Source organism: Oenanthe melanoleuca, chromosome 4 (genome assembly GCF_029582105.1).
Source record: "Oenanthe melanoleuca isolate GR-GAL-2019-014 chromosome 4, OMel1.0, whole genome shotgun sequence".
Classification (NCBI taxonomy): domain Eukaryota; kingdom Metazoa; phylum Chordata; class Aves; order Passeriformes; family Muscicapidae; genus Oenanthe; species Oenanthe melanoleuca.
Window position 1 is genome coordinate 68,995,934 of NC_079337.1, and position 137,210 is coordinate 69,133,143.

The following is a 137,210-nucleotide window of genomic DNA, read 5'->3' on the forward strand; positions in this document are numbered from 1 at the left end:
TGTGCCTGGCAAAGGCTGGGAACCATCACGATTGCTCAAACCCTGCTGGGGAAGGGGCAGGATCAGCAATTCCTGGATGGATGGATGGATGATGGATGGATGATGGATGGATGATGGATGATGGATGGATGATGGATGGATGATGGATGATGGATGGATGATGGATGGATGGATGGATGGATGATGGATGATGGATGATGGATGATGGATGGATGATGGATGATGGATGATGGATGGATGATGGATGGATGATGGATGGATGGATGGATGATGGATGATGGATGGATGGATGGATGATGGATGATGGATGGATGATGGATGGATGATGGATGATGGATGGATGGATGATGGATGGATGGATGATGGATGGATGGATGGATGGATGATGGATGGAGGGATGGATGGATGATGGATGGATGGATGGATGATGGATGGATGATGGATGGATGGATGGATGGATGGATGGATGATGGATGGATGGATGGATGGATGGATGATGGATGGATGATGGATGGATGATGGATGATGGATGGATGGATGATGGATGGATGGATGATGGATGGATGGATGATGGATGGATGGATGGATGGATGATGGATGGATGGATGGATGGATGATGGATGGATGGATGGATGGATGATGGATGGATGGATGATGGATGGATGATGGATGGATGGATGGATGGATTATGGATGGATGGATGGATGAATGGATGGATGATGGATGGATGATGGATGGATGATGGATGGATGATGGATGGATGGATGGATGGATGGATGGATGGATGGATGGATGGATGGATGATGGATGGATGATGGATGGATGGATGATGGATGGATGGATGATGGATGGATGGATGGATGGATGATGGATGGAGGGATGGATGGATGATGGATGGATGGATGAATGGATGGATGATGGATGGATGATGGATGGATGATGGATGATGGATGGATGGATGATGGATGGATGATGGATGGATGATGGATGGATGGATGGATGGATGATAGATGGATGGATGGATGATGGATGGATGGATGGATGATGGATGGATGATGGATGATGGATGGATGGATGATGGATGGATGGATGGATGATGGATGGATGGATGGATGGATGGATGATGGATGGATGGATGGATGATGGATGGATGGATGGATGGATGATGGATGGATGGATGATGGATGGATGGATGGATGGATGATGGATGGATGATGGATGGATGGATGGATGGATGGATGATGGATGGATGGATGAATGGATGGATGGATGGATGCTCTGGTGCCTTGTCCAGCACCATTCCCCTCCAGGGATGGAGCCAGCCCCTGTTCCACCTCACCCTCCTGGCACACCTGGGATGTCCCACCCCTCCCAGCACGTCCTTCCTGGAGCATCCCTGCGATCCCCCCGTGTCCTTCGGGGTCACACGCCAGCCCAGCCTGGGGACACCTTCCCAGGGACCCTGTGCCACCCTCCTGCTGCAGGCACAGCCCAGGGATGGTGGGAGAGCCCCAGGAGCTGCCACACCCTGATCCCTGTGGCACATCCCTAGGGTGTCATGGATCTGTGATGTCCCTCCTCCTCCAGCACCTTCCTGGGTACAGGGATCCCATCCCGAGCCACAGGGACCAGTGACAGCCGTGCCAGGGCACTGGGGGATCTGTGTGCCCACCCTGGGTACCCAGGGACCTGCAGTGACACACAGGGACCCAGTGACAGCTGTGCCAGGGCACTGGGGGATCTGTGTGCCCACCCTGGGTACCCAGGGACCTGCAGTGACACACAGGGACCCAGTGACAGCTGTGCCAGGGCACTGGGGGATCTGTGTGCCCACCCTGGGTACCCAGGGACCTGCAGTGACACACAGGGACCAGTGACAGCCGTGCCAGGGCACTGGGGGATCTGTGTGCCCACACAGTGACCCTGCTGCCCCTCCAGGGATGCTGTGACAGCACTCTGGGACACACCAGGATCCAAGGACACCAATCCCTGTGCCCATCCTGGGGCACACCAGGACCCCATTGCACACAGGGGGTCCCTGTGCCCACCCTGGGACACACCAGGACACCAATCCCAGCACACACAGAGGGTCATTGTGCCACCCTGGGACACACCTGGATCCAAGGACACCAATCCCTGTGCCCAACCTGGCACTCACAGGACGCCATGGCAGCAATCCCTGTGCCCCCCTTTGGTACACACAGGATCCCACTGCACACACGGGTCCCACCCTGGCACACACAGGACCCCATTGCACCAATCCCAGGGCATTGGGGGATTCTGTGTGCCCACCTTTGGCACACATCGGACCCCATTGCACACACGGTCCCACCCTGACCCCCTGGCACACACAGGACCCCAGGGCACACAGGGGTCCCACCCTGGCACACACAGGACCCCAGGGCACACAGGGGTCCCACCCTGGCACACACAGGACCCCATTGCACACAGGGGTCCCTGTGCCCCCCTTTGGCACACACAGGACCCCAGGGCACACACACGGTCCCACCCTGACCCCCTGGCACACACAGGACCCCAGGGCACACAGGGGTCCCACCCTGGCACACACAGGACCCCATTGCACACAGGGGTCCCTGTGCCCCCCTTTGGCACACACAGGACCCCAGGGCACACACACGGTCCCACCCTGACCCCCTGGCACACACAGGACCCCAGGGCACACAGGGGGTCCCTGTGCCCCCCTTTGGCACACACCGGACCCCAGGGCACACACGGTCCCACCCTGACCCCGGCCCCGCCGCTCCCGGGCCGCCCCGCTCGCACTCACCGCTCGTCGGGCTCGCGGCCGCGCTGCCGCCCGGGCTCCAGCGGCACCAGCGCCTGGCCCAGGAACCGGTCCATGCCCACGAGCGCCCGGTGCATCACGGTGAGCAGCAGCCCGGCGCAGGCCGCGGGCTCGGGGGGCAGCTCGAAGGCGCATTCCTCCCTCCACTCGGGGCTGCCGCCGCTCTTCTCGGCCACCGACGTGCTGTACTTCTCGCGGCCCAGCTGGATCACGGTGTACGCGTCGCTGCCGCCCGCTTTGCCTTTGCCGCCGCCGCCCTTGCAGCGCAGCCCGCGGGCCCGCACCACCGTCACCTGGACGTGCGTGGGCAGCCAGGCCGGGCAGCCCTCGGTGGGCAGCGCGGCCGCCCGCAGCAGCGCCATGGCCGGGCGGGGCCGGGCCGGGAGAAGCGGCAGAACCGGGGAGAAGCGGCCGGGCCGGGCCGGGCCCCGCTCCGGAGCCGCCGCTGCCGCAGCGCGAGCGACACCGGCCGGGCCGGGCCCGCCCGCAACGGCGCAGGACACGCCCACAACGGCGGGGACACGCCCACAACGGAGCGGGACACGCCCACATCGCCATATACGGAGCGGGACACGCCCACATCGCCATATACGGAGCGGGACACGCCCACAACGGCGCAGGGCACGCCCACAGCGGCAAAGGACACGCCCACAACGGCGCAGGGCACGCCCACAGCGGCAAAGGACACGCCCACAACGGCGAGGGACACGCCCACAACGGCGCAGGGCACGCCCACAATGGAGAGGGACACGCCCACAACGGCGGGGGACACGCCCACAACGGCGGGGGACACGCCCACAACGGAGCGGGACACGCCCACATCGCCATATACGGAGCGGGACACGCCCACATTGCCATATACGGAGCGGGACACGCCCATAACGGAGCTGGACACGCCCACAACAGCCCAGGACACGCCCCCAACCGGCTTTAGCCCCGCCCCAACCGGACCCAGCCGCGCGCTAGCCCCCCTTGGAGGAGGGAGGGGCGGGGCTCGGGGAGCGCAGGGGGCGGGGCCGGGGGCGGGGCCAAGGGAACGCCCAGCCCCCGTGCGGTCACCCCGTGAGGTCACTCCGGTGCCGTCACCCCCGTGTGGTCATCCCGAGCGGTGACACCCGGTGTGGTCACTCCTGGTGTGGTCACACCTGAGCGGTGACACCCATGCGGTCACCGCCGTGCGGTCACACCCGGGCGGTCACTCTCGGTGTGGTCACTCTCGTGACACACACATCCCCACGGCCCGGGCCACCCCCGGCCTGTCTGTCCCCAACACCCGCCATGGGCGTGGTGTGCACATGAGTGCCAGCACAGGTGTGTCCCTGCTCAGGTGTGTCCCTGCACAGGTGTGTCTCTGCACAGGTGTGTTCCTGCACAGGTGTGTCCATGCTCAGGTGTGTCCATGCCCAAGTGTGTCACTGCACAGGTGTGTCCCTGCACGGTGTGACCATGCACAGGTGTGTCCATGCCCAGGTGTGTCCATGCACGGTGTGTCCATGCCCAGGTGTGTCCCTGCACAGGTGTGCCATGCCCAGGTGTGTCCATGCTCAGGTGTGTGCAAGCTCAGGTGTGTTCCTGCACAGGTGTGTCCCTGCCCAGCTGTGCCATTCCCAGGTGTGTCCCTGCACAAGCATGTCCATTCCCAGATTTTTCCATACCCAGATGTGCCATTTCCAGCTTTGCCCATTCCAGGTGTGCCCATGCCCCCCTCACCTGCACACCCACACCTATGCCCCTTTTACCTGCACACGCACACCTGTGCCCCTTTACCTGCACACCCACACCTGTACCCTCTCACCTGCACACCCACACCTGTACCCCCTCACCTGCACACCCATATCTGTACCCCCTCACCTGCACACCCACACCTGTACCCTCCTTACCTGCACACTCACACCTGTACCCCTCACCTGCACACCCACACCTGTACCCCCTCGCCTGCACACCCACACCTGCTCCCCCGGGCGCGCTCACGCGAGCGCGCTCCCGCTGCCCCACGGACCCTCCCCGGTGGCACCGAGCCGCCCCCTCCCCTCCCACCTGCGAGGCTCCAGGTGCGGGCTAATTCCCAGCGCTAATTAACCCCATTAACCCCGCTCCGCTCCGCGCCCGTTCCGTGCCCGGGGCAAGGTCGCGGCGCCGTTATCGCGACCGATGCCGCCGCGATAAGGGGCGGCGGGGCCCTGCGCTATCGCTGCCATCTGCGCCCGTTCCGCCCCAGCGCGGGGACACCGCCAGCTCCAGGGTCCCGTGTCCCTTCCCTTCATCTGGGGACATTGCTGAGCCGGCCCCGGGTCCCCTCCAGCGCAGCCATCCCATAATTCCTGTGTCCCTTCCCTTCATCTGGGGACATTGCTGAGCCGGCCCCGGGGTCCGTTTCGGCCCCATAATTCCTGTGTCCCTTTTCCTCCTTTTGGGGACACTGAGCGGGCTCTGAGGCCCAATCCCCATAATTCCATCATTCCATCATTCCATCATTCCATCATTCCATCACTCCATCATTCCTGTGCCCCTTTCTTTCCTTTTGGGGACACCACAAGACCTCTGAGCTCCAGCCCCATCAATTCCATAATTCCCATGTCCCTTCCCTTCCTTTTAGGGACACTGAGAGGGCTCTGAGGTCTCTCCAGCCCCATAATTCCACAATTCCTGTGTCCCTTCCCTGCTTTTGGGGACACTGAGCGGGCTCTGAGGTCCAGCCCCCATCATTCCATAATTCCACAATTCCTGTGTCCCTTTCCCTGTTTTTGGGGACACTGAATGGTCTCTGAGGTCCAATCCCCATCATTCCATAACTCTCATGTCCCTTCCCTGCTTTTGGGGACACCGCAGGATCTCTGAGCTCCACCCCCATCATTCCACAATTCCTGCATCCCTCTCCTCGTTTTTGGGGCTCCAAACGCTGCTGCAGCTGCTGAGTGCAGGAAAAGCCACATTTCACCCCAAAAGCCTCCAAGCACTCCCATGAGCTGCAGAAAATCCTGTTTTTTCTCTGTCGGGGTGTGCTGCCCCAGCCCTATTCAAATTCCCCATTAAAATATACTTCATACAGGAATAAAAATCCTACAGCAGGAATTTCTTATCGCCCTGAGATGAACTAAAATCCAATTATCCCTCCAGTCCAGGGCCTGTTCCTGCTCCACCTTATCCCTGCTCAGCATCTGCTTTTGATTTTCCCTTCTTTTGATTGTTTTTCCCCATTTTTTTATGCTCTGATTATCTCTGCTCTCACCACATCTCCTCCTCTCTGCCACTTCCCATCTTTTACCTCCAGAACTGGGAATTTTTTTCCATCTCCCTTCACCTCCCCTGCCCTACTCCTGTTCATTTCTCCTGTATTTATTCACCTCCTTGATTTCACGCTCACCTCTGCATTCCATGTATAAGGAGGGCTTTTAATTACCCTTGAAATCAATTACTGTATTTTTTATTCCACTCTGGAATCAAACAGAACACAGGGATCCTTTGCAGCTTCTGCAGCAAGTCTGGGCTGAGTGAAATTTTCCTTTAATTCTTGCTCCAACTTTAATTATTTTGCTTTAATTTTTCCTTCAACTTCAACTTCTGTTTTAACATCAATTTTCGCTTTGGCTTTAATTTCTGATGTAATTTTTTTTTTTTCCTTCAATTTTAATTTAATTTTTTCCTTTAGTTTCTCCCTCCACTTTAACCTTTCCTTCATTTTTTGATTAATTTTTTTTTTTTCCTTTAGTTTCTCCCTCCACTTTAACCTTTCCTTCATTTTTTGATTAATTAATTTTTTTCTTCCTCCTCCTGCCCCACGGAATGTCTCTCCCCTAAAACACTGCAGTGACACCCTGGATGTTCACTCCCAGCAAACCCAGCTCCCATCCTGGGAGAAAACTGGAAAACAACACAAATAAAATGATTTTTTTTTTCTCTTTTTCCATACTTTTGTCCAAAATCCCGCTCTCCATCCCAATGCTCAGCCCAGGAGCTTCCCAGCCTGGAGCTTTGGATCAGTTTTGTGGTGGAGCCCAGAGCTGGGAATGCAGCACCTGGAAGGTGTGAGAGGCTGGAAATGACCCCAAACCCCCAGGGCTGATCCCAAGGAAAGGTGGGAATTGTGTCCCTGTGCCCCAGGCTCAGGTGAGACCCCACCTGCAGAGCTGCCCCAGCCCTGCATCCCAAACTCAGGAGGACGTGGAGCTGCTGCAGAGAGTCCAGAGGAGATGATGGAAATGCTGCCAGGATTCTGGAGCCAGGCTGGGAGAGCTGGGAATGTTCCCTGGAGAAGGGAAAATTCCAGGGAATGCTCAGAGTCCCTGCAGGGGCTCCAGGAGAGCTGGAATTTGGGACAAGGCCTGGAGGGACAGGACACAGGGAATGGCTCCCACTGGGAAAGGGGAGATGGGGCTGGGATCTTGGGAAGGAATTCCTGCCTGGGCTGCAATTCCCAGATTTGCTGTGGCTGCCCCTGGATCCCTGGCAGTGCCCAAGGCCAGGCTGGATCCCCCTGGGACAGTGGGAGTGTCCCTGCCATGGGTGGGGTGGCTCTGGGTGGGATTTGGGGTCCCTCCATCCCAAACCCCTCTGGGATTCTGTGCCTGACCAGCCCACGGAGCCCCTGAGCCTGTGGTGTGAGCAGATGTGGGATCCAGCTGTGCAGGGCTCTCACCCCATGGAGCAGAGCTGGAGCCCAGCAGGCAGAGCTTGGGAAGGAATTCCTGCCTGGCTGGGATTCCCAGATTTGCTGTGGATCCTGGCAGTGCCCAAGGCCAGGCTGGATCCCCCTGGGATGGATGAAGGTGTCCCTGGAACTGGAACTAAACGGGATTTACGGTTCCTTCCAACCCAGAACATTCCACAGTTCCACGGAATCTCCTCCCAAGATTCACATCCCTGCAAACATTCCCACCACCACCAAAACACCCAAACCTGTCCCCAGAGTGGGACAGCAGCACCCCCAGCCCCAGTTCCTCGGAGCACAAACAGCAAATCCCGTTCAGCCCGCGGGGAAGGGGCTGGAGCGGCGGCAGCAGATTCCCGGAGCAGAATCCCGGCTGGCAGGGCGGGGATGGAGCGGGGAGAGGAGGGACCGCGGCTGTGGGGGAAGGGGCCCGAGCCAAGACAAATAAAGAGTTCAAATGGGAAACGATTAAAACTAAACTAAAGTCAAATAAATGGAAAGCGGGGGAGATAAGGCGCGGGCGCCCTCGCTGCCTATTTAACATTCATTGGATTGAATAATCAGGCCTCATTATCTCAAATTGCTGCATATTTGCCCTCAAAATGCTAATTTGAAAGTTGGCTGCGAGCGCCGTCTGCCTATTTTGACTAAAATATGATTTTGCTTTATTGTGCGGCGCTCGTAGCTCCGGGGGCATTTCCCCTGCGCCAACCGAACGGGGAACGGGAAAAAAAAAAAAAATAAAACCGGGAGGAAAAAAAATCACCCAACATTTATCAAAAGCTGGCCGGGGAGGAGAGCGGCGCCCTGCTTTGCCTAGAAATGGCATTTTTTAGGCCTTGCAGTGAAATTAAAGCGTTATCAGGCGCTTTTCGGGATGGACACTTTATCGCTCATCTCGGGAAGGGAAATGGGAGAAATAATTTGCTTTTATTCTGATTGTTGGGCGCAGCGGGGAGGGCTGGGGGCTCCCCCCGCCCCTCTCCCTTCTCCTTGCCCCCCGTCCCCTCCACCCGCCCTTCCAGGGGCAAAATCCTCACTGGGGGCTTCACCCGGCGGGTCCCGCATGGAAAACTGGCTCCGTTTGATCCCCGGCCGGGATTCAGAGCGTCAATCCCGCGGGGTTACTGCCCTGCCTAGAAGTCAATCGGTGGATAATAATGTGGAATAGCGGGCAGGAGCTGCCCCCCCGTGTTCCCGGCGGGATTGGGGGTCGGGGGGCGCGGGCTCGGCTCAGCCGCAATCCCGCGTTAGCGATGCCGGGGTTCGCTCAGCCCCCCGAAGGACACGCGGAGCCCCCCCGAGCTGTTTGCACAGCGAGCCGCAATTGTGCGGGGGATTAAGGGGGCGCCGGGGGTATCGGAGCGCTGTTGACAGAGCGGGGTGGAAATCCGGCGCATCAATTCCGCGGGCGCCTCTGGATGCGGCAATGACACCGCGGGTGACTGTCCCGCCGGGCAGATGGAGCGCGCTGACCCCTCCCGGGGCAGATGGTGACAAAAGGGGACCCAGCAGGGCCCCGGGGGGATGGCACAGGAGCTGGGTCCTGCCGTCCCAAAATCGGCGCGTGAAGGACAAATCTCCCCCTCCCCATCGCTGCTGTCCCTTGGGCGGTGGGGACACGTCCCACAGGGACACCCCAAGGCTCAGCCAGAGCTGGTGCGGCTCAGTGGCACCAGAGCAGGGAGAGGGGACAGCTCAGAACCCCCTTTGTCCATCGGGATGAATCTCTGTGATAAACATCCTGGGAAAACCTCCTGGCACCGGGGTGTCCCCCCCTGCTCTGTCCCGTGCCACTGTCCCATCCCGGTGTGTGCCAGCCCCGTTTGTCCCTCCCTGCTGTGTGCCACCCTGCTGTGTGCCACCCTGCTGTGTCCCGTGCCACTGTCCCATCCCGGTGTGTGCCAACCCCGTTTGTCCCTCCCTGCTGTGTGGTACCCTGCTCTGTCCCGTGCCACTGTCCCATCCCGGTGTGTGCCACCCTGCTGTGTGCCACCCTGCTGTGTCCCATGCCACTGTCCCATCCCGGTGTGTGCCAGCCTGCTGTGTGCCACCCTGTGCCGGGCCCCTTTGTCCCTCCCTGCTGTATCCCACCCTGGTGTCCCATCTCAGTGTGTCCCAGTCCTACTGTCCCTTCCAGGTGTCTTCCATCCCGGTGTTCCATCCCGGTGTCCCATCCCGGTGTGTCCCAGCCTGGTGTCCCCTCCAGCCTGCTGTCCCCCAGCCCACTGTACCAGCCCAGTGTGTCCCCTCCCACTGTCGCCATCCTGCTGTCCCATCCCAGAGTACCCCCATCCCTCTGTCCCCACCCCGCTGTCCCGATCTCTCTGTTCCCATCCCGCTGTGTCCATCATTGTCCCATCCCAGTGTCCCCATCCCTCTGTCCCCTCCCCTGTCCCATCCCAGTGTCCCCATCCCTCTGTCCCCTCCCCTGCCCCCTCCCCTGTCCCATCCCTCGTCCCCTGTCCCCAGCGCGGTCCGGGATCGCCCTCTGGCGGTCACTGCGGGAACGGCTCCGCGGGGACTCGCTGGGATCCCACTGGGAACTTACTGGGACCCCACTGGGAACTTACTGGGACCCCACTGGGAACTTACTGGGACCTCACTGGCACCCCGCCCTCCGGCTCCTCCCAGCTGGGATCCTCTGGGATCCACTGCCTGGGACGTTTCTTAACTGGGATCCCCATAACTGGGATCCCCGTAACTAACTGGGATCCCCGTAACTAACTGGGATCCCCGTAACTAACTGGGGTCTCTGGGTGCACTCAGTAGGATCGGCCCTGACTGGCATCCCCGGTAATTAGCAGCCTGTTAATTGGGATGGTTGGTGACGGGAACTGGCAGCCGACTGCATTGAGCCAACTGGGACCCCTGCTAACTGGGATTCCCACAAACTGGGACCCCTGCTAACTGGGATGTTCCCCAACTGGGACCCCTGTTAACTGGGATTCCCACAAACTGGGACCCCTGCTAACTGGGATTCTCACTAACTGGGATCCTTGCTAACTGGGATTGCCACTAACTGGGATGTTTCCCAACTGGGATGTTCCCTGCTAACTGGGGTGCCCAGGATCCCTGTGGATCAGAGATGCTCAGCACTTCAGGTGCCTTTGGAAGCAGACCCAGATGCTCCAAAGAGTGATTTTTTTTTTCTGGAAGTGGCTCCTTTGGCACCACCAGCACCCAGAGGAGTTTGGGAGCAGGAGCAGAGCAGAGAGGGAAGGGAAAAGAAAGAATAAAAAGGAAGACTATGGAGAAAAGAATAAAATCATCATTTTCCCTTCAGGTGCATGGAAAAAGCTTTGAGCATGACTTAGCCCTGCTGCCTGAATTCCTGAGGGATCCATCCCAGCCCTGGGAAACCCATCCCATTCCCGAGGAGATCAAAGCCAGCCCTGGGGGGACCCTCCCTGTCCCGGGGGTCCCTTCCCAGCACCCAGCCCTGCTGCAGGACACCCCCACTTTGGGATTTGGGGCACATTCTATCCCCCATCACTCAGCTATTTGCAGAAATTCCTCTGCTGGAGCTCCCAGCTTCCAAAAGCTCCTGTACATGGAGGTTCTCAGGTCAGGGAAATATTCCAGGGTTTAACAATATTTTTTTCCTTTGTTTTTCCTGCATTTTCACCCTCAAACAGCCGGGGTGACCTGTGCACATCCAAGTCCTTCTTGGGAAAACCTCCCTGGAGCTGGGTCAGCTCTCTGGAGAGAAGAAGTGGAGCTGCATATCTTAGGATGCTTAAGGGAGGGCTTTGCTCTGCATCCCAAATGCGGGTGGGAGACCTTTAATAACTGGAAACAGAGCGGATTTTCGCGGGGGCTGATGTGGAATGCCGATAAAACGATCCTGCAAAGGACGAGGGTCAGGGCTGGATCCTCCTCGGCCACTTGGTGGCGGTGGGGACCAAACCCTTTCCCTTTATTCCAGTGATTTTGGCAGAGCTGGTGGAAAATCCCTTTTCCCGGCAAACTGGGGGTGTCCCTGCCCCACCGTGCAGAGGGATTTTGGGGTGCCTGTCCAGGGATCCTGGAGCCTCCATCCCTCGCAATCCACACCCTGCGCAGGACTAATGAGCATCTTTGTCATTAATTAGCTGAGGAGCCGGAGCCTTGGCAATTAATCCTCAAAATTAGGCACGAGCCGTGCCCGGGTTCACATCACAGGGTTTGTGGGCAGCGACCCCAGTTCCAGCTCTCCCTGCTCCTCATCTGCACAGCAGCACCTCCCCAAATTCCTGACACCTCCCTCATCTCCCCAGGACAGGATTCTCCCGCCTGGAAAAGAACCAAAGGGAACCAAACAGCCACTGGCACATCTGTATTTTAGCCCAAATAGTTTGGGATCCCAAATACCAAACGGGGACACCAGTAACTCCATTTCAGCTCCAGACCCCATGGATCCCAAATACCAAACGGGGACATCAATATCCATCCCCAATTCCACTCCAGGCCATGTGAACCTGAACCCCACGGATCCCAAATACCAAACGGGGACACCAGTATCCATCCCCAATTCCACTCCAGACCCCATGAACCCGAACCCCACGGATCCTAAATCCCCCCTGGGTCCCAGGATCCCCATTTTGGCCCCATGTCACCTGGATCCCAACCCCACAGGTGCCACCTGAGCACCCCCGTCCTGGGACCACCCGCAGTGGAGGGTGCCAGGGGTGTTTGCTGAGCTCCCTCAAACACAGGGGAGGAAAAGGGGAATAAAAAAGGGAAAGCACCTCCTATCCAAACACAGCCGAGCCCACCAAGGGCCTCCCGCCTTTTTATCTCCCCAAGGCCCTAATTGAGACCCAATAACACCAAACCTGCCACCCTTTCATCTCACCCCTCCCCAGCGCCTTTATTTGCCCCGGTTGCCGTGGGAGGGGTCCCTGTGCGGCTCAATGTGGCATCACCCGGGCACGGTGCCCCCCGTGGGGTTTTATGGCTGTTTTTGGCGTGCAGACCCCCCTGGGGAGCTGCCAGCTGCGAGCTCCAGGCCGGGGGTGCCCCAGAATTGCGGATTTGGGGTCCCCATGTCCATCCCCACCCCTGGGATGCCGCAGAGCGGAGCATGGCACAGCCCCGGGAGGATTTCAGGATTTCCCCAGCCCCGCTCGGGGTTATCCCACCCGGGGTTCGTCCCCAGCGCTGCTGTGGGGCAGCTGCGACCCCCGCCCCGCTCCCCATTTCCTCCCCAGTAAAGCCCCCAGCCCCGGGGGAGTCTTTGAGCGGCCGAGGTGTGACTTTTCCCAGCTCGTTAGGAAAAGCTGCGGGGTTTTTAAGGATCGCAGCCCCTAATGACCATCTGAATCCCATCAGCCGAGCGGGGCGAGCTGGGGGTGCGGGGACAGCCCCCCGTCACTGCCACCAGGGCATCCCTGCGGCTGTGCCCCCACTGAGCCCCCCAAAAATCGGCAGTGCGGGGCTGCGGGCCGGGCACAGAGCTCACAGCGCCAACGGGGACACCAAGTCCCTTCCCCGGGAATTTGGTGGCCTCGGGGTGACACCGGGCTGCTGTGGGTCCCTGGGTGTCCGGATCCTCCTGCCGGAGTAATTCAGAGCCAATGTCACCCTGGGGGAGGACACGGCGGGGGGGGCTCTGCCCCAGGGGTGGGGACATCCCAATGGGGGACACGGGGACACCCGCCAAGGGCAGGGGGACATGGGACACCTCAACTGGCGGCAGGGGACACGGGGGTGCCTTCCCATGGAGGGTGAGGTGACATGAAGGGACACCCAGCCAAGGGCAGGGGGACACGGAGGGGACACTCAAGGGAAGGGGACATGGAGGGGACATTGCCATCAGGAGCTGGGGGACATTGCGGTGGCACATCCCCACCGAGGGCTGGGGACACTGCGGTGACAACGCTCCGGAGAGCAGCGGGCACGGCTCGGGGACATGGCCAGGGCGGGCAGGGGGACAGGAGGGGACAGGAGGGGACAGGAGGGGACCGGGGCAGGGCCGGGAGGGACAGGGGGACAGGAGGGGACCCGAGCGATGCCGGGCGCGGCAGGGCCGATGCCGCGGTCCCGCTCCGCTGCCCCCCGTTCCTATAAAGGCGCAATGGGGCACCCCGCAACGGGGACACCCCGCAATGGGACCCAGGGACACCCCGCAACGGGGACACCCCGCAATGGGGACCCCGGCCCGCCCCACAGCGGGGACTCTTCTCCCCTCGGGGTCCCACACCCTCCTCTCTTGGGGACACCCATCTCTCCCAGGGACACACCCCCAAACGGGGACCCCCTTCCACCGCTCCGAGGGGGGACCTTTGGCCACCTCCCCAGACGGGATCCCACTCACGGGGATCTCTTCCAGCCCCTTCTCCAGTGGGAATGTCCCCAAACCGGGACCTCCTTCCATCTGTTCCGGGGGAGCCCTGGCTGCCTCTCCCAGGGGAATTCTTCCAGGGAGGGTCCTGCCCTCTTCTCCCCCGAGAAAGTCTCCGAACGGGGGCCTGGGTCCACCCCTCCCATGGGGACATTGCAAACGGGGATCTGCTCTCACCTCTCCAAGGGAATCCCTCCAGAGGAATCCTCTGGGGACCCCCCAAAAGGGACATCTCCAGGTGTGGGAGAGCTCCTTCCTCCTTTGCACGGCAAATGCCCTCACAGGGATTTTTATTCCACGAGGGACCTGTGTCCACCTCTCCAAGGAGATCCCCAGGAAATGTTTAAAGAGAACAAACGTGAATATTCCTTCTGCTCTCCAGAACAGACCCTCCCGAGGAGGGGCCCCACCCTGGAGGGGATCTCTCCACCCTGCCCCCTCTCTGTGTCCCCTCCAGGCTTCCTGATCTCCGAGTGCTGAAAGCGCAGCCTGGCAAAGCCGAGCGTGCCCGGACACCTTCAGCAGCGAGCAGCTGGCACAGCTGGAGCCGCAGTTTGAGTTTGGTGGGGCAGGAGCGCTGCCTGCTCGGCGCCTCCCTGCGCCTCTCCGAGGAGCAGCTGAGCCCCACCTGGCCCCACCTGCCCCCACCTGGTCCCACCTGGCCCCACCTGGCCCCACCTGGCCCCACCTGGTCCCACCTGGTCCCACCTGGCCCCACCTGGCCCCACCTGGCCCTGGAGCGCCAGGGAGGCTCCCCAGGGCGCTGGGAGCTGTCCCCAGCCCGGCACGGGGGTGCTGATGGCAGAGCTTCCATTGAAAGGGGAAACGGTGAGAGCCAGGAATGTGTGCTGCCCTTAAGGCTGAGCTCCTCCACCGCTGCACGGAGCAGTTTCCACCTTGTCAGGGAGAGGTTGAAAGTGTCCCCCCCTCTGTCCCTGTGTCCTGTCCCCGAGCCCAGGGGTCCATGGAGCAGCCAGTGCACGGGGACAGGGACAGTGCAAGGGGACAGGGACAGTGCAGAAGGGGACAGTGCAAGGGGACAGTGCAGACGGGGACAGTGTACAAGAGGACAGTGCACAATGGGACAGTACAAGGGGACAGTGCAAGGGGACAGTGCACGGGGACAGTGCAAGGGGACAGTACAAGGGGACAGTACAAGGGGACAGTACAAGGGGACAGTGTAAGGGGACAGTGGAAGGGGACAGTGCACGGGGACAGTGCACGGGGACAGTGCACGAGGACAGCACAAGAGGACAGTACAATGGGACAGTGCACGGGGACAGTACAAGGGGACAGTACAAGAGGACAGTGCACAAGGGGACAGTACAAGGGGACAGTGCATAAGGGGACAGTGTAAGGGGACAGTGCACGGGGACAGTACAAGGGGACAGTGTAAGGGGACAGTACAAGAGGACAGTGTACACGGGGACAGTGCAGATGGGGACAGTACAAGGGGACAGTGCAATGGGACAGTGCACGGGGACAGTGCACGGGGACAGTACAAAGGGACAGTACAAGGGGACAGTGCACGGGGACAGAGCACGGGGACAGTACAAGGGGACAGTACAAGGGGACAGTACAAGAGGACAGTGGAAGGGGACAGAGCACGGGGACAGAGCACGGGGACAGAGCACGGGGACAGTACAATGGGACAGTGTAAGGGGACAGTACAAGGGGACAGTACAAGGGGACAGAGCACGGGGACAGAGCACGGGGACAGTACAATGGGACAGTGTAAGGGGACAGTACAAGGGGACAGTGCACGGGGACAGTACAAGGGGACAGTGTAAGGGGACAGTGCACGGGGACAGTGCACGGGGACAGTACAAAGGGACAGTGTAAGGGGACAGTACAAGGGGACAGTGCAGAAGAAGGGGACAATGCACGGGGACAGTACAATGGGACAGTGCACGGGGACAGTGCACGGGGACAGTACACGGTGACAGTGCACGGGGACAGAGCACGGGGACGCCGGGAGGAAGCCGCCCTTTGTCCCGGCTCTGCAGGGATTAGCCGGCACGTCTCAAAGAGCCCAAACTGCGCTCAGGCTCTCACGCGTCTGTCGGGCTGGGCGCGGGTTTAAGGCGCTAATCTGGCTCGCTGCAATCAGCCCAGACAAGAGCGCTCTCGGGGGGCTGAGCTGATTGCGGCCTCTCCTTGTTCTCAGGACACCTTTAATCCCCCGGGAGCGGGACCCGGCTCCTCCCGGAGCAGGGGGGGACCCGACCCCGCTCCGGGGATGCTCCCGCAGGGAATGGCCGAGCCGGGAATGATTTAATTAAAACTGCTGGGCTCGATCGGGGTTTTTAAATGTGCTTGTACACGGCACGGATTAAATCACATTCCTCCGGCACCTCGGGGTTTGAGCGGGAGGGTTTTGTCGCGATCGCCCCTGAGGGGTCTGTGCCCTCGGGACAGCTGAGTCACCGGGAATTCCATCCCGAGTCCTCCCGGCAGCACCGCCTGTCCGCAGCTTCTCTGGGGCGGGGAACGGACAAACAGGAATTGCTGCGGTGGGGACGAGCAGAGCCGAGCCCCAGGTCTGCCCCGACTGCGGGATGGAGTGGATGGTCTGCGGAAAAGTTGGATCCATCCCGGTCACTTTCTGTCCAAGGCTGGGCAGGGGGTGGGGATGCAGTTTCCTTCCCCTGCAATCCTGTCCGCAGCTCGGCTGGGGCACCGGCACTGGATCCAGGCTGGGCACTGCGGAAAATGAGGGAGAGATGCTTGGAAAGGTCTCGGGCTGGATCGATGCACTGGGGGCACTGCCTTGGCCCTCCCATCCCCCAGGATGAAGAATAAAGAATAAGAGAATAAATAAAGAATTAAAGAATAAAGAATAGCAGAATAAAGAATTAAAGACTAAAGAATAACAGAATAAAGAATAAAGAATAACAGAATAAAGAATTAAAGACTAAAGAATAACAGAATAAAGAATAAAGAATAAAGAATAAAGAATAAAGAATAAAGAATTAAAGAATAAAGAATAACAGAATAAAGAATAAAGAATTAAAGAATAAAGAATAACAGAATAACAGAATAAAGAATAAGAGAATAAAGAATAAGAAAATAAAGAATTAAAGAATAAGAGAATAAAGAATAAAGAAACAATAAATAATAGGAGCTGTGTGTCCTTACCCAAATCCCCCCACACCCCAAAACCCCCCAGTCTCTTCCCAGCCCACGGCTCCCACAAAGACGCGGCTTTTTCACCTGCCTGTAAAACCCGAGGTGGCTTTCAGTGACAGATAATGACAATGAAGTGAGAATGAAGCAGCTTTATTAAGGGGATAAAGGTTTTCTGGCGAAGATGCAGCACCCAGCCCTCCCGGCTGCTCTGGGGGCCAGGAGTGTCCCGAGGGGCGGCCGCGGCTCCCGGGTGGGGATGGCTGGGACGGGCAGGGCGTGCTGGGAGCTGCAAACGGGCGGATGGAGATCGGGGTGGGATTGGGACGGGGAGACGGGAGAGAGGGTGAGCAGAGAGAGGATGAGCAGAGAGAGGGTGAGCAGAGAGAGGGTGAGCAGGGAGAGGGTGAGCAGAGAGGATGAGCAGAGAGAGGGTGAGCAGAGAGAGGATGAGCAGAGAGAGGGTGAGCAGAGAGAGGATGAGCAGGGAGAGGATGAGCAGAGAGAGGATGAGCAGGGAGAGGGTGAGCAGGGAGAGGGTGAGCAGAGAGAGGGTGAGCAGAGAGAGGGTGAGCAGAGAGAGGATGAGCAGAGAGAGGATGAGCAGAGAGAGGGTGAGCAGGGAGAGGGTGAGCAGGGAGAGGGTGAGCAGAGAGAGGATGAGCAGGGAGAGGATGAGCAGAGAGAGGATGAGCAGGGAGAGGGTGAGCAGGGAGAGGGTGAGCAGAGAGAGGGTGAGCAGAGAGAGGGTGAGCAGAGAGAGGATGAGCAGGGAGAGGATGAGCAGAGAGAGGGTGAGCAGGGAGAGGGTGAGCAGGGAGAGGGTGAGCAGAGAGAGGGTGAGCAGGGAGAGGGTGAGCAGAGAGAGGATGAGCAGAGAGGATGAGCAGAGAGAGGGTGAGCAGGGAGAGGGTGAGCAGGGAGAGGGTGAGCAGGGAGAGGGTGAGCAGGGAGAGGGTGAGCAGAGAGAGGGTGAGCAGGGAGAGGATGAGCAGAGAGAGGGTGAGCAGAGAGAGGGTGAGCAGAGAGAGGATGAGCAGAGAGAGGATGTGCAGAGAGAGGGTGAGCAGAGAGAGGGTGAGCAGGGAGAGGGTGAGCAGAGAGAGGGTGAGCAGGGAGAGGGTGAGCAGAGAGAGGGTGAGCAGGGAGAGGGTGAGCAGAGAGAGGATGAGCAGAGAGGGTGAGCAGAGAGAGGGTGAGCAGAGAGAGGGTGAGCAGGGAGAGGATGAGCAGGGAGAGGATGAGCAGGGAGAGGGTGAGCAGGGAGAGGGTGAGCAGGGAGAGGATGAGCAGGGAGAGGATGAGCAGGGAGAGGATGAGCAGAGAGAGGGTGAGCAGGGAGAGGATGAGCAGGGAGAGGGTGAGCAGAGACAGGATGAGCAGGGAGAGGGTGAGCAGGGAGAGGATGAGCAGGGAGAGGATGAGCAGGCGGCTCTGGGGCTCCCTGCCCGCCCCTTCCCGCCGGGATCGTTCCTTTCTTTGTGCGGGGTGGGCACGGGAACGCACCCGCACCCTGTGTCCTTTCCCTGCTTTTGCGGACATTCAGCGGGATCTGAGCTCCAGCCCCCATCATTCCATAATTCCATAATTCCTGTGTCCTTTCCCTGCTTTTGGGAATACCACAGGATGTCTGAGCTCCAGCCCCCATCACTCCATAATTCCATAATTCCATAATTCCATAATTCCATAATTCCATAATTCTTGTGTCCCTTTCCTTCCTTTTGGGGACACTCAGCGAGCTCTGAGCTCCAGCCCCCATAATTCCATAATTCCATAATTCCATAATTCCTGTGTCCCTTTCCTTCCTTTTGGGGACACTCAGAGGGCTCTGAGACCCAGCCCCCATCATTCCATAATTCCTGTGTCCCTTTCTCTGCTTTTGGGGACACCACAAGACCTCTGAGCTCCACCCCCATCATTCCACAATTCCTGCATCCCTCTCCTCGTTTTTGGGGCTCCAAACGCTGCTGCGGAAGCTGCAGCTGCTGAGTGCAGGAAAAGCCACATTTCACCCCAAAAGCCTCCAGGGAAGCGCTACAGACAATCCCGGATTCCCTGCCCCCCGTTTGGGGGTGGCTCGGAGGGATCAGCGTGTCCCGAGCAGGGCTGGGGCTCGAGGCACAGCCCGAGCGCTCCGGGCTCCCTCCCCTCGTGTAATCCTGTTAAATGGTCAGGGAGCGTTTCCCCCGCTTCTCCCTCCCCGCTAATTCCCCATTGAAACATCAAATAAGTTTCCCGAGGCTGCTGGGCGGCTCTGCCCGGGCTCAGTGGGAATATAAAAAAGACATCATGAGCAATGGGAGGAAATCCCACTACATCCCGCATTTCCCAGACTGTCTGGGATGAATTTACCCCGAGCCGCCTTGCTCAGGGAGTAAAGGCGTCACATTTTTATATTAAACTCTCCTGGATAGATGAAAAGAAGGATGAAATGGAGTTAAATTCTGCAGGGGAACTGATAAATGGAGGATTCCCCTCTATGGACTGAGCATTGCAGGGACCAAAATCTTCAGGCTGAAAAATTCTGGGTTTAAACCAGTTCTAGTGAAATGAGCTGTTATGAAAAAGAAAAGAAGAAAAATAAAAAAGAAAAAGGAAAAGAAAAAGAGAAAAAGAAAAAGAAAAAGAAAAAGAAAAAGAAAAAGAAAAAGAAAAAGAAAAAGAAAAAGAAAAAGAAAAAGAAAAAGAAAAAGAAAAATTTAAAAAAAAAAAAGAAATTTAATATTTTTCCTCTTTGCAAACGGTTTGTGGCGAAAAAAAAACCCTGGTCTTGTGTCACTGTCACCCCAGCATAGATGAACCAGGATTTCCCTGGGGAGAATCTGGCACCAGACCCTCCCTGCCTGGCGTGATTTTATTGTAAAAACTGATGAAATCATTAAATCAAGCGATCTCTGCGGCTGTGGGATGGATATGAGTGTCCTTAGCACAATCCATCCTTTTCACGGCGTGATTTTATTGCAAAACCCGATTAAATAATTAAATAAGCGATCCCCGATGCTGTGGGATGAGTATGGGTGTCCTTGGCACCTCCATCCTTTGCACGGCGTGATTTTATTGTAAAAACTGATAAAATCATTAAATCAAGTGATCTCTGCGGCTGTGGGATGGATATGGGTGTCCTTGGCACAATCCATCCTTTTCACGGCGTGATTTTATTGCAAAACCCGATTAAATAATTAAATAAGCGATCCCCGATGCTGTGGGATGGGTATGAGTGTCCTTGGCACCTCCATCCTTTGCACGGCGTGATTTTATTTTAAAAACCGATGAAATAATTAAATAAGCGATCCCCGATGCCGTGGGGTGAGCTCACGGAAGGTGCGGCAGGTAAAGCTCTTCCCAACTCTGCCAAACCCTCGCTCCTGGTGAAACACGGATTTATTTTGGGAAATCGCCGGGGTTCCGGGGCTGCGAAGCCCCCGCGCCTCAGTTTCCCCGCCGCAGGAGCGGGTGGGCACTCGGGGGGCTCTGTCCCCCCCAGCCCAGCCGGATCCCAGCCCCGTCCTTCCCCCAGCACATCTCTATTGATTTAATAAGATGGAGAGGAATTAACGGGGCCGGAGCATCGGAATAATGAAAGATGAACAAAGGGGCAGCGCTAGCAAAGATGCTGCCAGCTTTTAATGATGAGGCCGGGCAGATCCCCCGCCAGTTGTCCCTTTGGAGTGGCGATTAAGAACATACTGTTATTGTTAAGGCCGAGAGATAAATCCCTGCACCGTTTCTGATGTGATCAGCCGGGGCTTCTCCCTACAATTTGTGATCCTATTGTGGACGGTGTTTGCCCTGGGCAAGGAGAGTCTGGGAACCACTTATGAACCATCCTTTGGTCATTAGTCTCCTCATTAGGGGAGAACAATGTGGGGGAAGAAAAAAAGATAATTGAAGGGAGCAGCGGGCTGATGGTGCACTCAGGCCCGGCCTCAATGCTTAGTTTGGTTATAATTCCCAATTAATTTTAAATGCGCAGGTTTGGGATGCTCTCGACACCTGGAATTGCGGCCCCCGTGAGCTGTGCCGGGAGGAGCGCGGAGCATCGCGAGCGTTCATTGATTTTTGGGGGTTCCCAAAAAGTTCCCCAAAAAGCTGCCTTTGCTGCAGCTGGATGCAGCCCCATCCAGCCGGAATGACGGAATTCCCGGTTTGGGAGAGACTTTTCAAGGTCATCCAGCCCAGCCGCTCCAGCAGCCGCGAAGGGTGAGGGCGGGGGCTGCAGCACGTCCCGCTCCCCCGCTCCACATCTGGCGGAGATTTGGGGCCAGATGTGGCACCCAGGAGTGCCACACGTAGTTATGAGCCCGCGGGGATCAGGGAATCGGGATCAGGATCCCCCCAAGGAGAAGCTGGGGCAGAGTCCCGTCCTGCCCCCCGGCTCCTGCCTGGACATGCCCGGGTGATGAATCAGCCCCTGCCCCCGGGAGAGGAGGGGAAAAGCCCTAATTCCTCAGGATGCGCGATATTATCGAGTGCTAATGAGGCCTGGATGGGGCTGCGGTGCTTTGCAGGCCATTATCCCAAATTAACCTGACAATGGGGCCGGGCAGCGCTGTCTGAGGGTTGGCCCGGGTGTGTATTGGCTGTCTGGGCTGGGGACGGGGCTGCTGTCCCCTGCCTCCCCCGAGCACCAGCCTTGGGTGTGCAGGGATAATTTTCAGTTCATGAAACAGAATCACGGAATGGTTGGGGCTGGAACCATCTCGCTCCATCCCCTGCCACGGCAGGGACACATCCCGCCGTCCCGGGCTGCTCCGAACCCCGTCCAGCCGGGCCTGGGACATGTTGAGTCAGCTCCTGGGGAGCTCTGACGGGCAGGAGACAAAATGAGGTGACAAGGACGGAGAGAAGGGCACAGACCCCTCTCCAGGCCAGAGTTTGGGACGATGTCCTTCTGTGAAACTGGCACGTCCCCAAATTGTCCCGTCCATCCCATGCTGGACTGACACCAGACTCTGGCGGAGTCCTTTGGGGTGACCTTGCCCTTGTCACCTGCTCCCCTTGCTGCTGTCCTCAGCTGGGGCTGCTGGTGGGACCCTGCGGGGGGCTGAGGGTGCAGAAGGTGACTTGGATCGTCCTGCAGCAGCAGAGGTGGGATTTCCCGGGAGCACTGAGCCCCAGCCCCGTGCTCTGCAGCTCCCCGGGCCTGGGGAGGGTGACAGAGCTGGGGCAGGGTCACCCGGCCCCCACAGCAGCCGGAGGAATTGATCTTTTCGGGGTGTTACGGCGGAGGAATAGGAACACGTCCATTTTCTCCTCATAGGAGCACATCCATTATTATCCTTGGAGAAAAGCCGTGCTCCTCTTCCCGCTGCAGAGAGGGATCCCTGCCCCCCTCTCCTGGAGGGTTCAGTGGGATCCACTTTGGAAAGGGGCAAAGCAGCAGCTGAAGGGGTTCCAGAACATTCCTAACTGCCCATTACTGGTTCATGGATTATTATTTACTCTCACTCTGGATTAGCGCAGGAGAAACCTTTGTGACAATCTGCCATAGGGCCAAACCCTGGTGCTCAGAACCCCATTCTTAAGGCAGTTTCCATTAAAAGACACTTTCAGCTGAGGATTTCAGCCCCTCAGGCCGGTATCCCGGGAGCAGGAGCGCTGGATCCTGGGCTGGTCTCTCCCGAGGCAGGATGCTCCGGTCAGGAGATGTTCCCCGCTGGCAGGAGGACTCACACCTCGGATTACAGATGCACCAAGTCCCCGTCACGTTTTCACGTGCGCTCGCTGCGGGCTCGGGGAAATTTCCACCCCTTTCTCCCCGCTGGGATGGGTTTGGGGCTGCCGGAGGGATGGAAATGGAGCCGGGCTCTGCTCACCCAGAGGCGAGGTGTGAAATTTCTCACGGGCAAACAAGTGCGAGCCGCGGGGTGCCCAGAAGAAGGGGGACAGAAAAGATGAAGCGGGGAGGGGGGGAATGAGGAGGAGGAGAGAAAGCAGCAGCCAGGGAGGAACAAAAATCCCTAAAGCACCAACCTGGATTGAAGAGTGGGGCGTTTTCTATGGGGGGATTGTAAAATGCGCTCTCTCTTTCCCCTTGGCAGGGGGGAAAAGGGCCCCCCCTCTATCTGATAGTCATTAGCATCAATTAGCCCCGTTTGAAGTAGGCAACATCTTTGTCTCTTTGCAAAAAAAGAAATAAAAAAACCTTTCAGGGAGCCCATAATAACATCTGGAGCAGGAGAGGCTGAACTCGAGTTCCCCACTTTCATCTCTTGTCGAGGGACTTGGAATGTTAATGCAGCCTCATTCTTTAATGGAGTTATCAGGAAATGCTTTTCACCTCCTTCCCTTTGCTCAGGGGGGATGTTTACAAAGGGCTGGGGGCTTTTTGGGGGGCTTTTTGGGTTGTTGTTTTGTTGTCGGGATTTTTTTTTTTTTTACCCCTTCCCTAAGAAACTCCCCCTAAGAGATTCCCCCCCGTTCCCCTTTTATTTTCTACACTCTTGAAAAACAAAACAGGAATAAAATATAATGAGCAGGATCTAGTGAGTAAAATAAAATAAATAAAATAACCACCACCAGAACACCAAAGAGATCCCGTCTGGAGGGGCTGAGGCAGGGGAGGTGGGGGTCCTGCAGAGCCCCCCGCCCTGCCTGGCTGCTGGGTGCTACATTTCCCAGGTCATTACCAGCGGGTGAAAATCTCCAGTTTCCCACCAGGATGCATTAGCTGAGCACACAGCACTAATGGGAAACAGGACGGCTCGTTAGGCTGAGCCTGTGCCGAGCCGGGGAAGGGAAGGGAAGGAGAAGTCAGCTGGGGTTTGGTGGTGGTGCAGCCGTCTGTCCATCCCTGCAGATCCCTGTCCATCCCTGTAGCTCATTGTCCATCCCTGCACGTCCCTCTGTCCAAACCTGCAGCTCCCTGTCCATCGCTGCAGCTCCCTCTGTCCATCCCTGCACATCCCTCTGTCCATCCCTGCACATCCCTCTGTCCATCCCTGCAGATCCCTGTCCATCCCTGCACGTCCCTCTGTCCATCCCAGTATCTCCCTGTCCATCCCTGCAGCTCCCTGTCCATCCCTGCAGCTCCCTGTCCATCCCTGCACGTCCCTCTGTCCATCCCTGCAGATCCCTGTCCATCCCTGCAGCTCCCTGTCCATCCCTGCACGTCCCTCTGTCCATCCCAGTGTCTCCCTGTCCATCCCAGCTGTTCCCTGTCCATCCCAGTGACTCTTTGTCCATCCCAGTGTCTCCCTGTCCATCCCAGTGTCTCCCTGTCCATCCCAGTATCTCCCTGTCCATCCCTGGAGCTCCATGTCCATCCCAGTGTCTCCATGTCCATCCCAGTATCTCCCTGTCCATCCCAGTGACTCTTTGTCCATCCCAGTGTCTCCCTGTCTATCCCAGTGTCTCCATGTCCATCCCTGCAGCTCCATGTCCATCCCAGTATCTCCCTGTCCATCCCTGCAGCTCCATGTCCATCCCAGTGACTCCCTGTCCATCCCAGCTGTTCCCTGTCCATCCCAGTGTCTCCCTGTCCATCCCAGTGACTCCCTGTCCATCCCTGGAGCTCCATGTCCATCCCAGCAGCTCCCTGTCCATCCCAGTGACTCCCTGTCCATCCCAGTGTCTCCCTGTCCATCCCAGTGACTCCCTGTCCATCCCAGTGTCTCCATGTCCATCCCAGCAGCTCCATGTCCATCCCAGCTGTTCCCTGTCCATCCCAGTGACTCCCTGTCCATCCCAGCTGTTCCCTGTCCATCTGTCTGTCCATCCTGCCGGGGGGATCCATCAGCACCCCTGCCCTGCCTGCACCCCAACACATCCAAACCCATCCCAACCTCCACACAGATCCTTTAACAACCTCCAGTATCACTTTCCCTGGCAATCACAACAGCAGCCAGGACTTACAAAAAGCAAAAATCATGAATTGATTCAATGACTTCTAACAACCCTCCACCTCCTCCCATGGCACCCATGTTCCACCCCACACACCCTCTGTGCCAGCAGAGCCAGGAGCTGGGAATCTCCAAGGAAGTTTTTCTCCCCAAGGTGATTTTTTTTTTGGGAGAGGCTTCAGCCCTGGCCCAGCTTTGAAGGTGTGACTCCAATTAAAGCCGTGGTTCCAGGGCAGCAGGATCAGAGCTGCCTGTTTGGACAAGGAGCAATAAAGCAGCAGCTGTATTTATTCACTTGTTTGGAAGCTGCTGGGGAAGACAGGATGCTAAAAGGCAGGAAAAAAAAAGTGTTTTAAAGGCAAACTTCAGGGACTCTTTGTCTCCTGTGGGCATCCTCCTCCCTGAGGATCCTGTAGCCATCACCAGGGTGCTTGTGAGCAGGATAATCCTGCTGTGCATTCCCAGCTGCTTTGAAATGCCCAAAATTATTTATGGAGAAGTTATTTCTATGGATTGTGCAGGGAAAAGAAACTTTAGAGGGCATGAATGCCTTTTCCAGGCAGGATTTAGTGGATGTGGCCCCTGAGCCTGTGCAGGGATGGTTAATGCTGCTGATTAAAGCCCAGGGGATTTGCTCTGTTATTAACCTGGAGACTCTGGGATTCCTGTGTTTGCACACGCCAGGGTGAATTTCCAGCCAGAATTTCATGGGACTTGAGCAGGAATCCAAGCTGGGAGAGGTGTCTGTGCCACCCACACCCACAGGGTGGCACACAGGGTGGCACAGCTCCATTCCCACAGCACGGCCACCTGTGGCAGCTTGTCCCATATCCCGATATCCCGACAGCCCAGCACACCTGGGCAGGTACAGACACCCAGGCTGGTTTCCCAGCACACCTGGGCAGGTACAGACACACCCCAGCACACCTGGGCAGGTACAGACACACTCCCACCACACCTGGGCAGGTACAGACACATTGCCCAGCACACCTGGACAGGTACAGACACACCCCCCAGCACACCTGGGCAGGTACAGACACACCCCCAGCACACCTGGGCAGGTACAGAAACACCCCCCAGCACACCTGGGCAGGCACAGAAACACTTCCAGCACACCTGGGCAGGTACAGAAACACCCCCCAGCACACCTGGGCAGGTACAGAAACACTCCCAGCACACCTGGGCAGGTACAGACACATTCCCAGCACATGGTCCATGGGCAAAGAGCACAGGGCATCTGTGGGGCTGGCAGAGTGGGAGCTGTGGGGTCCATGGGGTGGGACAGGGGATCTATGGGGTGGGACAGGGGATTATGGGGTGGGACAGGGGATGTGTGGGGTGGAGCAGGGGATGTGTGGGGTAGGACAGGGGATCCATGGGATGGGGCAGGGGATCTGTGGGGTGCTGGTGTGGAAGGAGGGTTTCCATGGGAGTGTGGGTGGGGAAGAAGAGATGTCAGTGTGGAAATTGGGGTGTCGATGGTGAAGCAGGGATGTCTGTGGGGGTGTCAGTGGTGAAGCAGGGGTGTCTGTGGGGTATCCCTAGTGAAGCAGGGGTGTCTGTGGGGTGTCAGTAGTGAATCAGGGGTGTCTGTGGGGTGTCCATGGTGAAGCAGGGGTGTCTGTGGGGTGTCAGCAGTGCAGAAGGTGTTTCTGTGGGGGTCTCCCTAGTAAAGCAGGGGTGTCTTTGGGGTGTCAGCAGTGCAGAAGGTGTTTCTGCGGGGTGTCAGCAGTGCAGAAGTTGTGTCTGTGGGGTGTCAGCAGTGCAGAAGGTGTTTCTGTGGGGGTGTCCCTAGTAAAGCAGGGGTGTCTTTGGGGTGTCAGCAGTGCAGAAGGTGTGTCTGCGGGGTGTCCACGGCCCGGCAGGGCACTGATGGGAGCCCGGAGGTCTCTGGGGGTTCCTCCGGCCGCCCGCGGTGGGCGCAGCCCCCGCCCCGCTCCTTTGCATGTCCCCCCGCCCTCCATATAACCCGCGCTGGGGCCGGCGCTGCGCACACGGCCCGGCCATGCTGCAGAGCCCGGGGCGCCCCCGGGCCGCGCCGCCGCCCCCCAAAACCCCGTTCCACATCGAAGCGCTGCTCGCCCGGGAGCCGCCGCGCCGCGGCCCCGCCGCAGGGAGCCCCGGGCTGCTGCTGGCCCCGCGCTGGCCCCCGGCCGGACCCGCACCCGCGGCAGCGCCGAGCCCGGCACACGCGGGGCTGGGAGCGGCGCCCGGAGCCTGGGGCTGGGGCTGGGGCTGGGGCTGGCCCGGAGCAGGTGAGCGGGACGGGATAATGGGATAGTGGGATAATGGGATAGTGGGATGGGATAGTGGGATGGGATGGGATGGGAACGGGATGGGATAATGGATGGGATGGGATGGGATGGGATGGGATGGGATGGGATGGGATGGGATGGGATGGGATGGGATGGGATGGGATGGGATGGGATGGGATGGGACGGGATTGGAGATGGGGATGGGAACGGGATGAGGAACCGGCACCGCCCCGCTGGGAAAGATCGGGGTCGGGTCACCCCAAAATATTGGATCCCCGCTGGGAAATAGCGAGAGCGGGTCACCCCTAAACATTGGATTCCTGCTGGGAAATATCGGGGTCGGGTCACCCCAAAACACTCGGATCCCCGCTGGGAAATCTCGGGGTCGGGGCACCCGAAAACATTGGATTTCTGCTGGGAAATCCCGGGCTCGGGTCACCCCAAAACTTTGGATCCCGCTGGGAAATCCCGGGCTCGGTTCACCCCAGAACACTGAATCCCCGCTATGAAATCCCGTTCTCAGGGCACCCCAGAACTCCGGGTCCCGCTGGGAAATCCCGGGCTCGGGGCACCCCAGAACATTGAATCCCCGCTATGAAATCCCGTTCTCGGGGCACCCCAGAACTCCGGTCCCGCTGGGAAATCCCGGGCTCGGGGCACCCCAGAACATTGAATCCCCGCTATGAAATCCCGTTCTCGGGGCACCCCAGAACTCCGGTCCCGCTGGCACGCCGGGCCATCGCCGCAGCCTCCGCAGCAGCCCCGAGCTGAAGCGCTGTGCCCTGGGACAGGGACGAGGGACAGGCAAAACTTTCCTTAGGGATTTTTTCCCCCTCTGTAAGCGATAGATATAGCGAGACCAAAACCGAACGATTTATGTTTGCTTTTGTTGCTGCTTTTTGGTTGGTTTTGGGTTTTTTTTGGTTTTATTTTTCTATTGCAAGGCGGTTTCTAACACCCCTGGTGTTTCTGAGCACTTTGATAAAGAGCCTGTGGTTGATTCCTAAAGATGCCACGGGATTTTACTAACACATCACTCAGAACCTGGTGCAGAATATCCAAACTCACTGTTTAAATTAGAGATGGAGCCAAAAACTTGGGATGGATTCAATAGCAAAGTGACAGAGCACAAGAGAAGTATTCCAGCCTGGGCTGGTGGAGGTCGGGACTGGAAGATCTGTAAGGACCTTTCCAACCCAGAGCAGTCTGTGATTCCATGAGATTTTACACACACTGCCATTTATTTCTCCTCTCATATATCAGGAAGAAACTTCACTGCCAGAGTTTAAATCAAAAACCTGCTGTGATTTCCCAAAGCCTTGCTCCCAAAATTAATTTCTTCACCTCTGCTGCTGTGTGGGTCCCTCTTTTCCCGAATTTGCCCTCATCCCTCTCTTAATTTTGCTTTCCCTGCAATTTTTCACTCACAGGAGTGAAGCTGCCAAGTGTTTTGTGGCACGTGGCCCTCAAACTTCATATTTTAGTGTAAAAGCATCTAAGGAAAAATGTTTTTGTTGTATCTGTGGGTAAATTTACACTGTGGTGATGGATGATACTGCCTGATTCAATTTTCACTGGGACTTGATAGCTACCAAGTCATTTTAACAAAATATCTCAATTCAGAGTGTTTTTCTTAGAATGAAGTATTCCTTTTCAGCATTTAGAGTGTGATCTTGCTGTAGTCCAGGCAAAACCTGCAGCCAGGCCCGTGTGTAAAAGGAACTCCAGCTTTGATCCTGATGCTACAATATTCAGATTTGCTGATCTTTTATTTATTACTTAGCACAGCTACTTAAAATATTATTTCTTTCACGAGACAGCATTGGCAGAATTGTGTTAATCTTTATATTATATCAAATACCCAGGTATGAAAACACAGTTAAACAATTTTCAGAGTGATTTCCACTCAGCATTTCATGCTGGAAATTATACTTGCTATTATTCCAGTGTTAAAATAGAAACAAAAAGTGATGGGTGAAAAGAATTTAATGATGAAAATAGTTTTAAGTGCAATTACAGCTGTTAAGCTGACAGGTCTCCATCCCACAAATCCTTAAACACAGGCAGAACTTACACCCAATTAATGAAAAGAAGTAGGTCAAGGTGCAAGTCTGTGCCTGGTGACAAGATCAGCCATTAAAGCAGAGCTAAGGAGCAGGTGTGAATGGGGATCATTACGTGCAGAATTTCCATAAAACCCACAGAAACCTGCCTTGCCACAATATTTTGGAGCAGCAGAGATGGGAGCATTATTGGCCAGGTCCTGCCAGTGTGTTGGATGATTTCCACATGGAAAATCCCCCTGGTTGTAATCGTGGGTTGTGTTAAAGAGAAGCTGGGGTGCCACCAGTGCTGCCCTTCCCTGGCTCCCAAACCCTTCCTGCTGTGCTGGGAGCCCTGCAGGAGCTCTCCAGTGCAATCCCTGAATCAGAGTTTGGGCTGGGAAGGGATTTTCAAGCAGCAAAGCTCTGTGGTGAGCAGGGATGAGGAGGATGAGGGACTGAGGAAGGGGAGAGCTGCTCTCAGCCAGGTGCCAGGGCAGTGCTGGTGTTGGATTGTATGTTAATTTATGCTAAGTACAGTTATCCTCAGGCCACAGCTGGAGAGGAGACAGGTCAGAGACACTTGTTAATCCTGCTAAATCCTCAGCACCCCCTGGAGCTTCATGGGGAACAGAGGGGCAGGATGTGGTCCTGCATGAGAGCTGGATCCTGGCACTGTGTGCGAAGGCAAGGGGAAAAACAGGGGCCAACCTGGGGTAAACTCCCCCAAACTTGAACATTTGTGATTCAGGGGTTCTGGAGACAGAGCTGGGATTTTTGTGTTCTGCAGCCCTTGATGAATTTATTGCCCTGTTTACAAAGGTCCTGTGCAGGCACAGGTCAAATCCTGCCCACCTCACTACTGATTTCTTTGGGTCTGGCTGCATGTCCAGGACTGTCCTTGGTGGATCCTGAGGGTTAAAATGATAAAACAGGCCCTCAAAAGTTCTTCTTCTGCTGCACCTTTCCATGGGAAAAGGAGCCTAGATGAGATTATCTGGGTAGGGACAGGGAGGGACATCCCTGCTGGGTTTGGTGCTACTTTCTCCCCTCCCCTTTAGTGCAGACCCCTTGAATTTTTGCTGCTTTCTGGCAGGTCTGGAGCTGTCTCACTGTGCTGGGACCAACTCTCTGGGTCCTGCTGGGCCCTGGAGGTCGGGGGGGCCCTGCAAGATGAAGAGAGTGCGCACAGTGTTCAAACCAGAGCAGCTGGAGAGGCTGGAGCAGGAGTTCCTCAAGCAGCAGTACATGGTGGGCACGGAGAGGGTGGACCTGGCTGCAACCCTGCACCTCACAGAGACCCAGGTAAGGGCTGTGGAGCTGCCCCTGGCTGCTCTGAGCTGCTGCTGCCCTGGGAAGCGTGGTGGGAGGAGGACACCCTGCCAGGTGACATTGGAGAGCTGTGCCTGGAGTTTGGTGGTTTCTGGACAGGATCTCTGAATCCATGCACTGGAACAAAAGGCATTCAGGAGCACAGCCCTGCTGTGCTTTAGGGCTGAGCTGGGCTGGATGCTGTGTCTGCACTGTTACCATTCCCTGGAGGCTGTTCCAAGTGTCCCTTTATGACACTGGATATAATTCCTCCCCTGCTCTGTGTGTGAGTTCTGCTCCTCCCACAGCAAACTGCCTGCTTAGTGTGGAAAGAAGGAGCCAGGTAATCTTCCACAGTGGGATCTAAATTCAGCTGGGAAAAAGGGGGAGCAAAACAAGGCCAAGTTCTGGGGGGACAAGGGATAATTATGGGGGGTCTCCTCATGCCCTGTCCTGGGGATGGGCTCAGGGGCTCCTCATTTCCCTGCCCAGACCCTTCTCATGCAGCTGCAGCCCCTCTCCCCGCTCCTGCCCCATCACTGCTCACCCTCTGCACTTTCACCTCCTCCTCTTCTCATTCACTGTTCCCTGAGGGAATAATGCACGGCCCCATCTTAAGGAACTCTGCTTTTTGGGGATATCCACCTTGGAAGCACCTGGCATTGGAAAAGGGCTTGGATTAAGCTTTGTGCCACTTGCCATGCAGGTCAAAGTCTGGTTCCAGAACAGGAGGATCAAGTGGAGGAAGCAGAGCATGGAGCAGAAGGCAGCAAAGCTGTCTCAGTTTGGGGTGATCCAGCCTGCCAGTGCTGACTCCACAGACAGCAAGGAGCACGAGGAGGACACTGTGGACGTGGAGCTTTGAACAGCTGAGGACACTGGGCTGGCTTTTGATGCCTGGGGACCTTTCTGTGCTGCTCTGGTCCAAGCAAGACTGATCTGAGAGCTGGAGCTACAGGACCTAGCTGCAGCTGGCTGGAAGGAACCCCTGAGTTTCTTTGGCTGCTGTTTGGCAGCCACGTGCTGTAATTCCTGGGGTTTCATCACTTGGTGGCAGGTGATCTGTTTGCTCATGGAGCACCAGGACACACAAACTGTTTCCAGCAGAGAGGCTGGGGTGACAATCAGGGTGTCTCTGGTACTGGGGTGAGAATTGGAGAGTGATTCTGGTGTTGGGGTGACAATCAGAGAGTGATTCTGATGTTGGGGTGACAATCTGCTGGTTTTTCTGGTGTGGGGGTGACAATCAGGGTGTCTCTGGTACTGGGGCAAGAACCAGAGGGTGACTGTGATGTTGGGGTGACAATCAGAGTGATTCTGATGTTGGGGTGACAATTGGAGAGTGATTTTGATGTTGGAGTGACAATTGGAGAGTGATTCTGGTGTTGGGGTGACAACCAGAGGGTGCCTTTGATGCTGGGGTGGCAATCAGAGTGATTCTGATGTTGGGGTGACAATTGGAGAGTGATTTTGATGTTGGAGTGACAATTGGAGAGTGATTCTGATGTTGGGGTGGCAATCAGAGTGATTCTGATGTTGGGGTGACAATTGGAGAGTGATTCTGATGTTGGGGTGGCAATCAGAGTGATTCTGGTGTTGGGGTGACAACCAGAGGGTGCCTTTGATGCTGGGGTGGCAATCAGAGTGATTCTGGTGTTGGGGTGACAATCAGAGGGTGCCTTGATGCTGGGGTGGCGATCAGAGTCTCTGATGCTGGGCAGGCAATGGGATGCTGTCTCCCCTCAGGGAGGAGGGGACCTCAGGGTCACTTATGCCAGGTGTGCCTGTGTGCTCCAAGGAGGAAGGAGAAGAATCTCCCAGATCACTTTATTTTCTTAACTCCCATGTTTGTTCAGATCAATCACAACCCAAATCCCCCCAGAGTGGGGCAGCCCTTTGCTCCCCCAGACTCCTGCAATGAGAGCAGGTCTGACCCTGCCGGTGCCTTGCTGTATCTGTGCCTTTTCCTGCTTTCCCTCCCCTGGTTTCAGCCCTGGCAGTCTGTCCCTGCACTGCTGTCCCTGCCCAGGCTGTGTGTGCTGCAGGGCTGGGGCTGCAGCACAAAGCAGCTGCCAGCACCTCTGCTGCTCAGCAGCCCCTGCCCCAGCCAGATGTGCCATTCTGGCCCAGGTGCAGCTGCTCTCCCTCATTATCCCTGCAGCTGTCCTGGGACACAGCGCCTGCAGCGCTCCCAGCACATCTGGAGCAGCCTGATGCAGTTAACAGCTGGAGTTTGGGGGGAGGGAGGGCTCTGGGGGGCCAGGAGTGAGGATTCAGGCTGTCACCTTGCCCTCCTATGGCTGCCATCAGCTCAGGATAATTTATTCTGTCTCTTTCTGACCTAGAAATCACTTTACTCTTATATTGTTATTTATAGAAATATTTTTTTCCTTTCTTAATACATGTCACTTATTTATTTGCCTTGTCTCTTGATAAAAATTGAGTTAATTTTAAAAAGAGAGATGGAATGAGCATAAAAAAAAACCAAACAGATGGAAAAGTTTCTGAGTACTCACTTTAATTTTCAATTGAAATAAGTAACCAAAAAAATGAAACAAACCAAATGTATTTTCCATCCTTCTCAAAAGAGTTTGAGGCGGTTTTTCTTAATAAACTATTTTGGACATAATATATACTAAAGTTTAGTTGGTTTTTTTTTTTCAATTGATTGATGATCTCATATCAAAGGAGATGAAGACAATTACTCTCTCTGGGCTGGTTCTTGCAGAGATAAAACTAAATTTTCAGTAAAAGCACTCATGCCTGATGAGTATGGGATGCTCAGGCTTCTGGAGAACAAGAACCTGTTGTCTGCAGGTGGATGTGGCCAAACCTCTACAGCTCCTGCTCTGCCAGCCTGAGGGGCTGGAGTGTGCCCAGGGAAGGGAACAGAGCTGGGAAAGGGCTGGAGAATTCCTGAGGGAAATGGGAAGGGAATGGAGAATTCCTGAGGGAAATGGGAAGGGAATGGAGAATTCCTGAGGAAATGGGAAGGGAATGGAGAATTCCTGAGGGAAATGGGAAGGGAATGGAGAATTCCTGAGGAGCTGGGAAGGCTCAGCTGGAGCAAAGGAGGCTCAGGGACCTTGTGGCTCTGCACAACTCCCTGCCAGGAGGGGACACCGGGGGGATTTGGGATCTGGAACAGGAACAGGGAAATAAGAATCACAGGATTATTGAGGCTGGAGAATCCCCCAAGGTCACCTTGGCTGTGCCCCACGCCCACCTTGTCCCCATCCCAGGGCACTCAGTGCCACCTCCAGGGATGGGCACTGCAAACCTCCCTGGCCAGCCCCTGCCAATGCCCATTCCACTCTTTCCATGCAGAAATCCCTGAGGAAATGGCCTCAGGCTGTGACATTTATCCATTTATTGGATGTCAGGGAAATTTCATTCACAGGAAGGGCTGGAGTCCCCATCCTTGGAAGGATTTAAAAGCCTGGTGGATGTGGCATTTGGGGACATGGTTCAGTGGTGGCCTTGGCAGTGTGATAACTGACAAATGATTTGTGTTAATCATAGAAGTTTTGGAGTTTGTATAACCAGAATACTTAAAATAAGAAAAGAACGTGGGCCTAGATAAAGGGAAATATGATGAAACCCACTCTGTTTAAATCCCCCTGTTATGAATATTGTGTATACCAGTTTGTAAAAGAAAAAAAAAAAAGGGTTTTCCATAGCCTGAAAGGTTTTTTTTTGCAGAATTAGATTTCCTACCTTTGTGTAATCAATCACAAACTATCTGCTAAAGATCAGAATTCCCAATTCTTCTGTTTTTTATCTACTAAGACCAGATGGTTCCATGACCAACTGTCCCAAGAGCTGTCCCACGGAAGGTGGGAATTTTCTTTGACCACCACTGCTCACCTTGCAGAATTACTACAACAAAACAATAACAATTATTGATTACTACAAGAAAAACCATCCCATAAAAAGGGAGCTGCAAACCAAGTTCAGGTTGGTTTTCCCCAGCGCTGCTTGCTCTGTCTATATAAAATAAAGCAATCTGAATTTTGCTGAATATCGAGACTTTTGTTTCTTATTTATAACACCAGTCCTGCGGCCACGCCGCGGGCCAGGGGCCGGTCCCGGGCATGGAGGTGGCAGCAGCAGCCCCGTTCCCGGAGGTGGCAGCAGCAGCCCCGTCCCCGGAGGTGGCAGCTCCAGCCCCGTCCCCAGAGGTGGCAGCAGCAGCCCCGTTCCCGGAGGTGGCAGCTCCAGCCCTGTCCCCGGAGGTGGCAGCTCCAGCCCCGTCCCCAGAGGTGGCAGCTCCAGCCCCGTTCCCGGAGGTGGCAGCTCCAGCCCTGTCCCCGGAGGTGGCAGCTCCAGCCCCGTCCCCCGGTGTCGCGTCCCCGCCACGAGCCGACAGTGACATCTAGTGACACCAAATCGCTGCCCAAAGCCAGGCACGGAACGCTCCGAATTGCCAGCCCCGCTCCCGAATTGCCAGCCCCGCTCCCGAATTCCCAGCCCTGATCCCGAATTCCCAGTCCTGTTCCCGAATTGCCAGCCCCGCTCCCGAATTGCCAGCCCCGCTCCCGAATTCCCAGCCCTGATCCCGAATTCCCGGCCCCGCTCCCGAATTCCCAGCCCTAATCCCGAATTCCCGGCCCCGCTCCCGAATTCCCAGCCCCGATCCCGAATTCCCAGCCCCGATCCCGAATTCCCGGCCCCGCTCCCGAATTCCCAGCCCCGCTCCCGAATTGCCAGCCCCGCTCCCGAATTCCCAGCCCCGATCCCGAATTCCCAGCCCCGATCCCGAATTCCCAGTCCTGTTCCCGAATTCCCGGCCCTGTTCCCGAATTCCCAGCCCTGTTCCCGAATTGCCGGCCCCGCTCCCGAATTCCCAGCCCCGATCCCGAATTCCCAGCCCCGATCCCGAATTGCCAGCCCCGCTCCCGAATTCCCAGCCCTGATCCCGAATTCCCAGCCCCGCTCCCGAATTCCCAGCCCCGATCCCGAATTGCCAGCCCCGCTCCCGCCGCCCACCGCAGCGCTGTGAATTAGTCAGTACAGCCAAACGCGCATTCCCGTGGCTTTAAGGCTTTGCAGACCCCCAAGCAGGAGGCAGCGAAGGCAGAGTGCTCACAGCAGCGTGTTCTGGAGGTTTTTACGGGGGAAGTCGAGCCACTTTTGTGTGCGCAGGGCAGCGGGCGATGCCTCCTCTGTCCATGAGGGGACACCTCACGTGAGGGGGGAACTTGCGTTCCCGCCTGACAGGGCTGTGGCTGAATTCAGTGACGGCTGCTCCTCTACCATGAAATAATAACAATTGACTGGGGAGAGACAGCAAACTCCTGTACAATTTGGGGCGGCAGCGGGAGCGCCCCGGTTTGGGTGTTTTTGGATGTTTTTGGGTGTTTTTGGCAGGCGCCGGCGGGGCTGCGGAAGGGGGGCCAAGATGGCGGCGGCCCCGCGCGGCCCGCGGCTGAGGGGGCGATGGCGAGCGCGGGGCCCTGAGGGGCGCGGGGGGCGGCGCGGAGGAGGAGGAGGAAGAGGAGGAGAGGAGGAAGAGGAAGAGGCGCTGCCCGGCGGGTCAGGGCGGGGAAGTCGCCGCCCGAAGATGGCGGCCGCGGCGGGGCCACACGCCGGGGCTGCGGCGGAGGCGCGGTTCATCAGCAGCGCCAAGGTGAGCGGCCCGCGGGGCTCCCTCCGTGAGGGCGCCGCCCTTCCCGCCCGGCTCGGGGCGCGGAGGGAGAGAAGCCCGCAGGGTCCCCTCGGCACGGAGGGAGCGATTCCCTCACTCCCGGGATGACTCGGCTTCGGGCGCGTCCCTGACCCGCGCGTGTCCCTCGGCAGGGAAAGGGCTTGTTCGCCACCAAAAACATCCGCAAAGGAGAAACAGTGTTCGTGGAGAGGCCGGTGGTGTCATCGCAGTTCCTCTGGAATGCGCTGTACAACTACCGAGGTGAGCGGCTGGCGCTGCTGGCGTGTCCCCATCGCTGTCCCCTGTCCGGGGCGGTGACCGCGGGACCCGGAGGAGCTGCCCGGCACCAAGGGAAGGGTTTGGGTTTGAGCGCCTCTGTAAAGGTGGCCCTGCTGCCTTTTCTGCCTCTGCACTGAACTGTTGGCATGCTCAGGTGTCATCTGAGGGATTGTGACTTCTGTCAGCTCTGGATGTGCCAGGTGCCACCATAGAATCTTGGAATGGGTTGGGTTGGAATAGCCTTACAGATCATATTGCACCCCTGCCATGGGCAGGGACACCTTGCCTTAGCCCAGGGTGCTCCAAGCCCCATCCTCTTGGTGTTGTACCAGCTGGGTGGCAACACAAATAGTTCATGCCCGGGGTTCTGGCACCTTTCCTTTCTGAAGGCTTTCCTGTGCCATCCCTCCATCCCCCCGTCCCCCCGTCCCACCCTCTGTCTCCCAGCCTGCGATCACTGCCTGCGGGCTCTGGAGACGGCGGAGGAGAACGCCCAGCGCCTGCTGGGGCAGAGCTCTCTGGTGCTGCCCCACCCCGAGCAGTGCAGCACCCGCAAGGAGCTGCACCAGCAGTGTCCCCGCTGCCAGGTAGGGCTCTGGGGGAGGCTTTCCTGTGCCATCCATCCTGGGATTGCTGATCCTCTCCATCCAGCCAGGCTCTGCTGCTCTGCCTTTCCCGAGAGCCAGGGCTCAGCTGGTGTGGGAGCCCCTGTCCTGCTGCCAGCGCTGTCCCCTCTCTAGGTGACGTACTGCAGTGCAGAGTGCAGGCAGGCAGCTCTGGAGCAGTACCACCAGGTGCTCTGCCTCGGGCCATCCCGGGATGACCCCACACACCCCCTCAACAAGCTGCAGGAGGCATGGAGGTAGGGCCTGGCCTGCCTGCTGCTCCGTGGGCAAGGGGGTGGCTCTCCTGGGCTTTGCATCCCCACACAGGGTGGCTGGAGGGTGGGGATGGCCGTGGGACACTGCCCAGCCCTTCCTCCTGGGTGGGTGTTGTGATGTTGGCAGCCCAAGGGTTTGCACACACAGCTGACTGGATAAGGATAACACTCCTTATTTTACTCCCTCTAAAGAGTTACAAAGCACTGAGCTGCACACCCCTCACTCCTGCAGTTTCATGGTGCTCCTGCAGATCTCCAGCCTCTGGAGATCCTCCTTGTAGCATCCCACATGTCCATTTCTGTCCTTGCTTTAAAAAAAAGTGGTCCTGGAGGGGACAAGCAACATCCCTGACCCAAATCTTGTCCCAAGCCTTAGCAGAGTGAACAGGATGGAAGGGGATTGTTTGTGTGGTTGGAACAGGGAGGTGGGTGCAGGTGTCTGTCCCCACACAGCAATGCTGTACTGCCCACTTTGGTGTGATGGATCAGTGCAGGCCTGACCACACCTCTGCCTGCCTCCAGCTTTTCATTCCCATGCCAGCCCTGATCTGCCATCTCTTCTCCCTTTGAATCCCACAGAAACATGCATTACCCCCCAGAGACTTCCAGCATCATGCTGATGGCCAGGATGGTCGCCACCATCAAACAGGTACAGCAGGTGTTTTGTTATCCCACTGTGGATGGTATTCCCAAGGCTCTGTTCCTTGGCCTGGCTTTCTCAGCATTTATTCTGACAATCCTCCCTCTCTCTGGGCTGAGGAGGAAAGTGGTGTTGGTGCAATGCCTCTGCTTGATTCTTCTGTCAGGCTAAAGACAAGGAATGGTGGATCAAGGCCTTCTCCCAGTTCTGCAGCAAGACAGCAAATGAAGAAGAGGAGATTGTGCACAAGCTGCTGGGGGACAAATTTAAGGTAAGACCCAGCAGCTCTTGAATCCTTGAGCCTTCCTTCTCCTGCCTGTGTCTGTGAGCCCACAGATGCAAAAGCCTCTTTACAGCAGGGATAGGAAACACTGGACACTCCAGGTTTAAAGGAAGGGCTCTGGGGAAGTGGCTGCTTGGAGGGTTTTGGCCTTGTGATGCTTCCATGGGATATGCTGCTCTCTCCTGTGGGGGAGATTTCCTGCTGTGGGCTGGGACAGTGTGATTTGGAGCTGCTGTGTAGGTGGCTTTAGCTGCTAGAGCAGGTGGATTTCCCAGCTGTGAGGGCAGCAGCCTCCAGCCTTGCAGGGCAGGCTGTGAGCCCCAGTCCCTGAGAGCCTGGGCTCAGCCTCAGCCTGTGCCAGCCACAGCAGCTCACCCTGACCCTGCTGCTGTGTCCTCCAGGGCCAGCTGGAGCTGCTGCGCCTGCTCTTCACCGAAGCCCTGTATGACGAGTATCTCAGCAGGGTGAGTGCCTCTGCCTCCAGGCAGCCCAGGAGCACTGGCCAGGCTTCCCCTGGGGCTCTGCTCCTTCCTTGCTCCCCCCAAAGCTCCCTGTGGCACTGCAGAGTGAGCTGCTCCTGCAGGCTGGCCCAGCCTCAGCTGCTCTGTGCTCTCCCTCCTGCAGTGGTTCACTCCTGAAGGCTTTCGGTCCCTCTTTGCCCTCGTGGGGACCAATGGCCAGGGCATAGGAACCAGGTAATGGGGCTTGTGGGTGCTCCCTGCAGGGCACAGGGGATGTGCAGTGTGCATGGCTGCATTGCAGAGATGGGGAGGGAGAGACAGGCTTGAAAACTTCATCCTGGCTGTCCAACCCTTTCACATCCCTCTGCCACACCTTGGCTGCTCAGAGCCACCTTGGATCCCCTCTGCGAGGTCCCACCGTGTGCTGGCAGCACTGTGGGATTGTAAAAATGTCCTGCTGTTCCTCACTGCACTGTGGGACTGTAAAAATGTCCTGCTGTTCCTCACAGCACTGTGGGACTGTGACAGTGTCCTGCTGTTTGTGCCAGCACTGTGGCAGTGTCCCTGCTGTGCCAGCACTGTGGCAGTGTCCCTGTGCTGCCAGCCCTGTGGCAGTGCCCCTGTTCTCACAGCACTGTGGCAGTGCCCCTGCTGTGCCAGCCCTGTGACAATGCCCTGTCCCCCCAGCTCCCTCAGCCAGTGGGTGCACGCCTGTGATGCTCTGGAGCTGCCCCTGCTGCAGCGGGAGGAGCTGGACGCCTTCATTGACCAGCTCTACAAGGACATTGAGAAGGGTGAGGCTCTGGGAGTGCAGGGCAGGACAGGGAGCCTCAGTGAGTCTTGGGCACAAGGATCCTTGTCCTCCATGCTGTCCCAGGGGGAGGGAAAGGCTCTTGGGAAGCCACCCTGCAGCACCCACCCCAGCAGTGCTGTGGGTGTTCTGTGCTCATGGACATTCCTTGGTGCTGGTGTGTGCATGAGCTGGGATGGAGCCTGCAGAGCTCTGACCCCTCTGTCTGTGCTGCAGAGTCAGGAGAGTTCCTCAACTGCGAGGGATCAGGGCTCTACGTGCTGCAGAGCTGCTGTGAGTAACACAGGGACTGGGGGGAGGAGCAGGACTGAGGGAAATGCCCTGGGCTAGGCTGGCTCACTGCTTCCTCCAGAGAAGGGGGTTTGTGCTTGCCATGGGTGGGGTGGGATGGATATGATGGGATGGATATGATGGGTACTGCTCTCTCAGTGTCCCCTGGCACCCTGCCCAGCTGTGGAATGCCCAGTCCTGCCTTGCATGCATGTGATGTTGTGATGTGGTTCCAGGAGCCACTTAGGCACTTAGCAGAGATTGTATTGCCTGCAGGTAACCACAGCTGCATCCCCAATGCTGAGACATCCTTCCCAGAAAACAACTTCCTCCTGCATCTCACTGCTCTGGAGGACATCGAAGCAGGAGAGGTGAGACAGCAGGGCCTGGGTGGGCCTGAGGTGCCAGCACACCTGTGTCCCCTACATCCTCCAGGGACCCCAGCCCCAAACCCTCCTGTGTCCTGCATCATCTTGGCAGAGGAACTCGATCCCCATCCCATGCAGGGGCTGCCAGACCCTGGCATGTTTCTGCCTGATTCTGAGAGGGACTGGGACCAATCCTGCTGCTTTGGGGCCATGGGGAGCAGTTCTGAGCCCAAGGCATTTCTGTTTGCACAGGAAATCTGCATCAGTTACTTAGACTGCTGTCAGAGGGAGCGGAGCAGACACAGCCGCAACAAGATACTCAGGTAGGGGCACCTGGGGGTACTGAGGGGGAACTCCCAGCCCCTGGCACCCCAGACTGTCCATCAGGGGCTGGGTGTGCCTTGGGGTGTGGCTGTGCACGGGCTGCTGTGACCTTCAGTGGGCTGGTGTGTGCAGCACGTGCTGCTCCTGGTGCTTTGAGCTCCTTGTAACATGTTACAGCCTTGGGGACCAAGGATTTGGGGTCCTCCTCTCTCTCTCTCTTTCATTCTCTGTCCTTCGAGGATAGAGGTGAGGTTCCTGCTGGGGGATCCTCCCTGTCCCATCACCCCCTCTCCACCCAGGGTTCCTTTACCCACCTGAGCCAGCAGGATGGAACCCCCAGACTCCTCTGGGTCTCACACATTCAGCCCCTTCCTGGCTGTTCTGTTCCCCTGCCCTGCCCAGCAGCAGTGTGGGAGTGTCCCTGTCCCAACACATCCCCTGTGTCCCACCTGCAGGGAGAACTACTTGTTTACCTGCTCGTGTCCCAAGTGCCTGGCACAAGCCGACGACGCCGACGTGACGTCGGACGAGGAGGAGGAGGGCGAGGGGGAGACGGACGATGCAGAGCTGGAGGATGAGATGACTGATGTGTGATCCTGGCCAGGGCAGGAGGGAAGGGAAGGGCCTGGAGGTTCCTCCAAGAGGCAGCAGCTTTAATATAGAACAGGGTTGTGTTGTGGGGTTGGGTGGGTGCCCTGCTCCCGCCTGTCCGTGCTGTCCCTATGTGTGAGTGTGTGTGTGTCTGTCTGTCTGTCCCTGTGTGTGAGTGTGTGTCTGTCTGTGTGTGTCTGTGTGTGTGTCAGGCTGTCCCTGTCCTCCCTGGGAGGACAAGCTGGGAGCCAGTGGGCCTCCACCACATCCCAGTTCTCTACAGGGCTGGCTGGTGCTTGCAGGGGAGGCTGGAGGAGAGTGGGACCCAGCCAGCTCCTGGGACACCACTGTGAGGTCACTCTGCTGTGTGTGTGCAGGTGCTTGTCCTTCCCAGCTGCAGGGACAAGGGGAATGTGTGTGTGTGTGTGTGTGTGTGTGTGTGTCTGTGCACGAGGGTACTATTTAATGTCTATATTAGCACTATCTACACACTATGGAGCCAGGGCCCTTACATATCCTCCATTCCATGCCTTGCCCAGCACTGAGGGGCAGCAGGATCTTGCAGGAGGGTGGCCCAGAGCTGGAGTCCAGCAGGGAGAGCAGAGCTGACCCTGCAGAGCCTTCCCAGCTCAGCCCATCCTTCCCATGACACAGAGCCTTGGGCAGCGACTGCAGGACCATTTGGGGATGGAGAATGGCCAGGAGCTGACACGAGCTGTGGTGTGATCCCACATCCAGAAGACATTTTGGGTTTTGCAGGGAGGGAGCTGTCCTTCTCTCCCTCCTGCCAGCTGTGGGACGAGGCTGTGCCCATGCAGGAGTGGCCATGCTGGGGATGCAGCGTGTGCTGGCTGTGTGCTGGCTGCTTCCCTGCTCCCAGTGCTGCCACATGGAGATGTGCCAGTGCACAGTGGCCCCCTGGATGTCCCCTTGTCATCCATCCCATGGTGCCACCCTCAAGGTGTCCCTGTGTGCAGACTGTGGCTGCAGGGACAGCACGGCTCTGTGACAGACAGGCACCAGGACAGGGATGCACCCGGGGTCATCTCCTTCCTCCATGGATTTTGGGAGCTGTGTTCCTGCTGCCATGTCTGTGGGACCGAGGGTGGCACAGCTGTGACACTGCCATCACTGCCAGCCCTTCCTCCTGCTGCTTGTCCCCAGCCATGCCAGGGCCACATCCCCTTCAGTGTTCCTAATAAACCGAGCCTGGTGACAGCTGGGCAGCTGTGCTTTGTGTTGGTGGGTGAAAGCAGAGAGGGCTGTGGGCCAGGGCTGCTCCTGTGGGGATGTGGGCTGGGGGTGAGGAACAGACCTGTGCAAGTGTGGGCTCTGGATTTGTGACCAGCCACCCCTGGGGACAGGTGCTGGAGGCTCTGCTGTCCCGTGGGGCTCTGACTGAGCCCTGCCCCAGCTGCAGCAGCTACTTGGGGAATTCTACTAGGAAAAAAATTGGGGATGGGATTTATCCCTTCATACACTGAGTGTTGGAAATAAAAGAGAAACTTCCCTTTCTCTAAAACTTACTCAGACTTCATTAGCTCAGACAAAAATATACAGACATCAGGTGAGCCCTGCTGGTACAGACCAAGCCTGTATGGCTGTCCCCCCATCCCTGCCAGTCCTGCATCCCTCCAAATCAGCAGCACAAGGTCAGATGGGGAGTGCTGGCCTGCTCTGGGCCTCCCCCACAGTCACAGCTCGCTGCCAGGCTCCAGGTTCCCCTGGCACTGGTGTTTGCCCTGGGCACACACCAGTGCCAGCAGAAAGATCTCCTGTGGCCGAATCCAGCGGGTCTCTGGAGCGTGTTGGGATCCTTTCCTCAAACCTGGGCCTCAGGGCAGATCCTGGCGTCCAGCAGGAAGCCCTGCATCCACCACAGCCTTTCCTGCTACCAGAAGGTCCAGGGGGGCTGCTGCATCTCGTAGGTGGGAATGCTGGTGACGTTGACAGGGATGGAGATGACGGCCCAGGGCAGCCCGTGCTGCTCCAGGGAGCGCCGGATCATGTACCTGCAGCGAGGGAGGGAGGGGTGGCTGTTCCCAGGCTGGGACAGCAGAAACACACCCACACAGACCACAGCTCAAACCACACCCCACAGAAACCACACCCAGCTCAAACCACACCCTGCTCAAACCACACCCCACAGAAACCACACCCAGCTCAAACCACACCTGAAACAAACCCCAACCCAGGACAAACCACACCCCACAGAAACCACACCCACCACACCACACCCCTCACAGACCACACCCCGCAGAAACCCCAGCACAAACCACACGCAGCTCAAACCACACCCCACACAAACCACACCCCACAGAAACCACACCCAGCTCAAACCACACCCTGCTCAAACCACACCCAGCTCAAACCACACCCAGCTCAAACCACACCCTGCTCAAACCACACCCTGCTCAAACCACACCCAGCTCAAACCCCAACCCACAGAAACCACAGCACAAACCCCAACCCAGCACGAGACACACCCCACACAGACCACACCCCACAGAAACCCCAGCACAAACCACACCCCACACAAACCACACCCAGCTCAAACCCCACCCCACACAAACCCAGCACTGAGCCCATTCCAAACGCAGCAGGGCCACGCTGGGCACTGTCCCTCCCTGCTGTGGGCCGGGCTGTCCCTCAGCCGTGGCTCTGGGCACTGTCCCTCAGCCGTGGCCCTGGGCACTGTCCCTGCTGTGGGGCCGGGGTGTCCCTCAGCCGTGGCTCTGGGCACTGTCCCTCAGCCGTGGCTCTGAGCACTGTCCCTCCCGGCTGTGGGCTCAGGGCACTGTCCCTCAGCCGTGGCTCTGGGCACTGTCCCTGCTGTGGGCCAGGCTGTCCCTCAGCCGTGGCTCTGGGCACTGTCCCTCAGCTGTGGCTCTGGGCACTGTCCCTCCCTGCTGTCCCTCAGCCGTGGCTCTGGGCACTGTCCCTCAGCCGTGGCTCTGAACACTGTCCCTCCCGGCTGTGGGCTCAGGGCACTGTCCCTCAGCCGTGGCTCTGGGCACTGTCCCTGCTGTGCGGCCGGGCTGTCCCTCAGCTGTGGCTCTGGGCACTGTCCCTCAGCCGTGGCCCTGGGCACTGTCCCTCCCTGCTGTCCCTCAGCCGTGGCTCTGGGCACTGTCCCTCAGCCGTGGCCCTGGGCACTGTCCCTCCCTGCTGTCCCTCAGCCGTGGCTCTGAGCACTGTCCCTCCCGGCTGTGGGCTCAGGGCACTGTCCCTCAGCCGTGGCTCAGCACGCACCCGTCCCTGCCCAGCAGGAAGAGCGCGGGGATGTCGGCCGTGCGCCGCGAGCTGTCCTGGATCATCTCGATGTAGAAGCTGTCGTTGTCGTAGGCGTTGTCGGCGATGATCACGGCCCGCCCGCCGTGCTCCTGGATCACTCGTGTCTTGGACAGGAAGGAGCAGCCCCTGGGCCACAGACACCTCTGTCACCAACCCCTTATGGCCACAGAGATCACCTGGAGACACCCAAACTAGGCATTGTCTCCCTGATTCCACACCTCCTCCAAACCCCGCTCCTCTCAGTCTCTATTTTAGGCACAAGCCACCCACACTCCTAAAATCACAGGAAAGAAAATCTTGGAATGGTTTGGGTTGGAAGAGACCTTAAAGCTCATCCAGTTCCATCCCTGCCACGGGCAGGGACCTTGCACTGTCCCAGGGTGTTCCAAGCCCCAGTGTCCAACCTGGCCTTGGACACCTCCAGGGATTTGAGGCATCCAGAATTTCTTTGGGCAACCTGTGCCAGGGCCTCACCACTCTCACAAAGAAGAGTTCTTTCCCACTCTCTAGTCTAAACCTACTCTCTTTCAACCTGAACCCAGACAGGCTTTTTTCCTACCTTACCACAGACTAAAAAATACAAGATGCAATTCTCCAGGGTAGGAACACCCTCACATTTTCCTGCTTTATCTATGTGGGGAAAGGCACAGGAATAATCTGGAGGTGATGGGGAGATGTGGCCAGAGCTCCCCTCCTGCCCAGCAGGGTCCCCCAGCAGCTGCCACGGTGCCAGACCTACCCCCTCTCCACCAGGGCGATCTGGTCCTGGATGAAGACCCCATTGTTCAGCTCTCCACAGGCCTCCGGGGGATCTGCTGGCACCAGGTGGATCTGCTCGTACCTCGTGTTCTCGGGGGAGAGAGCCAGGGTGAGCCAGGGGGATGGAGCTGCTCCCCCTGCCCACCCCACACCCTGCTCAGCCCCCTGGCTCCTGCTCTGGGGCAGATTTTGGGATCCCAGGTCCAGAGGGGCCAATCCCCACCTCTGGAATCCTGCTGAGGCAAGGATGCTTGTGGAAGAGCAATGAGCTCCTTTTTAAGCAAAACTCCAAATCACTGAGTGCCACCAAGGAGCAGGACTGGGGTGGAGGGACCCAAATGACAAATTCAGTTTTTAACACTTACAAACACGCCACCGAAATCCTTGGCTGGGGTGGCAGTGAAGATGTAGCGGATGTCTCCGGGGCTCAGCACTTGGAAATACAAATACTCATGGATGCGTAAACCTGGGGGAGAAAGGACAGAGCTGAGAGGCAGCGGAAACTACAGGAAAAATCCCTGAAAAAACGGGAAAAGTCTCGGTTATCATTCCAGGGATACACCGGGATAGGGACACGGGAAGGGGAAATACACCGGGATAGAGACACGGGAGGGGGAATACACCGGGATAGAGACACGGGAAGGGGAAATACACCGGGATAGGGACACGGGAGGGGAAATACACCGGGATAGAGACACGGGAGATGGAATACACCGGGATGGGGACACGGGAGATGGAATAAACCGGGATAGAGACACGGGAGGGGAAATACACCGGGATAGGGACACGGGAGATGGAATAAACCGGGATGGGGACACGGGAGATGGAATACACCGGGATGGGGACACGGGAGGGGGAATAAACCGGGATAGGGACACGGGAGATGGAATAAACCGGGATGGGGACACGGGAGATGGAATACACCGGGATGGGGACACGGGAGGGGGAATAAACCGGGATAGAGACACGGGAAGGGGAAATACACCGGGATACGGACACGGGAGGGGAAATACACCGGGATAGAGACACGGGAGGGGGAATACACCGGGATAGGGACACGGGAGGGGAAATACACCGGGATAGAGACACGGGAGGGGGAATACACCGGGATGGGGACACGGGAAGGGAAATAAACCGGGATAGAGACACGGGAAGGGGAAATACACCGGGATAGAGACACGGGAGATGGAATAAACCGGGATGGGGACACGGGAGATGGAATAAACCGGGATGGGGACACAGGAGGGGGAATACACCGGGATGGGGACACGGGAGGGGAAATACACCGGGATAGAGACACGGGAGGGGAAATACACCGGGATGGGGACACGGGAGGGGGAATACACCGGGATGGGGACACGGGAGGGGAAATACACCGGGATGGGGACACGGGAGGGGAACCGCAATAGGGCCGGGAGGAGAAACACACCGGGATCAGGGTGCGCCAGCGGGGAGGCGGCCGGGCCGGGATGTTCGGGGTGTGTGCGGGTCCGGCCGCTGTCCCCGCTCCGTCCCGCCCTCTGTCCCTCTGTCCCTCTGTCCCTCTGTCCCTCTGTCCCTCTGTCCCCCGTCCCTCACTCACCGCGGGCCGGGCAGCAGCAGCCGCAGAGCCACAGCCAGAGCCAGAGCAGCATGGCTGCGCCGCGCCCCGCCCCCCGGCCCGACCCGCGCTCCCCATTGGTGCATCCCCTCACCGCGCTCATTCCTATTGGTCAGCGCCGCCATCAATCACGGCGCGGGCAGCTCGCTGTCACCGCTCTGTCCGCTGCCAAATTCTGCTCCATTCATTTCCCCGCTCTGCGCGCCCTCTTCCCTCCCTGCCAAATTGCGATCCCACCTCCGGCCCGCCCCCGGGAAGGTTCTGGGCGTGCGCGGTGCATTGTGGGGGAGCCGGCACCGAGCAGCCGCCGCGATGATGGTGAGTGACCCCCGCGCCCGCCGCCATCCGCCGCCATCCGCCGCCATCCGCCGCCATCCCCGCGTCCCGCCGCCCTGCCCGGGCCGCAGGGCCCCTCCGCCCGCCAGGGACCGCGTGTGGCGCGGTGGCGGCGGCCTGGGCCGCGGGGATGGAGCCGCCGCGGGGATGGAGCCGGCACTGCGCGCAGGCCTGGCGGGGTCCGGGCTGTGCGGGGCCGCGCCCCGCCGGAACCGAGATGGAAGGGACGGGAGCGGGCAGCACAGTGCTCCATCCCGCAGCTGCTGGGATGGGAACGGGCAGCTCCGAGCTCCATCCCGCAGCCGCTGGGATGGGAACGGGCAGCTCCGAGCTCTAAGGGAAGGGAACGGGCAGCTCCGAGCTCCATCCCGCAGCCGCTGGGGCGGGAACGGGCAGCTCCGAGCTCTAAGGGAAGGGAGCGGGCAGCTCCGAGCTCCATCCCGCAGCCGCTGGGGCGGGAACGGGCAGCACAGTGCTCCATCCCGCAGCCGCTGGGGCGGGAACGGGCAGCTCCGAGCTCTAAGGGAAGGGAACGGGCAGCTCCGAGCTCCATCCCGCAGCTGCTGGGATGGGAACGGGCAGCTCCGAGCTCTAAGGGAAGGGAACGGGCAGCTCCGAGCTCCATCCCGCAGCTGCTGGGGCGGGAACGGGCAGCACAGTGCTCCATCCCGCAGCCGCTGGGGCGGGAACGGGCAGCTCCGAGCTCTAAGGGAAGGGAACGGGCAGCTCCGAGCTCCATCCCGCAGCTGCTGGGATGGGAACGGGCAGCTCCGAGCTCTAAGGGAAGGGAGCGGGCAGCCTGGAGCTCCATCCCTCAGCCCCACGGCCTCGGCCCCGCGTCCCCTCCGGTCCCGGCTCCGCGCCCCGCGGTGATGCGGGAGGTGGATGTGTCTCCACCCCGGGGATAAACGGTTCATTTTCCCTTGGGATTCCTGCTCTGCTGGCTGTGCACGAAAGCTGTTCGTTTTGTTCCACAAAATCTTTCCAGGTTTTAGGGGTCACTTATAGTCAGGTCGCTCAGTTCAGCCAGGCAGGGGCACCTGGAGCAGGTGACACAGGAAGGTCCGGGTGGGTATGGGATGTCTCCAGAGGGGACACTCAGGCCCTCCCTGTGCAGCTGTCCCAGGGCTCTGTCACCCTCCAGGCAATGAAGTTCTTCCTCATGTTGACTGGAATTTCCTGTGTTTTAATTTTTGTGCTGTTGCTGGGCATCACCAGAAGGAGTCTTGGCATCACCTTGAATTATTGATTTGTACGGATTGGTGGGATTTCCTCTCAGCCTAACCAGGCCCCTGCAGGCTCCTCATACAAGAGATGCTCCAACCCCACTGATGTTCTTTGTGCCCGTCACTGAACCCTCTCCAGTAGCTTCTTTTCTTGTACTTGTGACCCCTCAGTGTGACAAGCACAGTTTAATTCTGCTCTGTGCCTGCTGGCAGCTGTTCCAAACCAGTGCATCCCAAATTTTGGCTCTGTTTGGGCTTTGCCTGTGAAATGGTTGCAGCACTCTGGGAATGGTTTGGGCTGGAAGGGATCTTAAATCCCATCCAATCCCACCCTGTCATGGGCAGGGACACCTTCCACTGTCCCAGGCTGTTCCAAGCTCCATCCAGCCTGGGATGGGGCAGCCACAGCTGCTCTGGTGCTTCCACCCCCCAGATTTGGTTCCTCAGTGTCTGTAATTCTTCAGTGTGTCTGTAATTCCTGCATCTTCTGTCTCCTCCGGGCCAGCATCAGATCAGAACTTCAGTGGGAAAAAGCACCCCTGGTTTTTTTGGGACAATGACTGTGTGGTGGGAGCAGCTGTGGAATCCCCAGCGTGGTGGGAGCAGTGGGGGTGGAAAGCAGCTGGGTTGTGTGGAGCAGAGGTGCTGCAGTCAGTGATCAGGGGTCTCTGAATTCTTCAGAGAGAAATCAGAGTGCAGGGATTGAGTGAGTGAGTTCTGATGCTTTTAGTAAGTAAAAGGTCTCAAATGCCACAGCAGCAGTGTGAGTTCTAGTGAAGGTTGAAACACACTGATATCTTCAGTGGAGGCTCCAGGCCCACAGCTGCAGACAGGATTTAGACATAAAAGAGCTACAGTAAGAATATTGCTGACATTTCTTAGAGCACAATAGAGTGTATGCACAGTGTTATACATAACCTGGTGTGCTAAGAAACTGGAATTCTAACAGGTTAAGGAGTGGTGGTCTGAGTTTGTGTCTGAGCTTGTTGGGAAAATCCTGGATAAGAGTTTGTATTGGGAAGAGTTGGTGCTTTTAACCATTCAGCTTTTATCCATTCACTTATTGTCACTGCATTTACCATTGCCTGTTGAGACTGATGTGCTTTGTAATGAGATGTGCTTAGTAATAAATAACTTTTTTAGCTATTTGCTGCTTTGCTTATTTTAAGATAACCCAACAAAGTGAGAGCCAAGAGCTGAAAGCAGGAGCCTGTAGAGCCTGGATTAGGTGCCTATGGAGCACCCAGGAGTCAGAAAGAACCCCTCTGGGAGTGCAGGGTGTTCCCCTGGCTTCCCTGAGTGCCTCTAGACCCCCTGGCAGGGGTCTCAGAGGTCCTGGCATGGTGCCCAGGGGTCTTGGGGGCTGGACTTGAGTCCCTGGAGAAATCTGCCAGCGTTGCAGGAAGAAATATAAGCCACAAAAATAAGTAGAGTATAAACTAGACTGTTAGAAGATAGAAAGGTGAATTTCTAGGAATGTTTATATTAGGGGGCTCATGGCTAACATAGAGGATTTTGGGTGTGGTACTTCTCTTCCTCCTTCTTCTTTATGCCATCCATGTTGAATGTCAAGTTGTCATTCTTGGATTGGACTGGGACAGAATTGGACAGGGTATTGTGGAAAGTCATTGTAGATATTAGGTGTGTAATTTAGAGTGTGTAAGATAAGCCCTGCCCAGGGCTGAGGCATTCTGCCCTGGATCTCAAGCTGGACAGACTGCTGTCAGCTAGAGAAAAATTTCTTAGATAAGGGAACAATAAACAACCTTGAGAATGTCAGAGAACAGCTCCTCCAGTCTCTTGGGCGGCCATCGGGGAAAACCTGAATTTCAAACCACGACACCCCCACACAGAGGCACCCCAGCACATCTGTATTTTTGGTGATGTCTTTGTGGGGCTGTGTGAGGTGGGCTAACACTGCTGCTGCCTCCTCCTGCAGCCCACGCCGGTGATCCTGCTGAAGGAGGGCACGGACACGTCGCAGGGCGTGCCGCAGCTGGTCAGCAACATCAACGCGTGCCAGGTGATCGCCGAGGCCGTGCGCACCACGCTGGGCCCGCGCGGCATGGACAAGCTGATCGTGGACGACCGGGGTAACCTGCGCTCCCTGCACCCCTGCATGGTTCACTGCACCCCTGCATGGTTCACTGCACTCCCTGCAGGATTCACTGCACTCCCTGCACCACTCACTGCACTCCCTGTATGATTCACTGCACTCCCTGCACCATTCACTGCACCCCTGCATGATTCACTGCACCCCTGCATGATTCACTGCACTCCCTGCATGATTCACTGCACTCCCTGCACCATTCACCACTCCCTGCATGATTCACTGCACCCCTGCACCATTCACTGCACCCCTGCATGATTCACTGCACCCCTGCATGATTCACTGCACTCCCTGCACCATTCACTGCACTCCCTGCGCCATTCACTGCACTCCCTGCATGATTCCCTGCACTCCCTGCACCATTCACTGCACTCCCTGCATGATTCACTGCACTCCCTGCACCATTCACTGCACTCCCTGCATGGTTCACTGCACTCCCTGCATGATTCACTGCACTCCCTGCACCATTCACTGCACTCCCTGCACCATTCACTGCACTCCCTGCGCCATTCACTGCACTCCCTGCATGATTCACTGCACTCCCTGCATGATTCACTGCACTCCCTGCACCATTCACTGCACTCCCTGCATGATTCACTGCACTCCCTCCACCATTCACTGCACTCCCTGCATGATTCACTGCACTCCCTCCACCATTCACTGCACTCCCTGCATCATTCACTGCACTCCCTGCATCATTCACTGCACTCCCTGCGCCATTCACTGCACTCCCTGCACCATTCACTGCACTCCCTGCAGCATTTACAGCACTCCCTGCGCCATTCACTGCACTCCCTGCATGATTCACTGCACTCCCTGCACCATTCACTGCACTCCAGTTACACCAGGGCTACATCAAACCTCTCTGCATGCAACTGGCACGGATCTGAACTGCAGAGGCCTCAGCCTGAGCTGAGCTTGGCTCTCACAGCAGAGGTGCTTCTGTCTCGGTGGCACTGGGACACCTTGGTGTCCCTTACAGGATACAGGATGTGCCATGTAGAGTAAAGGACTATTTTCAGTCCCCTATAGAATAAAGGACAGTTGATGCCCACTATAGAATAAATGACAGTGCTTGGCTCTCACAGCAGAGGTGCTTCTGTCTCAGTGGCACTTGGACACCTTGGTGTCCCTTACAGGATACAGGACAATTCATGTGCCATGTAGAGTAAAGGAAAATCAATGTCATCTGTAGAATAAAGGACAAATGATGTCCCCTATAGAATAAAGGACAATTGATGTTCCCTATAGAATAAATAACAGTTGATGTCCCCTATAAAGGACAGTTGATGTCCCCTATAGAATAAAGGACAATTCATGTGCCATATAGAGTAAAGGAAAATCAATGTCATCTGTAGAATAAAGGACAATTTATGTCCCTTATAGAATAAAGGACTATTTTCAGTCCCCTATAGAATAAAGGACAGTTGATGTCCCCTATAGAGTAAATGACAGTTGATGTCCCCTATAGAGGAAAAGAACAATTGTCAGTCCCCTATAGAATAAATGACAGTTGATGTGCCCTATAAAGGACAATTGATGTCTCCTATAGAGTAAATAACAGTTGATGTCCCCTGTAGAGTAAATGACAATTGATGTCTCCTATAAAGGAAATTGATATCCCCTATAGAATAAATGACAATTGATGATTCCTATGGAGTAAAGGACAATTGATGTTCCTTGTAGAGTAAAGGACAACTTATGTCTCCTATAAAGAACAGTTTATGTCCCTTATAGAATAAATGACAATTGATGTCCTCTGTAAAGGACAATTGATGTCCCCTATAGAATAAAGAACAATTTATGTCGTCTGTAAAATAAATGGCAGTTGGTGTCCCCTGTAGAGTAAAGGACAGTTGCCAGTGCAGCCTGAGGTTCCCTGCTTGCTCCCCAGGGCTGCTGGGACATGCAGTCAGTGGGGTTGGATGTGTCCAGTGTAGGTCCATGCCAGACAGGAGAAACAGAGTCTTGAACCTGTCTCCAGGTGGTTTTGGTCATCTCTGTTTTTAAATGAGGCTCTTGGTACCTGTGGGGTTCCTCAGCAGCTGTGGCTGAGTGTGAGGTCAGTGGATGTTCCTGGGTTGATTTTTGATCTTTTTATTGGAGTGTGATTTAGAGGTGAGCTTTGCCCTCATTCTGAAAACACTTGTAAGAAGTCACCAAACAAATTATTCACTATTTTTGTTACTGAAGGGTGGAGTGAAAAGGCTTACTGTTGTCTTCAAGTAGTTTTTACAAATAGGAACTGTAATAAAATCCTTGATCAAAAGGACAGTTTGATTTAAATTTATCTAAGAACTAATATAATTCCTATGATCTTTTTTCATGAGAGTCTCAGACTAGAATATGGTTTTATCTGTCTGGGAGGCTGTTGAGAAGAGAGAAATGAATTTCAGACCTTTGTTGGTGGGGAAAGTTTTTCTGCTCTCAGATGGACTTCACTGAACCTGCCCCACCAATGGGCTGCAAAGACTCAGTTCAGGTGGAGCAGAGGAACCTGCTGAGGTCTCTGAGAGCCCCAGGCAGGGCTTTATCCCTGGTGCTGTAAAACTGCCTTTAACTTCCTTCTCCCCCTGAACCCAGGCAAAGCCACCATCTCCAACGACGGGGCCACCATCCTGAAGCTGCTGGACGTCGTCCACCCTGCAGCCAAGACCCTGGTGGACATTGCCAAGTCCCAGGATGCAGAGGTGGGGGCAGGGAGCCTGGGGGTGCTCATGGAGTGCTGGGAGTTACTGTGCCTGCTCTGCAGCCAGGCTGGGAGAGCTGGGAATGTTCCCTGGAGAAGGGAAAATTCCAGGGAATGCTCAGAGAGGCTCCAGGAGAGCTGGAGAGGGACTGGGAACGGGATGGAGGGACAGGACACAGTGAATGGCTCCCACTGGGAAAGCGGAGATGGGGCTGGGATCTTGGGAAGGAATTCCTGCCTGGGCTGCAATTCCCAGATTTGCTGGGGCTGCCCCTGGATCCCTGGCAGTGCCCAAGGCCAGGCTGGATCCACCTGGGACAGTGGGAGTGTCCCTGCCCAGGGATGAGGGTGGCACTGGATGAGCTTTGAAGTCCCTTCCCATCCAGACTGCTCTGAATCACTGGGGAATTCAGCCTCAAGTCTGAGAGCAGAGAAATCCCTGAGCTCTGGTTTCCCTGGAAGCTCTGCAGTGGTTTTGCAGTGTGGGGTGACACAGTGCAGGGTGACACAGTGCAGGGTGACACTGTGTGGGGTGACACTGTGTGGGGGTGGCACAGTGTGGGGGTGACAGTATGGGGTGACCCAGTGTCCCCTGTCCCTGCAGGTGGGTGATGGCACCACGTCTGTGACCCTGCTGGCTGCTGAGTTCCTGAAGCAGGTGAAGCCCTACGTGGAGGAGGGGCTGCACCCCCAGATCATCATCCGCGCCTTCCGCACCGCCACGCAGCTGGTGAGGCACGGGGACGGGGACTGGGACAGCTGGGACTGGGACAGCTGGGACTGGGACTGGGACTGGGACAGATGGGACAGATGGGACAGATGGGACAGATGGGACAGATGGGACTGGGACTGGGACTGGGACTGGGACTGGGACTGGGACTGGGACTGGGACTGGGATAGCTGGGACAGATGGGACTGGGACTGGGACTGGGACTGGGACTGGGACAGCTGGGACTGGGACTGGGACTGGGACTGGGACTGGGACTGGGACAGCTGGGACTGGGACTGGGACAGCTGGGACTGGGACTGGGACAGCTGGGACAGATGGGACTGGGACTGGGACTGGGACTGGGACAGCTGGGACAGATGGGACTGGGACTGGGACTGGGACTGGGACAGATGGGACTGGGACAGATGGGACAGGGACTGGGACAGGGACTGGGACTGGGACAAGTGGGACTGGGACTGGGACTGGGACAGCTGGGACTGGGACTGGGACTGGGACAGGTGGGACTGGGACTGGGACTGGGACTGGGACAGCTGGGACTGGGATTGGGACAGGGACTGGGACTGGGACTGGGACTGAGACAGGGACAGCTGGGACTGGGACAGCTGGGACTGGGACAGGAACAGCTGTGGGAAAGCCACAGGGACAGCTGTGGGACAGGGACATGCCACTGGGCATGGGCATGGGCAGGGGCAGTGCCAGCAGCAGTGCCTCTCCTGCTGCACTGCCTGCTGCTGCCAGTCTGCACCTCTGCCATGCTGCTTTTCCCAAGGAAGGAGGAATAAATAGGAAAACTCTTTTCCCATTCTCCTGTTCTCTGCTGCTTCTTAGCAAACCTGGTGTCTCCTGGAGCCTGTTGGTCCCAGTAAGGTGGTTTTTGGAGCCCTTTGATTGCCAGGATCCCTGCTGAAAGCAAACAGGGAAGCAGCTCTGAGCCTCCTCCCACTGCTCATATATTGGTGTGTTCCTTGGGAATAACTTAAACACTTCAGTGACGTTGAAGCAGAGAGCAAAATACAAAATACAGAGAGAGAGGTTGGAGCTCTCAGCAGCTCAGGAGCACAAATCATGAATTAATCCAGCTGTTGCCTTTTGCCAGGCTGTGAACAAGATCAGAGACATCGCTGTGTCTGTGAAGAAGGAGGATAAAGAGTAAGTTTCCCTTGGGGGTGAGCTGCTTGTGTTCTGGGCTGCACCTCAGTGCTCTGAGGCTGCTCCTGAGTTCTGTGCTGGGGTTGTTCCCAGTTTCCCTGGGATTACTCCCAGTTCCCCTGGGATTTCCTGCTCCTCCAGGGGCAGTGCTGTGCTCTCACTTGGCTGCAGGGATGATGTAGGGCAGTGTCTCCCAGTGCTCAGGAGGAAGCTGGCCACCAAAATAAGAGTCCTGGTTTATTTTTCTTGGAGCTCTTGCTGCATTCAGTGGCACTGTTAAATCTCAGCATTCCCTGAGGATCAGATCCCTTTTTAGCTGTCATGCACCAAGGCAGATACTCACAGCAGTGATCCCTCCAGCTGAGGTGAGAATACTGGAGTCCCTTTTCTCCCTGGGTTTTTTGCTCTTGTCTACTTGACCTTGCTGATACCTGCAGTTAATTTGAAGTATTTCAACTGATAAGCAGTTGAATAAACCAGAATGGCTTGTCCAAACCAAATGCTAAAATTATGCTGGAAAAAGCCCCAAGTGTGGTGCTGTGATGGGAAATAGAGTGGCTCCACATCTCCCTGGTGTGTCTGTGTCACCCACCCTGCTGCACATTTATTGCCTGACTTAGTGCTTCAGGGAATGTGCTGCCTTTGGAGGGTTCCAGAAACATCTTCTGCCTTGGGATGAAGGAAAGCACCTGCTCTTTTCTGATTTTGGGTGCATAAAAGCTGATCAGCCTCATCAGTGCTGGGGTGATTCTCAAGCTCTGAAAAGGAGCCTGGGATTTGTCAGTCTGGGATTTGTGCCTTGTTCTCCCCACTGACAGGGGGGAGCTGAGCTTTGATTTTGGGCCCCTCTTGACAAGATAGAGGGGCTGGAGAATTCCTGAGGAGCTGGGAAGGGGCTGGAGAATTCCTGAGGGAAATGGGAAGGGAATGGAGAATTCCTGAGGGAAATGGGAAGGGAATGGAGAATTCCTGAGGGAAATGGGAAGGGAATGGAGAATTCCTGAGGAGCTGGGAAGGGAATGGAGAATTCCTGAGGGAAATGGGAAGGGAATGGAGAATTCCTGAGGAGCTGGGAAGGGAATGGAGAATTCCTGAGGAAATGGGAAGGGAATGGAGAATTCCTGAGGAGCTGGGAAGGGAATGGAGAATTCCTGAGGAAATGGGAAGGGAATGGAGAATTCCTGAGGGAAATGGGAAGGGAATGGAGAATTCCTGAGGAAATGGGAAGGGAATGGAGAATTCCTGAGGGAAATGGGAAGGGAATGGAGAATTCCTGAGGGAAATGGGAAGGGGCTGGAGAATTCCTGAGGGAAATGGGAAGGGAATGGAGAATTCCTGAGGGAAATGGGAAGGGAATGGAGAATTCCTGAGGGAAATGGGAAGGGAATGGAGAATTCCTGAGGGAAATGGGAAGGGAATGGAGAATTCCTGAGGGAAATGGGAAGGGAATGGAGAATTCCTGAGGGAAATGGGAAGGGAATGGAGAATTCCTGAGGAAATGGGAAGGGAATGGAGAATTCCTGAGGAAATGGGAAGGGAATGGAGAATTCCTGAGGGAAATGGGAAGGGAATGGAGAATTCCTGAGGAAATGGGAAGGGAATGGAGAATCCCTGAGGAGCTGGGAAGGCTCAGCTGGAGCAAAGGAGGCTCAGGGACCTTGTGGCTCTGCACAACTCCCTGCCAGGAGGGGACACCGGGGGGATTTGGGATCTGGGAACAGGAACAGGGACAGGAGGAGAGGGAATGAGGATGGAAATTGGGGGAATTCCTTCCTGGAAAGGGTGGTGAAGTATGGGAAGTGCCCAGGGCAGGGGTGAGTCCCCATCCCTGAGGTGTTCAAATCCCTGTGGATGTGGCACTTGGGGACATGGGGCAGTGCTGGACTGAATGATCTTAAAGGTATTTTCCATTCTAACTCTGTGATTAACAAAGCCACATGCAGTGTTTGGGGCTTGTGGAAAGATCTGGCAGGTGACAAAACCTTTGTTTTTCCTTTCCTGCAGTGAGCAGAGGAGTCTCCTGGAAAAGTGTGCAGCCACAGCCCTGAGCTCCAAGCTCATCTCCCAGAGCAAGGAGTTCTTCTCCAAGATGGTTGTGGATGCTGTGATGATGTTGGATGACTTGTTACAGCTCAAGATGATTGGGATAAAGAAGGTGCAAGGAGGAGCTTTGGAAGTAAGTGTGGAGCTTTCCTGGAGGGATGGGGGACAGGGACCCCAGCTCTGGCAGAGGTGCTGCCTGGCTTGACAGTGGAGCAAAGCTGTTGGTGTGAGAAGGAAGCTTGGCAGATAGGGCTGGGTTTCTTTTCCAAAGGCAGAGTTTCTGATTTTTGAGCTAAATACATCTTCACCTCACTGCAGCAAAAGTTGTAACTGAAAAAATTCCATTTCTCTCTCTGCAAATAAGTTTTGGTTGGTTTTTTTTTTCTTTTTTTCTTCATTTGGTTGGTGGCTTTTGGGGGGGTTTTTTGAGGGGTTTGTTTGTTCTTTATTACTTCTGGATCCAAAAGTCCTGAAAAGTCCTGGTTGTATGGAAAAATGCAAGGAAAACCTCATGAAGCTGATGTAGGGGTGGGCAGGGCAGGTGGGATGTGTGGTTTATGCCACAGCTGGAAGAGCTGTTGTGTGTCTGGGACTGCAGCTGGATTGTTCCTGGCTGTGGGATAGTCCCTGTGGGGAGGGAGGTGCAGATCCTGATTTATCCCCCAGGAAATGGAGGAGCTCCTGCCAGGGAATGGGGCTGGACAGGGCTGTCTACTGCAGAAAACCTGGGAGGTGGTGGTGGAACTTGGAAAGACAAACCAGAGCAAAAAGCAGCCCCCAGTGGGGCTTTGGATGAGAAATACCCAAAAGTTCAAAGGGGAGGAAAGGGAAGGAGAGCAGGGAGAGAACTGATTGCTCCATCCTTTGATCTTCAGGTTGTGTGAGGAGCTTTAGGCTGCTGAGTTCTGAGGGACAGAGAGCTGAAAGAAACCCTTGCTGCTCATTTGCTCTAGAAGTGGTTAGTGAAGGTGCTGGGAAGGCTCTGGAGGCAGGAGTGTCCTGGGGGAGCTGTCATTAACCCTGTGCAGGAACCCCAGGGGCTGAGCCTGAGGCACATCCCTGTCTTGCAGGACTCACAGCTGGTGGCTGGAGTTGCCTTCAAGAAAACCTTCTCCTATGCTGGGTTTGAGATGCAGCCCAAGAAGTATCAGTCCCCCAAAATTGCCCTGCTGAACGTGGAGCTGGAGCTGAAAGCTGAGAAGGACAATGCTGAGGTCAGAGTGAACACAGTGGAGGTGAGAGACTGGGGAGCCTGGGCTGCTGCATCCCTGACACACCTGGGGCAGGTGAGGGGAGATGGGAGGGCTGGAGCCAGGCTGGGAGAGCTGGGAATGTTCCCTGGAGAAGGGAAAATTCCAGGGAATGCTCAGAGTCCCTGCAGGGGCTCCAGGAGAGCTGGAATTTGGGACAAGGCCTGGAGGGACAGGACACAGGGAATGGCTCCCACTGGGAAAGGGGAGATGGGGCTGGGATCTTGGGAAGGAATTCCTGCCTGGGCTGCAATTCCCAGCTTTGCTGTGGCTGCCCCTACATCCCTGGGAATCTCCAAGGTGAGGTTGGACAGGGCTTGGATCCCCCTGGGATGGTGGGAGGTGTCCCTGCACTGGGTGACCTTTCAGAGGTCCCTTCCCACCCAAACCATGCCATGATAAAGGGGTTTCTGCCCATCCCTCACCTTTGGGAGCACCTGGGGGAGTGAGGGTGCAGCAGGCTGGGAGTCACAGCAGCCTCAGGACAGGTGTGGGAGCTGTCACTGTGCCCAGCTGTGCTGAGCCATCAGCTCAGGTCCTGGCAGCCCTTTGGGCAGTGCCAGAGCAGGGCTCCTCCTGGCAGAGCTCTGCTGGGGCATCCTGTGACAGGAGCACTGTCCCTCTGTCCTGCCAGGACTACCAGGCCATCGTGGATGCAGAGTGGAACATCCTGTATGACAAACTGGACAAAATCCACAAGTCAGGAGCCAAGGTGGTGCTGTCCAAGCTGCCCATTGGGGACGTGGCCACCCAGTACTTTGCAGACAGGGACATGTTCTGTGCTGGCCGTGTCCCCGAGGAGGATCTCAAGAGGACCATGATGGTGAGCTGCCCTGGCTGGGGGAGAGCCTTGTGCTCAGTTCTGACAGCCAGCTGCCATTCCCACTGACCTCACTGCTCCTTCCAGAGGACAAGGCTGTTCCTTGCTGGGATGAGCAGTCACACACTGCCAGTGTGGTGTTTTATATAAAATCTGATCAGTGCATCAATAGAGGTTTATTTTCCTGAGTTCCTCCCTGTTCCAGCATGAGCTTTCTTTGTGTATCTCCTGTACTCTGGAGCCTGTGTGTCAGCACCTTGAAGCTGCATAAATTTATTTCGCTGTCCAGGGTTGGCCTGGGTCCATAGGAGGGGAGGGAGGGAGGAAGGGAGAAGAGTTTTCCTGAATCTGCAGGATGAGCTTGCACCATCCCAAAGCTGGGCTGTCCCTGAGGAGTGCAGCCTGCTGGGAGGTTGGTGTGGCTGTCAGCACTGCTAGTTCCATGTTTGCCTCCATTCCCTGCAGGCCTGTGGGGGATCCATCCAGACCAGTGTCAATGCCCTGTCAGATGATGTGCTGGGCCGCTGTGAGCTCTTTGAGGAGACCCAGATTGGGGGAGAGAGGTAAAAACAAACACCAGCTGCCATCCTGTAGTGCTGGGCAAGCCTTCTCATGGGGGGGAAAGTTGGGCTCAGAGCATTGGCAGGGTCAACATCTCTCAGGCTGTTGAGATGAAAACAGGGTTATTACAGAATTTGTATTTTATTGTAGCCAAAAGCTGCTTTTTGAGGCTGAGAGAGGGGGCAGGTGCAAGAATTCCTTGAGATTCCACCTCTTGTAAATGCTTTTAAAATGCACATTTATTCTGCAGTGGTAATGGAAAACCATCACATTTTGGGGTTGATGGTGGCAGTTCTGTGTGTCCTGCCAGTGGGGACAGCACACTGGGGTCCTTCCTTTTGCTGGGGGAGCAGTCCTGGGGGCTGGCTGGGGAATGGATTTTGCTGGGATTTCCCTTCTGCAGCTCAGGATGTGAGGGCTGCAGGTGGCTCTGCTGCTCTCAGCAGGCTCTCCATGGCTCCCCCCTGCCAGGTACAACCTGTTCACGGGCTGCCCCAAGGCCAAGACCTGCACCATCATCCTGCGCGGCGGCGCCGAGCAGTTCATGGAGGAGACGGAGCGCTCGCTGCACGACGCCATCATGATCGTCAGGAGAGCCATCAAGGTCAGCTGGCCACAGCTGGAGCTGCAGGGCTCCCTGAGGGAACAGCCAGCATCCCCCCCCAGCTGGCCTCACACAGAAGTGGGAGAAAAACCTGTTTATTTAACACTTCCCAGCACAAAAATGAACAATGCAAACAGCACACCTCTCACTGCTCTGAAGGGATGACACATTGAGAAGAGTCCCTTCCATGGGGTGTAGCCTGGCTCACTCAGGCTGTTTGGAGTTTTTTTTGGTGCTGGGAAATGTCACAGCCCAGGTGAGCCACAGGTGTAAGCTCCCAGTGCTCCTCTGGGTTTTCAGTTCAGAACAGGTTTGAACAATTCCAAGAAAAAGGAAAAAAACCTCACAGTCCAGGGAGCTTCTTTGCCTCAGCCAGCCAGAAAAACTGACCAAGAGCAAAGGAGAGCTCTGTCCTGCTGCCCTCTGCAGACAGCACAGTCTGTGTGAGGAATGCAGGGGAGCAAGTGCAGCCTCTGATAACAAACTCTGCTGCTCTCCTCTCCCCCTTCACTCCTGAGCCAGTCTTAAACTGCAGAACTCAGTATCCAGCACCAGCAGAACAGATGATTTGGGGATATACAAGGGATATGGAAGTGAAGGAAATTCCTGTGAGCTGCCATCCCTCCCTTTGGCTGTAGTGTCCCCAAACCCCCCTTTATCCTGTGCACAGCAGGGCTGAGCTGCTGGGCTGCCCCTGGAGCTTCTTGGTGTGTCCCTGTCACTGCCAGCAGTGCTGTCACACAGCCCAGGGACACAGGGAGGTTCTTGGTGTGTCCCTGTCAGTGCCAGCAGTGCTGTCACAGCCCCAGGGACAGCAGCAGCCAGGGGCTGCTCGTGATCAGCTCTGGTCAATGATGCAGCTCAGTATTTCAGCTCTGCTTGTGGGGCTGTCCCAGGCTGGCTCAGGGACAGAGACAGAAGCATCATAAGGCAAATTCCACACAGTTCCTTTATTACCCTTTATTATCCTTTGTTATCCAGCAGCTCTGTGAAGGGGGCAGGGACAGCAGCTCCCTGTGAACTGGTCAGAAGCAGGGGGTTGGTTTATGGGGGACAGCAAGGGTGGTACCAAAGGGGCAAGGGGCAGTGGGTTACAAAGGGTTACCATGGGCACTAAGGCATGGGGGATAACTTGGTGGGAAAGCTCCAGGAAAAGGGAGGATGTGCCCACCTGAGGGATGTCTCATGAGATAATTTAACCACAGCCCAGTCAGGGGACACCTCTCCAGGAGGGATAAGAAAATCGGTGGGATAAGTTGGTGGGATAGCTCACCAGGAAAAGGGAGGATGTGCCCACCTAGGGGGCATCTCTCCAGGAGGGATGAGAAAATCTAACCATGGCCCAGTCAGAGGACATCCCTCCAGGAGGGATGAGAAAATTGGTGGGATAACTCAGTGGGATAATTCGGTGAGAAAGCTCCAAAAAGGGAAGGATGTGCTCTGAAAAGAGAGGATGTGCCACCTGAGGGACTTCTCCCCAGGAGGGATGAGATTGGTGGGATAAGTTGGTGGGATAGCTCACCAGGAAAAGGGAGGATGTGCCCACCTGAGGGGCATCTCTCCAGTAGGGATGAGACAGTGTGAGCACAGCCGTTCAGGGGCAGGACCAGGGCAGGCTGCTGTGCTCCCCAGCCCTGCCTGAGCCCTGCCTGCCCTGCCTGTCCCCAGAACGACTCGGTGGTGGCGGGGGGCGGGGCCATCGAGATGGAGCTGTCCCGGTACCTGCGGGACTACTCGCGCACCATCCCGGGCAAGCAGCAGCTGCTGATCGGCGCCTACGCCAAGGCGCTGGAGATCATCCCGCGGCAGCTCTGCGACAACGCCGGCTTCGACGCCACCAACATCCTCAACAAGCTGCGGGCCAAGCACGCACAGGTACCCCTGGGGCAGGCACAGCCTCGGGCTTGGGTGGTGGAAGTGAATTCTGGAATGTGTCACCATCCACTCAGCCCAGGAGGTGTGATGGTTCCTTAGAAACAAGAGCAAGAGATTCGGGTTTTGTTCAGCAGAAAGCAGTAATGCAGTTTATTGTGTGAAAACAACTCAGTTCTGTGATAGAGAGAGAGAGATAAAGGAGTGAAGTAAAAGGAGAGAGAGAGAGAAAGGATGGAATGTAGCTCCCAACGGACAGGAGCATCCTCGTGGTCATCTGACAATAGACATGTCTTCAATCCAATGGGGAGAAAGAGATCTCAGAGTCTCTTAAGGAAAGTCACTTTTTATAGTCCTTTTCCAAAGCCAGTGGCCTCTGGCCAAAAGGTGGGAGATTTATGGACTGTTGTGTGTGGAGATCATTGCTCCAACAAACAGGTGCAGGAACAGGCGCTGAGAGCAGCACCAGGCACAGGCACAGACAGTGCTGGGCAGCACCAGGCACAGGGACAGACAGTGCTGGGCAGCACCAGCACAGGCACAGACAGTGCTGGGCAGCACCAGCACAGCACAGACAGTGCTGGGCAGCACCAGGCACAGCCACAGACAGTGCTGGGCAGCACCAGGTACAGGCACAGACAGTGCTGGGCAGCACCAGCACAGCACAGACAGTGCTGGGCAGCACCAGCACAGGCACAGACAGTGCTGGGCAGCACCAGGCACAGGCACAGACAGTGCTGGGCAGCACCAGCACAGCTACAGACAGTGCTGGGCAGCACCAGCACAGGCACAGACAGTGCTGGGCAGCACCAGCACAGGCACAGACAGTGCTGGGCAGCACCAGCACAGGCACAGACAGTGCTGGGCAGCACCAGGCACAGCACAGACAGTGCTGGGCAGCACCAGCACAGCCACAGACAGTGCTGGGCAGCACCAGGCACAGGCACAGACAGTGCTGGGCAGCACCAGCACAGCACAGACAGTGCTGGGCAGCACCAGCACAGCACAGACAGTCCATGGCAGCACCAGCACAGGCACAGACAGTGCTGGGCAGCACCAGCACAGGTACAGACAGTGCTGGGCAGCACCAGCACAGCACAGACAGTCCATGGCAGCACCAGCACAGCACAGACAGTGCTGGGCAGCACCAGCACAGCACAGACAGTCCATGGCAGCACCAGCACAGCACAGACAGTGCTGGGCAGCACCAGCACAGCACAGACAGTGCTGGGCAGCACCTGTGTCCCCAGGGTGGGATGTGGCACTGATCTCTCTGTCCCTCTCCCAGGGTGGGATGTGGCACTGATCTCTGTGTCCCCATGGCAGGATGTGTCACAGATCTGTCCCCTCTCTCCCAGGGCAGGATGTGGCACTGATCCTTGTCTCTGTGTCCCCAGGGTGGGATGTGGCACTGATCTCTCTGTCCCTCAGGGTGGGGTGTGTCACTGATCTCTGTGTCCCCATGGCAGGATGTGTCACTGATCTGTCCCCTCTCCCAGGGCGGGATGTGGTACGGCGTGGATGTCACCAACGAGGACATCGCAGACAATTTCTCGGCCTGTGTGTGGGAGCCGGCCGTGGTGCGGATCAACGCTCTGACCGCCGCCTCCGAGGCCGCGTGTCTGATCGTGTCTGTGGACGAGACCATCCGCAACCCGCGCTCCAGCCTGGAGGGGAACCCTCCCTCTGCGGGCCGGGGCCGGGGCCGCACCCGCCCGCACAACCACTGAGGGGTTGTTGTGGAATCACACCCCGCGGGGAGCAGCGACAGCCCCGGGGATGAGTGACAGCCCGGCTGGCTTCGGTCACAGGCTGCCCATGCCCATGCCCATGTCCATGCCCAGCCCCACAACCACTGAGGGGATCAGTGACAGACAGCCTGGCTTCAGTCACAGGCTGCTCCTGCCCATGCCCATGCCCATGCCCAGCCCCACAGCCACTGAGGGGAGCAGTGACAGACAGCCTGGCTTCGGTCACAGGCTGCTCCTGCCCATGCCCAGCCCTACAAACACTGAGGGGAGCAGTGACAGCCCGGCTGGCTTCAGTCACAGGCTGCTCCTGCCCACTCCCAGCCCTAGAAGCACTGAGGGGCCATTCCTTCATTAAACCCCGGGGTAATTAGTGACAGCCCGACTGGCTTCGGTCACAGGCTGCTCCTGCCCACTCCCAGCCCTACAAACACTGACGGGCTCTTCTTTCATTAAACCCCGTGGTAATTAGTGACAGCCTGGCTGGGTTTGGTCAGAGGCAGCTCCTGACCATGCCACAAACACTGATGGGTTATTCCCTAATTAAACCCCGTGGTAATTAGTGCAGCCTGGCTGGGTTTGGTCAGAGGCAGCTCCTGCCCATGCCACAAACACTGATGGGTCATTCCCTAATTAAACCCCGTGGTAATTAGTGCAGCCTGGCTGGGTTTGGTCAGAGCAGCTCCTGGCATCCCCTGCCCTGCCCTGGGCATTCCCTGGGGCATTTCCCTGGGGGCTGCAGCCAGCACAGGGAGGGGCTTTGGGCTGTTTATACTGATCTGTGTTCTGCTCTGCTGGCACTCTGAGCCCAGGCTCCACAATAAAACCAGTTTGTCTCTGTGGCAGGTTGGGCTTTGCTCTGTTCTCTGCTTTGTTCTGCACTGTGAGGCCTCAGGACTGGAGTTGAAAATGAACCTTTCTTTTTTGGTTTTTGCTCTGTTCAGAGCAGGTGCTGTGCTGGAGAGCAGGGCAGACTGCAGGTACACCCCAGCAATCTCTGTGTGCCTGCAGCTCTTGGGTGTTGCTCAGGGACAGTTTAATTGGCTTTTGCTCAATGGGGCATTTTCATTTTCCATTCTTTATGGGGGAGGTTCAGGGCAGCAGCTGTGTGACAGCTCCAGGGACTCCAGGGGTGGATCCAGGTGACAGGAAAATGGTGCTGGGAGAACGTGGGGACACTTGGGTCTGGTGAGTACAAGTGTTAAAGGAGGACAGTGTATAAATACAGAATCATGGGATGGTTTGGGTTAGAAGGGACCAGAAAGATTATCCAGGGACACCTCCCACTGTCCCAGCTGCTCCAGCCTGGCCTTGGACACTTGCAGGAACCCAGGGACAGCCACAGTTTGTCCCAGTTTGTCCCAGTGCCCCGTGGTGCCTGACCAGTGGAGCCCACAGACCTGCAGAGGGAGTCAGACACTTCCAGTGAGCCCCAGACAGCAACTGGTCTCACTGGTGTGGGAGAGTGAAAACCCAGCTGGATCTCCAGAGTCTTTATTCAACACTGAATCATAAAATAGCTCTTTACACGCTTGGCTGGGGGTTGTTTCTCTGTAATTCTTTAAATACACATTGTTTACACTTGCCAAAGTTTCAAAGCAACAACATCAAAGTGCGTCTACAAGGTGAGAGTTCCAACCAAAGTGCTAAAACCTCGGACTCCTGGCAGAGCTGGGCCCTGCTGCCAGCACACCCAGATCCTCCTCTCCCCTTCCAGGACCTCTTCTCCAGCACACCTGCACCAAGGGCCCAGTTTAGCATCCAGGGACCAGGGATGGGGGAAAGGGCATGTTTGGTTCTCCAGACACTGGCACATCGCTGCAGAAAGACTAAAATAGACCTAAATTTATATAGAGTTAAAAAAATAACTTGGGAGGCCACGGGAAGCCTGGGGAGGGGGGCGGCTGTACAGGGCCCTCAGCCACCATCCAGGGCTGCAGGGAACCGTGCCAGCTCCTGGATTTATAAATCTCTACTCTCTGCACTGATTATCTCCTCTGATTATCTCGAAGCAACTGTGCATCACCCTTCCTTTCCCAAGAACTGCCCCACAGCATTGCACCCGCCTGTCCCCGGCCCAGCCTGCACGGGGCTCAGCCCCGAGGCTGCAGTGGAAAATCCCTTTTTCTTCCCCCATGCTTTTGGCCAGTTTTCTCTCCTTGCTGCTGCAGCAGCTTTTCCTCAGTGCTCTCCCACCCTCCCCAGGGATTATTTTGCCTCCTGCTGATGGGGAAGGTCCATCACCACCTCACAGCACCCTGCAGTGCTTTGGTCAAACAACCCATCTCTGCTTCCCAAAATCTCCCTGCACCCTGGGACTTTTCCTTTTAAAGCACTTCTCATTTGGCACCGATTCCCAAATGCTTTTGCTCCACCCCAACCTGCTGTTTCTCACCCCAAAATGAGGCTGAAGAGATACTCCAGCTCCTGGCTGGGGCCTCCCCTAAAAGCTGAGGGAAAACATTTGTTAGCCACTTGAGGAGCCATTACGGCACTTCTCCTGGTGTTTTTTTGTTCTGTTTTCCCTAAATCCAGGCTCTTTTGGAAGATCCAGACAAGCCCCTGCCAGGGCTGTGCCCCTGGTGGCAGCAGGGACCAGGACACAGAGCAAGAGGAGGGAAAAAGATTTAAAACCCTCACTGGGCAGAGCCCTCCTGGGGGCTCCCATTCCCTCCACCCTGACACCTGGAGCCCCAGGGCAGAGGGATGAGGCAGAGCTGATCCCCAGAGCATCCCTGGGCTGGGAGTGAAGGGCAACCAGTGAAATCCAACTCGAGGGACACACAATTTGGGACAGCTTTGGGCTTTGGTGACCTTGTTCCTCTTGAAATCCCTGACCAGCACCCAAACTCAGGTGGGAATGTCAGCCATGGGGAAACTTTGGGAAAACACATTAGGAAAGGAATAAACGTCCCCAGAACTGGTCCTGCAGGAGCCAGGAGCAGCTTTGGGAGCACTGTCCCTGCAGCCCCTGCCTGCCCTGGCCACCCCAGTGACCCCAGCCCTCCCCAGATCCGGGATTTTCCTGGGGATTGTCGTGGCAGAGCCCCTTGGCACTTCTCCCCGGGGCTGAGCTGAATGTGCTGAGTGCTCTGAAGGCTTGCCCAGGAAATTGGGTGTTGCTGTTGTGTTTCCATCACTCCCACAGGAAAGGGGGAATCCAGAGCTGGGGGTCTCCCGTGGGGATGGGGCCTTGGGAGAGCAGAGCAGGATCCACCTGACATTTCAGAGCCCTTAATGAGCTCGTTAACGAGCTGGGCAATTAGGAGCCACCAGGAGGGCCCTCACTGCCTCCCTGTGCCAGCTGCCTTCAGCCCCAGCTGAGGAGGAGGAGGAGGAGGAGGAAGGGATCCATTGAATTCCAAGCAAGACAGGGAGAAACCCCCACTTCCCATCTTCCAGTCCTTGAACCTGCTCAAGGCCTTGTGTCACCAGAGGGTTTTTGTAGGAAGGTGGCTTTGCTGAGCTGGGTTTTTCGGGAATGCCCCAAGGAGAGGCTGGATCTGCTCTTGCGATGCTCCAAACACCGAATCCAGGTGAGGCTCCTGCTGTCACTTCCAACCTGGCAGTGAGTGGTGGGGGTGGCAGCACAGCCACTGACCCCACCGGCAGAAAGCTCCTCTGAGAGTCCTCAACTCCCTCCATCCCCTCATCCTCACCTGGACAGGCTCCAGGCACCCCAAACCTCCAGCAGCCGCCTCCAGCCTCGGGCCACCAGAGTCTTTAAGCACAGAGTGTATAAACATGCTGAGTATATAATTTTCCTTTAAAACCTTTTTGTTTCCTTCTTCTCTTTATAGAAATAAATACGTACTTTGTTTCTGTTTTTTTTTTTTTTTGTTTTTTCAGGGCGTTCACGAGCCCCTGCACTGGGTGGTGACACCTCCACTGGGTGGGGCAGGGTGGCCCCGGGCTGTAGCTTTGCTGGGTGGTTTTTGCTGGTCGGGGCATCCCTTGCTGCTCCTGCCCCTGGGTTTGGAGGGTCCCAGCCTTCCTGGGGTGGAGGTAAAGCCGCGGTGGGCAGGGCAGGGAGCTGCAGCAGTTCCTCACAGGGACTCCCACATCTTGTGCATTCAGGAACTGCCTTCTCTGGAAAGCTGCATGGGAGGGCAGCAGAGCTTCCCACAAAACCCCGGCCCTGTTCCAGAGCAGGCAGAGCAGGTGGGATGAAGGTGGGGGAACACCTGGAGATGCAGGAGCTGCTCCAGAGCCCCAGCAGCCTCACCCGGGGGGATGTTCCTTCCTCTGGGGTCCCCTCGGGCTGTCTGGCAGCCCCAGATGGGGGATGTGGTGCTGGATCTGAGCCTGGTCCCTTTTGGGAGATGCTCCAGGTGAGCACATGGCTCGGGGAGGGGACAGCTCTGAGGTGTCCCCTCACAGCCACGCTGGCCAGCAGCCCCAGAACTCCCAGTGCTGCTGCAGAGAGGAGGGAAAAGCCCCAGTTCCACTTTCCCAGTCGCTTCCTCCCCGCTCAGCCCCCTGGGGCTGGGGGTGAGGCCGGGGTGTCCCCAGTGCTGGCAGTGCTCTGATGGGTGTCCCCAGTTCCAGGGACACCCCCTGGAACCTTCCCCCCAGGTGGAGGATGGAGATGCTGACCCTGCTGGATGCCTTCTCCTAAGGAAAAAGGATATTTTGGGGATGATGACGTCTTTGCAGGCAGAGGACACTCAGAAGGAAAATCAGATTTAGAAAATGGTGGCTGCAGAGAAGGGTCAGCCAGGGCTGTTGGTTGCTGCTTTTCCCAGGATGATTCCAGGATAATCTGGCCGGGGTTTCTCCTCCAGGCTGCTCAGGAGGGCAGTGGGATGGCAAACGTGGGTGTCCTGTGCCAGTCTCTGTCCACAAGTGACCCTGGGGTGGGGACAGGAGCCTGCCCCGAGTTTCCTGCTGGGTGAGGATTTTGGAGATGGTTTATTGCCTTGGCAGGAGGGTTTTGGTGCAGAGCTCTGGAAGGGTGCCCGTCTCTCCTGGTGTCCTGTGGCTCCCAAGGCCCCCGAGGAGCAGCTCTGCCTGTGCTGTGCTGTGCTGGTTGCTGGGGGGTTTCCCCAGGTCTGGGTGCCCCTCTGTCAAACCCAAAATGAGAAGGAGCAGAAACCCTGCAGGAATGCTGGGCCCTGGGGAGGGGCAGCCCCAGGGAGCCCCCAGGCCGGGCTGGGCTCGAACATCCCCAAAACAGAGTTCGGTGGGAGAACCACCCCAAAGGCGGATCCTCGGCCAGGAGCAGCTGCAGGGGCTCAAAGCCACTTCCCTGCCGGGAAAGAGCCCGGCCCTGGCTCTGGGGCAGCCAAAATGTCCTTGAGTAGCACCTTCTGCCCTCGGGCCGGGCGAGAGTTTGGGGTTCCTTGTGCACGGGCGGGTCCCCGCCCCGGGGCAGAGCAGGGAATGTGCTTCGGGCTCCGGCAGCGCTAACAGCCTCCTTCCACCTTGATGTGCAGGATCTTGGAGAAGCCGGGTCTCTTCCTCAGGGCCTGGAAAGGAGCAGGAGTGGGGTTGGGGGGGACCCAGCAGTGCCACTGCTCCCTGGGGACAGAGGGGACATCATCCCAAATCCCTGCCTTGGGAAAGAAAGGGGCAAGGGAGGAACAGGAGAATTCCTGCCATGGGAAGGACATGGGGACAGGGAGGGAGAAGGGAATTCCTGCCACAGAAAGGACACAGGACAAGGGAAGGAGAGGGGATATCTCCAATCCCTGCCTCAGGGATTTGGGGTGAGGAAGGGAGAGGGGGAAATATCACCTCAAATCCCTGCCATGGGAAGGAGAGAGGCATGGGATGGAAGGAAATGGGGAGCATTTCTGATCCCTCCATGGGAAGGGATGGAGGGACAGGGGGAACATTTCTGATCCCTGCCATGGGAAGGGTTGGAGGGACATTTCTGACTCCTGCCACGGGAAGGACACAGGGCTGGTGACACTCGTGTTAGCTGGGACTGGGGTCCTTTACCTGGAGTTTGTTCACCATTTCTTCAAACATCTTCCTGGCTTCAGGGCTGTGGGGCTCCTTGAAGTAATCCACAATCCCCACCTGCACCACGATGGACTTGAGGTTCCGGCACACACCTGGGGCACAGACAGCACCTGCAATGCACACCTGGCCACAGCTGGGAGCCCACCCACCCTGCCTCCTCAGCTGGGTGGGAATCCTCACCCTGAAGATGGAGGAGACCTGGCCAAGGTCCCTGCAGGGAGAACTCCTGGCTGCCCTGTCCCAAACTGGTGTCCTCCCACTTCCCTGGGAATCCCTGACTCTGCCACCCACAGGGGAGGGCACCCAGCAGGCCCAGCCACAGGTACCCAGGCTGTGCCCACAGCACAGACCCCCCTGAGGCAGCACAGACCCTCCTGAGGCTGTGCCCACAGCACAGACCCTCCTGAGGCTGTGCCCACCAGCACAGACCCCCCTGAGGCAGCACAGACCCTCCTGAGGCTGTGCCCACCAGCACAGACCCCCCTGAGGCAGCACAGACCCTCCTGAGGCTGTGCCCACCAGCACAGACCCTCCTGAGGCTGTGCCCACAGCACAGACCCCCCTGAGCCAGCACAGACCCCCCTGAGGCTGTGCCCACAGCACAGACCCCCCTGAGGCAGCACAGACCCTCCTGAGGCTGTGCCCACCAGCACAGACCCCCCTGAGGCTGTGCCCACCAGCACAGACCCTCCTGAGCCAGCACAGACCCCCCTGAGGCTGTGCCCACCTGCACAGACCCCCCTGAGGCAGCACAGACCCCCCTGAGGCTGTGCCCACAGCACAGACCCCCCTGAGGCAGCACAGACCCTCCTGAGGCTGTGCCCACCTGCACAGACCCCCCTGAGGCAGCACAGACCCTCCTGAGGCTGTGCCCACCTGCACAGACCCCCCTGAGGCTGTGCCCACCAGCACAGACCCTCCTGAGGCAGCACAGACCCCCCTGAGGCTGTGCCCACAGCACAGACCCCCCTGAGGCAGCACAGACCCCCCTGAGGCTGTGCCCACAGCACAGACCCCCCTGAGGCTGTGCCCACCTGCACAGACCCCCCTGAGGCAGCACAGACCCTCCTGAGGCTGTGCCCACCTGCACAGACCCTCCTGGGCCTGTGAACCTCCTGCCCTGGCCCATGGCCAGTGTGACCCACGCTCAGGCTGTCACAAACCTCAGCTGTGTCACAATCACTGGGGCCTGGATCCCCTGGACCATGGAGGGAGCATCTCCCTCCTCCCTTGGCCCAGGGCACCATCAGCTCTCCCTGGCCCATCCTTTGGGGGGTTGCTGGATCCCCTGTTTGACACCTTCTCCCATGGAGATCACGGTGCCAGCAGCTCCCAGGGATTGGGTGATGTCCCAGGGATCAGGGCAGTGCCTGCTGGCCCTGGCAGTGCCACTCACTGTTGAAGTGCAGCAGGGCTTTGGGGGTCACCGGGGTGGACGTCAGCACCAGCATCTCCAGCCCCTTGAGCCCCTCCCGGCACATCTCAGCAGCCACCTCCTGGTTGATCTCGGCCACGTGGTCCAGCTCCAGCACCTGCAGCCTCATGCAGTTCCTGGCTGCAGGGACAGACAGCCTGTCACACCAGGGAGGGACAGGAGGACAGGGGGACAGAGGGACAGAGAGCCTGTCACACCAGGGAGGGACAGAGGGACAGGGGGACAGAGGGACAGAGAGCCTGTCACACCAGGGAGGGACAGAGGGACAGGGGGACAGAGGGACAGAGAGCCTGTCACACCAGGGAGGGACAGGGGGACAGAGAGCCTGTCACACTAGGGAGGGACAGAGGGACCAGAGCAGCCTGTCACACCAGGGAGGGACAGGGGGACAGGGGGACAGAGGGACAGAGAGCCTGTCACACCAGGGAGGGACAGAGGGACAGAGGGACAGAGAGCCTGTCACACCAGGGAGGGACAGAGGGACAGGGGGACAGAGAGCCTGTCACACCAGGGAGGGACAGAGGGACAGGGAAAGGGAAAAGGATGGGGGGACAAGAGGGGCACTGGGACACTGGGGTGGGTGGAGACCCCCAGGGAGCATCTCCCTGCCACAGCAGGGACCCTCTGCTTGTCCCATCAGAGCAGGAGGGAGGTGGTGCCCGGGCAGGGCTGGAGTCCCCAGCCCTGGAGGTGACAGGGAAGGCCTGGAGGTGGCACTCGGTGCTCTGGGCTGGTGACAAGGTGGGCAGGGGGCACAGGATGGGCTCAGCGATCTCAGAGACCTTTTCCAAGCCCTGTGATCCTTTCTGTGAGCCCATGATTCTGAGTGCTGGGCTGGCACAAGGTGGGCATTGGGCACAAGGTGGGCATTGACCACAGGGTGCTCTCGGCCATCCCAGACCTTCCCCAGCCCGTACCCCATTCTGTGAGTCCATGATACCCACAGTGGGCACTGAGCAGAGGGTGTTCTCATCTATCCCGGACCTCCCCAGCCCGTGCCCCGCTCTGTGAGCCCACAGTGGGCACTGGGCACGGGGTGTTCCCATCTATCCCAGACCTCTCCCAGCCCGTGCCCCGCTCTCTGACCCCACCATTCCCACAGTGGGCACTGGGCACGGGGTGTTCCCATCTATCCCGGACCTCTCCCAGCCCGTGCCCCGCTCTCTGACCCCACCACTCCCACAGTGGGCACTGAGCAGAGGGTGTTCCCATCTATCCCGGACCTCCCCAGCCCGTGCCCCGCTCTCTGACCCCACCACTCCCACAGTGGGCACTGAGCAGAGGGTGTTCCCATCTATCCCGGACCTCCCCAGCCCGCTCCCTGCCCGCAGTGCCTACCTAGGGACGCCAGCCCCTGCACGCCGCAGCCCGCGCCGCCCACGCCGAGCGCCCGCAGGTGGGGCCAGCAGCGCCCGATCATCTGCAGGCAGCGGTTGCTGAAACGCGTCGGCTGCTGGCTGGGGACAGGAGGGACAAGAGCTGGGGTGACAGAGCCACTCGGCCCCCAGGCACTGCTGCCGGGGGGTGCCACTCACTGCGAGCTCTCCCGCCCCGGCAGTGCGGGGGGACCTGGGGGTGTCCCCGTGGCAGCACCGCCCCTGTCCCGGTGCCCCAAAGCAGGACCCCAAACCCAAAGCAGGACCCAAACCCAAAGCAGGACCCCAAACCCAAAGCAGGATCCAAACCCAAAGCAGGACCCAAACCCAAAGCAGGACCCCAAACCCAAAGCAGGACCCAAACCCAAAGCAGGACCCAAACCCAAAGCAGGACCCCAAACCCAAAGCAGGACCCAAACCCAAAGCAGCGCGGCTGTGGCTGCCCCCGCACCCTGCAAGTGTCCCAGGCTGGCTTGGAGCACCCCAGGACAGTGGGAGGTGTCCCTGCTCGTGACAAGGGTGGCACTGGATGGTGTTTCGGGTTTCTTCCAACCCAAACCAGGACTCTACGATTCCAGCCTTGGAGACCCAAATCCGGCCCTGAACTTGGCTGCTTGCATGGATCAGGGCTGTGCTGAGAGCACTGAGGGCTCAGCCAGGCCTTTGATGCTCGGTGCCACCTCCCAGAGCCTCCCAGATCCCTTTCGTCTCGGTGTTCCAGCCTCCCGCAGCATTGCCGGCCAGCAGGGAGCAGCTCCCGGTGCTCACGGGGAGGGAGGGGCTGAGCTCCTGCTCTCACAGACGGCTCCGGGACTGCTGCTCGTCCCTGGAGACCTCCCTGGGGAAATCAGGTTCTGCCACCCAAACTCCTTCCAGCTCAGTGGAAGACACTCAGTGTGGTCTCCTCCTAACCCAACTCCACCCCTGGCAGTGTCCCAGGCCAGTTGGACACGGGGGCTGGGACACCCCGGGACAGTGGGAGGTGTCCCTGCCATGCAGGGGTGGCACTGGAGGGGCTTTGGGTCCCTTCCCACCCAGCCCACCCCGTGGCTCCGTGCCTTACCAGGGATGCAGAGGTGCGACCTGGAGGGAGATGATGTCCCTGCAGCCAGCTCCAAGGGCCCAGATCACCTCATGGCCCACGGGGTCTGTGGAGCTCCTGCAACAACACAGGGACGGTGACGGCCCCCCCAGCAGCAGTGCCACCCCTGGGCTGGGCCTGCACCCCCCTGGAGCAGCCACAGGCACCAACCTGGGCACTGTGCCCTGCCAGGACCCGTCCCTGGAGCAGCCACAGGCACCAAGCTGGGCACTGTGCCCTGCCAGGACCTGTCCCTGGAGCAGCCACAGGCACCAAGCTGGGCACTGTGCCCTGCCAGGACCTGTCCCTGGAGCAGCCACAGGCACCAAGCTGGGCACTGTGCCCTGCCAGGACCTGTCCCTGGAGCAGCCAGCCCCCACAGCGGGCTGTGCAGGAGGCTGGAGCTGCTCCTGGCTGGAATGGTGCCCGTGGATGTGCAGTGCCAGCAGTGGCACAGGGCGAGGCTGGGGGTGGGGAGGGGCAGGGAAGGGGAGGTTGAACATGGAAGGTGAGCTGCAGGTGCATCTTCCACGTGCCAAGGTGACCAGTGCCAGGCTGGGTCTGCCAGGCTGGGTGTCCCTGCAGGCAGAGCCTGTCCCTGCAGGTCACACTGCTTGCTGTCCCCTGCCACCTGCCTGGCCTGGCTGGGGACAGTGCCAGGGGTGGGAAGGATGCCCCAGGCAGGCAGGGGCTGCTCTGTGCCCTCTGTCCCTGCTCTGTGGCTGTGCCAGGTGTCTGCAGGTGTTTCTGGGCCAGGTGTCCCTGCAGGGCTTTGCTGGGGCTCCTCCCTGGTGCCTCTGGAGGTACCAGGATGCTGCTGGACCTGGGCAGGGACTGGGGCAGGGGTGGGTTTATCGTGAGCTGGGGTGGAGCCCAGCTCTGAGGAGAGGTGCCAGAGAGCACATCCTGATGCCACCAGCCCAAACTGTCCCCTGGCTGTGCCACCACACAGCAGCCTTCCAGGGACCGAAGCTGTGCTTCCCAAGTCTCAGTGCCCCACTTGAGAACTCCAGGCAAGCCTAAAAATAAGGCTGGGTGTTATCCTGAGAGCTTTGCACATCTGTGCTGGAGCAGGGTGCCAAGAGCAGCAGGTTCAGCAGGTGTGAGTCACTCTGGATGTGCCAGGAGCACTCAGCCTTGCCCTGCTGCCCTTGGAACAGCCCTGGAGCTCTGGGCTGTCTCCTGTCTCGTGGTGTGGGTCAGAGCTGGGGCTGAGCTCTGGGTCCTGGATGTGCTTTCCCACCTGAGCATGCTCTGTCCTGGCTGGGTGAGGAGCAGGGGGTCGGACAGCAGGGCTGGGGTGGCTGTCTGCAGGTGCAGAGCCAGGATCACCCTCCTGGGGGGGTGGAGGGAAGGTCAATCCTGCCTCCACTGGTGGCCAAAACTAGGGAGTGGCCAGTGATGCCCTCCAGGACCTGTGACCTCCCCCAGGATCATCGGGAGTCGTGTGTCCTTGACCTCAGGTGAGGTCTCCAAGCTGAATCTCAGCTCTCCTGTGGCAGAGCTGTTCCTCCCTCCCAGGAGAGAGGGACCCTGAGCCTCTTGTGTCCATTAGGGGTGACAGCCACGTGGGACCTCCCTGGGCACCTCCTCCTCACCCTTCCCTACCAAAAAGTGGTGTCTCCTTGCCAGGACCCTGCTCATGCTCCAGCTGGGATTGGATTGGTAATGGGATGCTGGGAATACTGGGATGATGGGAATGGAGCTGGAAGTGAAATAACTGGGAACAACTGGAAGGGGACAGGAGCTGCAGGGACAGCTGGCACTGGGGACACAGGGGCACGGACGGGCAGGTCCTTGGCACCTGGACAGGTGTGCTGTGCTCTGCCAGGGATTGAGCACAGCACTTCCCCTGGTGCTCCCAGCCCTGTCTCCATGCTGTGTGTAAGAGTTGCTCCAAAGCTTCCCTGATCTGCCTCACGACCATCATCAGAGACTGCCGGGAGAGAGAGGTTAGTGACACAGACTGCCACGGGGACAGAGAGATCAGTGCCACATCCCGCCCTGGGGACACAGGTGCTGCCCAGCACTGTCTGTGCTGTGCTGGTGCTGCCCAGCACTGTCTGTGCCTGTCCCTGGTGCTGCCCAGCACTGTCTGTGCTGTGCTGGTGCTGCCCAGCACTGTCTGTGCCTGTCCCTGGTGCTGCCCAGCACTGTCTGTGCCTGTGCTGGTGCTGCCCAGCACTGTCTGTGCTGTGCTGGTGCTGCCCAGCACTGTCTGTGGCTGTGCTGGTGCTGCCCAGCACTGTCTGTGCTGTGCTGGTGCTGCCCAGCACTGTCTGTGCCTGTGCTGGTGCTGCCCAGCACTGTCTGTGGCTGTGCCTGGTGCTGCCCAGCACTGTCTGTGCTGTGCTGGTGCTGCCCAGCACTGTCTGTGCCTGTCCCTGGTGCTGCCCAGCACTGTCTGTGCTGTGCTGGTGCTGCCCAGCACCGTCTGTGGCTGTGCCTGGTGCTGCCCAGCACTGTCTGTGCTGTGCTGGTGCTGCCCAGCACTGTCTGTGCCTGTGCTGGTGCTGCCCAGCACTGTCTGTGGCTGTGCTGGTGCTGCCCAGCACTGTCTGTGCCTGTGCTGGTGCTGCCCAGCACTGTCTGTGCCTGTGCTGGTGCTGCCCAGCACTGTCTGTGCCTGTACCTGGTGCTGCCCAGCACTGTCTGTGCTGTGCTGGTGCTGCCCAGCACTGTCTGTGCTGTTCCTGGTGCTGCCCAGCACTGTCTGTGCCTGTGCTGGTGCTGCCCAGCACTGTCTGTGCCTGTGCTGGTGCTGCCCAGCACTGTCTGTGCCTGTGCCTGGTGCTGCTCTCAGGGTGCTGCTCTCAGCGCCTGTTCCAGCACCTTTTCCTTGGAGCAATGATCTCCACACACAACAGTCCATAAATCTCCCACCTTTTGGCCAGAGGCCACTGGCTTTGGAACAGGACTATAAAAAGTGACTTTCCTTAAGAGACTCTGAGATCTCTTTCTCCCCATTGGATTGAAGACACGTCTAATGTCAGACAGCCACGAGGATGCTCCTGTCTGTTGGTAGCTACATCCCATCCTCTCTCTCTCTCCTCTTTTACTTTGTTTCCTTTATCTCTCTTTCTCCCTCTCTGTATCACAAAACTGAATTCTTACACACAATAAATTGCATTGCTGCTTTCTGCTGAACAAAACCCGAGTCTCTCGCTTTTGTCTTTTGCACCTGGGGTGGAACGAGCCATCAGGACTCCCATTTGGCTGGGCGGATGTGACACGGTGACACGGCGGCTGGCTGTCCTTACCGGTAGGTGACAGCCTGCAGGGCGCGGCAGTAGCAGCTGGCCAGCCAGAGCGAGCGGTCGGTCAGCACGTTGGGGCAGTGCGAGATGCGCAGGATCAGCAGGTTGCTGCCCGTGGCCTTCAGCAGCGACTCCAGCCCTGCCTCCAGGCAGCCCCTGCAGGGTGCACGTCAGGCACTGCAGCCCCTGCCCGCCCTCCCTGGGACCCCCAGCAGGGTGACACCTCCCGTGGGTGGCTCCGGGACACACAAACCCCGCAGCAGGAGCTGGTGTGCACTGGAGTCACCATGGAAAGGGATGTTGGGGCTCAGGGAGCTGCAGGGCTGTGGGAGGGGGGACACGGGGACAGAGGGACACGGGGACAGAGGGACACCGGGACTCACCGTGTGCTCTTCATGTAATCCTCCTTGCTCTCCTTCTTGCCCCGCTGGCGTGGCTTCAGGTTTTGGAGGGTGAGGGAGTGCATCTGGGTGCACCACTGGGACAGCATGGCCAGGAACTGGGGCACAGGGGTGGCAGTCACTGACAGGGACACCCCAGCACGGCCCACGCCACCCGCCCTGGCTCTGCACACGGGGCAGAAATGTGTGAAGATGCACAACGAGGCCATGGCAGAGCATGTGCCACAAAGTCACGGGAGTGACCACAAAGTCATGGGTGTGACCATAAAGTCATGGGAGTGACCACAAAATCATGGGCCTGATCACAAAATCACGAGTGTGACCACAAATTCATGGGCATGACAACAAAATCATGGGTGTGACCACAAATTCACAGGAGTGACCACAGATTCACGGGTGTGACCACAAATTCACGGGTGTGACCACACAATCACGGGTGTGACCACCAATCCACACGCAAACCTGTGCAGGTGGGAGCTCCTGCCCTCCAGCACCCACCTGAGCACCTGCAGCACCTGCAGCACCGGAGCAAGCGCCCACCCGTGTGCCCCATGACCGCAGTGACACACCCATCCCGGGCAGCAGGGAGGGCTGGCACAGCTCTACCCTCCGCAGGAAAGGCCGTGCCCCCGGCAGTGCCAGCCCTGCCCTACCTTGGAGGAGACCCTGGCGTTGTCCAGCAGCACCCGCGTCCACACGGCCGGGTGTCGGGCCACGAACTTCCAGTCCCTGCACACCTCGGCCGCCCGCAGCAGGGTCTTGGTGTCCAGGTAGGTGAAGATGCAGAAGAGAGCCGCCCTCATCTTGAGGATCTCGGGGCTGATGACCTCGCTGGAGGGGCCCGGGCTGCCCCTCTCCAGCCGGCACACCTTGCCCTCGGGCCTGCCCGCGGCACAGCCGGCGTCGGTGGCCACTGGTGCACGGGAGAACAGCGGGTAAGGGAAGCTCCATCCCTGTCCCACAACTTCCAGCTGCCCCACCCTTCACCTCCCCTGCGCTGGGGAGGCCTCTCTGAGCTCCTCAGTAAGAAATCAACAAGTTCTAGTGAAAATTGAAAATGATGGTTTTAAATATTAGTGTTGAAAACAAGTTTCCGTGGAGGCTCCAAGAACATCGTTTTAGACATAATAAAACTACAGTAAGAACATTGCTCACATTTTTTAGATAGAAGAAGATAGACCATATGTGTAGTTTATACATAACCTGGCGTGCTAAGAAACTAGACTTTTAATTGGTTAAGAAAAAAATGGTTCGAGTTCGTGTTTTTAGCTTATTGGGTAATTTGTGTATAAGAATTTATGTATTGAAGAAAAATTTGCTCTTGCTCTCTTGCTTTTCTTCTCTGCTCACCGCCATCATCACCGCCCAGAAGTCAGGAGCTGCAGCACATCAGCCTTCCCAGGAGCTCAACAGGAGCAGCTTCTACTTCTAACTGAGACTTTACTTCTATTTAAAACCCGATACCAAAAACTTTCAGCCTGGACTTTAGCGCTTGTGACTCTTCGCCTTTCAAAACCGCTGTGCCTTTACCATAAAGAGTTCCAAAGCAACTGAAACCTGCTGGACTCTCAGAGATCCCAGCCAGAACCCAGAGCCCGCGGCTGTGGCTCACCCGTCAGGCGGCAGCTGCCCGGCGCTCGGGGCGCGGCGCATCCCGGCGCCTCCGGCTCCCAGCCCTCGGCCTCGGACTCGGTGGTGCGGGAGCCCACGTCGGACACGTCGCCCTCCTCGCCCTCGGTGCTGTTGCGGTAGGGCCGGCGGTGCCAGTTCTGGATGGCCTGGCGGCGCAGCCCCGAGCCCCGGCCGGCGTAGGGGGGCCCGTCGGCCGCGTCGTCCGTGGGACACGGCTCGGCGCTGTCGCTGTCGTAGCAGCCGGAGCTCTGCGACACGGCCTTGGCCCGGCTCGAGGCCCTGCGGACGGGGATGTCCCGGGGTCTCAGGGCTGGCCGGGGTGTGTGTCCCCTGGCCCTCAGCCCGCCGAAGTCCCGGAGAGGCGGCAGGGAGGGCACTCACCCGGTGCTGGAGGAGGAGCGCTGGTTCACGCCGTAGGGACCGTGCACGGCCACCCCCGGCCCCGGGTGCCGCTCTCTCTGCAGGGACAGGGGACAAGAGGAGCCAACGTGGCACAACCCAGCGCGGGCACGGGGCAGCCGGGGGAGGGACCCCGCTGACCCACCAGTGCGATCTGGGGGGACACCCTCCCCCAGCGGGATGCAGAACAGCATCTGCGGCACCGCCAGCGCCACGGGAACATCGACCCACCGAGAAACAACCTCACTTTGGGATCCCCCATCCAGGAATATCCATTCCCATGGGAAGGAGATGGGGTCCCTTCACCGCCCCGCTCAGCCCTGGCACAGGAGACCCAGGGGCGCGTGCCCAAAGCCATGGGTGCGTTCCCAAAGCCATGGGCGCCTTCCCGAATCCCTGGGTGCATTCCCAAAACCCTAGGAACGTTCCCAAAGCCATGGGCGCCTTCCCGAATCCCTGGGTGCATTCCCAAAACCCTAGGAACGTTCCCAAAGCCGTGGGTGCATTCCCAAAGCCATGGGTGCGTTCCCAAAGCAGAGGGAGAATTCCCCAGTCCCGGGTGCGTTCCTGAAGCCCTGGGCACGTTCCGAAATCCTTGGGTGCATTCCCAAATCCCCGGGCATGTTCCCAAAGCCCAGGCGTGTTCCCGAAGCTATGAGTGAGTTCCTGAACCCCCAGACGTGTTCCTGAAGTCATCAGTGCACTCCCAAATCCCCCAGATGCGTTCCCAAATACCCAGGCATGTTCCCAAACCAGAGCGTCCATTCCCAAAGCCATGGGTGCGTTCCCGAATCCCCGTCCCGTTCCCGAATCCCGGATATGTTCCCAAATCCCCGGGTACGCTCCCGAATCCCCCTCGCATTCCCAAATCCCCGAACGTGTTCCCAAATTCTCGGGTGCGTTCTCAAATCCCCGTCGCGTTCCCCACTCCCCGTCGCGTTCCCGAATCCCCGAACGTGTTCCCAGATCCTCGGATATGTTCCCGAATCCCTGGACACGTTCCTGACTCTCCATCGCGTTCCCGAATCCCTGCCGCGTTCCCGACTCCCCGGATATGTTCCCAAATCCCCGTTGCGTTCCCGACTCCGACTCCCCGCCGCGTTCCCGAGTCTCCGGATATGTTCCCGAATCCCCGAACGTGTTCCCAAATTCCCGAACGTGTTCCCGACTCCCCGCTGCGTTCCTGACTCCCCGAACACGTTCCCGACTCCCCGCCGCGTTCCCGAGTCTCCGGATATGTTCCCGACTCCCCGAACGTGTTCCCAAATCCCCGCCGCGTCCCAATCCCCGAACACGTTCCCAATCCCCGAACACGTTCCCGCCTCCCCGCCGCGCTCCCGCAGCCTGTGCGTGCCTGTGCCCGCAGAGGCGCCGCTCGGGCGATGCCCTTGGTGCCCGGGGTGCCGCAGCGGCCCAGGCTGCCGTTGGGGGTGGTGCCGCAGCTGCTGCTGATGATCTGCAGCTGCTTCTCGGCGCGGTCGGCGCGGTCCAGCAGCTCCTCGATGAAGTGCTGCAGCCGCACCTTGGCGTTGGCCTCGCGCGCCGCCGTCTCCTTCAGGAACTGGTCGATCTGCAGCACCTCCCTGGCACGGGGACCGTGGTGACACCCGGAGCTCGCCCGCCCGTCCCTGCTCACCCTCCACCCCGTGTGCCGGCCGGGAGCGCGCTCGGGGATGCTCCAGCGCACCTGGGTGGTTCCATCCCCCACCTGTGCCGGCCCAGGCGGCCCCTGGGGCGGGCTGGGGCAGGACAGGGATGAGGGGGTGCCCCCAGCATGCAGGGGGATGCTACACCTCGTTTGAGGGGTGGGGTGACATCCCCAGCACCCCATCCAGCACTCCCACACTGGAATCAGGATCCTGAGCACGGGGGAGCAGAGGGAAGAGGATGATGATGGTGTGATGGGGAGGAGGATGGCAGTGACACCCTTAAACCCTGCTCAGCCCGTGCTTGCAGGGCCCTGGCTCCCTCATTAACACATTAATTAGCAGGTGCTCGGGAGCTCTGAGCCTGCTGAAGGGCTGTTTGACCCGTAAACATGGCCAGACCTGGAGAGCAGTGTGACAGCAGCTCCGTGACCCGAGCTGACCCCACCCCTGCACAAACACTCATCCACTCCCCAAAAACCAGGGGGGCACCTGGGGACACGGGCACAGACACCCCGGGGAGGGCACACGGCCCAAAAACACACCTGGGCCAAAAAACACAACTAAACACCTGGGCACCACACAGCTCAAAACACACCTGGGCATCACACAGCCCAAAATATACCTGGGTATCACACAGCTCAAAATATACCTGAGTACCACACAACCCAAAACACACCTGGGCATCACACAGCCCAAAATATACCTGGGCAACACACAGCTCAAAATATACCTGAGTACCACACAGCCCAAAACACACCTGGGCATAACACAGCCAAAACACACCTGGGCATCACACAGCCCAAAATATACCTGGGCAACACACAGCTCAAAATATACCTGAGTACCACACAGCCCAAAACACATCTGGGCAACACACAACCCAAAACACACCTGGGCAACACACAGCCCAAAACACACCTGGGCAACACAGAGCTCAAAATATACCTGAGTACCACACAGCCCAAAACACATCTGGGCAACACACAACCCAAAACACACCTGGGCAACACAGAGCTCAAAATATACCTGAGTACCACACAGCCCAAAACACACCTGGGCACCACACGGCCCAAAACACACCTGGGCATCACACAGCCAAAACACACCTGGGCACCACACAGCCCAAAACACACCTGGGCAACACACCCCTGCACACGGATGTGCTCCATGAACAGCCAGGTGTGCACCAGGTACACACACACACACAGAGCTGCTCACACTTCCCCTCAGCCTCCAGGAACCCCAAAAGATGCACAAACACAACTTTTCATGTCTGTCTGGTGCACTCCTGCCCTCAGGCACACCCAGACACACCAACCCGAGCACAGAAACCCAACACACACCTGATCACCCACACCTGACCTCAGAGCCCTGACCAGGCACACCTGGACACCAAACCTGCCGGTGCACACCTGACCTTGGGCACCTGGACACAATGATCCGCTCAGAAGCACAAAGGAAAAGGAGGGGGCAGCTCTTAGTGACGTAATTCCCACTTGTGGCTATCAATTACCAATTAATTCCAATTAATTATCAATTAATTTCTCCACAGCCTGCCTCTTGCAGGCAGAGCCTGGGGGCTCTGGGGATGCTCTGGGAAGGCTCCTGGAAGGGGTCCCAGGGGATTTGGAAGGCAAATGTGGAGCTGGGCAGCAGCTGTAAGGTGATGCTGATGGTTATCGTGGTTATCTCTCTCATTCCCATGGACTGGGTGGAAAAACACTCCTGGCAAAGGAAATGGAGCCCAGGAGCCAAAGGTGTCCCAGGAGGACAACGGCTTCGTGGTGTCTGGGAGCTGGCAGGGCTGGGAAATGTCCCCACAGTGTTTGCAGGGGAGGCTTTGCCCATTAAAATGATTTCTGATGACTTTCCCCGTGCAGGGGAAAACCTTCTCTCACCAGCAAAACCGTGATCTCCCTGCAACCTCACGAGGGATTTTGTCCCTTGGGTGGAGGAGTTTGGGGACTGATGGGGACAGCTGAGGGGCAGGAGGGTTTCTCTGAGGAATGGGAGGTCCAGGAGGTAGTTTTGGGGCAGAAACCAGGGGTTTAGGTGGTAACATTGTCCAGGTTCCACCAAGACACGTCTGACCCTCTATTTGCCCTGTCTAGCTGTCTCCAGGCCCTGCTCCAGACTCACCCAGGCTGGTGTCCTTAATTCCCTCACCACATAACCCCAGGGTGCCCCTGGACAGCACCCACCCAAGGAGGCAGCCCCAAACCCCTCACTGCCTGTCCCACACACGCCCCCAAACCTGGAGGTGTCCCCAGGGTCACTGGGAGCCCTGTTTCTGAGCCAGGTCATTATTTTGGAGTCAAAGTCGTTCAGAGGATGATGGGAATCGCAGCAATTCCTTCAGGAATGGCAGCAGTGCTCCCAGCCCAGCACAGCCATGCCTGTCCCCCAAAAACTCCTCACTCCTCTCCTCGCTGAGGAGAGAGGTCTGCTCCAGATCTGCTCCAGCTGCTGAGGAGCCAGGCCTGGTTTCATGGACAGCAGCAGCGGGCAGAATGACCCCGTGCTGGACTGGAGGGACACTCAGGAGCAGCTGGGGCGGGCAGGGGGTGTTGAGTGAGGAACATGGGATGGAAATGGGGGTGGCAGTGTCACAGGCTTCACCACAAATGGAGGAGGTGCTGCCTGGGCTGCCCCAGCCTCCCTCCAGGGTAAAACCCTGGAATTTGGCACGGCCGTGGCAGGGGGTGGGAACGAGGTGGGATTTGGGGTTCCTCCAGCCCAAACCAGCCTGTGACTCGTGATCCCCAGGCTGGCCATGAACTGGAGCACTGGTGGCTCTGGGACAAGGTCTGGCTGACCCAGCTCTGTGTGGACACTGAGGGGGTGGGAGGAGGTGCAGAACCTGATGGGGGATGATGATCACCAAGGGGCTGAGCCTGAGCCTGAGCCTGGCCCTGAGGGTTTGCTGGTGGTGTTGGCCTCCTCTGGACTTGTGGAATTATTTGGGTGGGAAGAGACCCCAAATCTCACCTCATTGCACCCCTTACCCCAGGCAGGGACACTTCCCACGCTTCCCCACCACTCCAAACCCTGCCCAGCCCGGCCTCGAAGCCCTGCAGGGCCGGGGCAGCCACAGCTCCTCCAGGACTCACTGCCAGGCCCCCGGGCTGGGACAGGGACAAAGGACTCACTGCTGCTTCCTGGTGAGCTCCTGCTCCTTCTGCACCAGGTCCTGCTTGAGGGAGGCCAGCATCTCCACGCTGACGTCCACCTGGCGGGACAGCTCGGAGGCCCGGTCCTCCAGCTCCTGCTTCTCGCGGCTCAGCCGCAGGCTCTCCTGCTTGGCCTTCTCCAGCTCCGAGCTCTTGCGCTCCAGCTCCACCTGCAGCCGGCCCACCTGCGAGGCGATCTTCTGCTCCACCTCCTCCGTCAGCTTCTCCAGCCGCTTGTCCACCTCCAGCTTCTCGAAGGCGCGGATCTTGAGGCGGGCCAGGCCCTCCTCGTAGGCCGCGTCGGCGGGCGCGGCGGCGGCGGGCGCCACGGCCTTGCCGCGCGCCAGGAGCTCGCCCAGCGGGATCTCGATCTCGTGCACGTAGCGGGGCGAGGGCGACGCCGCCGGCGCCGGCTCCAGCTCCTCGGCGGGGACCAGGTCGCAGGAGAAGCGCTGGTCCTTGCCCTGGAAGGACGTGCTCTCGAAGTAGTCCCTGCGAGATGCAGACCGCCCGACGTTGGGGAGGGAATAGAGAAATCTTATGAGTGCCTAGCAAGTAGATATAGATGATGTTGTCATATTTTGATATAGATGCTGAAAACAGTTATGTTAAGGTTTGAGGCCTCTTTCTTTGCTTAGACGATACCAAATGCCACAAATAGCAAAGAACTAACAGACATTTTGTCCTTAGCCTGGCAGGAAAGGTCTGAAGATAAGGGTTACGGATAAGAAAGCCAGAAAACATGGTAATTTAGTAGTTCTTATAGGTTGCACGCAAATATTAGGAAATTAGTATATTGTATTAGATTGGTTATTGGAAAATTAGAATATTTATTGTAGAAGAATACTTATTGTATTGTGAACGGGAAATCGCTCTCTTACCTCTTTTACCTTTTTTACCTTTTTTAACTTTTTTACCTTTCTTACTTTTCTTACTGCTTTTACTTTTTTTACTTTTTTTACCGCTTTTACTTTTCATACTTTTTTTACCTTTTTTACCTTTCTTACCTCTCTTTTCTCTCTTACCCCTTAGCTCTGAGCTCTAAGCTCTCTCTTGCTCTCTCTCACCCCATTGCTCTTAGCTATTACTCTCCATGCTCTACACTCTTTCTTATACCCACACCCTCATAATAAACTGCAAACCTAAAGAAGAAATAATAGTAAGCTCGTAAGTCTGTCCAGCGACCTCCAACAACAAAACCCTCACAGCCCAGGTTTCACAGTGGAACAGTGAGCTGGAGAAGGAGATTTATCACAGCCTTCAGGACAAGCTGACACTTTCCAAAGACACATTACAAGACACAGCAGACACATCCCTGCTCCTCACACCCAATGACTCCACACCCACCCTGCATTTCTCCAACGTTAAACAAAAAATAGATGAGAGCTTTATCAAATTTGTAGACGGACTGAAAATGCTCTGGAAAAACAAATAGAGAGCGCAGAGGCACGAAAAGAACTTTTAGGCAAACTTGCTATGAGCAATGCAAATGAGCAATGTAAAACTATCCTTAGGTCCAACGTGCCTCTCGACACATTGAATAAATGGTGGAAACCTGCACACGCCACATGCCCACTGAGAACACAGTTTTCACACTTAGCAGTTGCCAAGGGTATTGCTGAAGGGGTCACAGGAGCTTTCACAGCAGTGACCTCCAAAGAGAATGCCCACTGCTTCTACTGTGGGGAACTTGGACATTTGGTAAAAATTGCCCAGAAAAGCCACAAAAGCAGCACCCTCAAACCAAAATCACCTAACAATTTAAGAACTGATAGAAATCCCAAGAGGTATCAGAAGTTTTGCTGAGGAGAAGGGGGGCATGCTCTGAGGGGTTTCTTTGTCTTCAGGGAAGCAGATCCCTGTGGGATTCTTCTGGTCTTTGTGTCAGGATAGACAGTGGGGGACAGAACTCAAACTCTCTGTTGAAGCTAAATATTACAGTTGCAGTTTATTATAAAAGAGCCTGCTAGGGTAAAAGGAGATAAAAGGGGGAGAGAGAGAGAGAGAGAGGCAGGAGGGAGAAGAGAGCAAGAAGGAGATGCAAGAGGTATTAGAGGTAAAGGGAGGGAGAGAGAGAGAGGAGAGGTATTGGAGTTAAGAGGAGCAAGGGGGGGAAGGAAAAAGAAGAGAGCAACTTCCCGTTTGCAATACAAGAAATCTTCCATGATGAATATTCTAATTTCCACTAACCAATGTACTACAAGATACAAATTCTATACCATTTACATGTAGCCTATAGGAATCCTTATATTAGCATAATGTGTCACATTTTAAACTCCAAGACCTAATCTTTGGATGCTGGACCTTTGGACTGTCTCTCTGGCCGAGGGCATTGTTTAATCAAAAGGGGATTAAAGTTCCATGGCCCTTGGGAAGCTCCACGGCCCTTGGGAAGCTCCACAGCTTTTGGGAAGCTCCACAGCCCTTGGGAAGATCCAGAACCGTTGGGAAGTTCCACAACCTTTGTGCAGACCCACAGCCCTTGTGAATCTCCACAGCTTTTGAGAAGCTCCACAGCTTTTGGGAAGTTCCACAACCCTTGTGAAGCTCCACAGCTTTTGGGAAGCTCCACAACCCTTGGGAAGCTCCACAGCCCTTCAGGGGCCATCCTATATGTTTCATGGCAATTCAGCAGCTGAGGTTTTCCTGTACCATCTTCCCTCTCCCAGCAGTCCCCCAGCAGAGCCCTGCCGGCGGGGCTAGCACCATCCCACCTGCGGGAGGCCGGGGCCAGCAGCGCCGCGTCGGCGGCCAGCGGGAAGACGGCGGCGTCGCAGATGCTGTTGGTCTTGGAGAGCACGTAGAGGGTCTCGTAGGTGTGGTTGTACTCCAGGTGTGCGCGCAGCGAGGACAGGCTGCGGAAGCGCTTGTGCTCCCCGCAGCGCGGGCAGCGGTAGGGCAGGTCCAGCGAGGCCATGGCTGCGCTCATGGCCGGGGACACGCGGGGCAGCGCCCGGGGCTGGCGCGGTGGCACCGCGGGGACATGGCTGCGGGGTCCGGCGGCGCGGGGGCTGTCAGCACCGGGCGGGGACAAGAGCTGCAAGAGAGGGGGGCGGTGGTAAGGGGTGGCACCCAGGTGTCCCCAGCAATCCCTCCTTGGTTCTTCCGCCTCCATCCCGCCCTCCCGTGTTCCTCCCACCCACGAGCATCCCTTGGGAGGGCACCTGGGAATGTGCAGGGCGCTGGGAAGATCCAGAACTATTGGGGAGTTCCACAACCTTTGTGAAGACCCACAGCTTTTGGGAAGTTCCACAGCCCTTGGGAAGCTCCACAGCTTTTGGGAAGTTCAACAACCCTTGTGAAATCCACAGCCCTTGGGAAGCTCCACAGCTTTTAGGAAGATCCAGAACCATTGGGAAGTTCCACAACCTTTGTGCAGACCCACAGCCCTTGTGAATCTCCACAGCCTTTGGGAAACTCCACAGATTTTGAGAAGTTCCACAACCCTTGTGAAATCCACAGCCCTTGGGAAGACCCACAGCTTTTGAGAAGCTCCACAGCTTTTGGGAAGTTCCACAACCCTTGTGAAGGTCCACGGCCCTTGGGAAGATTCACAGCCTTTGGGAAACTCCACAGATTTTGGGAAGTTCCACAACCCTTGTGAAATCCACAGCCCTTGGGAAGACCCACAACCCTTGTGAAGATTCACAGCCTTTGGGAAACTCCACAGATTTTGGGAAGCTTCACAGCTTTTGGGAAGATCCAGAACCATTGGGAAGTTCCACAACCTTTGTGAAGACCCACAGCCCTTGTGAAGACCCACAGCTTTTGGGAAGTTCCACAGTTTTTGGGAAGCTCCACAGCCCCTGTGAAGCTCCAAAGCTCCTGGACTCGATGATCTTTTCCAGGCTGAGCGACTCTGTGGTTCTACAAACCCTTGGGAAGATCCACAGTGGCTGGGAAGGCCTCCCAGCCCTGGGGAAGGGTCACAGCCATCTGGGGGGGACTAAGCCATCAGTACAGCCCATGGGAACGGCTCCATCCACCTGAGCTTGTCACAGGAGGTGGCACAGTGACCCCTTTGCACCACCCAGTGAGGCCTTGCAGATCAGGGTCTCCCAGGCCCAGGATCATCCCCTGGGATCCACCTGCTCCAGGCAGAGGCTGGCCCACTCCTGCTGGATCAGCCCATGAAGCCTGGAATGGGATTGACCCCCAAGGGCTCTCATCCATCCCTGGGACCCCAAAATATCCAATCCTGGACTGGGATTGACCCCCAAGGTCTCTCATCCATCCCTGGGACCCCAAACTGCCCAATCCTGGAATGGGATGGATCCCCAAGGTTTCTCATCCATCCCTGGGACCCCAAAATATCCAATCCTGGAATGGGATGGATCCCCAAGGTTTCTCATCCATCCCTGGGATCCAAAATATCCAATTTTGGAATGGGATGGATCCCCAAGGGTTCTCATCCATCCCTGGGCTCCCCACGCTGCCCAGTGCAGGGGACAGGGTGGCCTCTCCTGCCTGGGTGGGTGAGGGTCCCTGTGGGACCTGGTTCATCCCCCACTCACAAAATCCTCCACAGCAACAGTGGGGGAAACCTGACCCTTGTGAAATGGGATCAGCCAGTGAAAATCCAGGAGGCTGCCACGGTCCCCTCCAGCCTGGGGGGCACAAACACACCTCAGGGTACAATATTTCCATTTTTCATTCATTTCCCATTCAAAGATGAAAACTGCAATGCTTTTACCCCAGAACACCGAGAGTACCCACGGGTGGGAATTTTCCCTGCCCATCCCTCTGCCATATCCCACCAACAGCTCTTCCCAGCACCCTCCCAGCCCTCAGAGCCCTCCTGCATCCCACAGCCTGAGCTGCCACGGAGCCTCCACCCGTCCCTGCTGGTCCCAGGGCAGCATCCCCGTGGCTCAGCATCCCCTCGGAGGGACAACCACACCTCGAGGCTGGGAAACCATTTTTTAAAGGAAAAATCAGCAAAGGCAAAAAACCCGTGCAAGAAATAAAACCCAGATGAGCCGGGGGGTTGTGACCCGCTTGGCTGCTGTGTTTGGGGTCGGTACCAAACACACCCTCCCGCACTGACCCCACACGCACAAAGCACGGCCGGCGGCTCCGGCGGCTGCCGGGGGGATGAGAAAGCGCTTTTGCAGCGCAGGGACGGGAATCGAGCCGTGCTGCCTCGGGCCTGGATCCCTGCCACGTCCCCCGGGCTCCCGGGCAGCCTCAGCCCGGATTTCCCGGCCAAAACCCGCGGCAGGATCCGGCCCGCGTGGATGGGGAAGCGCACGGAGCTCGCTCCGTGTCCTGGGCAGGTCCTTCCCTGCAAAACCTCTCCTCGCTCCCATCTCCACGGCAACCAGCAGGATTTGAGGGAATTATTCGTGGAGTCATTACTACGGCGGCCACGCTGATAAAACCCACAGGCATCCGGAGCCGGGAAACGCAGCCGAGCGCCGGGATTGCAGCATCCCCGGAGCTCCAGCGCCGCTACCTGCGATCCATCATGGAGCCTTTCTTCGCATTGTTTAACGAGATTTCTGCCCTCCCCCCCACCCCCAAAAAAAAAAAAAATATTAGCAGCAGGCAGCTCCCCTGCCTGGTTGAAGAGGGGGATGGAGAAGGGAGGCGGTGGGGGATGCTGCCGGGATGGAGGATGCTGCTCCCCATCCTTCCCGGAGCCCCGTGCCGGGGCTGAGGCACGGGGGGCTCGGGGGAGGTGGGCACGGAAATCCGGGTGCGATTTTGGCCCCCTCCGCCAGCCCCCGGAGCAGGGAGCGGCCGGTCCGTGCTCACATCCTGGCGGCGGCTTTGTCCCCTCTGCGTCCCCCTGCTGCCGGGAGCATCCCGGGGAAAAGCCGCCACCTCCCAGAGCACCATCGCCGCTCCATCCCATCCCCCGTAGCCTCATACCTGCTCCTGGCCGCCGTCCTCCCGCGCTGGGCTCCTCCGGCCAGGGCAGCATCTCTCCCGCTCGCCCGCGGGCCACCCCCGGGCCGGAGCCGCACAAAGGAGGCGCCTGCCGAGGGCTCAGCGCTGCGCCGGGGCGGGGGGATGCGGGGCAGGAGGGGTGCAGCCCGCGGGGAGCAGCTCCATGCCGGGCAGGCCCCGGGGAGGAGGGAGGGAGGGAGGGAGGGAGAGAGAGAGGGTGGTGGCTGCGGGTGGGGGGAGGAGGAGGAGGAGGCGGAGGAGGAGGAGGAGGAGGAAGGAAGGCGAGGCTGAAGGCCCCGGCGGGGTGCGGGGAGGGTTCTGGGCGCCCTGGGGATGGCGAGTCCCCGGGGGCGCTGGGGGCTCAGCGCGGGCTCGGCATGGCGAGCGAGGGAGGAGGGAGGGATGCGGGGATGGAGGGATGGCGGAAAGGAGGGATGGAGGGATGGAGGGATGGAGGGATGGCGGAAAGGAGGGATGGAGGGATGGAGGGAGGCGGAGGGCGAGCGCCGGCAGCCGCCTCCTCCCCTGCAGCCGGAGCCGGGGCTGCTCGCACGGTTCCTCCCGCACAGCTCCCTCTGCCTGCTCCCCACCAGCACGGCGTGTGCCACCGCAGCCCCCGGGCTGAGCCGGCCCCACCTGAGTGAAACCCCGGGCCTGGCCGGGATCACCCGCAGCATCCTCCCGGGATGCAGGGCCAGGTGTGCAGCCCAGCTCGGAGCCCCTGCCCTGGCCGGGATCACCCGCAGCATCCTCCGGGATGCAGGGCCAGGTGTGCAGCCCAGCCCGGCCCCCCGGCCCCACCTGAGTGAAACCCTGGCAGCTCCTGCTGGGATCACCCGCAGCATCCTCCCGGATGCAGGGCCAGGTGTGCAGCCCAGCCCGGGTACCTGGGCTGCTGCTGCCCCAGCCCGGGCTGGGCACACAGGTGCCTGGGCACACGGGTGCCAGGACAGCCCCTGATAGTCCTGTCTTCATCCCTGGCCTGATCCTGGTTGAGTCCTGACTATTCTGCTGGTGTCCCTGAGCTGGTGCCTGATCATCCTGGCCTAATCCCTGCCTTGGTCCCGATCCAGCCCCAGCACCCTGCCTGGATTCCCAGCCGGGTCCTGCTCTGGTCTCTCAATGCCCAGCTTTGGTCCCCAGTGCTGTCCAAGCCCCCAGTCTGGTCCCAGTCTGGTCTCTGATTACCCTGGGTTAATTACCCGCTGATTACCCTGGGTTAATTACCCTCTGATTACCCCTGGTCCTGCTCTGGTCCATGGCTGCCCTGGTCAATCCCTGCCCTGGTCCTGACTGAACCCCTGAGCATCCAGCTTTGGGCCTGCCTTGTTCCCCAGAGAGTCCCTGAGCTCTGCTTTAACCCTGGTGTGGGGTGGCTGTGGGTATCTGGGTGTGACTGGGAGTGCTTATAGGATGGCTGTAGGGTGGCTGTAGGGTGGCTGTGGGTGGCTGTGGGTATCTGGGGGTGACTGGGAGTGCTTATAGGGTGGCTGTGGGATGGCTGAGGATGGCTGTGGAGTGGCTGTAGGATGGCTGTGGGGTGGCTGTGGGGTGGTTGTAGAGTGGCTGTGGGATGGCTGGATGTGGTTGTGGGGTGGCTGTGGGGTGGCTGTGGGGGTGGCTGTAGGATGGCTGCAGGGTGGCTGTGGGTGGCTGTGGGTGGTTGTAGGGTGGCTGTAGGATGGCTATAGGATGGCTGTAGGATGGCTGTGGGTGGCTAGGTGTGTTTGTGGGGTGGCTGTAGGGTGGCTGTAGGATGGCTGCAGGGTGGCTGTGGGTGGCTGTAGGATGGCTGTGGATGGCTGGGTGTGTTTGTGGGGTGGCTTTGGGTGGCTGTAGGATGGCTGTGGGTGGCTAGGTGTGTTTGTGGGGTGGCTGTGGGGTGGCTGTAGGATGGCTGTAGGATGGCTGTGGGTGGCTAGGTGTGTTTGTGGGGTGGCTGTAGGGTGGCTAGGTGTGTTTGTGGGGCGGCTGTAGGGTGGCTGTAGGATGGCTGTGGGTGGCTAGGTGTGTTTGTGGGGGATGGCTGTGGGGTGGCTGTAGGATGGCTGTGGGTGGCTAGGTGTGTTTGTGGGGCGGCTGTAGGGTGGCTAGGTGTGTTTGTGGGGTGGCTGTAGGGTGGCTGTGGGTGGCTAGGTGTGTTTGTGGGGTGGCTGTAGGGTGGCTGTAGGGTGGCTGTAGGACGGCTGTGGGTGGCTAGGTGTGTTTGTGGGGTGGCTGTTGGGTGGCTAGGTGTGTTTGTGGGGCGGCTGTGGGTGGCTAGGTGTGTTTGTGGGGTGGCTGTGGGTGGCTGTAGGATGGCTGTGGGTGGCCAGGTGTGTTTGTGGGGTGGCTGTAGGATGGCTGTGGGTGGCTAGGTGTGTTTGTGGGATGGCTGTAGGGTGGCTAGGTGTGTTTGTGGGGTGGCTGTAGGGTGGCTGTAGGGTGGCTGTAGGACGGCTGTGGGTGGCTAGGTGTGTTTGTGGGGTGGCTGTAGGGTGGCTGTAGGATGGCTGTAGGATGGCTGTGGGTGGCTAGGTGTGTTTGTGGGGCGGCTGTAGGGTGGCTAGGTGTGTTTGTGGGGTGGCTGTAGGGTGGCTGTAGGATGGCTGTGGGGTGGCTGTAGGATGGCTGTGGGTGGCTAGGTGTGTTTGTGGGATGGCTGTAGGGTGGCTAGGTGTGTTTGTGGGATGGCTGTGGGTGGCTAGGTGTGTTTGTGGGGCGGCTCTGGGGTGTGTCCCACCCCTCCCAGCTCCCTGGCAGTGCTGCCAGAGGAGCAGAGGGCCCAGCTGCAGAGGTGCCTCTGCAGAGCTGCCAGCCCAGCATCAATGATTGATGGTTTCCTGGGGCATTAATCAAGGCTCCTGCATCATTCATGGCCGTGGAGCAGGGACAGCCCCTCTGCTGCCCAGCAGGACCTGCCATCCCCCGGGGGCCCAGCCCAGCCCCTTCCCAGAGGAACCCTCAGCTCCTGGCTGGCCACAGAAGATGGGGTGTCCCCCTGAAAAGCTTTCCTGGGACTGCAGGGCCATCTGCACCCCTGGAGTGCTCCTGGCTCAGGATTGGGCTCCCACACGCTGGGAGGGTCACCCGAGGGTCACTGTCAGGTGTGAGATTTTAGGGACACATCCGAGGGGAAATCTGGGATTTTCCCCCAGCCAGGTTTCCTCCTGGCCCCTTCCCACATCCCATCTCTGCTACCACCCACCCATCCCCTGCCCAGCTTCCCACCCCAAATCCACAGGGCCCCACACCCCGGGCAAGCTGGGGTTCTGTGGGACACCTGGGACACTGGATCTGCTGGGATTGCTGGGATTACTGGGACACTGGATCTGCTGGGACACCTGGGACACTGGCACTCGGGGTTACTGGGATCTCTGCTGGGATTACTGGGACACTGGATCTGCTGGGACACTGGACTTTGCTGGGATTACTGGGACACTGGATCTGCTGGGATTACTGGGACGCTGGATTCTGCTGGGATTGCTGGGACACTGGATTCCTCTGGGATTACTGGGATACTGGATCTGCTGGGATTACTGGGACACTGGATTCTGATGGGATTACTGGGATACTGGATTCTGCTGGGATTACTGGGACACTGGATCTGCTGGGATTACTGGGACACTGGATTCTGATGGGATTACTGGGACACTGGATCTGCTGGGATTACTGGGACACTGGATTCTGATGGGATTACTGGGACACTGGATTCCTCTGGGATTACTGGGATACTGGATCTGCTGGGATTACTGGGACACTGGATTCTGATGGGATTACTGGGATACTGGATTCTGCTGGGATTACTGGGACACTGGATCTGCTGGGATTACTGGGACACTGGGTTCCTCTGGGATTACTGGGACACTGGATCTGCTGGGATTACTGGGACACTGGATTCTGATGGGATTACTGGGACACTGGATTCCTCTGGGATTACTGGGATACTGGATCTGCTGGGATTACTGGGACACTGGATTCTGATGGGATTACTGGGATACTGGATTCTGCTGGGATTACTGGGACACTGGATCTGCTGGGATTACTGGGACACTGGGTTCCTCTGGGATTACTGGGACACTGGATCTGCTGGGATTACTGGGACACTGGATTCTGATGGGATTACTGGGACACTGGATTCTGCTGGGATTACTGGGACACTGGATCTGCTGGGATTACTGGGACACTGGGTTCCTCTGGGATTACTGGGACACTGGATCTGCTGGGATTACTGGGACACTGGATTCTGATGGGATTACTGGGACACTGGATCTGCTGGGATTACTGGGACACTGGGTTCCTCTGGGATTACTGGGACACTGGATCTGCTGGGATTACTGGGACACTGGATTCTGATGGGATTACTGGGACACTGGATCTGCTGGGATTGCTGGGATACTGGATTCCTCTGGGATTACTGGGACACTGGATTCCTCTGGGATTACTGGGATACTGGACTCTGCTGGGATTACTGGTGTTTATCCCTGGAATGCTCCTGTTGACAAAGGGCTGAGGGCATGAGGGAATAAAACAGGGTTACCCCTCTCTCCTTCATAATATGGTTGGGGGGCAGATCCCCCCTCTCCCGGGCTGCTGGAGGGGACAAAATCCACCAGAAAAGGAAAGAGCAGGTTGCAGCTGTGCCCTTCCCCGCCTGTTTCCCTCCCTAAATCACCTGAGCAGGTGACAGCCCTGCCCCTGCTCCATTCCCACGGGCACCTTCTCCTGATTAACGGAGACCAAAGCTCAGCACCCCAGCTCCCGCTGGAAGGACGAGATTTTGGGATTTCCTGATTGTAACTGACCCTTAGCAGCAGAGGAGGGAGGTTCTTCCATGGGAGGGGCATTGCTGGCTGCAGCAGCGCCTCCTGTGCCGCCCAGCGCCGGGAGATGGGAACCAGCATTTCTCCAGCATCCAGAATTCCAGAGGGGAGGGGATCAACAGCGTCCCTCTGCGCCCGTCCTGCCCGGATCCTCCAACCCCGGGGCTGAGCCCGGCTGGAAATGGGCAATGGGGACCCGGTCCCACGGCCTGAGGGTGAAGCCAAGGGACATCCACATCCCACTGGGAAGCAGGATCCCGGAACGGGGGCTTGGGCTGGGCTTTGGGGTCTCACAGGAGAGGGGCAGATTCCTCCAGGACTCAGCCCCAGCAGAACCAACCCAGAGCACGTCCTTGCTTGGAGGGAGACCCAGCACAGGAGCTGGGATTGCTGCTGTGGCCCAGGATAAAACCTCATCCTTTTGGGATGCTCAGGAGGTGTCACCAACACCCCTCTGCACCGGCAGAGTCTCTTCTCCTTGCTAATTATGGAAACACCTTTCCCCTCCCCCCCAAAATGCAGTAGCAGAGGTCAAAAACCCAAGGGAAATACAGGATGGAGAGGCAGAGAGCAACCTCAGCGAGGGCTTAGATCAGCTCAAATCTTTAATTAGAAAAATAGACACAAATTTGAAATATTCCTGATAGAGGCCTTTTCTTTTTACAAACAGAATGATGATGATAATAATAATAATAATAATAATAATAATAATAATAATAATAATAATAACAATAATAATAATAATATTGAAATCACCTTTCCCAAGGGTCTGTTAGCACCGGTTGTCAGAGCTCGGTGGCCTCTCTCTCCCTGGGGAGAAAGGACCGGAGCAGCCGCAGCCCCGACGGGAAAATCTGCAGCCAGAGCATCCTGGAGGGAAATCACAGCCCGGGCGCTGAGTGTCCCCAGAAGCCAGCTCGGTGCTGATTTCTGTCTGTACACGGGTTTTCCCTTCCCTCCCGCAACAGGAGCTGCGGGCTGGCTCAGTGCCCGCGGCCCGGGGCCGGCTCTGCCGCCACATCCCGTCCCGTCCTCGCTGCTCCTCCGCCGCCTCCTGCTCTCCTCAGCAGGGAATTCCCAGCCCGGCTCTGCCCCGAGAGCCTGGGGGCGCCTCGGCGAGGGGCCGGCCGCGCTCAGAGCGTCCCGAAGGAGAGCCCCACCGAGAAGAAGCCCAGGCCCTTGAGCTTCTCCTCGCTGCGCGCCTTCTGCTTGAGGTGCACCTTGCTGTGCCGCTTCTTCTCGTCGCTGCGGGCGAAGCGGCGGCCGCAGGTGTCGCAGGAGAAGGGCTTCTCGCCCGTGTGGGTGCGGATGTGCGTGGTGAGGTGGTCGCTGCGGCTGAAGTTGCGCAGGCAGATGCGGCACTGGAAGGGTTTGTGGCCCGTGTGGATGCGCAGGTGCCGGTTGAGCTCGTCGGAGCGGGCGAAGCTGCGGACGCAGTTCTCCACCGGGCAGGCGAACGCCTTCTCGTGGGGCTTGGGGCAGAAGCACTTGGAGGAGCATTTGCTCCGCCGCGTCTTCTTCTTGGGCTCGGCCAGCGCGGCCGGGGCGGCGGGCAGCAGGGACGGGGGGTGGCCCAGAAAGTCCGTGGGGGCAACAGAAGGAGAGGGGTGGGGGTGGAGGAGCTCGGCAGAGCCCAGCAGGCCCGGCAGCACCTCGGGCTGGGCCAGGGAGGCGTCAAAGTCCGGCATTATCGGGGCGGGGATGCTGTGGATCTTGGCGTCCCCGAAGTCCCCGCGGGCCGGGAAGTTTTCGGGCTCGCAGCCGAAGCCCAGCTGGGTTCCGAAGCAGGCGGGCTCCTCTGGCAGGCTGCCGAGCTCCGGCTGGCAGCTGACCGGCAGGACGCTCTCCAGCTTGGAGCCCAGCGGCTGGAACAGCCCCGGGCCGCTCTCGAAGCCTTCGGGCGAGTGGAAGCCAGCGGGCAAGTAGGCCTGGTGCTGCTGGGAGAGGGGCTCCCACTGCGCGCAGGAGGCTTTGAACTTGTCCAGGGGCGGCGAGGCGGAGGACAGCTTGATGTCCTGCTTGCTGTCCGGGAGCTTGGGCTGGAAGAAGCACTGGGAGCTGCCGGGCTGCGCCTGCAGGGGCTGAGCGCCCTCGGCCGCGGAGAAGGCGCCGTAGCCCTCGGGGAACGGGGCCGGGCTGGAGCCGCTCAGCTCGGGCTGGCACGGCGGGTACAGCTCCAGCTGGCCCTGGGCCACCTCGGGGCACGGGTAAAGAGCGTCCAGGTGCCTCTGGTGGCCCTCGGCGGAGGCGAACGGCGAGATGCCCAGGATGCCCGACATCAGGTTGAAGAGGGACTCCTGGTCCTGCGGGTGCTCCGGTACCGCCTTGATGAAGAAGCTGCCGGTGTAGCTGAGCGAAGGGGAGGGCTGGCTGCCCAGCAGGGAGAAATCCACGGCCCCGCCGCTGCCGGGGGCGCCCAGCAGCTCACCTGGAAACAGAGCGGGGCGGTGAGAGCGATGCGGGGATGCGGGGCCGGGGGCGGGATGCGGGCAGCAGCGGGAGGCTGGTGCGTCACTGCGAGGTCTCCGGCCCTGGAAGCGCACGGGGAGCCCCGGATTCATCCCCGGCCCCAGCAGGACCCCCAGCACCCCCGCCCTGAGCTAGCCGAACCCCCAGGCCGGGGCTGAGGGCGGAGGAGGGGAAGGTTCCCCGTTCCTGGATGCAGCCATCATTCCCAGCGGGGTCCCTCATCCCTGCCCGGCTCCCCCCCGCCCTCACCTCCAAGGAAATCGGCCTCTGCCAGAAGTTGCTGCTCGGGCTGCCCCAAGCCCTGCAGGTCTCCCGTTTTCATCTCGCAGCTCTCCTCGTACTTGGAGTAAAGCGGGTCCGGGCAGGAGAAATCCATAACGTTGAGCATCTTCCCTGGAGACGCGGCCGGAGCGGGGGGGGCGGGCGGGGACGAGCCGGGGATGCTCGGGATGAGCCGGGGAATGCCCGGGGAGAGCCGGGGGATGCTCGGGAGGGAGGCGAGAGATGCTCGGGGCGAGCCCGGGATGCGCCGGGAGCGCTCGGGGTGCTCGCACCGGCCGCAGGGGTGCTCGGGGATGAGGCGGGGGGGGCCCGCACCGGTCCCAGCGGTGCTCGGGGAGGGGGCCGGGGACCCCGCCGGTGACGCCCGGGGGTGCTGGGGGCAGTGCGGGGGCGGGGGGGGGCAGGCAGGGCCCGGCGGCGGCGCAGCCCGAGCGGACACCCGGAGCTCCCTCCCCGCCGCCCCCTTTATAGCGGGAGCGGGGCTGCTCCGACCTTCCGCCGCAGCCATTTCTGGAGTCCCCAGTGAGGCTGCCGTGACGTAAATGCCCATACATGGACTCAGGATGTAGGCTAGGGAGTCCCAATAAGGAAATCTCTCCCGTGACGCCATGCCCCTTCCCTCCCCCTCCCCTCCTCCCCTCCCCCTTTTCTCTCCCTCTGTTTTTCATTTCCCCCCCCCCCCCCCTTCCTTCTCTCTTTTTAACTAATAATCGCGATATTTTTAACAAATCTCTGCCGCTCTGTGTGCGTGTGCGCCCAGCATCCCCTCCCGCAGCTCCGGGCGGGTGTGCGAGCCCAGGTGTGCAGAACGAGCCTTCGCTCGGCCCCTGCGGCTCCCGGGATTTCGGGAGGCTGCGGGGCATCCCCGCGGCTCCGGCCCTTGCTCCGCAGCCTTGGCTCCCGTCCCACCGTGGGCTGCTCCTCTCCCGGCTCTGCATCTCCTTCGCCCCGTGCTGTTTCTTCCCCGTGAATTCCTTTTGTTCCTTCTAGAAGCGCCAGAGGGGCCGGGTTTGCTCCCCTTGCCCCCTTCCCTCCCCTCCCCTCCTCTCCCGGCCGCATTTTGCCATCCTTTCCCTGGCGTTCCCCGGTTCTTGGATAGGAGGCGGATGCCGGCTCCTCCTGCGGCAGAGCGAGCGGCCAGGAGAGAAGGAGAGGCTGTCAGCAGCTCGCTGCCTCCGGCATTCAGCCATCCCAGCTCACGGCTCCCACCCAGCTCGGAGCCGGCCTGGAGAAAACAGGTCCGTGCTGCAAACCCCCCCAAACCCGGGGGGACGCTCTCAGCAGGGATGTGCAGCCCTGAGCATCCTCCCGGGGCGCAGCATCGCCGCGGGGTGAAGCCCCTGCGGGAGCCGGGCCGGGCCGTGCTGCCGGCCCCGGTGCTTTGGAGATTTCCCGGTTTCCAGCAGTGACTTGGAGCCGATCCCGGGCAGGCAGGGACGCTTTGGGGACAGGATTGTCACCGGCCTCTGGCGCGGTTTGCTCTGGGCGCTTTGGCCGCAGGGCTCAGCCCCAGCGTGAGGGATGTTCGTACAGAGTTTGGGGGATAAACCCGCTGATCCAGCGGCTCGGTGTGCTGGAGGGGCTGTGGATGCAAAGGAGTTGGAGAAGAGGAGGGGGGCTCTCCAAATGCCTGCTTTCCCTGCCTCCCGGTGCTTCCAGCCCCTGCTGCAAGGACAGATGTGCCGGGCCGTGTCCCAGATGTGCCGGGCTGTGCCCCAGATGTGCTGGGCCGTGTCCCAGATGTGCCGGGCTGTGCCCCAGATGTGCTGGGCCGTGCCCCGTGCCCAGGCCCTGCCAGGTGAGCCCCAGCTGTGAGGGGCCCTGCCCCCGAGCTATTCCTGGCTCCAGCATGAGTCACGGCATCACCTCGGGCAGATCCCCGGGATTTGTGTCTGGCAGCACCTCCCCTCACTGGGGGCAGCTGCTGCCTCTGCAGCCACACCCGGAGCCCCGGCACAGAGGCAGGGGGGTGACAAACCCCCCTGGGCACTCGGGGAAGGAGCCCCCAGGGTCAGGCTGGAAATGAAAGAGGGATGGAGGGATGCAGGCAATGATCAGAGTGTGGAAATGTTCGGTGCCATCCCATTATTCCCCATTTGTCTCCTCACAGGAGAGGAGGGGAGCCCAGGGCAATGGCCAGACCGTGGGTTTCAGTAAATCAAAGGCAAAACTTCACCCTGCAGCGCTCAGTGACTCTGGAATTTGGAGCTTCAGGACATCATGGGGAGCAGGATGGTGAGCAGGTTTGAAATATTCCCCTGTGGCTGCTGCACACAAGCCCAGCCTGCTGTGGGGGGAGTGCTGGGATCCAAGCAAGGGATGGTATGGGGTCTGTCCTCCAGCTCTCCTCAGCAGCATCACTGGGCCCAGCAGGCTCTGAATTTATCTGGCTGTGCCCAGGGAGCTGTCAGGGATGTCAGGCTGTGGGATGTGTAGGATCTCCAGTCTCCCAGCTGCATCTGGGTCTTTGCCACACACACCTGGGACAGCTGGGTGTGCTGCTCCCCTTCCTCCCAGACACGGAAAATCCCGTTCCTCCTTTGAGACAACCCCATGGGGAGCTCCCTGCAACAGCCAGGGCCAGGGGCAGCTCTCATGGACCTCCCTCCATCCTCAGAGCTGATCCTAAACCCGTGGCAATGCTTCAGCTCCCGGTGAGAAAATCACCATCACTGTGTGGTTTATTAACCCTCAGCTGTGCACGAGTGGCTGCAAAGGTCCTGCCTGGTGTCCCCACCACTCCTGGGTGAATATTCCATCCTTTAAGCCTGATATGGATAGAGATTTCTATTTTAAAGCTTTTTATAAGGTATGTTTATATGATAAAAGCCGCACCGGTTCGGAGCGACCCTCCCGGACGGGAGGAGTGTGTGTGGAGTGACACCGCGCATGAGGTAATGGCAGAACGTGACCGGGGCTGCGGCCAAGCCCCGGCTCGGCGCTGGCTGCGCATCCCCCGAGCCAGAAGGGGCTGCTGGCTGCCGAGGGGGCGGGATCGCCTTCCTGGGGGAACCGTGGCGTCACCCGGAGCAGGGAGGGAATCCGAGCCGAGACAGCTCACCCAGCCCGGGGAGCAGCGCGGGCTCGGCCCCGGTCCGAGGCTCTGTCCCGGTCCCTGAGCTCTGTCCCGGTCCCTGGGCTCTGTCCCGGTCCGAGGGTTTGTCCCGGTCCGAGGCTCTGTCCCATTCCCTGGGCTCTGTCTCGGTTTCTGGGCTCTATCCCGGTCCCAGGGCTCTGTCCCGATCCCTGGGCTCTGTCCCGATCCCTGGGCTCTGTCCCGATCCCTGGGCTCTCTCCCGGTCCCAGGGCTCTCTCCCCGTTCCTGGGCTCTGTCCCGGTCCCTGAGCTCTGTCCCGGTTTCTGGGCTCTGTCCCGGTCCCAGGGCTCTCTCTTTCCCGGTTTCAGGGCTCTCTCTCTCCCGGTCCCTGGGCTCTGTCCCATTCCCTGGGCTCTGTCCTGGTCCCTGAACTCTGTCCCGGTCCCTGAGCTCTGTCCCATTCCCAGGGCTCTGTCCCATTCCCTGGGCTCTGTCCCATTCCCTGGGCTCTGTCCCATTCCCAGGGCTCTGTCCCATTCCCAGGGCTCTGTCCCATTCCCTGGGCTCTGTCCCATTCCCAGGGCTCTGTCCCATTCCCTGAGCTCTGTCCCATTCCCTGAGCTCTGTCCCGGTCCCTGGGCTCTGTCCCGGTCCCTGAGCTCTGTCCCGGTCCCCGGGCTCTCTCTGTCCCGGTTTCAGGGCTCTCTCTCTCTCTCTCTCTCTCTCCCGGTCCCTGGGATGCTGCAGGAGCTTGGCACGAGGAATTTGGCTCTGGAAGATGCCAGGGCAGCTCCTCGACGGCCTCAGGGCATCTCCCAGCCCAGAGGCAGCCAGGCACGGGGGTTTGGGCTCGCTCCCAAACCGGGAGCATCCTTGGGGCAGCAGAATGACCCCGAAGCAGGGGCTCCTTCCTTTCCTTCCTTTCCTTCCTTTCCTTCCTCCCCTTCCTCCCCTTCCTTTTTCCTTCCCCCATCCATGCTCCCAGCTGGGTTTACAGCACAGAAACCCAGCCCCAGTTCTTGGCTCTGTCTGCTTTCTCCCCTGGTTTTCATCTTTCAGGCTTGGCTCGGCTCTGCCCTGGCAGCTTTTACAGGGGGTTGGAAGCTCCCAGGACTCCCGGCCGTGTTTAAGGGAGAAGCTGCCATAGGAAGAAGGGGAATCATCCTCTTCCTCCCACCTTGCCTTGCCACCAGTCAGAGACCAACTGGGGAGGTCTGGGAATAACTTTTCCCACTGAAACACGAGCCCCAGGCAGGGGCAAGGGCAGAGACGGGCAGCGCTGATGTGAGATTGGAATTCATTTTTCCAAAGGGATGGGCTGAGGGTTGGCAGCCAAACCCGGGGCTGCGTGCCCAGAGCCGACAGGAAACTGGGGAAAGGCGTCAATTCCCGATGTCTTCCCCAAATTCTGAATATCCACGGCTCTGCAGCCCCCAGTGCCCACATTTAGGGCTCCTCAGGGGATTTCCCCACTGATTCCTCTCCGTTCCCTGTGCTGGGACATGATGCAAGTTTTAGGTGAAGAAATCCCCGTTCCTGTGCCTTTGGAAGGTTGCCAGTGTTTCCACCCTGGCAGGTTCACTCTGGATCCATCCCCTCCTCCTGGGCAGCAGAACCGCCGTGCTGAGGGCAGAGCTGGGAAATTCCTGCTGGGAACACCCAGCCCTTCCATCTGCCACGGAGAGAGCCCAGGAAAGCTCTGCTGCTCTGAGCGCTGCTCCTCAGCGTTCCAGAAGATGCTCATGGAATTCCCGAGTGGTTTTTGACCCTGGAAGTGAGGGAAAGACAGCAACCCCCGGCACTTCCATCCCTCCTGTGTCCCCGGAATCTCTGCCCTCGGGGTTTGCTCAGCAGGGGAAGCAGGAGCAGCCGATGGAATTGGGAATTTTAAAGGAATCCCCATGGAAGCGCTGCTTCCCCCCGTGGCACAAAGGGCAGGGGAGGGCACCCAGAGGTGTCCTGCAGCACCCACGGCTCAGCAGCTGCTGTCTGGGGGCTGCACCAGCCCCGGAATTCCCTTCCCACCTGCCAGAGGGATCTCCTTTGTGCCACCCCTCCAGAGCCACAGCAAAGCCAACCCCGAATCCCCAGTAACCACCCCATAATCCCCCAGTAACCACCCCAGAATCCCCCCGTAACCACCCCATGAATTCCTCTGTAACCACCCCAGAATCCCCCAGTAACCACCCCATAATCCCCCTGTAACCACCCCATCAATTCCTCAATGATCACCCCATGAATTCCTCATTAACCACCCCAGAGCCCCAATTCCTCAATAATCACCCCATGAATCCCCCAGTAACCACCCCATGAATTCCTCAATGATCACCCCATGAATTCCTTATTAACCATCCCAGAGCCCCCATTCCTCATCAACCACTCCAGAACCCCAATTCCTCATTAACCATCCCAGAGCCCCAATTCCTCCCTCTGCAGCTCTCTGGGATGGAGGAGGCAGCAGCATCCCAAGCTCCTGGAGCTGCCAGTGGGTTCCCTGGCAGCTCAGCAGTGATTCCTGCTGGGATGGGACACTGGATCACAGAATCCCAGGAGGTTTGGGCTGGGAAGGGACATTAAATCCCATCCATGGCACGGGCAGGGACCCCTCCCACTGTCCCACTGCTCCAGCCCCAGTGTCCAGCCTGGCCTGGGGCACTGCCAGGATCCAGGGGCAGCCACAGCTGCTCTGGGCACCTGTGCCAGGAACAATTCCTGCCCAAATCCCATCCAGCCCTGCCTCTGGCAGTGTGGGTCTCATCTCCTTGCCCTCCCTCTCCCTCTCCATCCATCTCCCGTTCCAGGAACACTTCCAGAAGAACGCAGAGCTCCTCATTTCCATGGAAACTGGCCCAGCCCAGGGGAGCTGTCTCCTGGGTACCAGTTCCTGGTGCCTGCTGAGGATGCTCCAGGCACAGGAGAGGAGCTGGGGCAGGGCTCAGGGCCCCTCCTGCTGCCCACCAGCCCTGGGCAGGGAAGGGACACTCCAAGGATCCTTCCCAGGCAGGAATTTCCTCAGAGCCTGAGCAGATCCAAGCAGCACGTGAGGCTCTGTGAAATGCCTGCCAAAAGGGGCTCTTTATTTTTAATTACTGGGCACCAGGCTGGAATTTCAGAGCCTGGGCCAGGTGCAGGTCAGGGCTGATGGTTATCTCCCTGCTGGTTTTAGGTTGCTGCACATCTCCACGTTCTCTGGGTGCTCTGCTGGCCCCACAGCTCTCCCTGCCCTCCACATTCACAGATTCCTTCTCCTCCATCCCGGCTTTTTTTACCCCAAGCTGTTGATTTTGGGGTGAAATCTCTGAAACTGCTGCTGCCTGCAGCTCTGGAATGGCACTGAGCACAGGGATGGCAGAGCAGCTTGGCAAAGCACCGCTCCCAGAAATAGGCAGGAGTCAGAAATAATCTCTGCTGCCCCCCAAATAACCAAATCCCACCCCAGACTAAAGGCAGGGCTCTAATTCTGGCAGCAGCCAGAGGGAGCAGCAGTGGGGTTTCTATTCTCTGCTTCCCCACACGCCCCAACCCCAGTATTTTTAGTCTGGCTTTGCAGCCAGCAGGAGGATTAACTGGCCCAGGGCTCCAGGAGCACCAGGATTTGGCTCTGACAAAGTCAGAAATCAGCAGGGGGCCATTTTCTCAACTCCTTTCTGAAATCACCTTTTCATCCCAAGAGTTTGTGTGCCTTGATACAAAGGCTGGGGAAAGCTGCAAACGTTCCCATGCCTTTCAGTGTGAATGAAATGATTCATTGAGCCCCAAATAGGTCTTTCTTCATTTATCTCACGCTGGTTTTAATCACCTCTAAACAAATTGTGCATGTTTTTAAATAAAACATGGTTTAAACCAAATCACTGGGCTGCTTTATTTAGAAAAAGCCTGGAGCAAAACACTGAACTTTAATTTTTTAGTTTTCAGCTGAAGCTCCCCCAACGAGCCCTGGGCATCGTTAGGATCCTAATTAGCTGCAGGGCACCCCAATGCCCGTGGTGGGTGCTAATCACAGGGGGTGGGCAGGGTTTAGGGCAGGGACCCACCTGGGTAAGGTTTTAGGGTAGAAACACAGCCTGGGTAAGGTTTAGGGCAGGGACCCAGCCTGGGCAGGGTTTAGGGCAGGAACCCACCTGGGTAAGGTTTTAGGGTAGAAACAGAGCCTGGGCAGGGGTTTAGGGCAGGAGCCCAGCCTGGGTAAGGTTTAGGGCAGGAGCCCAGCCTGGGCAGGGGTTTAGGGCAGGGGCCCAGCCTGGGCAGGGGTTTAGGGTAGGAGCTCAGCCTGGGCAGGGTTTAGGGCAGGAGCCCAGCCTGGGCAGGGTTTAGGGCAGGAGCCCAGCCTGGGTAAGGTTTAGGGCAGGAGCTCAGCCTGGGCAGGGTTTAGGGCAGGAGCCAAACCTGGGCAGGGTTTAGGGCAGGAGCCCAGCCTGGGCAGGGTTTAGGGCAGGAGCCCAGCCTGGGCAGGGTTTAGGGCAGGGCCCAGCCTGGGCAGGGATTTAGGTCAAGGCAGAGGCTCACAGGATCCCAGGAGAGAAGGTGAGAAGTGCTGGGATGGCTGAGGTGGTGTGGGGACACTGAGGAGTGTGGGGTGGCTCAGGTGTGTGGGGACACTGAGCTGTGCTGGGGACACTGAGCTGTGCTGGGGACACAGCCCGGATGAGCTGCAAGCTCCAGCCCTGCAATCAGATCGAGACATTCATTAATTCAGGGCTGAACCCCTGGAGAGGGACAGGGCACAGAGGCTGAGCTGGGCCAGGGAGGAGTTTGCTGGCCCCGGGAAGGGAAAAGCCTCCAGGCTGCTGTGTCCCCTCCCTGCCCTGGCAGCCATCCTGCTCCCACACCCAGTTTTCCAGAGCCCAGGAGCATTTCTGGGAGCTGGGGCAGGTCCTGGGAACGAGCAGGGAGCTCCTGCAGAGACTGCAGCAGCTGTGCCAGGTCCTGCAGGGCAGAGCATCCCATGGAGCTCCAGGTGGGAAAGGTGGGAGAGCACCTGGGGGTGCTGGGAAGGGGCTGGAGAATTCCTGAGGGAAGTGGGAAGGGGCTGGAGAATTCCTGAGGGAAATGGGAAGGGAATGGAGAATCCCTGAGGGAAATGGGAAGGGAATGGAGAATCCCTGAGGGAAATGGGAAGGGAATGGAGAATTACTGAGGGAGATGGGAAGGGAATGGAGAATCCCTGAGGGAAATGGGAAGGGGCTGGAGAATTCCTGAGGGAAGTGGGAAGGGGCTGGAGAATTCCTGAGGGAAATGGGAAAGGAATGGAGAATTCCTGAGGGAAATGGGAAGGGGCTCAGGTTGATGCTTTTCCCCTCTCCCAGGCCTGGGCAGCCCAGCTGAGGGAGGAGGGAAATTCTGCTCCTCTCGTGGCTGAGCTACAGACCAGATTTAATTTGTGTTCATTTACATCCCACACTGGGGCTCAGGGTTTTCCTAATTGCACACTGAGACAGCAAAGAGCTCGTTTGGAGAGTTCCCCCATGTCCCTGCACTCCAGCCTTTGGCACGAGCATGGTGGAGTTTCATTAATGTGATTAATGCTGGAAGGAAAGCACTGCTCTCACTTCACTCCTGGATTCTGGAGCTGAGTCAGGATCACAGCACAAGCAATAAATCAGGGCTGGCTGGATGGGCTCCCCTTCCTCAGCAGCCTTTGAGTCTGGAGGAGGAATTGATGGCACAGAGCTGCCTCTGCAGCCTGATGGGCTCATTGCATGGAGAGCAGAGTTAATAAATCTCCCTGCTGCTCTGATTAATGATTCTGGAGAGTGTCTCTCCACATTCTTGGAAGCTTTCCTGAGAAGGAGCAATGAGCTGGTCAAGGAAGCAAGTAACTCTCACAAATGAAAAGCTGTTGGATAAATTCATCTCAGGTGCTGCTCCCTCCTCGTGATCAGAGGGAAAAGGAGCTGAGGGGCCACGGGCACCACTGGGAATGGGGCTTGGAAAAGCTCCAGGGGCTGCAGGGAGCAGGGAATTACCTCTGCAACGTCCCAGGCCAGCTCAGTGTGTGCACACACACAGAATCCCAGAACTGTTGGGCTGGAAAAGCCTTTCCAAGTCCATCGAGGCCAGTTTATCTCCCAGCAGCACCAAGGCCAGCACTGCCCGTGTCCCCAGTGTCACATCCACGGGGCTTGGGAATCCCCCAGGATGGGCACTGCAAACCCCCAGGGCATCCCAATCCCTGACCCCCCTTTCCATGGGGAAATTCCCCAATTCCCACCCTGGGGCCGTTCCCTCTCCTCCTGTCCCTGTCCCTGTTCCCAGATCCCAAATCCCCCCGGTGTCCCCTCCTGGCAGGGAGTTGTGCAGAGCCACAAGGTCCCTGAGCCTCCTTTGCTCCAGCTGAGCCTTCCCAGCTCCTCAGGGATTCTCCATTCCCTTCCCATTTCCCTCAGGAATTCTCCATTCCCTTCCCATTTCCCTCAGGAATTCTCCAGCCCCTTCCCATTTCCTCAGGAATTCTCCATTCCCTTCCCATTTCCTCAGGAATTCTCCATTCCCTTCCCATTTCCCTCAGGAATTCTCCATTCCCTTCCCATTTCCCTCAGGAATTCTCCATTCCCTTCCCATTTCCCTCAGGAATTCTCCAGCCCTTTCCCATTTCCCTCAGGAATTCTCCAGCCCTTTCCCATTTCCCTCAGGGATTCTCCAGCCCCTTCCCAGCTCCCTCAGGAATTCTCCATTCCCTTCCCATTTCTCTCAGGAATTCTCCAGCCCTTTCCCATTTCCCTCAGGAATTCTCCAGCCCTTTCCCATTTCCCTCAGGAATTCTCCATTCCCTTCCCATTTCCCTCAGGAATTCTCCATTCCCTTCCCATTTCCCTCAGGAATTCTCCATTCCCTTCCCATTTCCCTCAGGAATTCTCCATTCCCTTCCCATTTCCCTCAGGAATTCTCCAGCCCTTTCCCATTTCCTCAGGAATTCTCCAGCCCATTCCCATTTCCCTCAGGAATTCTCCATTCCCTTCCCATTTCCCTCAGGGATTCTCCATTCCCTTCCCATTTCCCTCAGGAATTCTCCAGCCCTTCCCATCTCCCTCAGGAATTCTCCATTCCCTTCCCATTTCCCTCAGGGATTCTCCATTCCCTTCCCATTTCCCTCAGGAATTCTCCAGCCCTTCCCATCTCCCTCAGGAATTCTCCATTCCCTTCCCATCTCCCTCAGGAATTCTCCATTCCCTTCCCATTTCCCTCAGGGATTCTCCAGCCCCTTTCCCATTTCCCTCAGGAATTCTCCATTCCCTTCCCATTTCCCTCAGGAATTCTCCATTCCCTTCCCATTTCCCTCAGGAATTCTCCATTCCCTTCCCATTTCCCTCAGGAATTCTCCATTCCCTTCCCATTTCCCTCAGGAATTCTCCATTCCCTTCCCATTTCCCTCAGGAATTCTCCATTCCCTTCCCATTTCCCTCAGGAATTCTCCAGCCCTTTCCCATTTCCTCAGGAATTCTCCAGCCCATTCCCATTTCCCTCAGGAATTCTCCATTCCCTTCCCATTTCCCTCAGGAATTCTCCATTCCCTTCCCATTTCCCTCAGGAATTCTCCAGCCCTTTCCCAGCTCTCACCAGACCAGGTGTTCTCCCTCCTCCTCCTCTCTGGAGCTCCAATCCCTGTTTCAATTCTCCAGGAATTGGAAGGCAATGCTGTTTTCCCCTTGCTGTGTGCCCAGGGCTCAGCTGGACGGATCCAGAGCAATCCTGGGCTCCACATGCACAGAGCAGGGCCCGGCCCCTCTGCCAAACACAAATAAACAGAATTAACAAGAAGCAGCGAGTGCTGCCAGCACAGAGCAGTGTGACTTAGAGACCCTGGTGCTGGCTGAGCAGTGGGCTGGAGCCTGTTGATGCTGTAAGGTTGTTTTTATTTTATTATTTTATTTTTAGCTGTTTGGCAGAGTTTTGCTGAGGGGAGCTGGGGTGCTGCAGGGACAGGGACAGGCACAGGGACAGGCAGGGTGTGTGAGATGTGACAGCCAGGCACGGCAGATGCAGCTCAGCTCACTCTGCCTCCTGCCCTGCTCCAGTTCACAACTAAAAATAAACAGCAGAAGGAGCTGGGCCTGCTTCAAGCAATTCTGGGGCAGCAGAGAAACAGAAATGGAACCTGCTGCTCCTCAGGGGAGGCACTTCTAAAGCCTGATCACCTTTTCCAGTGCTGGACCTTTAAACCTCTGCCCAGGGAAAAAACACCAAGTCAATGATTCTCTGTGGAAAACAAACATTTCCTTCCCTTAGAGACAGGAAAACACCAGAAATGAGGATTCAGGCAGAGCTGTGAGATAAAATATAATACATATGAAATATATATAAAATGTAAAATATAATATATAAAAATATAATATAGATGAAATATATAAAATGTAAAATATGATATATATAAAAATATAATACAGATAAAATATATAAAATGCAAAATATAATATATATAATATATATAAAAATAGAATATAGATGAAATAGATATAGAATGTAAAATATAATATATATTAAAATATAAAAATACATATAAAATATAAAATATAATATATAAAATATAAAAAAATATAATGTAATACAATGCAATACAAATCATACAAAATAATAAATTTTGAATTTCTATTTAAAAAATACAACGGTTTTGAGCGGTTCTGAAATTAACCGTGGAAACTAAATCTGAGCCTTAAAAATTTAGCTTATAGAGAAATATCTTTTTTTCCCAATATAGATAAAGGAAATTTTGGCTTGAATTAAATTTTACAGTTTGGATGATGGTTATAGAAGTGGTCCTGATTTGTGTTAAATATCTTTTTTTTTTAACCTCTTCATGGCATTTTCTTCTTTTTCCTCCTCTCTTTTTGGACTTCAAACTCTGCCTGCAGGAGACGATGGAGGTGACATTTCCTGGCCCTGCTGTGCCTCCCTGGAATGTTTAAGGGCTGCCAGGTTTCACCTCCCCTCTGCCGTGGTTCAGTTGATGGAAAGCAGGGAATCCATCCCCATGTCCGTGGGATGGCCGAGCCCAGGCAGCCCCTGGTGCTGAGGGGCTGCTCATGGTCCTGCCTTGGGAGAGAGGAGTTTGTAGGAAAGGGAGAATGGAAACCCTCCCTCCAAATTATTGTAATTGTGAAATTAAGGGGCTCTCAGGCAAAGAGATGGGAATTAGGAATAACAGTTCTTGACTAGGAAAATTAAAATAGCAATGCAGTATTACACAGAACAATCCCAGCCCTGCCAGAGTCAGAATCCAAGCTGACACCCGTCAGTCAGTCAGGGTGTTGGCACAGTCCCATTCAATGGTGGCTGCATCCTCCTGCAGGGGCAGATGTGGTTCAGCTGGAGCAGTGCTCCTGGAGAAGGTGCAGTTTCCTCTGAAGCTCCAGGGATGATGTGCAAAGGTCTGGTTTTCCTCTGGAATCCAGTGGGAAGAAGGTTCCTTGGTGTCCAAACTCTCAGTCCTTGCCCAGACCCCCCAAAATCCCCCCGGCAGTTCTCTCCAAACCCCCTGGAGCTCTGTGGGGCTGTGCCCATCCCTGGAGCCTGGGCAGTGCCAGCACCCTCTGGGGAAGAGCCTTTCCCTAAAACCCATCCTAACCCTGCCCTGTCCCAGCTCCAGCCCTCCCCTGGAGCTGTCCCTGTCCCAGAGCTGGAGCTGCCCCTGCTGAGCTCTGCCCTCCATGGGTTCCCTCTGGCCTCCTCCTCACCCTCTGGAGCTGCCCAAAGCTCCTCTGGGGCTGCCCAAGGCTTCCAGCTCTTCCCAGCCCTTTCTGCTCCATTCCTTCAGGGTTTGGAGGCAGAACAGAGGGGTGGGTGTGCATCACCCCAGCCTGGTTTCCAAGGGAGCTGAGCTCAGGGGTGTCGGAGGCAGCCTGGGGGTGAGGATGGGTGTGTGACACCCCCAGTGCTCAGAGTGACCTCCCAGCACCGAGCTGTGACAGCCCTGACAGGGGCTGTGTGGAACCCCAGGCAGGACAGACACGGAATGCACCTGAAAATCCACTTGAGGTTGGTTTCTGCACCACAAGGTGGAGGCAGCCCAGGCACAGTGACTCGGCAGGGAATGGGTCACTGGAGGGGATGGACAGGGCTGGAACCTGGGCTGGATTTTGGGGCTGCCACCGTGGGGTGTGACCCTTCCAGTGCTGCACTGGGAGTGAATTTTGTCTTTGCAGCTCTAAAGAACCTGGAGAACTCACTGTGGACATGTGGCTCAGCAGCAGCTCCTGCACAGGGCAGTTACAGACTGGATTTTGAACTGGGAGATGAAGTTCTGTGCTGATGTAAATGGGTTCCACGTCCCACACACACCTGAGCTCAGGACAGGTGAAAAGATCCCAGCAAAGAGAAGCAGCCAGTGCAGAGCCTGTGGGCACCCCTGGGCCCCTCTGGCAGCTCAGAGCACCCCGGGGGGACAGCTGTCACCTGTGCCTGTCCTGCAGCTCAGGCCAGGTGACCTGGAGCTGGCCGTGCACCCTGAAACCCAGGGGGCAGCTTTTCAAACAGCAGCATCAGAGAAAAACAAGAATAATGATGCTGCTAGCGATGATGGGGCAGCAGGATGGGCACAGGTGTGACCAGAGCCCAGGTGTGACCAGAGCCCAGGTGTGACCAAAGCCCAGGTGTGACCAGAGACCCAGGTGTGACCAGAGCCCAGGTGTGCCTGTCCCAGGTGTGACCAGAGCCCAGGTGTGCCTGTCCCAGGTGTGACCAGAGCCCAGGTGTGACCAGAGCCCAGGTGTGACCAGAGCCCAGCTGTGCCTGTCCCAGGCGTGACAAGAGCCCAGGCGTGACCAGAGCTGTGCCCTTCCCAGCAGTGACCAGAGCTGTGCCCGTCCCAGCTGTGCCCGTCCCAGGTGTAACCAGAGCCCAGCTGTGCCCATCCCAGCTGTGCCCATCCCAGGTGTGACTGTCCCAGGTGTAACCAGAGCTGTGCCCATCCCAGCTGTGCCCGTCCCAGCAGTGACCAGAGCTGTGCCCGTCCCAGGTGTGCCCATCCCAGGTGTGACTGTCCCAGCAGTGACCAGAGCTGTGCCCTTCCCAGCAGTGACCAGAGCTGTGCCCGTCCCAGCTGTGCCCGTCCCAGCCGTGCCCATCCCAGGTGTGACTGTCCCAGGTGTGACCAGAACTGTGCCCATCCCAGCTGTGCCCGTCCCAGGTGTAACCAGAGCCCAGCTGTGCCCATCCCAGGTGTGACTGTCCCAGGTGTAACCAGAAGTGTGCCCGTTCCAGCTGTGCCCATCCCAGCAGTGACCAGAGCTGTGCCCATCCCAGGTGTGCCCATCCCAGGTGTAACCAGAGCTGTGCCCATCCCACCTGTGCCCGTCCCAGCCGTGCCAGGGTACCCGGGCTCCGCACAGCCCAGCCTCCCCCTGGCACTGCAGGATCCCATCCCCGACACCTGCAGGGAGCAGGAGGAGCCCCAGGCCCTGGCCCTGCTCCTCCCACGCTGCCCCACGCCCTGCACGCGGGGCAGGAGCTGCTCTGCTCGCAGCAATCCCAGTTCTGGCTGCACAGCCTGGAGCAGCCCTGCCAAATTCCCTGCCTGTGGAATGGGGAGTGGTGACAGGGAGACTGGTGTGAAATCCCATCATGGCTGTTTTGGGCTTTAATTAATACTTACAAACTGCTGAAAGAGCCACATCCAGGAGCTGTTATGTAAGCAGGAGTTATCATTATTAAAAAAACACTACGAGCGAGTTATTAGTCTGACAGATGGAATTATCAGCGGAATTATATTTTTATCAATCATCTCACGTTTCCTCTCCTCTCATCTTTCTTTTATCACCCTTCAGCTCGAGGTGGGCAGCCCAGCACGGGCTGCTTGCAGTGTTCAGCACCAGGGTCAGTAGCTGAGCTCTGCCCAGGCAGAGCAGAGCCCGGGATGGAAAACCCTGGGATGTACTGAGCCCTGGAATGGCTGAGGAGGATCGGTGTGCCCAGCCCTGAAATGGGCTCAGACAGGGATGGTTTGGTTTATCAGTGTCCCCAACCCGGAAATGGGTCAGGACAAGGATGGTTTGGTTTATCAGTGTCCCCAGCCCTGGAAAGGGCTCAGACAAGGATGGTTTGGTTTATCAGTGTCCCCAGCCCTGGAATGGGCTCAGACAAGGGTGGTTGGGTTTATCAGTGTCCCCAGCCCTGAAATGGGCTCAGACAAGGATGGTTGGGTTTATCAGTGTCCCCAGCCCTGAAATGGGCTCAGACAGGGATGGTTGGGTTTATCAGTGTCCCCAGCCCTGAAATGGGCTCAGACAGGGATGGTTGGGTTTATCAGTGTCCCCAGCCCTGAAATGGGCTCAGACAAGGATGGTTGGGCAGGATCAGTGTCCCCAGCCCTGAAATGGGCTCAGACAGGGATGGTTGGGTTTATCAGTGTCTCCAGCCCTGGAATGGGCTCAGACAGGGATGGTTGGATTGATCAGTGTCCCCAGCCCTGGAATGGGCTCAGACAAGGATGGTTTGGTTTATCAGTGTCCCCAACCCGGAAATGGGCTCAGACAGGGATGGTTGGATTGATCAGTGTCCCCAGCCCTGAAATGGGCTCAGACAGGGATGGTTGGATTGATCAGTGTCCCCAGCCCTGCAGAGCTCCACGGGGAGCTGGGGGTGTGAGGAGGGAGCCTGCCATGGGATCATCCCCCATTCCCCAGCAGGAATTTGCTTCATTAGAACTGGGCACTGCTGTGGGGAAGGATGATTTCCTCTCTGACCTTCTGCAGACGTGGGAGAGGGAATGGAGCTGCCACAGGGATGTGACCCCAGGGATGCTGGTGGGTGCTGCCTTCAGGGAAAGCTCAGCTCAGTCCTTGCCCAGGGACTCTGTAGAGAGGGGCCGGGGTGGAATTTGTCAGGGTGAGCTGCCAGAGGCAGGGCTGGGTGGGATTTGGGCAGGAATTGTTCCTGGCACAGGTGCCCAGAGCAGCTGTGGCTGCCCCTGATCCCTGGAAGTGTCCCAGGCCAGGCTGGACACTGGGCTGGAGCAGTGGGACAGTGGGAGTGTCCCTGCCATGGCAGGGGTGGCTCTGGGGGGCTCTGAGGTCCCTCCCAACCCAAACCATTCCCTGATGCAATAATCAGGAAGAGCTCCCAGAGCCCCCACAGTGCACTACAGGTTGGGTTGGTGGTGAAGAAAACTTCCCAGGACTTTAGGACAGCCAGAGCCCCTGGGGAGGTGACTGTCCCCATCCCACCCTGGGACTGCTCCTTGTCCCATCTTGGGGAAAACAAAAAAACAAAAAACAAAACCCTCCTTCTCTCCTGGGACACTGCTCTGCACTTTGCTTCTGGCTGGGACTTTTACAGCCACAAGGCAGAAATATTGAATTTTATTATTGGATTTCTCTGGAGTTAATCTGTATCCAAAATGTGAAACATTTCTGAGATACATATCCTATAATTATGGAATAATGGAATGGTTTGGGTTGGAAGGGACCTTAAATCCCATCCATGGCAGGGACACTCCCACTGTCCCAGGTTTGTCCAAGTTCCAGTGTCCAGCCTGGCCTTGGGCACTGCCAGGGATCCACAGCAAATCTGGGAATTCCAGCCCAGGCAGGAATTCCTTCCCCAGATCCCATCTAAACCTTCCCTCTCTCAGTTTAAAGTCATTACCCCTTCAAGAGGGAATAAAATAAATAGCCCATGATAACACAATTCCAACCTCTGTGCAAGGAGATCCCATTTCCTTCTCTGCTGCACTGGGAATGACCAAATGGGACACCTGGTTCCTGTCAAAGCCTTCCTGGAACTCTGCTGCTTTCCTCCCAAGCACCCACCTGTGAAACCCTTCCCACATTCGTTATTGGCTCCACGTTTGCTTTTAATTGCTGTGTTAATTTAAGATGCAGTTACAGACTGAAATAGATAACCTGCTTGGCAGCCTGGGTTCCTAAAATAATCAAGTTCATTAATATGATTAAGAGCAAAATCTTGTACTGCTTCAGGTCCTCAGCACTGAATTGGAGAATGAGCATTGAAGGAGTTTCTTGGGTAGGTCTCATTTTTACAAAGCATAAAAACTCAGTTAATTTTAAAGGTTCCTGTCCCAAAATAGCCCTGTACTGTACTTTAATAGTAAAGCAATAAAAAACCTCTCCATGAAGTAAGGAAGAAACACAATGTCAAGTATTACAGCTCCCAGACACCCAGGGCATGACTAATACTGGGATGAAGATTTTCTGACTGGTCCAAAACAAGAAATAATAAAAGGATGCTCATGCAATTAACACAGGGCAATGGTTTGTGATTTTAGTTACCAGGCTAAATTTAAACCCTCAATTTACCTAAATTAAAATTGCTCAGTCTGGTTACAGCCTTTTCTCAGCCAAGTCTGGAAATGAGCTGCAGTTGCACGTTATTGCTCTGACTGTGGAGGTTTATAATTATAACTCCAGCAATTTCAGGGTGCTCAGAGGGTTAAAGCTGAGGTAGTCACTCGTTTCCCTGGGGAGGATTTGGGGAGGTCAAGCCCTGCACAGATTCCAGGCTTCTCTTCTTTCCCATGCCAGGTGAAGGCCAGGCCCCCACTGGTGTGAGTTCAGTGGGAGGAACTCTTATTTGTATATAAATGATATAAAATAATGGTTTATTTACTGAATTTCCTCCCTGCAGTGCCCCTTAGCCCTGCTCCCAGCCAGCCCAGAGCAGGATTAAAAAGCAAAGTGTGTGTGTCCATGCATCTCTGTGTGTGTCTGTGTGTGTGATGGTTTTGAAAGCAAAACCAGTGAGAGACTCCAAGTCAAAAATATAATTTAATGGGGAAAAAATAAAATAAAATACATGCAATAGTACAAAAGAAAAACCACTGACAGGGTCAGAATCCAAGCTGACACCCGTCAGTCAGTCAGGGTGTTGGCACAGTCCCATTCAATGGTGGCTGCATCCTCCTGCAGGGGCAGATGTGGTTCAGCTGGAGCAGTGCTCCTGGAGAAGGTGCAGTTTCCTCTGAAGCTCCAGGGATGATGTGCAAAGGTCTGGTTTTCCTCTGGGATCCAGTGGAAAGAAGGTTCCTTGGTGTCCCAAATGTCAGTTTTGATCTGGGTAGGAAAGGCTTGGCTCCTCCCCTGGCTGGAGCATCTCCCAGTGGGATGATGGAATTTTATCAGTCATGCCCTGGGACTCACTGGCCATGAACAGGAGATATCTCCTGGAGGGAGGATGGGCTGTGGGAAGATAAAGATGATTGCCCAGCTGGGTTAAAGATGGCCCATGAGCAGGAGAATCTCCCATGGAGATCAGGATCCCTGCCCTGCCTGGTTTCAGCAGATGGTGACAGAATACAGACTTTGGGGCACATCTTTACATTGTAACCTAGTACAGTGTGTCTGTGTGTCCATGCGTCTTTGTGTCCGTGTGTCCATGTGTCTGTGTGTCTGTATGTCCATGTGTGTGTGTGTCCATCTGTCCATCTGTCCTTGTGTCTGTGTGTCTTTGTATGCCCATCTATCCATGTGTCCGTGTGTTTGTGTGTCCATGTGTCCATTGTTCATGTCCGTGTGTCCATGTGTCTGTGTGTCCGTGTGTCCATGTGTCCATGTCCGTGTGTCTGTGTGTGTCTGTGTGTGTGTCCATGTGTCCATGTGTCCGTGTGTGTGTCCATATGTCCATGTATTTGTGTCCGTGTGTCCGTGTGTCCCTGTCTCCCTGTGTCCCTGTGTCCATGTGTCCGTGTGTCCGTGTGTCTGTGTGTCCCTGTGTCCGTGTCTCCCTGTGTCCCTGTGTCCCTGTGTCCGTGTGTCCCTGTGTCCGTGTCTCCCTGTGTCCCTGTGTCCCTGTGTCCGTGTGTCCCTGTGTCCGTGTCTCCCTGTGTCCCTGTGTCCGTGTGTCTGTGTGTCCCTGTGTCCGTGTCTCCCTGTGTCCCTGTGTCCGTGTGCCACCACGTCCCGAGCAGGATGAGGATTGGGAGCAGATGGCACTGCACAGATGGCACAGGAGGGGACAGGAGCAGGGCCAGGGACAGGAGCAGGGACAGGAGGGGATAGGAGCAGGGACAGGAGCAGGGCCAGGGGGGGACAGGAGCAGGGACAGGAGCAGGGACAGGGCCAGGGGCAGGGACGGGGACAGGAGCAGGGACAGGAGGGGACAGGAGCAGGGACAGGTGGGGACAGGAGCAGGGACAGGGACAGGAGACAGGGACAGGAGGGGACAGGAGCAGGGACAGGAGCAGGGACAGGAGCAGGGACAGGAGGTAAGTTTTAGGCAAAATCCCATAAATTCCTGGGAGTCCTTGGCAAGAAGCAGAACAAAGAAAGGGACCCTCAAGGAGCAGGCAGGCAGCAGAGCTGGAAAGGGAGTGGATCTCTCAGAAGAATGAATAGATAATGTTGGAGTCACCCTTCCCTTCACTGCTGAGGTTCATCTGCCCAAAGATAGACTTTCCTGGCTCACACTCCTCCATCCCAGCAAGGCACGTTGGGTTCCTTTGAAGTCACCAGAGAAGAACAGCAAATTTGAGGACATGCTTCATCTCCTCCCAAAATAGAGACTAAAACAGATTAGCTGACTCATGCCCTGGAAGACTCTGATTTTCCCCCACAGATTACAAAGAGAGCTCACACACCTGGGTTTGGATTATTGTGTGCTGAGGGAATTGAGCTTTCCAGAGCTGCACAGTCCAGGCCAGGCCAAGCTCTGTGCCCGGGACATGGAGAGCTGTCCCAGGGTGAGCTGGGGCTGGGACACTCAGGGGAGAAGGGACAGAGAGGGGACAGCAGGCTGAGGGGCATGGCTGAGCACAGAGCTGGACAGGGGCCACTATGGATGTGACACTTGTCAGGGTTTTAGGCATTAATCAGACAAAAGAGATATAAAGAGGTATAAAACAGATATAAAAGAGATATAAAATACATATAAAAGGGATATAAAAAAGGTGCAGTGGCTTGCCCAGCCCCAGAGTCCTGATGCTGCTGCAGGTTGGGTCAGTCTGAGGATTTGGGCAGTCCTGGCACATCTGGGTCTGCAGTGCACCAGCACAACTAAAGAATCTTGGGATGGTTTGGGGTGGAAGAGGCTTCAAACACCACCCAGCCCCACCCTGCCATGGCAGGGACACCTCCCACTGCCCCAGCTGCTCCAAGCTCCATCCAGCCTGGCCTGGGCACTGCCAGGATCCAGGGGCAGCCACAGCAAATTTGGGCACCTGTGCCAGGGCTGCCCACCCTGCCAGGGAATCAGGGGCTGTGGATGTGTCTGTGGATGTGTCTGTGGATGTGTCTGTGGATTGTCCATGGAGTTTCCATGGTGTGTCCATGGATGTGTCTGTGGATTGTCCATGGATGTGTCTGTGGATGTGTCTGTGGATTGTCCATGGATGTGTCTGTGGATGTTTCCATGGATGTGCCTATGGATGTGTCTGTGGATGTGTCCGTGGATGTGTCCATGGAGTTTCCATGGTGTGTCCATGGATGTGTCCATGGATGTTTCCATGGAGTTTCCATGGTTGTGCCCATGGATGTGTCCATGGTGTATCTGTGGATTCTCCATGGATGTTTCCATGAATGTGTCCATGGTTGTGCCCATGGATGTTTCCATGGATGTTTCCATGGATGTGTCCATGGATGTGTCCATGGTGTGTCCATGGTGTGTCCATGGATGTTTCCATGATGTGTCCATGGTTGTGCCCATGGATGTGTCCATGGATGTTTCCATGGTGTGTCCATGGTGTGTCCATGGATGTGTCCATGGATGTGTCTGTGTCCATGGAGTTTCTGTTTCCATGGATGTGTCCATGGTTGTGCCCATGGATGTGTCCATGGATGTTTCCATGATGTGTCCATGGTGTGTCCATGGTGTGTCCATGGTGTGTCCATGGATGTTTCCATGGATGTTTCCATGGATGTTTCCATGATGTGTCCATGGTGTGTCCATGATGTGTCCATGGATGTTTCCATGGATGTGTCTGTGTCCATGGTTGTGCCCATGGATGTGTCCATGGTTGTGTCCATGGTGTTTCCATGGTTGTGCCCATGGATGTGCCCACGGTGTGTCTGTGGATTCTCCATCCATGGATGTTTCCATGGATGTTTCCATGGATGTTTCCATGGATGTGTCTGTGTCCATGGATGTGTCCATGGTGTGCCCATGGATGTGCCCACGGTGTGTCCGTGGCAGGAGGGCAGCACACCGAGCAGGGGCTCTCTGGCTGCTGAGCACAGAGGACTCCACTGCTGGAGCAGCAGCAGCAGCAGCAGGTGGGGTGGCACAGACAGCAAAGGTTCTGCAGGAGCTGCACTGCACCTGAGGGTGAGAGAAAACCTCCAGTTCCCAGCGCTGCCATTTCTCATCTCTGTGAAATTCAGTTATTTTCCTGTTTAAACTTAGCACAGAACTCAGGGAACGTGGTGTTTCAGCCTGACAAGTGGTTTATTCAGGAGCTGATTTACCAATTCAAAGGCTACTCCCTACAGACTGCCACCAGAAATGTTCACTCGTAAACCTCGGATTTAATTAGAGACTGAGACCTTCAAACATTATCACAGCTGGAAAATCCATAATTAGCTGTACATTTCTGCAGGAACTTTCCCTGATTTGCCTGAGGAGCTGGGGAAGGGCTCCACACATCCATCATCATTCCCCACCACTTTCAGCTCGGCATTAGAGACGCTGTGTGGGCAGGTTTAATCGGTTCCTCCTCACTTCCCGGGGAGGAGAGGGATTGCATAAGATGTGAGTCAAGGCAGGGTCCTGAGGCTGAGCCTGTGGCAGAGCAGGAGCTGTGCTGGTGTCAGGGCGGGAGCAGCTCCCAGCACCCTGGGCACTGCAGGAGCCCCAGGGCTCCCCTTTTGTCTGGAACTGGGCTCAGCACTGCCCAAGAGGGGCTGGAGCTCCTCCTGCCATCCCAGCCGACACTGGAGCCCTCAGTAAATAAAGGACCTGTCCTCCTTCCCCCTCTCAGGCTCCCTGTTCATCCCCAGTCCCCTCTTGGAGGGGTTTCCCCAGCTCCTCTCCAGTGCAGGGCTTTAATTGCACATGGAATAAAATTTTAAGCAACTCATTCACAGGGAGAAACCCCAAGCTTTCTTTAGGGTCAGGTTCCCAAGGCCTGGCTTTATTTTCCCTAATTTGTGTCTCACCAGAGTACCTGGAGCAGGTGTGTGATTTTCCTGGCACCTTCTGGGTTCACTGGAAGGAGTCTGTGTCCCCACAGACTGAACCTTCCTGAGGCACTTTCCCCACAGCACAGGGACACAGCTGAACCTTCAGAGCAGAGATTTCTGAGTGCCCAGAGCAGCTGTGGCTGCCCCTGGGTCCCGAGGCCAGGCTGGATGGGGCTGGCAGCACTGGGGCACTGGGAGGTGTCCCTGCCATGCCTGGGGGGGCTCTGGGGGGTTTTGAGCTCCTTTCCACCCCAAACCATTCCTTGATCCTGTCCCTGCTCGGGCTGGGAGGCAGCACCATCACCCAGTGTGAGCTGTGCTGGAGGGATGCTGAGCCCAGGCTCCCAGCTCCTTCCATCCCATTAAACTGATTGCCCAGCTTAATCCTGATTTCTCTTTTCGGCTCAGCAGCCACAGCTAAGCCCAGATTCTGCTGATCCCCCAATGTGATTTATGCAGAATCAGCCAATAAAGCTGCTGGGATTTCAGCAATCAGGGCACTTTGCAGGCAGCAGGAGGGGATCTGCTCCAGCTCTGGTGACACTGTTCTCTCCCAGCTGTGCTGGCACTGCTCTGTCCCAGCTCTGGTGACACTGCTCTCTGTCCCAGCTCTGGTGACACTGCTCTCTGTCCCAGCTGTGCTGGCACTGCTCTGTCCCAGTCCTGGTGACACTGCTCTGTCCCAGCTGTGCTGGTGACACTGCTCTGTCCCAGCTGTGCTGGCACTGCTCTGTCCCAGCTCTGGTGACACTGCTCTCTGTCCCAGCTTTGGTGACACTGCTCTGTCCCAGCTCTGGTGACACTGGTCTGTCCCAGCTCTGGTGGCACTGCTCTGTCCCAGCTCTGGTGGCACTGCTCTCTGTCCCAGCTCTGGTGACACTGCTCTGTCCCAGCTGTGCTGGCACTGCTCTGTCCCAGCTCTGGTGGCACTGGTCTCTGTCCCAGCTGTGCTCTGTCCCAGCTGTGCTGGCACTGCTCTGTCCCAGCTGTGCTGGCACTGGTCTCTGTCCCAGCTCTGGTGACACTGCTCTCTGTCCCAGCTCTGGTGGCACTGGTCTCTGTCCCAGCTCTGGTGACACTGGTCTGTCCCAGCTCTGGTGACACTGGTCTATCCCAGCTCTGGTGACACTGGTCTCTGTCCCAGCTCTGGTGACACTGGTCTATCCCAGCTCTGCTGGCACTGCTCTGTCCCAGCTCTGGTGACACTGCTCTCTGTCCCAGCTGTGCTGGCACTGCTCTGTCCCAGCTCTGGTGACACTGCTCTCTGTCCCAGCTCTGCTGGCACTGCTCTGTCCCAGCTCTGGTGACACTGCTCTGTCCCAGCTGTGCTGGCACTGCTCTCTGTCCCAGCTCTGGTGACACTGCTCTGTCCCAGCTGTGCTGGCACTGCTCTGTCCCAGCTCTGGTGGCACTGCTCTGTCCCAGCTCTGGTGACACTGCTCTCTGTCCCAGCTCTGGTGACACTGCTCTGTCCCAGCTGTGCTGGCACTGCTCTGTCCCAGCTCTGGTGACACTGCTCTGTCTCAGCTGTGCTGGCACTGCTCTGTCCCAGCTCTGGTGACACTGCTCTCTGTCCCAGCTGTGCTGGCACTGCTCTGTCCCAGCTCTGGTGACACTGCTCTCTGTCCCAGCTGTGCTGGCACTGCTCTGTCCCAGCTCTGGTGACACTGCTCTCTGTCCCAGCTCTGCTGGCACTGCTCTGTCCCAGCTGTGCTGGCACTGCTCTGTCCCAGCCCTGCCCTGCCCTGTCCCACCTTTCCCCCTGGCTGCTCCTGCTCTCCCCCTCCCCATCCCTGCTCCATCCCCTCACTCTCCTCTGCTCAGGAGCTCCACTCCTCAGCAGCATCCCTCTCCTGGTCCATTTCCCTGTCCTGCAGCCCCAGGACTCCCTCCCTGGCACAGACAGCCCAGCTCCTGTTCCAGGGGCAGCTCCTGCCCTGCTCTGATGGACTCACCTGCCTCTCTCAGCCCTGCCTCCTCCTGCTGCCCACCCCTGGCACACCTCACCTCCCTCTCCTGCCTCTTCCTCTCCAATCTTTTAGCTGCATGTAGAGATCCTGGATCTCTCCCATGGAACCAGATCAATGTTTTCAGCCACAAACCAGGGAGAAAAAGCTCAGCCAGGTGTGAATGTTCTTAAGTTACCTGATACTGAAACACACAGACACGAAACCAGCTGCGGTTTATTTTCCAGAAGAGCTGAGGCATCCTGTTGATCAGATCCCTATAATGAAGTACAGAAATCCTCACGTTGAAAACTTGGCAATTAACACATCACTGGCACCAGCCACGGTCTGATGCTCAAACATTCCTTTTTCCCAAGGTATTTGTAGTCACGATTGCATTTTACATTCTCCCCTGCAATTAGCACATTAATCAATCCCCCTATTTTAATGTATTACATGTCACCTTTAAAAGCCCCTGAGGCTGACAGAGTTTTGGGGGAAGGCGGATTCTTCTCTTTCCAAGAATCTCCCACAGCCACAGCGATGGCCTTTCTAAAAATTCCTCTGCCATTTTCATCTCGAGTGACATTTCACTGGAAAGGATCTGAGCACATTCCATCTCAGCCTGAGTAAGTCTCTGGATATTGTTAGTCAATTAATAAAAATGTGAGCAGCTTCCTCTGCCATGTGCCAGCAATAAACATTCCTCCTCCCCTCCCTGCCTGTGAATTGCTCTGCTAAAAATACAGGCAGTGACAGAATTTCGGGCTGTGTGACGAGAGGAGCCTGAAGGGCTCAATTGGCAGGTTGGCATTTGGAGCTGTTCTCAGCAGCACAGCTGGTTCTGCTCACCCTGCACAGCTGGAATGGGGAGCAGCTCTGGAATCAATCAGTCAGCTCTGGAATCAATCAATCAACCAGCTCTGGAATCAATCAATCAATCAGCTCTGGAATCAATCAATCATTCAGCTCTGGAATCAATCAATCAGCTCTGAAATCAATCAATCAGCTCTGGAATCAATCAATCAATCAGCTCTGGAATCAATCAATCAGCTCTGGAGTCAATCAATCAGCTCTGGAATCAATCAGTCAGCTCTGGAATCAATCAATCAATCAGCTCTGCAATCAATCAATCAGCTCTGAAATCAATCAATCAATCAGCTCTGGAATCAATCAATCAGTCAGCTCTGGAATCAATCAATCAACCAGCTCTGAAATCAATCAACCAATCAGCTCTGGAATCAATCAATCAGCTCTGGAATCAATCAATCAATCAGCTCTGGAATCAATCAGCTCTTCTTGCATTTCCAGCAGCATTTCCTTTTTTTCTTTCCTCCCCTCAGCCACTCGCCCCACGGGTGCTGCTCCCTTCTGCCTCTCCCACAAATGGGGGTGATGGTTTTAAGGATGTGGGTAAACAAGCACTGGGCAGGCTGAGCTGAGCACCTTTAATTGGATTTGCAACAGGAGATGGGTTTGGATTTCGAGCTGCATTTTCTTGTCAGCGTTGTAATTATTTTAAGGAATGTTTGCCTTGCTGTGCTTGAGCATTCACATTTATCCAGAGCTGGAAAATAACAGCCAAGTGAGTGCAGAGCCAGGGCAGACAGGGCCTTTTGGGAGATGTTCTGCTGGGGACAGGAGAACTGCCCTGAGCAGATAAATAACCCAGGAGACAGGAAACCTGCTGGAAGTGCTTCATTTAACAGTTACTTCAGCCTCCCTGTGGCAGAGGGTGAAACTGGTGCAGTGACTGATTGTCTGGGCAGGGTGGGGCTGGTCTGTGTGGACAGAGAAACAGGGAAGTTTAATTGCTGCTGAGATGAGCTCAGAGACTGAGAGATTAACTGGGGTCTGTCAGTGCCCCTGGCCGGGGAGCTGGGGACAGGGAGTGGCACAGGGGGTGGCCTGGGACTGGCACAGGGGGTGGCCTGGGACTGGCAGAGCCAATGGCCAGGGACTGGCACAGGCCAGGGACTCCTGTCCCTGTCCCCAGCAGGACTGGCACTGTCACAGCTGCTGGCCCAGGACTCCTGTCCCTGTCCCCAGCAGGACTGGCACTGTCACAGCTGCTGGCCCAGGACTCCTGTCCCTTTTCTAGGACAGGACTGGCACTGTCACAGCTGCTGGCCCAGGACTCCTGTCCCTGTCCCTGGGCAGGACTGGCACTGTCACAGCTGCTGGCCCAGGACTCCTGTCCCTGTCCCCAGCAGGACTGGCACTGTCACAGGTGCTGGCCCAGGACTCCTGTTCCTGTCCCCAGCAGCACTGGCACTGTCACAGTTGGTGGCCCAGGACTGGCACTGTCACAGCTGCTGGCCCAGGGCTCCTGTCCCTGCTCTAGGACAGCACTGGCACTGTCACAGCTGCTGGCCCAGGACTCCTGTCCCTGCTCTAGGACAGCACTGGCAGTGCCAGGTCACAGGGCTGCACCTGCTGCCTCAGCTGCCACCTGCTCTGCAGCTTCAGGGGAGCCAAATGCCACAGGAAAATAAATAAAACCTGATTTTAACAGGAAATTCCTGCTCTGCCCTTGCTGGCTCCAGGTGAAATTGGAATGTTAATCAGTGCTGAGTGCCTCAGGGAGCGTTGCCACAGAATCCTGGAGTCATGGCAGGGCTGGGCTAAAACCACCCAGCTCCAACCCCTGTCATGGGCAGGGGCCTCCCACTGCAGCAGGAATGGCTGAGGGAAGCAGGTGAGCTTGCACAGGTGAGCTTGCACAGGTGAGCTTGCACAGGTGAGCATCCACAGGTGAGCTTGCACAGGTGAGCCCCCACAGGTGAGCTTGCACAGGTGAGCTTGCACAGGTGAGCTTGCACAGGTGAGCCCCCACAGGTGAGCTTGCACAGGTGAGCCCCCACAGGTGAGCATCCACAGGTGAGCTTGCACAGGTGAGCATCCACAGGTGAGCCTCCACAGGTGAGCTTGCACAGGTGAGCCCCCACAGGTGAGCTTGCACAGGTGAGCCTCCACAGGTGAGCTTGCACAGGTGAACCTCCACAGGTGAGCTTCCACAGGTGAGCATCCACAGGTGAGCATCCACAGGTGAGCCTCCACAGGTGAGCCCCCACAGGTGAGCTTGCACAGGTGAGCCTCCACAGGTGAGCTTGCACAGGTGAGCATCCACAGGTGAGCTTCCACAGGGGAACTTCCACAGGTGAGCTTCCACAGGTGAGCTTCCACAGGGGAACTCCCACAGGTGAGCATCCACAGGTGAGCTTGCACAGGTGAACTTCTGCTGAGCTGCTGGCAGGCACTGGGAAATTCCATTCATTTCAGTATCTGCACTTCAATGTGAATGGTTTGTATCTCGTTTGTGCCACTGGGCTTCTGCCCAGAAAAAGAGATGTAAAACTTGATTCTGTGGTTTAATGAGACTTTAATTCTAATGAACATTTTTTTGCACATGTAACAGGGTTGATATGGGCTATAAAACCACGATAAATGAAATGGTTGAATTGTTGGGGGTTGCAGTCACATCTGTTGGTATTAAGGGGATTGTGAGTCTGTGTATGGCCCCTCATCCCATCCCATCCCATCCCATCCCATCCCATCCCATCCCATCCCATCCCATCCCATCCCATCCCATCCCATCCCATCATCCCATCCCATCCCATCCTATCCCATCCCATTATCCCATCCCATCCCATCCCCATATCCCATCCCATCCCATCCCATCCCATCCCATCCCATCCCATCATCCCATCCCATCCCATCCCATTATCCCGTCCCGTGCTCACTCCGGTCACTCCTGGCCCCGCCCCCGGCCCCGCCCCCAGCCCCGCCCCCGCTCCATCCGGGTACTTTCCCCGCCCGCCAAAACCCCCGCGCGCGCTCCCGAAGCCCCGCCCCGCCCCGCGCCCGCCAATCAGCGCAGCTCGCGCCGCGGCCCCGCCCCCGCACGGACCAATGGCGGCGCGGGGGCGAGGGGGCGGGGCCGGCGCGTGCGCGCGCGGGGCGGGCGCGAGTCCCTGGCGACGGGCGGGAGAGAGAGAGAGAGAGCGGGGCACGGACGGACAGACAGACAGACGGGCACAGCGGGACACGCGCGCACGCCCCGCCGCCATGGAGCGCGGCCGGCAGCGGCAGGAGCCGGCGGAGGAGCGCGTTCAGGTGAGCGGGGTTCGGGCGGGGCGGGAGCGGCCGCTCACCGTCCGCAGCGGTTGTGTCCGTGTGTCCGTCCGTGTGGTGTCCGTGTGCGAAATGCTGGTTCTCTCCGTGCTCCTCGTGCTGCCGGCCCGGTGTCCCCTCCCGCTGTCCCCTCCGGCCCGCTGTCCCCTCCCGGCCCGCTGTCCCCTTCCGGCCCGCTGTCCCCTCCGGACCGGTGTCCCCTCCCGGTGTCGCCTCCCGGCCCGCTGTCCCCTCCCGGCCCGCTGTCCCCTCCGGCCCGCTGTCCCCTCCGGACCGGTGTCCCCTCCCGGTGTCCCCTCCCGGCCCGCTGTCCCCTCCGGCCCGCTGTCCCCTCCGGACCGGTGTCCCCTCCCGGTGTCCCCTCCCGGCCCGCTGTCCCCTCCCGTGGAAGGTTTTTATCGTGTCCCTCGGTCGCTCCTGCCCCGGTTGATCCCAGCCCGTCCCTGCTCTGCCCCGGGAGCAGCGTGGCTCGGCTCTGCTCTGCTCTGCCTTCCTCCTCCTCCTCCTCCTCCTCCTCCTCCTCCTGGCTGGGTCACTGCAGGGCTGGCCATGGAACCACAGCCTGCTTGGCTTGAAGGGACCTTCAAATCCCCCTAAAAAGCGCCATGGCAGGGACACCTGCCGCTGTCCCGGGGATCAGGTGGATCCAGCCTGGCCCTGGGCACTGCCGGGCTCCGGGCACAGCCACACTGCTGGGGCACCCTGAGTCCCCCTTCCAGGGAAGGATTTATTCCTGTGAGGTTCTCAGACCTGCGGTGCTCTAGGGCACCAAACTCCATCGGTTATCTTCTAAGCAAGGCAGCTAATAGTTAAAAGGTTATTTATTGCAAAGCACATCTCATTACAAAGCACATCAGTCTCAACAGGCAATGGTAAATGCAGTGGCAATAAGTGAATGGATAAAAGCTGAATGGTTAAAAGCACCAACTCTCCCCAATACAAACTCTTATATAGGATTTTCCCAACAAGCTCAGACACAAACTCAGACCACCACTCCTTAACCTGTTAGAATTCCAGTTTCTTAGCACACCAGGTTATGTATAACACTGTGCATACACTCTATTGTGCTCTATCTAAGAAATGTCAGCAATATTCTTACTGTAGCTCTTTTATGTCTAAATCCTGTCTGCAGCTGTGGGCCTGGAGCCTCCTCTGAAGATATCAGTGTGTTTCAACCTTCACTAGAACTCACACTGCTGCTGTGGCATTTGAGATTTTTTACTCACTAAAAGTATTAGAGCTCACCCTAAAATTTACTAACTTACTTCTACTTAAACCTCTGCTTTATGTGTGAGTGGCTCAATGTACTTCAACCCATCCCAAGGCTTTAATTCAATCCCTGCACTCTGATTTCTCTCTGAAGAATTCAGAGATCTCTGACTCACTGACTCCAACATATTCCCAGTATCTACTGGGATATAATCTCTCACCTTTTAATTTAAAGCACTTCCACCTTGTCCTTTCAGTACCTGCCAGTTTCAAAAGTTGTTCCTTTATTTTAAAAGCTGGAGGTGTCCCCAGAGCCCAGGTTTCTCCAGGCTGAGCTGGCTCTGTGCTCACAGCCATGCTGGAGGCTGGGAGGAGATCCCTGGGATCAGGGATCCCTGCAGGAGTCAGTCCTGCTGAGCTGACACCCTGGGAGAGCCCTGGGAGGCCCCTCTGTGCTCCTGCTGGTGCCTGTCCCCTGCTCTCAGTGACAAGTCCCCAGATGGTGGCTGCAGAGCCAGGAGGGAGCCCAGAGGTGCAGCAGCCATGGAAAGCAGAGGCAGATGCCTTATCAACTTCTAAAACACTCCTGGGAGGAAGGACAGGCTGCTGCAGGTTCAGTCTTAGCAGGACAAATACTAAAAACTGGAACAGAGGGTGGAAACAGCCCTGGCAGTAACTGGGGCACCTTAGAGGCAAGTCTGGCTGTGGTGGAGATGGAACTCAGTGTGGTTTTAATGCAGGTTCCATTTAATGCAGAAGGAGCTTCCCTGTGCTTTCAGGAAGGGAAACTTGCCACAGGACAGAGGGCTGGATCTTGCACTGCTGCTATTGTCTGTATTTAACAGGAGTGGTTGATTTGGGTGCTGGTTCACAGGTGGGTGCCCCAGTCCCTCTGAGCTGTTTAAAGCAGTGAATCCTCTCCTGTTCCTGGTGCCACCCTGGCCCTGCTCATCCCAGGGCAGTGCATTTGGGCTGGTTTGGTGCCAGGGCTGCTGTTTGCTGGGGGCTGTTGCTGCCCTCTGTGTTTGTGTTGCTGTGGGTGCTGCTGTGCCAACCTGAGCTGGGCTCTGGCAGTGCCAGCTGGGGCTGAGCCAGCAGCAGGATTCCTGCTCTCACACCTCTGCTCTCCCCTTCTGCTCCCTTCCCAGGAGATTTCAGCTATTTCAGAAATCTGAGCTGTGCCTTCTGCCAGGCCAGGCTGGGGTTCCAGGGCTGTCCCAGGGAGCAAGCCCAGAGTCACCAGGAGCCACCTGGGCTGTGCCTGCTCACCTGGGCTGTGCCTGCTCACCTGAGCTGTGCCTGCTCACCTGTGCTGCCCCTGCTCACCTGGGCTGCCCCTGCTCACCTGAGCTGTGCCCTGCTCACCTGTGCTGCCCCTGCTCACCTGGGCTGTGCCTGCTCACCTGTGCTGTGCCTGCTCACCTGTGCTGCCCCTGCTCACCTGGGCTGTGCCTGCTCACCTGTGCTGTGCCTGCTCACCTGTGCTGTGCCTGCTCACCTGGGCTGTGTCTGATCACCTGAGCTGTGCCCTGCTCACCTGTGCTGTTCCCTGCTCACCTGAGCTGTTCCCTGCTCACCTGTGCTGCCCCTGCTCACCTGAGCTGTGCCCTGCTCACCTGTGCTGCCCCTGCTCACCTGTGCTGTGTCCTGCTCACCTGAGCTGTGCCCTGCTCACCTGGGCTGCCCCTGCTCACCTGTGCTGCCCTGCTCACCTGGGCTGTGCCCTGCTCACCTGGGCTGTGCCTGCTCACCTGTGCTGCCCCTGCTCACCTGTGCTGTGCCCTGCTCACCTGTGCTGTGCCTGCTCACCTGAGCTGTGCCTGCTCACCTGAGCTGTGCCCTGCTCACCTGGGCTGTGCCTGCTCACCTGTGCTGCCCCTGCTCACCTGTGCTGTGCCCTGCTCACCTGTGCTGTGCCTGCTCACCTGAGCTGTGCCCTGCTCACCTGTGCTGTGCCTGCTCACCTGTGCTGTGCCCTGCTGACCTGAGCTGTGCCCTGCTCACCTGTGCTGCCCCTGCTCACCTGTGCTGTGCCTGCTCACCTGTGCTGTGCCTGCTCACCTGTGCTGCCCCTGCTCACCTGAGCTGTGTCCTGCTCACCTGTGCTGTGCCTGCTCACCTGTGCTGTGCCCTGCTCACCTGTGCTGCCCCTGCTCACCTGTGCTGCCCCTGCTCACCTGAGCTGTGCCCTGCTCACCTGAGCTGTGTCCTGCTCACCTGTGCTGTGCCTGCTCACCTGTGCTGTGCCTGCTCACCTGTGCTGTGCCCTGCTCACCTGAGCTGTGCCTGCTCACCTGTGCTGTGCCCTGCTCACCTGAGCTGTGCCCTGCTCACCTGTGCTGTGTCCTGCTCACCTGTGCTGGGCCCTGCTCACCTGTGCTGCCCCTGCTCACCTGGGCTGTGCCTGCTCACCTGTGCTGTGTCCTGCTCACCTGTGCTGTGTCCTGCTCACCTGTGCTGGGCCCTGCTCACCTGGGCTGTGCCCTGCTCACCTGAGCTGTGCCTGCTCACCTGTGCTGCCCCTGCTCACCTGTGCTGTGCCTGCTCACCTGGGCTGTGCCCTGCTCACCTGAGCTGTGCCCTGCTGACCTGGGCTGCCCCTGCTCACCTGTGCTGCCCCTGCTCACCTGGGCTGCCCCTGCTCACCTGTGCTGCCCCTGCTCACCTGGGCTGCCCCTGCTCACCTGTGCTGCCCCTGCTCACCTGTGCTGTGTCCTGCTCACCTGTGCTGTGCCTGCTCACCTGGGCTGCCCCTGCTCACCTGTGCTGCCCCTGCTCACCTGTGCTGTGTCCTGCTCACCTGTGCTGCCCCTGCTCACCTGGGCTGCCCCTGCTCACCTGTGCTGCCCCTGCTCACCTGTGCTGTGTCCTGCTCACCTGTGCTGCCCCTGCTCACCTGTGCTGCCCTGCTCACCTGTGCTGCCCCTGTGGGGTTCTGTCACACGCTGGGACAGAAACCAGCACACATCTGCAGTGGGCTGGGGGTCACATAAACATTTGGTGGGTTCACATCGGCTCAAAAACTTTTGGTGGGGTTCAAATTGGCTTAAAAAACTTTTGCTGGGGTTCAGATTGGCTTAAAAGAACTTTTGGGGGGGTTCAAATTGGCTTAAAAAAACATTTGGTGGGGTTCAAATTGGCTCACAAAAACTGTTGGTGGGGTTCAAATTGGCTTAAAGAAAATTTTGCTCAGCACTTTTTGCTGGCTGAGGAAAGGCTGGGAATGATATCCCTAATTTAAAGGTGTTCTGGGCATCAGAGTGTAACAGTGAGGAGGAATTTGTAACCCACAGAATGAGTCTCCTTTGTTTATATCACGTTTAATATCAGCTTTATCAACTGTGTCCATTTCCTCTGTCAGCTTGGTTCTGATGCTGAGGATGATTTAAGCCCTGCCCTACCAAACTTTTGATTCTACATTTAGCTAAATTTGAGTGTGACAAATGAAGGATCAGGTTTCTGGTTTTCACTCTGAAGTGCTACATTCCAGAATGGCCATAATTCCTTGAAATTCTGATTTCTGCTTTTTCTTATTTAGAAGTAAGGAGGGATAGCAAACTAAGGGGGCATTTACCTGGGGAAAAAAATCCACAACAACCCAACTCTTTCTTTTATCATCTTTCTTTTATTTTTTCTTTTATATGGTTTTATAGCCATATCAATCCTGTTACATGTGTAAAAAAAATGTTCATAAAAAAATCAAAGTCCCATTAAACAGCAGAATCAAGTTTTACATCACTTTTTTGGCCTGAAGCCCAGTGGCACAAATGAGACACAAATGAGACACAAATGACTGGAATTTAAGTGCAGCTACTGAAATGAATAAAAATTCCCCGTGTGCAAACAGCTCAGCACTGGAAGCACATCTGTGATCACACCAATAACCAGATTTCAGAGAGTCAGAGAAATGTGACTCTGAACCATTTGGTGCTGTCAGGGATGAGAAACACAAATTATTGAAGCAGTCCTGGTTTGGCTAAGGGCTGGTGTGCCAGAAGTGCCAAACCAACCATTCCCTCCTCCAAGGCACCAGCAGCAGCAGATCTGCTCAGTTCTGAGCTGGTTTATTTTGTGCAATAATCCAGTTCAGTCCCATGCAATAATCCAGTTCAGTCCCATGTTTTTCCCAGATCAATCCCATTTTTTTTTCCCAGATCAATCCCAGGTTTTTTTCCCCGTTCAGTCCCTGTTCAGTCCCAGTTTCCCATGTGAATCCCAGTTTTTCCCCCATTCAGTCCCAGTTTTCCCAGATCAATCCCAGTTTTTTCCCAGATCAATCCCAGTATTCTTTCCCTAGTTCTGTCCCAGTTTTTTCCCTATTCAGTCCCAGTTTTTCCAGATCAATCCCAGTTTTTTCCCAGATCAATCCCAGTTTTTTCCCAGATCAATCCCAGTATTTTTTCCCTGGTTCAGTCCCAGATTTTTTCCCCATTCAGTCCCAGTTTTTTTCCCAGTTCAGTCCCAGTTTTTTCCCCAGTCAGTCCCAGTTTTCCCACATCAATTCTTGTTTTCCAGGTGAATCCCAGTTTTTTCCCAGATCAATCCCAGTTTTCGCAGATCAATCCCAGTTTTTTCCCCGTTCAGTCCCAGTTCAGTCCCAGTATTTTTTTCCCCGTTCACCCCCAGTTTTCCCAGCTCAATCCCAGTTTTTTCCCAGCTCAATCCCAGTTTTTTCCCAGCTCAATCCCAGTTTTTACCCAGTTCAGTTCCAGTTTTTTCCCCATTCAGTCCCAGTTTTCCCACATCAATTCCTGTTTCCCAGATCAATCCCAGTTTTTTCCCCGTTCAGCCCCAGTTTTTTCCTCATTCAGCCCCAGTTTTTCCCCATTCAGCCCCAGTTTCCCAGCTCAGCCCCAGTTTCCCAGTGACTCCCAGTCTGTCCTGCCCTGCAGCAGTGGCTGCTGACTCCCAGTGGCTCTGAGCCCTCACTGCACTCTGGGCCAGGTGAGAGCCAGGGCAGGCTGGACATTTAATTCCCTGTTATTGGTGCCAGTTTGAACATTTTCATCGCTGCCAGGTCCAGTTTGAGCACAGAGTGATGTCAGCAGAGCCTGTCAGTGCCCAGGTCACAAACAGGGCAGGAGGGGAGGTTAAACTGGGAGCTGGGGGAATTCCTTCCCAGAAGGGGCTGCAGTCAGAATTCTGGGGATGTGCTTTAGGGGCTGGGATAAATCAGATTATTTCTGGTGTCCTGGAAGATCAGAGAGCTGGCATTAATTATCTGCAGAGATCTCTTCCCCGTGTCTCCCTGGATTTTTCCTTTGTTCCCCACGTTCCACTGTGGGATATTTCAGTGGTCTGTGGGCACAGTAACACCAGGAGAGCTGACCTGGATGTTGAAAGTGGTTCAGCCCCAAATAACATCCATGTTTCTGTCCCTGAGCTCAGAGCTGCTCTTTAATTCAAGGCACTGTGCTGTGGGGGTGGCTGGAGCTCTGCAGTTTATTTCTGTCTTTCCCTCTCTTTATGGATTTAGCAGCAGAGCCCATGTGTTGAATTTCAGGCAGAAAAACGTTGTTAAATTTTCCTCATTTAATTTCAGTGATGTGGGAGCCTCAGAGGGGATTGCAGACATTCAGTGAATATTTCCTTCTGCCTGGTTCTGTGCCCTGGCACACCCTCTGCTAACCTGGGCTGGTTTCTTACCCTGGGATCAGAGCTGGAATAATTCCTGATTGTTATAAATGAGGAGCCAAAGTCTTGATATCCAGCAAAATTCAGATTGCTTTATTTTATATAGACACAGCTGGGGAAAACGTGAGGGTCACAGCCTGAACTTGGTTTGCAGCTCCCTTTTTATGGGATGGTTTTCCTTGTAATCAATAATTGTTATTGTTTTGTTGGAGTAATTCTGCAAGGTGAGCAGTGGTGGTCAGAGAAAATTCCAAATTTCTGTGGGACAACTCTTGGGACAATTGGAAATGGAATCATCTGGTCTTGGTAGACAAAAAACAGAAGAATTGGGAATTCTGATCTTTAGCAGATAGTTTGTGATTGATCACACAAAGGCAGGAAATCTGATTCTGCAAAAAAACCTTTCAGACTATGGAAAACCCTTTTATTTATTTTAATTTTTTTTTTTAACAAACCGGTATACACAATATTCATAACAGGGGGATTTAAACAGAGTTTAAATGTTGGTGATTTTGGCCAATGTTGATGATTTGGCCAATATTGGTGATTTTGGCAATATTGGTGATTTTGGGCAATATTGGTGATTTTGGCAATATTGGTGATTTTGGCCCTCAGCTCCCAGCTTGAGCATTATCAGCCTGCTGTAAATAAATAAAAATTGGATTTCCAGGTGGTTGTGTAAAAATTCTGGCCCATACAGCAAAATTCTGCTGTGGGAAGGAGCTTTGACTCCTTGGTGATGCCTCCAAGGCAGAGGAGCTTTTACCAGTTCCCTGCTTTTATTAATGAATTATCATTTTATCTTCTTTTTCTAGGGTTGGGATTAAATGTGTGAGAGGGAATTGCTTGTTGGGACTCAGATGTTTATTGGTTCTTATTTCTTACCTTGTATTATATCCAATTTCTTAGTTCTGATCTATGTTACATCTCATAAACCTTGAGTTCTGCAGCACTTCAAGCTGACCAAATAAAAATGGAGCCCTGACTGAAAATGGAGCCCCATCTCTCTCTCTAGAAGGATTTTTAAGGATAAACTGTCCAATTAAGAAATGCCACCTAATTATTTTTACTTTTAACCCAATAACCAAGCTGTGGCCATAAATAACTTTTAACCAAATAACCACCCATGGCTGGGTGGTTATTCCACCCAATGTGGAATTTTTTCACAGTTTTTTTCACACAAAATCACCCAAACCCATGGAGGAAGAGGTGAAGAAGGAGGACAAAACCTCCACCCTAAAACCTCCACCTTGCTTTGTGTTTATTGCTGTATCCCAAACCCTTAAACTCTGAGTTTAAATCTGAGTTTTCCCCTGTGAGCTGCACACCCCTGGTCCCAGTTTGGTCTCTGTGTCCCCAGGGCAGGAGCAGAGCTCTCCTGGGCTCAGAGCTGCCAGCTCACAATTGGGAAATTCTCCCTGCAGGGTTCCCCATTCAGAGCTGTGGGATTTCCCCATTTTTGGGAGCAGTGCTGCACTCTCACCCAGCTGTGCTTCCCCCCACAGGAGCCGTGGTTCCAGCTGCCTGCAGAGGTGCAGCACAGCTGGCACAGCTGGATGCTGCCCCAGCTGGGGCTGGGCTGTGCCAGCAGGGACCTGTCTGAGCTGGAGGAGGGGCTGCTGTCCTCAGCTGAGGCTTCTGGAGCTGCAGCCCCTGCCTCACCCCTGGGTGAGTCCAAGTGATTCTGCACAATTCAGCCTTTGCTGTTCCTGGCTCTGACCTTTCTTCAGTGGGAAATGAGCTTTGCAGAGGGAGTTTGGTGATGTACTGGTGTGGAGGACAGGTGTGTGCCAATAAAGGAGATTCTCTTAGAAATGGAGAATTAAACCCCCTCCCTCCAAATTATTATAAATCTGAAATTAAGGGGCTCTCAGGCAAAGAGATGGGAATTAGGAATAACAGTTCTTTACTAGGAAAATTAAAATAGCAATGCAGTATTACACAGAACAATCCCAGCCCTGCCAGAGTCAGAATCCAAGCTGACACCCGTCAGTCAGTCAGGGTGTTGGCACAGTCCCATTCAATGGTGGCTGCATCCTCCTGCAGGGGCAGATGTGGTTCAGCTGGAGCAGTGCTCCTGGAGAAGGTGCAGTTTCCTCTGAAGCTCCAGGGATGATGTGCAAAGGTCTGGTTTTCCTCTGGAATCCAGTGGGAAGAAGGTGCCTTGGTGTCTAAAATCTCAGTTTTTCTCTGGGTAGGAAAGGCTTGGCTGCTCCCCTGGCTGGAGCATCTCCCAGTGGGATGATGGAATTTTATCAGTCATGCCCTGGGACTCAGTGGCCATGAACAGGAGATATCTGTTCATGGGGGGAGGATGGGCTGTGGGAAGATAAAGATGATTGCCCAGCTGGTTTAAAGATGGCCCATGAGCAGATAATGTGTGCCAGGAGATCAGGGGCACTGCCCCACCCAGCTGGGGACAGAATTCACATTTCTGGCCACACCAACCCAACAGTTGGCCAAGCTTTGTCCTTGCCCACACCCTCTGGGCAGGATTCTTGTGTTTCCTGCATTTTCCAGCCCTTTTGCTCTTTATGGTTACCTGCAGAACTGGAAGCCATTTAATCCAGACTGATTGTTGCTCCTTGTCCAGCTTTGTGTTTGCAGTGCAGCTGGCACTGAGGGGCAGAAGGAGGCTCAGGGGTGTGGGAGAGGTTAGAGGGAAGGCAGCCATCACTGCAATGCTCATTTATTCTCCTCCTCCTCCTCAGAAAGTGTCTTGGATTTGCTGTCAGGAGGGGAGGAATGACAGTGACAGTTGTACTGAAGTGCTCCTGCTGCTCCTTGGAACAGCTCGACAGAGCCAAGGCTTTGTTTTTGTTTTGCTTTCCTTTTTTATCCCCCCCAAATGGCAGCTTGACTGTGGCATTCAGACTTGTCAGCAGCCTGGGAGAGGAAGCACCAGGCCCAGCTCTGCCTGCTCTGAGGAGCCTTCTGACCTTCAGGGTGGCAGCAGGAAAAATTCCTGTTTTGACATGAGGAGCTGTGGGAGAGCAGCACTGACATCACTGCAGCCTGGGCTGCTGCTCCATCCTCCTGTGCCACACTGCTCAGGGATGGAACAGACATTTAAATCTCCTTTCCTTTCTCTAAACTTCCAGAAAAACATTTCCATTGCTCCAGCCTGGGCTGCTGCTCCATCCTCCTGTGCCACAGTGCTCAGGGATGGAACAGAGATTTAAATCTCCTTTCCTTTCTCTAAACTTCCATAAAATCATTTCCATTGCTCCAGCCTGGGCTCCTGCCCCATCCCTCCTGTGCCACAGTGCTCAGGAGCAGAACAGACATTTAAATCTCCTTTCCTTTCTCTAAACTTCCAGAAAAACATCTTCACTGTACCAGCCTGGGCTGCTGCTCCATCCTCCTGTGCCACAGTGCTCAGGAATGGAATAGACATTTAAATCTCCTTTCCTTTCTCTAAACTTCCAGAAAAGCATTTTCATTATGTCAGTCTGGGTTCCTGCTCCATCCTCCTGTGCCACACTGCTCAGGAATGGAACAGACATTTAAATCTCCTTTGTCTAAACATTCTATAAAAGCATTTTCATTGTACCATCCTGGTCTCCTGCCCCTTTCCTCCTGTGCCACACTGCTCAGGAACAGAACAGACATTTAAATCTCCTCTCCTTTCTCTAAACTTCCATAAAAGCATCTTCATTGTATTTGGTGTTGCAAATTCGGTTATTTCTATCTGGGTAATTATCCTCTCACTACCCAGAGTTCTAAAGTAATTAAGAATGTTGATTGGAAGTGTTAAATTAAGGATTATTAGGCAAGGTTGCTTTGTGGTTGGCTGCCCCTGGTGATGCAGTGTGGGTGGGGCTGATTAATGAAAACTGGATTTTTATTTTTATTTTTTTTTTTTGTGTGTAATGATAATTTTTCTGATGTGATTGTGCTCCCCTAAGTGGTGCAGCCTGTGGCTTGTCTGAGTGGTTGGAAACTAATGAGCCTGAATTAAATAAATGGCATTTCTGGGTTAGGAAGTCACTGCCTTGACCACAAATTGCTCTTTCCCTTTAAAAATAAAAACTTGTTTAGAATACTGGGAGTGTTTTCTGCACCCTCAGACATGTCTGGAATTATTTACACTTCTCAGTTCAGAGTTAAAAAATGGGAACCCCCCCAAACATGCAGTTATATCTAAACCCCACAGATAATTACATATTAGAGCTGCTTTTATCCTTGTGGTATGAACCATTTCCATTTGTTCTGGTAATTAATGAGCTGGAAAAAAAAATACACTAAGTTCCCAAAAGGGGAGAATTAGATGGGGATGGCACAGGAGAAATTTTAGGATAAGATGGTGATGGCACAGGAGGAATTTTAGGATAAGTTTGGGATGGCACAGGAGGAATTTTAGGATAAGATGCGGATGGCAGAGAATCTCGAGGCTGGGATCTGTGGGATTTTGAGGCTGTGATCTCTGGGATTTTGAGGCTGGGATATTTGGGATTTTGAGGCTGTGATCTCTGTGGGATTTTGAGTCTGGGATCTTTGTTATTTTGAGGCTGGGATCTGTGGGATTTTGAGGCTGGGATCTCTTTGGGATTTTGAGGCTGGGATCTGTGGGATTTTGAGGCTGGGATATTTGGGATTTTGAGGCTGTGATCTTTGTTATTTTGAGGCTGGGATCTCTGTGGGATTTTGAGGCTGGGATCTCTGTGGGATTATGAGG

At 56.8% G+C, this 137,210-nt stretch overlaps 8 protein-coding genes across 10 annotated transcripts in view; 4 read left to right on the plus strand and 4 right to left on the minus strand.

The window, feature by feature from the left end:
• Window positions 1–3,283, minus strand: part of RAB11FIP5 (RAB11 family interacting protein 5) — a 37,732-nt gene extending 34,449 nt beyond the window's left edge. For all 3 annotated transcript variants that reach the window (XM_056490049.1, XM_056490047.1, XM_056490046.1), the window contains exon 1: window positions 2,789–3,283. In XM_056490049.1, the coding sequence (XP_056346024.1) occupies window positions 2,789–3,168 (380 nt within the window). In that variant the 5' untranslated portion in view covers window positions 3,169–3,283. The remainder of the gene's footprint in view (window positions 1–2,788) is intronic.
• A 23,468-nt stretch (window positions 3,284–26,751) lies between these two features.
• LOC130252858 (homeobox protein not2-like) lies at window positions 26,752–31,219 on the plus strand. Its single transcript, XM_056490861.1, has 3 exons — window positions 26,752–26,926; window positions 30,140–30,348; window positions 31,061–31,219. Exons 1-3 carry the CDS (start codon window positions 26,752–26,754, stop codon window positions 31,217–31,219), a joined length of 543 nt encoding a protein of 180 aa, XP_056346836.1.
• Window positions 31,220–35,348: 4,129 nt separating this feature from the next.
• On the plus strand, window positions 35,349–42,126 carry SMYD5 (SMYD family member 5). The gene is made up of 13 exons (XM_056490082.1): window positions 35,349–35,983; window positions 36,154–36,262; window positions 36,728–36,867; window positions 37,021–37,142; window positions 37,740–37,809; window positions 37,967–38,071; window positions 38,485–38,547; window positions 38,708–38,778; window positions 39,232–39,338; window positions 39,572–39,628; window positions 39,902–39,996; window positions 40,246–40,316; window positions 40,773–42,126. Exons 1-13 carry the CDS (start codon window positions 35,702–35,704, stop codon window positions 40,909–40,911), a joined length of 1,431 nt encoding a protein of 476 aa, XP_056346057.1. The 5' UTR covers window positions 35,349–35,701; the 3' UTR covers window positions 40,912–42,126.
• A 299-nt stretch (window positions 42,127–42,425) lies between these two features.
• On the minus strand, window positions 42,426–46,628 carry PRADC1 (protease associated domain containing 1). The gene is made up of 5 exons (XM_056490084.1): window positions 46,544–46,628; window positions 45,327–45,427; window positions 44,942–45,051; window positions 44,161–44,328; window positions 42,426–42,920 (listed from the first exon to the last, which is right to left on the minus strand). The coding sequence occupies exons 1-5, from the start codon at window positions 46,593–46,595 to the stop codon at window positions 42,800–42,802; spliced, it is 552 nt and encodes a 183-aa protein (XP_056346059.1). The 5' UTR covers window positions 46,596–46,628; the 3' UTR covers window positions 42,426–42,799.
• Window positions 46,629–46,699: 71 nt separating this feature from the next.
• CCT7 (chaperonin containing TCP1 subunit 7) lies at window positions 46,700–64,544 on the plus strand. Its single transcript, XM_056490096.1, has 12 exons — window positions 46,700–46,879; window positions 50,063–50,216; window positions 52,817–52,923; window positions 53,527–53,652; window positions 54,749–54,801; window positions 56,806–56,977; window positions 57,915–58,079; window positions 58,729–58,917; window positions 59,380–59,477; window positions 59,947–60,079; window positions 61,748–61,954; window positions 63,451–64,544. Exons 1-12 carry the CDS (start codon window positions 46,874–46,876, stop codon window positions 63,679–63,681), a joined length of 1,641 nt encoding a protein of 546 aa, XP_056346071.1. The 5' UTR covers window positions 46,700–46,873; the 3' UTR covers window positions 63,682–64,544.
• A 633-nt stretch (window positions 64,545–65,177) lies between these two features.
• FBXO41 (F-box protein 41) lies at window positions 65,178–86,988 on the minus strand. Its single transcript, XM_056490095.1, has 13 exons — window positions 86,781–86,988; window positions 84,046–84,558; window positions 80,602–80,830; window positions 79,230–79,306; window positions 78,829–79,127; window positions 77,870–78,129; window positions 77,199–77,314; window positions 76,819–76,971; window positions 73,541–73,636; window positions 72,440–72,558; window positions 71,063–71,221; window positions 69,643–69,758; window positions 65,178–69,167 (listed from the first exon to the last, which is right to left on the minus strand). Exons 1-13 carry the CDS (start codon window positions 86,981–86,983, stop codon window positions 69,105–69,107), a joined length of 2,403 nt encoding a protein of 800 aa, XP_056346070.1. The 5' UTR covers window positions 86,984–86,988; the 3' UTR covers window positions 65,178–69,104.
• Window positions 86,989–95,797: 8,809 nt separating this feature from the next.
• On the minus strand, window positions 95,798–97,862 carry EGR4 (early growth response 4). Its single transcript, XM_056490097.1, has 2 exons — window positions 97,479–97,862; window positions 95,798–97,188 (listed from the first exon to the last, which is right to left on the minus strand). The coding sequence occupies exons 1-2, from the start codon at window positions 97,615–97,617 to the stop codon at window positions 95,894–95,896; spliced, it is 1,434 nt and encodes a 477-aa protein (XP_056346072.1). The 5' UTR covers window positions 97,618–97,862; the 3' UTR covers window positions 95,798–95,893.
• A 27,697-nt stretch (window positions 97,863–125,559) lies between these two features.
• The window catches only part of LOC130252859 (uncharacterized), a 14,593-nt gene continuing 2,942 nt past the window's right edge, over window positions 125,560–137,210 (plus strand). The window contains exons 1-2 of the mRNA XM_056490862.1: window positions 125,560–125,671; window positions 134,038–134,200. Coding sequence (XP_056346837.1) covers window positions 125,624–125,671; window positions 134,038–134,200 — 211 coding nt within the window. The 5' untranslated portion in view covers window positions 125,560–125,623. The remainder of the gene's footprint in view (window positions 125,672–134,037; window positions 134,201–137,210) is intronic.

Excerpts from the sequence above, each read along its gene's own strand:
- LOC130252858 (XM_056490861.1), top strand. The coding sequence starts at position 26,752 with ATGCTGCAGAGCCCGGGGCGCCCCCGGGCCGCGCCGCCGCCCCCCAAA. Across the intron at positions 26,927-30,139 it reads CGCACCCGCGGCAGCGCCGA|GTCTGGAGCTGTCTCACTGT; the intron begins GCCCGGCACACG and ends GCTTTCTGGCAG. Across the intron at positions 30,349-31,060 it reads TGCACCTCACAGAGACCCAG|GTCAAAGTCTGGTTCCAGAA; the intron begins GTAAGGGCTGTG and ends CTTGCCATGCAG.
- PRADC1 (XM_056490084.1), bottom strand. The coding sequence starts at position 46,595 with ATGCTGCTCTGGCTCTGGCTGTGGCTCTGCGGCTGCTGCTGCCCGGCC. Across the intron at positions 45,052-45,326 it reads AGGATTTCGGTGGCGTGTTT|AACACGAGGTACGAGCAGAT; the intron begins GTAAGTGTTAAA and ends CTCTCCCCCGAG. Across the intron at positions 42,921-44,160 it reads TTCCTGCTGGGCAGGGACGG|GTACATGATCCGGCGCTCCC; the intron begins GTGCGTGCTGAG and ends CCCTCGCTGCAG.
- EGR4 (XM_056490097.1), bottom strand. The coding sequence starts at position 97,617 with ATGCTCAACGTTATGGATTTCTCCTGCCCGGACCCGCTTTACTCCAAG. Across the intron at positions 97,189-97,478 it reads AGAGGCCGATTTCCTTGGAG|GTGAGCTGCTGGGCGCCCCC; the intron begins GTGAGGGCGGGG and ends CTCTGTTTCCAG.
- SMYD5 (XM_056490082.1), top strand. The coding sequence starts at position 35,702 with ATGTTTTTGGGTGTTTTTGGCAGGCGCCGGCGGGGCTGCGGAAGGGGG. Across the intron at positions 38,072-38,484 it reads TGCTGGGGGACAAATTTAAG|GGCCAGCTGGAGCTGCTGCG; the intron begins GTAAGACCCAGC and ends TGTGTCCTCCAG. Across the intron at positions 39,629-39,901 it reads CTACGTGCTGCAGAGCTGCT|GTAACCACAGCTGCATCCCC; the intron begins GTGAGTAACACA and ends TATTGCCTGCAG.
- FBXO41 (XM_056490095.1), bottom strand. The coding sequence starts at position 86,983 with ATGGCCTCGCTGGACCTGCCCTACCGCTGCCCGCGCTGCGGGGAGCAC. Across the intron at positions 80,831-84,045 it reads GAGCTCACCAGGAAGCAGCA|GGAGGTGCTGCAGATCGACC; the intron begins GTGAGTCCTTTG and ends TCCCCGTGCCAG. Across the intron at positions 69,759-71,062 it reads AGCCCTGCTGCACTTCAACA|GTGTGTGCCGGAACCTCAAG; the intron begins GTGAGTGGCACT and ends TCTGTGCCCCAG.
- CCT7 (XM_056490096.1), top strand. Across the intron at positions 53,653-54,748 it reads TCCGCACCGCCACGCAGCTG|GCTGTGAACAAGATCAGAGA; the intron begins GTGAGGCACGGG and ends GCCTTTTGCCAG. Across the intron at positions 54,802-56,805 it reads GTGAAGAAGGAGGATAAAGA|TGAGCAGAGGAGTCTCCTGG; the intron begins GTAAGTTTCCCT and ends CCTTTCCTGCAG.